Below are 144,179 nucleotides of genomic sequence, written 5' to 3' on the forward strand. Positions count from 1 at the left end.
GAAAAAACCTTGGTGTTATTCTTGACAGCAAACTAACGTGGAAGCATCATCTGGACTCTATAGTTAAGAAGGCAAAGATATAACTTTGGAGAACTAGAGGTGCAGTAAGCAGGTCATGGGGACTTAGCCCTAAAGTGACCTACTGGCAGTACACCATGATCATCAGACCACTGCTCTCCTATGCTGCTGGGGTCTTGTGGCCTAGAGTCCGAATTAAGACTGTGCAGAGTGATCTGTGCACCCTACAAAGGCGGGCTTGTGTCAGCATCACAGGAGCTATGAGAACTGCCCCAAGCGCTTCTCTAGAAATTCATCTGAACATTCTTCCTCTTCATCTCTTCATAGAGGAAGCTGTTGCTCAACCAGAATGGTTGGTGGATGGCTAATATTTGGGTTAATAGCCACACCAAGATCTACCGTGAAATTTCCAGTCAGCTACCTGTTTTCTTAATGGGTTCTGATATTATGGCTACTAATTTACATTTTATTAAGTCGTACGCTGTGGTCTAATCGTAAAACCCTTGGAGCCAGAGGAGAAATCGTCTGGTTTACCGATGGATCCAAGACTCACTCTGGCTCAGGTTCGGGCATGTATTATCTTACTTGTAATCTCGGCTTCTTTGAGAGCCTTGGAGTTTATGCTAGTGTTTTTCAGGCGGAAATCGCCGCTATTTGCTTCTGTGTTGACTTTTGTCTTAATAAGAAGCCAAATTTACTCGGATAGTCAAGCGGCCTTTAAGGCTCTTAATCAGTTTAATATATCTTCTAAACTGGTCTATAGCTGTCTGAATCTCCTTGCGGAGCTTGGCACCAACAATAAAGTTCAGCTTTATTCGGTTCCTGGCCATCGGGGATTCTATGGTAATGAGAAGGCTGATGTCCTTGCCAAGAAGGGGGCAGAGGCTGGGTTCTTTGGTCCTGAACCTGCCGTTCCTATCCCATCTAGCACAGCCTTATCTCTAATTCTATGATTGACCGTCAACTTAAGCTTTGGCTTGAGATGGATGGTCAAAGACAGGCTAAAGAGTTAATCTCGGGCCCCTCTAGACAACTGCCTACTCAAAAGACATCTCTACTTGATTGGAATCAATGACGATCCAATCTCAGCATTCTGTAGGGCTTGTCAGGCTGAAGAGGAAACTTCCTCTCATGTTCTTTGTAGGTGCGATTATTACGCGGCCCAAAGATTCGAGCATCTTGGTATACATCAGCTTTAAACTTCCTATTTCTATAATATACCGGCCAAGCGCATTCTCCGGTTTGTGTCGGATATTGGGTTTTTTAAGTCATAAGTCTTGGGGTTGCACAATGGACCACTGGTCGAAATGCGCGTATCTCTCGCCCTTCTCCCCACTCACTAATAATAATAATCATCATCAAGTTTACAAAGACAGTTTCAGAATCATGAAACCAAAGTCCTCATCAATTAGCCGATTGATGAATTGTTCCAATTCCCTTTAATGTTCGGCACGTTGAGTTTGCAAGTTCTCTCCCCACTAGTTTAGGGGGTTTTACCCCGAGATGTTCGGTTTACCCTTCCATAAAAACTTGTAGAGGTTAACGGTAATAGTTAGTGTAGGGAGCTCTTGGCTCGCGTGGCATGCAGGGCTTGCCACCACCCTCCTACGCATTGTAACCCGGTCACCTGAATTAATGGCTTTAAAAGTCGCTTGATGACTTAGGCCTACGGTGGTGCCTTTTGTATTAGCCTAGCTGATTATTATTATAAGAGAACAAATTAAAACTTGTGTAAAAAATACCAATAATTGATTTATCCTATTTGATTTGACTAAGACCAAAACATTGACGGTTTAAAAAGAGCTTGTGAATTAGATATCCTGATAACTATTTTTGGTATTTATCAATTTCCAGTAAATATTAACAAGCAATTTTAAGTGCTCCTGGGAGTGTTTTTTTTCCTTCATTAACGTAAAAAAATTGTTGGCACAGCTGAATATGTTGTTAGCCTATTTTTAGTTGTAAGTTTCATAAAATATTCATTGGTGAAATAAATGAATTAACATGTACGTTTTCTGTTGATTTATTTTTTAGTTGTAAATTTTTAAATTTTCCAGGCACAAAATGGGAAGAAAATGTTTAAGAAAAAAGTTAATTTAGGTCTTAATAATTACCGATCTTTATCGTTTAGAAACTTTAAAAAAGTAAAACGAGATATTTGTTTATTTTATGCGGAACAATCTCTGGCTGAACAAAACGATCCAGGTATATTTAAACAATTTCAAAAATTGAATAAATTGTCAATATGAAATGCAAACTGGTTAGTTTTGGCGTCGTCCTCCACCAGTGTTGAAACGAACGCTACTGGTTGGTGATACCGGTGGCGCCATCTCTTATCCGGATCCTATGGGCATTTTCCCGCCAGAAATATTATTACGGCTTTTTGAAAGAGAGGTGTCTCTCTATGTATACTATACACGCTCTGGTACTATTCGCGACTGAAAGCTAGCGCAACAACCTCTTTTTTTCCCGTAGAAAAATAAATAGGTAGCGTTTGGCAGCCAGTAGCGTAATGAATTCTTAAGGTACACAAACAGGGTTGTGGTGGATGAAATTAAAGCTATAAAAGAATAATATTTGCATTCTATTCTAATTTTACACTGAAGGGCATTTTTTTTCTTTGACAATAGCAGACGCAAGATTCTCGGAAAAGTGTGGTATGCGCAAAAAAATCGATCGAAATTATGGAAAAGTACTATAATTATAGGACAACTGACAACGCTGATCTAGACGTAAACGTTAGGATTCAAAAATATCCATAACGAAAGTGAATGGGTTTAAATTTCGTTCCCCCTATCTTGTGACCAGAATATCTCTTAGAGACCCTAATTTATTTATTTAGTGAGAAAAATAAATATATGTGGCCCCTCGTTGAGATAAAAAAAATATCAGCTAGGCTAATACCCAAAGCACCACTTTAGGCCCAAGTCATGTTAGTCATCTAGCGACTTATAATAAATTTAAACAGGTGGGCGGGTTACAATGCGTAGGAGGGTGGTAGCAAGCCCTTCATGCACGCGAGCGAACAGCGTAGTACAATGAATACTAAAAGTCTGCTGGGAAAATGGTTTACAGAAAAGGGGCACGAAAGATGAGATAATGTAAAAATAATAATTATTATAACAAAACCAAAGAAAATGGTACACGGGGGTAAGTTTTCGAGACCCTGCTACAATTTTTTTAAGTGGTTGTGTCTCGGTCGCCAAGTAGTGGAAGCCTCCGAAGTTAGTTGACCAATGGGAGGGCTAGTGAATTGTATAAATAAGGTTCGAATTAGTTTCGGAGACCGTCAAAATAATGATTGGCTGATTTCAGCCTTTTATAAAGTTTGGCCGTTTTACAATCTGTATGAACGCCGAACGTAAGGAAGGGATCCGTCCATACTCCAAGATCCCTAATCGGGGAGTCAGGTTTAGAAAGGTTATTGTTACCCAATCTGTAGTTGAATCGAGCATTGTTGGGACCAAATGGTTAACACCGTTCTTTTCAGCATTAAATTGCATGCCACGGTCTGTAGGCCACAGTGCAACAGCATCAAGATCGAGCTGTAGGTTTGAGTGATCATTGTAGGTGGCGACGGGGTTGGCAGGCCTACTGCCATCAGCAAACAACTATACCCGAGAGTGGTGATCGGCATAAGGCAAAGAATTAATGAAGATCGAAATGTGGATAGGTCTGAGGACACTACATTGGGGAACACCTCTCATTGGAGTGAAAGGTTGGGAGGTGTGGCCGATCCCAGCTTTTGTTAGTAGATAGATGAGCGCCTTATGGGGAATTGTATCGAAAGCTTTACTTAGGTCCTGGTATACCACGTCAACGAGAAGGTCATCATCCAGATAAGAGGTTAACGCCAACAAATAAAATTATCGACCTGATTACGTATTTCCAAAAGTAACGTAATTAATTAAACTAGCCGTTACCTATCTAGGTTTCAGTGGCGAACCAAAGGTGACGTAGTTATAAATTTCGGTCGCAAAAAGTAGATTTTTTCTATTCGCGACTGAAAACTACCGCTACGCCTCCTTCGGTTTGCTATTAAAACCTAGATAGGTAGTGGCAAAAGCAGACGCTATTCGTTTTTTCTCATCGTTTATCGTAAATTTGACTTTATAAATAATGTTATTTGCATTTTAATTTAATTTTTTCATGGTTTACTTATATTTGGATAAGTTTATTTAAGAAAAGAGTTCTTATAACTTTTTAATTTGTCTGTAGGAGACGCTACATCATAGGTACAACATCGGTGAAGCTACCGCCGTTATTCTATTCTTGATTTCATTTATTTTTGTGCATTATCTCGCAGTTTGTGTTTTTTCTTATAACTTGGTGCATATGTAACATAATTACCCATAAGTATGCCACTAGCTCTATTTCTTCACTAACGGTTTGTTTCACAGAACCGTTAGTGAAGATTTTTGAATGGAATAAAGGTACAGTGGCATACTAATGAGTAATTATGTTACATATGCTTGGTGTATAAAGCCTGACCACGGCCAACTTTGACACTCGCGCAATAGCGGCCAGCCCATTCGCCGAAATTTCCTGGAACAAGGATTTTCCCGCTATAAACCATGCCAGTGTGAGAAATAAGGCACTATCACAGGCCAATCGCCAGTTTAAAAATTAGCTGGGCCAGTTTAAAAATTAAATGCTTGGGGTGTTAGTGGCCGTGGTGACCACTTAATTAATTCAAAGTTTTTTCCCTTCAAGATTTTAGTTCATTAAAAATACTAAATTAATCCCTAAAATTGTTTGGTTTTTGCTTCTATGCTGTGTGCTTGGCCTTGTGTCAATTGTGTGTATGGGTGGGTGACTGGGTGTCGTGAGTCTGTCTACTCAACACTCTACACACAGTATAGAAAAAGCGAATTTAGCAGTTAGCAAAAAGAAATATAAACAGTCTCTGTCTCTCAGTAGGCTTGTTCGAGTCGGGTCTATAGGGAAACGGCAGTTTGTTGCTTTTAACTGTACTATGAAAGCCCAATTTGAAGGTTAAAAATGGTAAGTGGCGAGTGGCCAGTTTTTAATTAAACTACCTAGGCTCTACTAGCCACAGGTCCAGTTTAAAAAAATTCCTTATTTATCAGCATGAACCATGCTATAAACTATCGGCGTTCAGCGCCATAGAAATCGGATAACAAACTAGAACGATTTTTGAAATTTTGTCGCGAGGTCCGATTAGAACTTTTTAAAAACCCTGCCTTTGGCCCATGCTTTTCGTTTGGCTGGCAACGAAAGTTACGCCATCTGCGCCACACTGGTGAACTAACACTCTATTTCGCCTAAGATTAAATGGCCGACTTTAGCTCGACGCTAACGCGGTTTTTTGACATCTTTAAGGCGACTTATGTTTAATTAAAGTTGAAGAATGGCTCAAAATTGCGTAATTTAATCATTTAATAGTAAATACACAAAAGAAAACATCTCTTCACCGGTTAGTGTTAGAAATAGTTTTATTTTTACCATAATTTCCAATCGCTAAGAACGCAATAGAAAACGCGTTTCTTTCAAATCAAAGAAAGCTAGTTTTGTTTAAATAAAAAATGAAGAATGGTTAATTAAATATTTTAGGAGTAGTTACTCAAACAAAACATATCTTTTCACAGGTTACTGTTAGAAATAGTTGTTTTACCCGCAATGATTATGAGGGAAACCGGTGCACAGTAATTGTTTATCGCGAATATCTTCGTTAGTATTGTATGTACGGCTATAAACCCAATAACGAACATTAGGGCCCAGCAATTTCCTACAAAAAATGTTCTATGAACATTTTATATACGAGCAATAGTTGTGTCGTATTCGCGGTTTTAACGTTGTTCCCGAAACGCGTCTTACAATTTGGCGTCTTCATTGACTTAAAACGCACCCGCCGCTCTTCATGTAACCGCGTTTAAAATTTACCACCCAGCTAACTCTTGTTATTTATGCAATAAATCTCTTGAAAATAAAGCTATTGTGAAGGTTGTGTGAGATAAAATGATGGGAAAGTCGGAATAATGGGTCACTTCAATTTAAGTTCATATTTACTGCCGTTAGGATTATATTCACAAGATCAGTATCAATGCTTTGAAAAGAAAACACGACACCGATGAGACTGTTCGACATGTAGAACGTGAGCGAATCAAACGTATAATAAATTATATTTAATACTTTAAATTAGTATATACATTGTATATTATTTCAACGCTAAATGTAGACCTCAGAGCCAGCAAGAATATACTTGGTTAATACCTTATATAATCCTTTAGCAAAAACAGTTTCACTAAACAAAAGTACATCTAATTTTAACAGAAGCCAACTGAAAACCTACTATAAACTAAATATTATAAATAGTTAGGCCTATGCGATCAAGGTAAAATTCCCAAACAAACAGAGAAGAAAAATTTAACTTTTGGATATGAGCTAGCTAGGTAACATAAAATTGCATAACATTAGTTTACAATAGTGACAGAATTAGATAGCAAAGGCTAAGCCTAACTAGCCCCAAATACCGTAAACTATTTTTTTAATAATTAAGATAAGTTACAACAATTATTCAAAAGATAATCTATCATCTCGTAAAATAACAAAGAAATGCTGTATTTACCTTTCGAAAAATATGAATCCGAAAACCACATCTTGCTTTGTACTTACAGCTAAAACCGTTTAAGAAAGTGGAAAAGACCACTAATGAATCAACAACACCTGTAAATAGTTATTTGCATCAGTACCTACGTTTTTCACATAATAGACCTGATCACTAGTTAAAATAAGCTTCGTGCGCGCGGTGTAGATGGTGATACTGTCGTTTTAGCCAAGAATCTAATCGGTGGTCTGCCAGCCATTCGATTAAGCGTTCTAGTTTGTTATCCGATTTCTATGTTCAGCGACACGCTCGTTTTTATATTGGTTTCAATGCAAAATCTAATCTAAAACAAATTTTCCGCTAGGGGCGCTCAGAGCCGAGAGATATTTTTGTTCGTAGGTTAACATCATAGATATATGAAATAGTATAGATCCCTTACACTGTGATAGTCTGGTCGGAAAGACGCGGGATCGACCACTAGCAGAAAATCGATAATTCCGAGAGAAGTCTGTTAAAAACGCCATCTATTGGTGAAACCAGGAAACTATAGAGGTATACACTTGGAATGTCTAAGGTTCCATTGCGACGGTGATACGAAAGCGCGTCGAGAAAAAGGCGGGGCTTAACTACGTCAAGTGTAAGAAATACGGAGGTGACAGCTAGCAGAAACGCGTAATTTCTGCAGTCTATCCTTATAAGGCGCTATCTATCGGTAAGAAAGCTCGTGCTATCGTCGCGAAAGCCATTGTCTCCCGCTTAAAAATTATACTAAAAGTCACCAACAGATGGTGTCTAAAGACTACGGCCTGTGGAAAGGTCAAGCACTTAGTACTAAAATGCTAAGAGATCTCGCGCTCTTGGTCACGTGCCTTCCTCGTTGTCTGCTAGGTGTCAATTCCGTATTTTATGTTAGGCCCCGAAATTTATCTAGACCTTTATATACATTTCTTATATCTATTAACGTAACACGACATTTCAAATTCATTGGCTCGAGGATTGACGCGAAAAGAATGCATCGTCATGGTAACAAATAGGCGATCTTCCCGCGCAAAAAGGCTTATAAAACAATGGATTTAAAAACCTCAATTTGTTATCGTACTTAATATTTTGATGTAATTATAATGTTCTTCACGAAAGAAGTGTAGTGATACCTAATTTCAGGTATTTGTATGGTTATAAAAGATATAATCAGGTAAGCTAATAATATAAAAATCATGACCTGGCTTAATTGACCGATTTCAAAATTACGTATGCGCACGTGACACTACCTTTACATCATGAGGCTTATTTACTTGCTTTTATACCCTAAGATGGCGGCGTATTTTCACGTGCAAAATGAATTTTAAGATAATCCTAGAACGAACGGGCTGGCCGCTATTGCGTGAGTGTCAAAGTTGGCCGTGGCCTGACACAACATAAGTTTCCATCTCAAATAATAGAATTTGGTAGTCCTTTCAACCTGTGATTTTATATCCTCCTTGTTTGATAAAAACGAGCTTTCAAATTTCAAATATTTTGAGGGAATCATTCTCTTAAATCGATTCTCATGCGTTGTTTCATACCTTTGAAGTTTCTCTAAGGGTGAAAAGAAAAGTGTTTTTTTTTTTAATTTTTTTTAGTTTAATCGTGTTAAAATCGAATTAACCGATGTTTAAATAACATTGTACTGGATAGTTGGTAAGTGAGTTTTCCAAATATTTCTATCAGACTGGCGTGGCCCGTGGGCAATCATATTAATATACTATTAACACTGAACAATTTAATTTGTGTAAATTTTATCTGCTAGGGTAGTGCTCGAATTCAGTAGTTTTGTTACAGCATCTTTTGAAATATTTGATTTTTGACTTTTCCATAAGATTTATGATGCCTGAAAAGTTCTTTGTGCATCACTTAATTGATTAAAAATTATGAACTTCACTCCTTCATGTAAGATATTTTATTTTGCTAACTAACTGTTGACCAGAAATCTGACGTTGTGCCGGTTTTTCTACAATATACGTTGAAGAGAAGAGCACATTAGTGCAAGAAATGAAAGTGCTGTTTGACTTGAGTGGTAAAGAGTCTGTTTATTACCACTGCTAACATTAATATTAAAGGTGATAACTGATAAGCAAAGATTTTTACCAAGGTTTTTCTAAAATGCTTCAACAGGTTTGAAATATCTTGCTAAATTTCAATAAGACTAAGTGTATTGTTTGCAATAAATTTAATAATGTTTTATGTGGAGAAGTTGAAACAAATGTTAAATATACATTTATATTTAATTGATCTACCAACTTTTAAATTTTCAGTCCAGCTCATTTAAGACCTGTGCATCCACGCAACACTATTTTTGTTGACTAACTCATAAGGTGACTTTTATATTACAATTTTTCCATTGGTATAAATGGAGAAGTCAGTGATATTTTATCAATTTAGCTAAACTGAAAACAAAAGTACCATTATAGGTAATTTAATTTTGTAAATTTGTACTTAATGCTTAGTAACATGGAAGAGGAGAAAGTCATTCCAGTAGTGGTTGCTGTACGTTGCAGACCTCTTGTGAAAAAAGAAATCAGCGAGAATTCGAAGAAAGCTGTTGAGTTCTCAGACGGCAAACAAATCATTTTAACGGATGTAAACAAGTCATTCACATTTGACTATGTCTTCTCTACTAATTCCACCCAGGATGAAATATATGAAAAATGTGGAAAAAGACTTATTTCTAATCTATTTAAAGGTATAATGAGTAGTATTGTTGATTTCCTTTAATTTTTAATATCTGTGTGCGCAATCTTCTTATATTTTCTTTATATATAGGTTATAATGCAACCATTCTTGCATATGGCCAGACTGGGTCTGGAAAAACCTACACTATGGGTACTGCTTATTCCGTGCATGTTAGTAATGACAATGAGAAAGGCATAATTCCAAGGGTTGTTACTGATATATTTGAGCATGTTGAAAAGAGTGAGACTCACCTTTTTGGCATCAGAGTTTCATTTTTAGAAGTAAGCTATATTTTATTATTTTGTTAATAAATCTAGAAGGGATTTTCTAAAGTATTGAGTTTTCTCACTGAAGAGCCACTATTGACCTTTAGATAAAATAATACTCTTTTTATTGCAATATCATTTTCAGTTTGAAAACCGATTTTACAAAAAGGTTTTGGGTGAAGTGTAGTACAGCGGCCTCATCGAATTTGATATTAATTTTAGTTGCGCCTGATAGACCTTGTCACGTAGATGTCGAGGGTATTTTTTATTTTGGCCGCAAATGATTATTTAATTGTTTAACTTAATTTTTTTAATTTTAAAAATTTCTCATTTTCATTGAATTTTATATTAATTTTGGTTGCGCCTGATAGACATTGTCACGTAGATGTCAAGGGTAATTTGTATTTTGGCCGCAAATGATTATTTAATTGTTTAACTTAATTTTTTTAATTTTAAAAATTTCTCATTTTCATTGAATTTTATATAAATTTTGGTTGCGCCTGATAGACCTTGTCACGTAGATGCCGAGGGTAATTTTTATTTTGGCCGCAAATGATTATTTAATTTTTTAATGTAATTTTAAATTTCTAATTTTTGGGCATTTGCACGTGTTTTGTTGTACTTATTTCCGTCGTGTGTTCGCCGGCAACACAGTTTCGGTGTCCTAATGAATTCCACGTGATATTCCCTTTTTGTATAAAATCAGTTACAGTTTTTGGTTATTTTCTCGGTGTTTTGTATTTTTGGGCCACAAAGTGATATTCCCGTACTTTATGAAATCTTTTACAGTTTTTGTTCATTTTCTGGGTGTTTTCTATTATTGGGCCACTTTGTTTCTGGTTGAGATTAAAAGTATATACTTGATGCGTAAGGCTTGGTACTGTCCTCTAGGTCGCGTTATAGATGGCCCATCGCTTTTTTTAGTATGGGGTTGGGGAGGCGCTGCGCGCCCCCAGCGCTTGAGCGAAGCGAGTGCGCGGCGCCGTCAGGCGCCAATACGGGGAGTTTAGTAACGTCTTTTACGTGTTTTGGAAGTAATTATCTTCGTCGGGTTGTCGCCTACACCACGGCTTGTTACTGTTTGTTTAGGTTTCCACTCTACTAACTTTTTAACATTAAGTTAATTAATTTAATTATTCGACCCAAAAACAAAAGTTTCGTAATCAACGCGTCAAGTGCTACATTCTCCGCCACCCAAAAATACAGTTATTTCCTACAATTAGTTCATTTTTAACATTAAGTTAATTAATTTAATTATCATTTGCGGCCCAAAAAAATTGTTTCGTAATCTGCGCGTCACGCGTCAAGTGCTACATTCTCCGCCACCCACAAATACCAAACCACGGTAATTCCCTAAAATTAGTACATTTTTAACATTAAGTTAATTAATTTAATTATCATTTGCGGCCCAAAAAAATTAGTTTCGTAATCTACGCGTCAAGTGCTACATTCTCCGCCACCCACAAATACAAAAACACGGTAATTCCCTAAAATTAGTACATTTTTAACATTAAGTTAATTAATTTAATTATCATTTGCGGCCCAAAAAAAATTAGTTTCGTAATCTACGTGTCAAGTGCTACATTCTCCGCCACCCACAAATACAAAAACACGGTAATTCCCTAAAATTAGTACATTTTTAACATTAAGTTAATTAATTTAATTATCATTTGCGGCCCCAAAAAAAATTAGTTTCGTAATCTACGCGTCAAGTGCTACATTCTCCACCAAAAAAAAACACGAAATTACATGAGGCCGCTGTAGTGCAATTTTGCCCTAGTTCTATATGGGCCTGTTCATATCTCTTGGTAAAGAAAAGCCCGCATATCACGCTACTTGACATCGAATACGCTAGACCTTGTGCGGCCTTTTTTTTCATGATTTGCATGATCTATTTCTAATTTTAAGAAGTAGCGTAACTAGGAACTCCGGGGCCCTTTTAAATAGCACCAATTTTAATCATAAACGTTTGGGGGCCCCCTAGTTCTTGGGGTGGAAGGGTTAGCCCATGGTGCGGGGGCGCTATTTACGCCACTGGTTTTTGGCCAGATTTGATATATTTTTGTAGTTCCAGAACTATTAACCACTATTCCACCCTGGTAGATTTATAGTTAAAATTATAGTATAGTTATAAGTATATTTGTGTTGGGAAATTTAGTTGTAAAAAACACAAATTAACATAAGAAACTACAAACAATCATCCCGACACTTTGGGAAATTGGAACCTAGACCTCTCTAATACTTAATTGGCACCTCTAGAAAAGAATTAGAATTAGCGGTTTGGAAATTCCAAATCCCAAATTAAATATATTTGAGACAATAGAGAGTTTAAGCTAACCTCGCTCCCCCCCCCCCCTCCTAAACAAACGTTTAGAGGAAAATTGTATGATTTTAGATTCTAAAAGTACGCTAATCGTTTTACAATTTCTTACCTGGCACTGTCTGGTAGTATTTCAATAATAATATTGAACATTCAAATTATTCAGCTAAATAAAAATAATATTGAATATGTATTCAAATTATTCAGCTAAATAAATATAGTGGGAGTTATGACAAGCTTTTCTTATTATATGAATAAAAAATCGGAAATACTATTTTAATTTTAAACGTGACAAAACGTTCTATAGTTTAGGTCTAAATCATTATGATAATACATTTATAGATATAGCGGAGACACGAAACCACGGAAATTTGATAAAATATTGTGGTGGGGCTAAAGTTTTTCCTCATCAACTCGATGACGGTTAGGCACTGAGACTTATCCTTTGGAATGCCACAATGGGATAGAAAGTGGAAGGTGGTCACCAATTTTTATGCAAATCGGATAAGTAGTTTTTGCTCTAGAGTGGTCTACAAGGTGAAGAAGATGAAAGTTTTTTTTTGACATTTTGGCTATCTTTGAACTATGTTACATTATTAGCATAACAGCCCCAGATTTATAGTTTTATTGTATCTTTGTCGTATGCGCCTGATCTTTCCAATGACATATTACTTGTCTCGCTACTCTGAGTGGTTGAGGAGATACAAGGCGCTGAAATCAGCCCTTAGTTGCTTCGGGATAATACTAGCTCGGTCTCGAAAAGATAGTCACTTTCCCGGGCCTTGCTGTGGGGACTACCGTCCCCTCTGATGTGGGAAAAAATTTATGGTTCTTTGTTATTTTATTTTTTATATTTTTATATTCAGGTTTATAATGAAAATATTTTTGACTTGTTCTCTACTACCAACAAAGAAGTAACGATTAGAGAAGATTTATGTGGAATTAAGGTAAGTTAAAGTACTAGTGTTAAGCTTTAACATGTTATATTGATAGAGAAGAGCATTAAATAGTTTTTTCCATCAAGAAAACCATCTTGACAATGTGAAACTGTTAATTTGTAATTAAATGTTAAAGTTTGGATTACTTAAGTCGCAAACTTTTTCACTAGGTTGCTGGGTTAAAAGAAATGCCTGTCAAATGTGAGCAAGATGTCTTAAAATTACTAGAACAAGGGACATCTAGCAGAAAAACTGGCCAGACAAATATGAATGACCAAAGTTCGCGTTCCCACGCTTTATTCACCTTAAGTATAGAGCAAACTAACAAAATGGATCCAGAAGACTGCAGCACTGCCAAATTCCATCTTGTGGACCTTGCTGGCTCGGAAAGAGCTAAGAAAACAGGCGCTACTGGTCAACGTCTTAAAGAAGGTGTGTTGTAATAATGGTTTCCTAAAAGATAATAGATTAATTTGTTTTTCCATTTTAGGGATAAATATCAATAAAGGATTGCTGGCCCTAGGAAATGTAATCAGTGCGCTATGTGATGGTAATAAGCATGTTCCGTACAGGGATTCCAAACTAACAAGACTTTTACAAGGTTAGTTTCTATTTTTAATTTTTGTCTTTTTTAAAGACTTGATTGCATTGCTATGTGTGAAATATCAGTATCTTAATTCAGATATCATAAGGTTTCTGAAATGAAGAGCTTAAAGTGTATTAATTGTATCTTATATGGTTGTGACGGTTGTCGGTAAAAAAAATCAACGGAAAATATTTCATTCTGAAATAATTAAGTCTAACAAAGGAAAGGATAAGTTGTGTTGGGAAGGACATATGTACGTGGTCGTAACCAAACACGTTGGCATTGTTTCAAAGCAAGCTCTTTAAAATGCAAACTGCAAAGCAATTCTAAAAACAACATTGGAAGTCAAAGAACCGGAGTTATGTCATAATGATAATCTGAATCATCACGCTGATTGTATAGAAGTTGCCGTGACAAAATGCCTAGGAAAGTTCAAAGAAAACCTAAGATATCTAACATTAAACCAACCTAATTATTTGCCAAGGCCGTCTCTCAACTCGACGACATGACTAAAGCTCTAATGCCGCCTGAAAACACTGTCAAAAGAATCCTTAGAAATCGGAGAACTTCAAACCACCTGATTAATCCCAGTTCCGTTAAAGACTTAAAGATAGAAGGTAGTTGGTGCACTTCTGGAGAGCCAAATTATAAGAGATTATTGTTAAGTGGTAATGGTCCAAATGCAGTATGGACAACTTTTCTTTAGGGCCTAAGCAGTTTTTACAGCTATACGTAATTAGAGCTCAGGTAAACAAAGTTTTTTCTACCGTGGTGTATTATTTACTTGAAACTAAAACAAAGAACTAATAAAGAAATGTTCGAAACCATTCTTGACTCCTGGGCCGCGATTGACATATACCCTAGTCCTTGTTCATCAATGTCTATTTTGAAGAAGTAGTTATCCAAGCCGCAAAAGAAGTACTTGGAGAAGGTATTGAAGTCCGTGGTTGCTTTTATCACTTAACCCAAAGCACACTGTAAAATTCAAAATATGGGACTGGAAAGAACGTATAGGCATGATGAAGAGTTCAGAGACTATATAGGTATGCTGGATGGACTTGCTTTTTTACCATTATTGGATGTCCCATAGGAATGAACTACCTCAAATCAATCGTGCCCGACATTGCAGCAGATGTGCTCTTATATTTTGACTGTACTTATGTTACTGGAACATTTCGAAGAATTGGGAACAAAAACTCAAAGGGGGCTTTTAGACTTAGAAAAGTTAAACCTTTGTATCCACCGAACCTTTGGAACGTACACCAAACAACATTAAATGCCGCCGAAAGGACTAATAATTAATGTGAATGCGGGAACCATCGGTTTTCCAATTTAGATTGCCACAAACATCCAGTGGTATGGACGCTAATTGAGAAAATACGACTTAAAGTCGCTGCATACGCAAAACCAAGTTGGCTCAACGTGTGCTTGGAAATTTACCACCCAAGAAAAAACCTTACTCTGAATTACAAGGAAGGCTTAAACTGCCACTGGAACTAGAGACATTCCCAATTTTTTAAAACTATATCCCATAACATAAGGTATAGAGAAGAATAGATAGCAATAAATAAATGATAATAGGATTTTTTTACCATGGATTATTTTTCTTTTGGATTTCTTTTCTTAAGATTTTTTATGTCTGGATCATTTGTCCGTGAATCTTTTGACCTAGATTCATCTTATATACAAAATGGCAAAAGTAGGGTACAGCAACCTCATCTTGTTTTTTTAATTATTTTAGGCGGATACGATAGTTTGTCACGTAGATAGCGTGGGTATTTTTTATCTTGGCCGCAAATGATTATTGAATTTTTTTATTTAATTTTAAAATTTAAATTTTTTTGGGTATTTACGTTTCTTCTCTTTTTTTTATTATTTTAGGCGGATACGATAGAGTTTCTCACATTTATAGCGTGGGTATTTATTTTGGACGCAAATGATTATTTAATTTTTTAATTTAATTTTAAAAATTGAACCTCTTGGGTATTTTACATTTTTTTGGTGTTTATTATTTTCGTCTTGTGTTCGACGACACCACGGGTTTTTCAGCCCTTGGTATTCCGGTAGTTTAAAACAAATTATTTCCAAATGGTATGCCGGTAGTTTGAAAAAAAAAAATTCCATGTGGTATTCCGGTTGTTTGTTCAATAAATTACAAGTTTTCTTAATTTTGGGAATTTTGGGCTATTTCTAGCTGTGCTGCCTTTTTATGGCCACAACTGCTTGGGCCTTTTCACGATTTTTGTTATTTTCGTCGTGTGTTCGTGTAAGTATTGGCGCCACCCCAGCCCCATAATAAAAAAAACGATGGGCCTTCTATAATGCAACCTAGAGGACAGTACCTAAGCATACCCTACCAAGTATTGTTGGGTGTGAAAAAAAATGGAGCGTATATCGCAAGACCAATGGCAAAGTGGGGTTGAGGCCATAAAAAGGCAGCACAGCTAGAAATAGCCCAAAATTCCCAAAATTAAGAAAACTTGTAATTTTTTGAACAAACAACCGGAATACCACATGGAATTTTTTTTCAAACTACCGGCATACCACTTGGAAATAATTTGTTTTAAACTACCGGAATACCAAGGGCTGAAAAACCCGTGGTGTCGTCGAACACAAGACGAAAATAATAAACACCAAAAAAATGTAAAATACCCAAAGAGGTTCAATTTTTAAAATTAAATAATCATTTGCGGCCAAAATAAATAACCACGCTATCTACGTGACAAACTCTATCGTATCCGCCTAAAATAATTAAAAAAAGAGAAGAAACGTAAATACCCAAAAAAATTTAAATTTTTAAATTAAATAAAAAAATTCAATAATCATTTGCGGACAAAATAAAAAGTACCCAAGCTCTATCGTATCCGCCGAAAATAATTAAAAAAAGAGGTAAAAAACGTGAAAATACCCAAAAACATTTAAATTTTTAAATTAAATTAAAAAATTAAATAATCATTTGCGGCCAAAATACCCACGCTATCTACGTGACAAACTATCGTATCCGCCTAAAATAATTAAAAAACAAGATGAGGTTGCTGTACGCTACTTCACCCTACCAAATTATCTATTAAAGAAGTAATTTACTGGTACAGCATTAATATAGGTTTCTTCTTTATTAAAAACTTAATTATATAAATACAGTTTCAATTTAAACTTTTAATTTACATTTTGGTTTGTTGAAGTTTACTGTAAGATTCCCCCTCAATAAAAAATGACCCCTTAAACGCAAATTACATAGAGGCAAAAATGTATTTATTTATACGTAGGGAGGGTGACTGTTGAGTATTTTTGGCAAATGTCCCACTACCGCATATCCCAAAGAGCAAGCTCTTTCCCCAAAAGAAGTGGGGTGGAGGAATGGTTAGCACTTTCGCCTCTCAGTAAGAGGAGTCTGGTTCGATTCCAGCTTGTGGCACTGGGTGGAAACTCGGAGGAACCACTCCTGCGTAGAGTTTGCAAGTTCTCTCCTCACTGGTTAAAAGGGTTCCCCTTTCCATAAAAACTTGTAGAGGTTTAACGGTAATAGTTAGTGTAGGGAGCTGTTGGCTTGCGTGGCATGAAGGGCTTGCCACCACCTTCCTACGCATTGTAACATGGCCACCTGTTTAAAGGCATTAAAAGTTGCTCGATTACTTGGGCTTAAGGTGGTGCCTTGGATATTAGCCTAGCTGATTATTATTATTATAAAAAAATCAAATTAGTTCCCTAAATCTGACTTACTCCAACACATTTAGCCTTCTCAGTTTACGAAGCAGCCAATGTGAACAGCTCTTAAACTGCTGCAAACTCTCTATGATATATCAATGGCTTAGCAGATGAAAATCCAGCAGTTTGAGCTTCCCGCAGTGGCCGCTACATGGCTCTATGTAAACTGAAAAGGCTAATTGAATCGCATCTAGGTGGATTTCCTCTCAAGACATTCCAATGGAAAACTAAATCTTGGTTCACCTTAATGTAAACCATTTAAGTGTTAATAAATACATTCTTGATTAAGGTAAATGGGAAAACTCCAAAATTTTAGGGCTGTTTTAGTTATAATATTTATAATAATAAAACCTAGGTTTAATGTAATGTTTTTGACTAAAGAAGTGTACTTTCTATTCGTTAATCATATCTTAAATTAGCAGGAAAATAACTTACTCAGAAATGGAATCCCTATTCTATTTAAAAAAAGCCCATTAACAGTGTACAATATGCTTTGTATGCTATTGATCTAATAATACACTATAATTGAAATGCATGGTTTATTACCTTATGACCTAGAAACGTTTAAATGTTTTATTTCCCTTAGCAATTTTAAGTTAATTTAAATATTTAATACTATTGCTTTTCAAGGTTAATTGTGGAAAACTTAACAATACTTAAATGGATTCTTCAGATAACAAAACCTTATTACACTTGGATCAGTTATGATGGTAATTGTAAGATAGAAACTTAAACGAACATATTAAATAAGTAAAACCACTTAAATTATGCAATGAAAAGCTTTAATTATAAATAAAATTAAAATCTAAGGGTGGAACTAGTCATTGTTCTTCAAATTTTAATTATAATTTTAGTCAAAACATTGTTGAGTAATTAAAGTGGTTTTCACTTATTTTTACTTCATACCTTATACCCAAGTAGCCATCGTTATTCTTATTATAACATTTTAGATTCTACAATTATTTCGGTTATTAAATTAGTGAACTTGCATTAAAGTTTGTAATTTTATGTTGCTAGATTCTCTGGGTGGAAATAGCTATACTGTGATGGTAGCATGTGTCAGCCCTGCAGATTCGAATCTGGAAGAAACAGCCAACACTTTGAGATATGCAGATAGGGCCCGTAAAATTAAAAATAGACCTATTGTTAATAAAGACCCTCGTATGAGAGAGATAGAAGAATTGAAGAAAATGGTAAGAAATTGGGTCTGGAATAGTACATTTTACATGGGTGGTTTAATTTATTTTGACTATTTTAGGTTTTAAAATTTAAATCGGTATTTGCTATCCACATGAGCAAGTGTCCTATTAAAGAAGATTTGTCCTCACTGAAGGATGACTTGGTCTCTTTTAAAGATACTTCATCAGTGAAAGATGTTATCACCCCTGTGAAAGATGAAATAAAAGAATCTGAACTTAGAAACTCAAAGGAGGAAAGTGAAGATGATTTAAATTCATCTGCCTATGACACATTAAACGTACCAAAGATTGACAGTGATGATGATACTATTAACCTTGAAAAACCAACTTTTAAGAAACTTAGGTATAAATTAATAAAGAGTGAAGAACAGCGAATGAAATTGCAAGAAGAATTGAAAAGGTGCATGCTACAAATATCGGGTTTCTGTGGCCGAATGATCTGCGTAAGTTTATTTTTCTTCTATGGACAATGGTAGGGATGTTAATAAACTAATGTCGTATGTCTGTAAAGCAATAAACAGTAATATTAGTGAGATTTACGTGCACCTATATATATTTAAGGAGATTCATTCCATGATAAATGGCCGCACTGTCATCCCTACCTCTTTAGATTTTATTCATATCCAAGTCCAATTTTCAAAAAGAATGATTTCTGAAATATTTTTAAAATTAATTGGTTTTTTATGTTAGGCATAACAAAATTGTATAAAATAGTAAAAATGTAATTTAATGAAAGGCATTCTTGATTCAAGAAAAGAGTATTTTGAATGACTCATGTTCTCCACCCATCAAAATCAACTAATCACTAATTATAACTATTGGTTTTTATATCGACAATATTGTTTTGTATTACATTTGGGGTTTGATGAATTTGTTTTATTTTTTTTTGGCTAAGCTGAAACAACGTATTGCATGTGGTTTTTTGATAATAATGAAATTATTTTTATTTCAATAATAAGTTTTGGAACTTTTGTTACAGGCTGAATCTGCTAGAGATCAAGTGAAAACTCAGCTGAAGACATTTGTAGAAATAACTGAGTAGGTTGGTTTTTACATTCATATACCAGGATTTGTATGGAACTTGGGATAAGTCGGGGATTTCCAAATTCAATTAAATTTATTGACGTTCTAGAAGTGGTACAGGGAAATGAGGGGCTAAGCTGACAGGAATTAATAATAATATTGTGATAAGTCTGGGATAAATTAAGATTTTAATAGTCAACAAACTTTGCATCGCATATTGCCAATAGCCCTTTTCGTAATTTTATGCACACCTGCGCAGTATGGCTTGGTGGGCCAAGTTATCAGACGATGGTTTGTTATTGTGCGGGAATTTAATGCGGTTTGATAACGCTGCGTGACCATTTAAGTTTAATCGTGTATATTTATATTATATCAACATAGGTTTTACTTAAATAAATGTAAATATATCGTTATTGTGATATTTTGAACTGTTTTCTAAAAGGAAACTAACAGAAGTTCCCAGAAGAAGTGATCATAACTAAGCCTTGGAGATATGCCATCTCGCTGTGTAGTGGGTTGCAAAAGTGACTACATATGGTGATAGTAATATTAAATTTCATCTAATTCCAGTAAAACGGCGTAAATTGTGGCAAAGACTAATTAATCGTTTAGAGTGGAAAGCTGCACGGGATGATCAAGTTTGCAACAGGCATTTTGTAAGTGGGTATCCAGGGTGGGAACCATCGGATGTTGACTGAGTACCAACACTTTTTATGAAACCTATTATAAATAAAGTTACCCATAAAAATGCTGTATCTGAAAACAATTTAGAGAATGATTCTTTTGAAAAAATTAACCCATGTGATGACAACTTGAGCAGCAATGTCTTAGAGCGCTCACGAGAAAGTAGATATGAAAATCGGATTAAAAAGAAAGTATGCTTTTATATTTCTAAATTATTGACTCTTAACTAATTATTAATGTAATATTTTATAGAAAAAATTGGAAAGAGTTATTTTATAGAAATTGGGAAATTTATCTCTTCAATCACCATTTTCATTTCATGACTAAGTAGGAGACAACCAGTCTGAACCTGTATTTATTGAAAATAATGAAATATCCTTTCGAAGTAATTTTTAAGTTGTTTCCGTAAAATATCAATAATCTCAAATCGGAAAAATAAAAAATTTAAACATAAATTACTTTTCAAGGGTTTTAAACTTTTTATCAATTTAAAATGACTAATATCAGTAAACATACTACAAAACATTAAGTGTTACATTTCAACCAGTTTAAACTAGTCTATAGGTTTAGTTTTACTTTTAGATTAGAAAAAATGAGGTGAAAATGCCGCTTTATTTAAATTTGCCAACAATATATTAGACAAATCATGGAATGAAAAAGTTTTTAATATGTTTCGGAAAAATACGGAAAATTTTCCATAAAAAAGGCCTACAACACTAGATTTTTCATTATTTTCAATAAATACTGGTTCAGACGGGTTGTCTCCAACATAGTCATGAAATGAAAGTGATGATTGAAGAGATAAATTTGCTCATTTCTATCAAATAGCTCTCTTTCCAATTTTTTCTGTAAAATATTACATTAATAATTAGTTCGAGTCAATAACTTAGAAATATAAAAGCATACCTTCTTATTAATCCGATTTTCATATCTACTTTCTCTTGAGAGCTCTAAGACATTGCTGCTCAAGTTGTCATCAGATGGGTTAATTATTTCAAAAGAATCTTTCTCTACATTGTTTTCAGATACAGCATTTTTATGGGTAACTTTATTTACAATAGGTTTCATAAAAAGTGTTGGTACCGAGTCAACATCCGATGGTTCCCACCCTGGATACCCACTAACAAAATGCCTGCTGCAAATTTTATCATCCTGTGCAGCTTTCCATTCTATACGATTAAGTAGTCTTTGCCACAATTTACGCCATTTTACTGGAACTCGATGAAATTTAATATTTCTATCACCATAGGTAGAGTGACTTTTGCAACAGCGAGATGGCAGATCTCCAAGGCTTAGTTATGATCACTTCTTCTGGGAACTCTGTTAGTTTCCTTTTAGAAAACAGTTCAAAATATCACGATAACGATATATTTACATTTATTTAAGTAAAACCTATGTTGATATAACATAAATATACACGATTTAACTTAAATGGTCACACAGCGTTATCAAACCGCATTAAATTCCCGCACAATAACAAACAATCGTCTAGTAACTTGGCCCCCAACAGCTATTTGCGCATGCGTGAGCGTTTATCCCCCATTACGACCCCTCGGTTTGCGAAAAGGGCTATATAGTTGGCAAAAGTTTGTCTCTTCTCTTGGGCTCATGGCAGGCACCATTTCCAGAGAGATGAGAAAGACTATCTCAGTATGCTGCTATAAAATATAAGTTTGTGATATTTAAAAAGAAAAATGGTTTCACTTTCCTGTTATACCTATGAAAACTATGAAATTTACTGGAATTTTGTCAAAATATTGGTCAGGGATAACCTGGATAAGTCGGGGATTTGAAATCCAAAAATTTAGTCCTAATCTTGTATGCATAATTAATTGAAACACCTCTGTTTGGGTCTTGCAGGTATTATGTTCTTTCAAATTAATCTACAATTAAACACCTTTTTTATTCAAAATGTTAGTCATTTCCTAATATTTGGGATGTGTAGTTTTATATTCCATGCTTAAGTTTTCCTCCAGTTTATCCTTAGATTTAATGTAGCTTCCTAACTAAGCAGAATCAAGATATTGACAGTGTAAGAGTCCTGGCAGCTGCTGATGAAATAAAATTTCCCAAACAGTCACTCCTGTTTCACTTATTTCTCCCTAGATAATACAAATATCGTTAAATGCATGTACCAATTATTTTCAAGTTATGTTCAAAAAAAAATAACCCTTGTAGCTTTTCCATTAACTTAACTAATTCAACACTTGTCTTGTTGTTATTGCATAATTAAATATTGGAAATAAATAAATTTCATCTTTACAGTAAATTATACAGAAGATCGATCCAGCAAGTGGTTGGTCGCAGGGTAGTATGAAAATGTTCGAAAACCAAAATAATATTCCAGATTTCGTACTCCATTCATTCCCCCTCTGCTCAAGTTCAAGATAACTTCCAATGACAGCTTGATAGCAACACTTTTCCAATAAATCACTCGAGAATTGTAAATGTTGTCTCTCCATGGAGAGGTAAAGGCAGCTTGCTTCTAATAAATTACTCCCCTGGGAAATTTCCTTCCATAATGACTTTTCGCGCCACCTAGTGCCTGGCCACTTGCATTGACCTTCAAACCGATTGGGAAACATCAGCCGCTTCGAATATATGTTTCTAAAAAACTCATCAGCTTCTCTTTCCTCATTTACAGAAACAGTTTGAAAGATATTGCCAACACAGAAAATGTTGACATTGCTAAATTTATTCAGCAGAAACTTGCACCAATAATAAATGAATCTATGGTAGTGTTTTTCCAATTCTCTTGAAATTTACTAGTATAATTAATCTTAATTTTTTTCAGGTTGTTGTAAACCAGTCAACACCAAATCCTAGACAACCTTGGGTATGTATCTCTTTTATTTTTATTTCTTAACCAAAAGTTATACATAGTTCAGAGTGTTGTGCTGGTTAGGGTTCAAAATTCTAGAGTTAATTGTAGTTTTTTTATTTAATATATTCAAAATCCAATTTCTTAAAACTTGTATTGTTTAAAGATTTACTGTTTTCAAAATACTAGAAGTTTGAAGAATTATTTTCCAAATTGGTTTTAATCAAAGAACTAGTTTAAGTTGGTTATTTTTTCTTAAACTAGGCTTGATAATAACGCATTTGCTCTTTCGGTTGCTGCCGCCACTGTCTAACTCCCTTGCTTTAGTGTTTTGCTATAACTGCAGTAAAATGACTGATCACAAAGACCATATGAAAAGTGGTTATCTTTGATTTTGTACCAACTTCTTTGGTTGTCATGGAAAAATGAAAGCCCTTTAGGAATTACAAATTACATGGACTACTTACAGGGTTGTAAAAAATTGGGTTTTTTCTAATAATGGAGAACCAATGTGGTTCTAAAGATCGGCTATAACAGTCTAAAACCACCTAGTAAGAGACCCCGATGTAGATATGTTTAGGATTATCCACAATTTAGTGGTTTAGTGTCATTTTTCAATGACTTGAGTAGCCTAGCTTGCTTATGGTTTTAATTTTATTCTTGTTAGTTTAAAAATTATGCATAGTAAATTATGGTTACAACCAGGTTTCCACACGTTAGGGAAAACGGGAAATTTAAAAATGGGTCTAAAGTAGAGGCTTGCGCTGCCGCTAAACGCCGCCGCCGCCAATAATTTGGAACGTGCCAATCGCGCCGCCGCCGACGATACAATGAACGGCGCGCCGCCGTTTCTTTTTTTCTTTATAGACTTTTATTTTGGTATATTAAGCTTGGTTTTCATTTACGCGTAAATAACTACATTTTAACACCAACTAGTACGAGTTGGTATTTGCCCTTGCCCTTCTGGTCCCGTATTTTTTTAAACTGTCAGTACAAGAAATAGCTCTAAACTTTATACAAACGCCGGCCATTTTGGCCACGCCGAAGCTGCCGCCGGTATATTTTGGGTCAAACTCCGCCGCCGACCCATATCAAATCGGCGCAAGCCTCTAGTCTAAAGGTCTGGGAATTTTAAGAATTTGTAAAAAGTCAAGGAATTCAGTTTAATCTTGACACGTTTTTATGGTAATTTTACTTTTGATCTGTGGCAAATTCGCTATTACATTGATAAGTTTCTATCTTTGAAATAATTTTTGTATAAGTTGATTAACTTCTGTTAAATGTAAAAAGTTAAACTGTCTAATTTTGTCCTTAAAAAGTCAGGGAAAAGACCTTAGCATGGTCAGAATTTGAATCTGAGAATATTGTTTGTGGCAACCCTGTACGAAAAATTATACATGGTAAATTATGGTTACAAAAATATTAAACAAACAAAAAACTATTTTACCATGGATTTTTTCTAAACGTTTATAACCAACCTGGCTAGTCCTTGCCATCCCTATCAGTTTAACTACAGAGCTTAAACTAAATTGTATTTTACCATCTCAGGTAGTCTCCTTATCAGCGAAAAATAAATTTTGCTTGGCCATTTTAAAATTTTAACTCTCTATCATAAATAATGAAGTCTCATCTATTTTAATTAAATCTAAATGCTACGATATTTTCATCTACAACTGGAACCGAATCTCAATTTCTCAAATAAATAGAAGAAAATAATTTTTTTATACTATTTGTATGAGGTGTCAATTTAAACAAAGTTGAATTTTATTTTATGAAATTGAAAGGTCAAATGAGAATTGGATTTTTGGAACAGTATAAAACCTTTGTTTTAGAAAGGGGTAGTGATGTGTGAAGTTATTTATTAATATCTGACTGTGTGATTTTTAGAAAGATGCAAGTAATGTTAAAGAAAATGAAAGTCTACCAAATACGGAACTTGAGCTGGAAATAAGTGTTGCTATTAGTAAAGAGCTTCAAAATATAGAAGAAACACTTTCCTCAAAACAAACATTACTTAATAGACTGTTGGACACCAAGGATGAAATGGCTTCTGTTACTGCTGATGATATGGTTAGCGTAACATTGTCTTTTTCTATATTTAATAAATTAGTTTCATAGTAAATTAATTGATATTTATTATATTTTTCATTTAAGGCTTACGTTGCATTAATATCTGCTGAGCTAAAAATGTTGGAAAATGAGAGAGATAAAGAGGTTTCAGCACCTTTAGTTACTAAAAATCCTACAGCTAAGTAAGTGTTAATAATTTATCTTTGCATTAACTATCTTAGTTTCAAAGCAGTTTTGGCTGTTTACATTAATAAATTATTATCTGTTGTTTTTCTCATTTTGATGCTTATAAGTACCTTAGTTATTTCCAGAGTGTACAGAATGCCATTGAATTGATTTTTACTTAAATTTTTATCCAAGCCTTCCATAAACAAGTGGGCTGCTCATTAAGTAAAATTTTTCACGCAGCATATAATCCCCTGTAGCAATTCAGGGTCGGGCTGTCGTCGACAAAGTGTCGAGTAGCATGGTCGGTCGACCCTCTTTTTTTTGGTAGAAATGTCCTAGCCGCTTTGGGAGCTGCCGACGGTAGGCTGACAAATATTGTACGACTCTCTAATATTAATATTTTAGTCGAAATAGGATTGGCCGACACATTTACGACTCCCAAACTATGTTGGCCCTACTTTAAATAGACACATTTATGACTCTGAAATTATGTTGGGTCGACGTTAAATTTAGCGGTATTTCCGACTCTGGACTCGAAAAAAAAACCAATTTGATGCTCTAAAAGATATTTAGCTGTGATTGAATTGTTAATACTTTTTTGTGGATTTGTAAACATAAATCAACGATTTATCGTAATTATAAAGAAATAATCCAAACAATATAAAAGACAGAAAATGTTTGAACTACATAGAATATTAATGCTCGCAATATATGTCCACGATATTACTTTCTCTTGTTTATTTTGATAAATAATTAACTTTACAGGAACCCTATAACTTCAGTATACTAAGAAATCAAAATCTTCATTAACAATATATTTTCCTAACAAATTTAATTATACGAATGTGACCTACTTGGGTTAATAAATTTTTAAAAAAGTAAATGTTTTCAGGCTGAATACATGATCTTTTTCGAAAAAATAAGATTATGGAAAAGAAGTTATTAAAAAATATTTAAATTTGTTTTATTAAATCACAAATTTTTACAGTTCTGTGGGATTAATTTTCCATTAATCGGGTTATAAGTGTGCAATGTCTTTTCAAATCATGACAGCTATTACAATTTAAGGTCTGCGTTCGGACTCTTAATTAATAGTTGCAATGATAAGACTTATTGGGTCGGTAAGTGGACCAAAATCTTAGGTCGCTATACCGACTTTAAGAGGGATCAAAAAAGTACTTACGCGGAACTATTTCAAAAACGTTTAAGTCTTTTAGAGTCTACAAGTGGTTGAAAATGTTAGGTTGCCATACTGACTCTAAAAGCGATCAGAAACGTACTTACCTTAAAAGGTTAAAAATTGAGCAAAGGAGGCAAAAATTACCTTTTTATCTGTCATCACCAACTGAACGAAGGAGCTTAATTTGGTTTTAATTAAACCATTGTTTACATTGCACAAAGGAATGAGACTGTTTTGTTGCCCGTTTTTCCCTTTTCAACTAAGAAGCTGTGTTGCACAAGATACGTTAGGGAAAATAAAGGGGTGTTATTAAAAAGGGATTCACAAGGTTATTATCACTACCATTACCTTCATTTTAGACAGATTACTCAGAAAAACATGGAAGTACATTTGATTTTGTTTAAATTCTTTATGCCCCTAAGTACAACTTAAAAATCCCTTTTGCATTAATTCACTCTCCATTTTTCCACATCATATGATTGAAAGAAGAAAAAAGAACCAAGGGGTACCTAAAAAGGTGTAAAGAAGAATGAAATATTTGTTTAAAAAATATAACTCAACTATCACAACCGTTTTTCACTCTAACTAACTTCCAAAATTGTCGAATTACTTTCCTTCACTCTCCTTTAAAATTACTAGGCACAGTCCTAATATAGATGCTTTCTTTGAAAGTCCACATGAACCAATTCTTTTTAATATGGCTGACTGTTAACTCCCACAGCTGCTCTGCTATCCCATTCTCCATATTCCCTTTTTTCACAGGAGTTTATTCCCACTTAATTTCACTTATTCAAACTTTCATAGATAACAGTTTATTTGTTAAGCGAAAGTTTAAGCATTTCACTGCAATTTTAAACAATTTCTTGATAGGGTCAGCGAGGAAAGACGTAGAAAAATTAAAGAATTGGAAGACAAAATATCTAAATTGCAAAAGGATTTAAATGAAAAAACCAAGTTGCTTGAAATGAAGAAAGAGCAAGAAAGTAGAATGAAGTCATTGGAAAAAGAAATTAAAGTACTAGTTAAATTTGATTTAAGAATGTATTTATGCATGAATAGGGGACGGAAAAAGTCACTGGTGTGCGTTCAAATGGTGTTGGAATATGTAAGGTTTAAGGAACCAATGTGATACCAGCTGGATTTAATTTTTTGAGGGGGGGATTGATAGCAATGCAAAAAATAATAATCAGCTAGGCTAATACCCGAGGCACCACCTTAGGCCCAAGTCATCGAGAGACTTATAATGGCTAAACAGGTGGCCGGGTTCAAATTCTCCCCAAGTATAAGTAAATACATTCTTGATGTAATCGAGACCTAAATAATTTTAACTTTAAATATTAAATATGGTATTGTTAACTATAATTTAGAATATTATACAGGAGACCTATATTTAAACATCCTTTTAATTTAAAAATGAACTTTTACTATGTTTGTTATTTATGTGATGAAATTTTTTTTCAGGAATTAAAGAAAACTAGAGTGTCATTGATGCGCAAGATGGAAGGTGAATCCAAGCGCATGGCTGAACTTACGCGTAAGATGAAGTGCCAAGATGCAAAATACCAAAATGAGCAAATGAAAGCCAAAATGTTATTGAACAAAAACAAAGAAGAGAATACGCATTTATTAAGAAAACTCAAAGCCGCACAAGCTGCAAAACAGAAATTAGAAGCATCACTTCAAAAACAGAATACTTTAGCTAAAAATAGAGCATTCTCTCAAAGGACTGGCTCAGCATCGGTAATGGAGCGTATAAGGGTATGTATTATCAGTCTCCTTACAGAGTCTGGTGCACAGGCCTATCTCTGCTGTAGTCTGCTCCTGGTGGTAGCTAACTTGAATTGAGAAATATTTTTGTATTCAAAAAGGAGTATGAACTAAACCAAAAAATAATCTTGAAGACGTGCTATAACTAGCACCTATCTCCCCTAGCTTCTGTTGAACCTGGTGGCAGAAATATGAAATTTGTTGGTCCACCATTAATTACAAAACGTTATTTCCTTCTTTGCTATAAAAGATTTCTGTAAATTAAGTGAAAAAAAACAGGTCTTACAAGTCACTTGTAACTTAGTCCTTACTCACCAAAATAGCCATTATGGCATTTTACCATCTATTTTTTTATCAATCTAGGATTGGCTAAATCAGGAAATTGATGTAGAAGTGAACAGATTAGAAGCGAGAAAACATATCGAATTACTGAAAGAGAATAGAGCACAACTTGCCGAAGAACTTCACCTCTATGAGGAACAACTGGAAGAACTCTCAATTACTCCAAAGAAGGTTTGCAAATTGGTACCTTTTTATCGTTACGTATAGATGTATGAAATAAAAAACCAAACCAGATAGGTAAACTAGAGCTATTCTTAAAATTAAATCTAGTCCATCACATCTTAATCAATTTAACGTTATCTCAATCCTTTTTTTTAAATTTCAATAAATAAAATAGTTTAAAAAATTCAAAGGCATGTGTATATGTTAATACAATGGGCACTGATGATTTTCAAATTTTTAGAAAAGAATTTCAGGTGGAAACTCATCAAATATGAAAGAGGAAGACTCATCTGAACAATTAATGAAGAAACTTGAAATAGAACAAGAAATAGCAAGAATTAAACATAGCATTCAGGAGTTTACAAATAGCATAAAGGGGATACACCAAGATATGTTGAAAGAACCAGATGGTTAGAACTTCACTAGCAAGTAACATAATATTATCTATACTCAATTGTTTTTCCAGATTTGGCAATGAATGACAAGACAAGATGGAAGGAATTAAACAGGACCCTAGAGTATAAATGTGCACTATCATATATGTTTGATACGGTATGCTTAACTTAACGCATTTTACTCGGTAATGTTTCACAATTTTTTTGGAAATATAGCAATTTCAACACTATCGAAATTCTTTGTACATGTCCATGAAGTGGCACACCCAGAAATAAATTAAAGGGGCTTGTTGAAGGCTCAGATGGAAAGTAATAAGTAAAAAAAAATGTTAATCAATATATTTTTGAGACCCACCTGGGTGCGCCACTGTGTCCATGCTTATGATATATAATTTTTCTTAGTTGCAGAGGGCCCTAAATATCTTTGTCCGTTTTACTAGTTCTTGCACTAGAGCAATCCGCTTGATCCTGCACTAATTCTTGGAAAAATGGAATTAAAAAAATTTTGTTAAATTTGCAGGTTGTTAACCAAAGCTCTGAAATAACTGAACTTAAGCGCAGTTGTAATGATGCAAAACTTACCTGTGAACAAATTACTGATGAGCTTAAAGCCTGTCAAAAGCAAAAAAAGAAAGATGAAGAAATCTATGATAGGAAATTGAATGAACTATCTGATGTATACAATACTAAGGTATAAATTTTAAAGAATTAAGTTATTAACATATGAAATTTGGGGTTAACATATTTATTTTTAGATTTCATTTTTGTTGGAACAAATAAGTGGAATTAAGATAAAAAGTAATACAGATAATCTGTGCTTTGAATCTGGATCTGTGGTATCTCAACTGAAAGAGAGTTTGCAGAAAAAATCTGATGAAGTTGATCATTTACAAACGGTAAGATTTTTTCAAATAACGCAGGCTTATGTGTAGTTGAGTTAAAAATTTATTATGTTATGTTTACTTCAGTTGATTATTTAGTCATTGACTTAATACCTAAATGAAGTAATTCAAGTAAACATAATATAATATGAGTAAAGAATCCATCTCAATATGTTAATTTTATTCTCTTTAAACAATAAACATATTTCAAAATGTTTCAAAAGAAGAAATGATTATTATTAATTTTTACTGTTGAATTGTTAAAAGTGTTAAAAAAGTAGGGATCGTATGGGAACCCCAAACCTGACAGTCGGGGATCCCTGGGTTTGTTTACTCCAGATTTTCGTAAAAAGTCTGGTTTCCCATCAATTCATAATCTTTAAAAAATTATAAAATTCTAAACGCCAAAAAATTATATAAAATATTTTAGTCTCACTCCCTAGCAAGGATTGGGGTAACTACCACTGGGGAAAGATCTGTTTCTGACAAAGAGTGAGGAGGAGCAAATCTTAAATATAAAGCATTTTTACACGCCTCCCAGCAGGGTTGGCAAAATCCTTGTTTTTTCAAAAAGAACAAAATTCATTGTTTTAACTGTTTTTAAATCAAACAATAAAAAACACATAATAAACAATAAAAAACTATGTTTAAATCACGTTTTAAACTATTCATTATACTTATGAATCAGACTCACGAGTAAACTCATTTAAATATTACGTATCATTAAACGTATTATCATAAGTCGCATAATTACCCTAAGTGTGTCAATAAGATGAATTTTTCAATGATACCTTGTTTAACGAAAGTGACTTAAATGACGTCTGCGGCGCGAGCATTAAAAATACCATATACGGTACTTGAATGGAATTCGCGAGTCCTACGTTTCTTTGGTCTGTTTAGAACAAGCTCAAATTGAAGATTTTCTGTGGGAAAGGCTCCTATTGGCACACTTGACTTAGAGTAATTATGCCACTTATGGTATTATAAATAAACTCACAGGGAGAAGAACCAAAGAGTACACGCTTATTTAAATGAGCCAAGAATTTCGCTTAGCGTTGTTGACCAACCATTGACGCCCTTAGGGTTTTCGATGCCCCATGCAAATACTACCTAACCTGTAGTAGGGTTTTTAATATAGCTATTATCCTGGAATTTTCGGTCGCATAGTACTAAGAAAAGGGAAAATAGCTAGTTATCCACACATGGTTTTTAGTTTTGGTTTATTGAAATGTGCACGTCTGCAGTCATAAATCATCACAAATAAACAATGTTATAAAAAATAAGAACTTAAATACCTCTATAAACTTAAACTTCCATCACGTCATAAAATTTCTAAAAAATCGAGAAAGGGGACCGAAATCCCTTGATTTTTATCTGAGAGGGCCACCTAGTCAGTTTTAACCCGATCTGTCCAGACTGGCCGTGTTACTTAAAACCCGTTACAACCCGACTAAACAGCAACCCTACTTTTATCTCGTGCATAGGTAGTGTTCCAAATAGGTGTATATTGTCAGCTATATACATTCTATTTAAACAAAAAGACAATTCAATGCGTTCGTAGGATTTTTGCACTGGTAGGAAATTTATGAAATCATATCGAGCCCTTTCAGTCGCCCTTTTCAGATAATCTTAAAATCAAACTACCCGTTATCAATACAATTTACCTTTCTTAGAGCCTTGGAATGGTTTTTTCTACCTTTTCCCTCATATTGAATAACCAAAATCTTACAAAAAACAATGAAAATTTACCTTATAAACAGATAGTTTAAAACAAATTGGTGTTTGTTTAAAATGTTTGTTTTAAACGTGTTTTAAACACTTGTTTTAAACATTTTGTTTAAAACTTGCCAACCCTGCAGCTCCCAGAGGGCGCAATGCTGGTAGGATAGGATATCGCGCAACAGTCGAGATAACATGAGAACGGCAGAGATAAAATTTGATGGGAGAGTAGAATGCCGGAGTGATTGGGAAAAATGGGTTTTTCTGCTACAGACACTGGGGTCCATTCAACGGGGCAACCACTGTCAACTCCTAGCCATGTCTCCTGATAAAACATTTTGAAATTAAAAATATAATAATTTATTTACTTAATAATAACCTAAACCTGACCAAGGTTTTTTTTGCTCCTCATACATATCTTGCAAGAAAGTCTAGCTCTTTCAGAAAGAAAAAATAAGCTCCTAGCATGTGCTTCCATCTATTGGTATGGTATACATAGAAACTAATTGAAAGCTGATTTCAAGACCCATTGACTAACTGGTTTAGACTTGATTTTTGGTGACATCTATTCAGGGACATTTGAAACAAGTCAGAGTCGAGACTTGCTTAAATAACTAGCTTACCCTTGTTAAAATTCCGAATCAAAGAACATTGCACTTTTTCAATGTGAAATGGCTTAACTGATTTTTTTATTTAATATATTGTTAAGCATGATCTTAAAGAAGCAAAATTGTTAGCAAGCATAAGTTGACCAGTATCTGTAGTCAAAAGTTGGACAAAATTTAGTATAGCCAGTCTGTTTTGATTCCCAGAGGCGCGGATTAATTTCACTAATTTTTCAGTTTTTAATAGGTGTTTCTATAAAATAAAACGATAAAAATTGTAAGTATGAAATGTTTTTATCTGTGTCACGAATGCAAGATATTTAAGTGCTTTACTTGCACGCGGGTTTCAGATTGCGAGGTTCTCGCGACTGCAGTGCGTGCTCTCTAACCTTCAAGAGCTACAGCTAAGTGACGTTGGCAAAACATTGTCACATGACCTCCCGTATTTTATACAGGGTGTTTTTTTTCAAAAACTATGTTTTCTAGAAAGTTGAAATTTGTACGGTACATTATACGTGCCGGGGGACACTTTCTACCAAAATTGCATCTAAATTGAAAATTTAACCACTAGGTGCTATAAGAAAATTGTAGAGCGTCACCGAAAACGTACAAATGGCGTTGGCGCGAAAAAAATAATCTTTTTCGCTGACAAAATAAGACTTGAAAAAGTGACAAGTTGGGCAAGCTAAAATATCTTTTTTTAATTCCATTAGGAGAGTAGTGTAACTTTATGAAAGTCAGATATTTGTTAATCTGGTGTTTAATGCAATAAACACCACTGAAAAATCGAGGAGACAATGGAAAAGAAGGTATTACACGATTTAATTTCGTAGATGAAAAATGCGACTTTTTTGAAAAAACAAAGAGACATGTTATTTATCTACTTACAAACAAAATTTATAAGTACGTTTCGAAAATACCACCTTTGGCTGCGATACAGGCTTGGTCGCGAACAATCATATTGTCGAAGGCGGCTTGAATCATTTCCGGGGTTACTTCCCAGCAAGCGCTTACACTTCGTTGACGCAGCTCTTCAAGGGTCTCAACCGGAGTGGCGTACACCTTGTCCTTGACGAAGCCCCAAAGAAAGAAATCCAACGGAGTCAGATCGGGCGACCTTGCTGGCCAGTGTACGGGACCGTTTCTCCCTATCCATCGTTGTGGTAATCTCTCACGGCTCTGTGGTTATGAGGCGGGGCACTGTCTTGCTGTAACCACAGTCTTGCTCATTGCGCCAATGGCAGTTCGTCAAGTTGTTGTTCTAGCTCATTTCTCAAGAAATCTAAATAACTCTGGCCATTTAGATTTTGCGGTAAGAATACTGGACCAATTAACCTGGTTCCAACAAATTGAAATTGGTGACGGTGTTCATATCCCCAGTGTGGATTTGTCTTCCCAAACATGATAATTTTGGTGATTGTAAGGGCTGTCTTTTGCAAACGAGGATTCACCCGAGAATAGCATGTTGCGGAGGAATTGAGGGTCGTCATGCACGGAATTTATTAGCCAGTTGCAAAAATCCAGCCGTTGTTGAGCGTCTCCATCTCGTAAACCGTGGTGAAGGGTTGCTCTGTAAGGATGGTACTTATGCCTATGTAAAATTTCCCAAATGAGAGTTTTACTACAAGTAAAATCCATACTCGCCGCGGCTAAAACTGTGTTTTCAAAGTCCAAATCCCGCTGACCAGGCCCACGAAATCGAGGTTGTACGTTACCATACTGGTGAAAGTCATTTACAGCTCGCCTTACAGTATTTATGGATGGTCTTCTATCTGGATGTCGTTGCTGAAAGATCTCTCACTCGTCGTAGATTTCTTCCACCTTCCGTGCAGTAAATGACCACTAGTTCCGTACGATCAGCTCTGGAATATTGAGGCATGATTGTTAAGATTGATTACGACAATAATGTTACACAGTTTGTATTACAGTTATTTAATTACTAAATAAATTTAAGGTTTTTACTGACCTTGAAACCTGTGGTCTATTTATCTTCTCGCCTATCAGGGTTAAAATAGGTTTTGTAATACGACTAGATGCAAACACAGGAATATTAGATTAAAAAACTAATAGGAAAAATCAATAGCTAAATGAGCCAGATTATGGTTTCAAAAAGAGTGCCATGCCTCATGACCCCCAAAATGTGAAATACTGTATTTCAAAATGATGAATAGGGTGAAACGGTTCGGCACATTGGCCAGCAAGGTCGCCAGATCTTACGTAATTTAAATCGCCATTAATAATTTAATTAATTTAATTTCATCTCCATTGTCTCCTCGATTTTTCAGCGGTGTTTATTGCATTAAAACCAGATTAACAAATTTCTGACTTTCATAAAGTTACACTACTCTCCCAATGGAATTCAAAAAAAGTTATTTTAGCTTGCCCAACTTTTAACTTTTTCAAGTCTTATTTTGTCAGTGAAAAAGACGTCTATTTTTTTCGCGCCAACGCTATTTATACGTTTTCTGTGACGCTCTACAATTTTCTTATACCACCTAGCCGTTAAATTTTGAATAAAACGTGAAAATATTTTTCGATTTTAGATGCAATTTTGGTAGAAAGTGTCCCCTGGCACGTTAAATGTGCAGTAAAAATTTCAACTTTCTAGAAAACATAGTTTTTGAAAAAAATCACTTTTTCGAGCAAAACAAAAACTGTATAAGCACCTACATGTATTAAGAAGAAATTTGTATTAAGTGTGACTAGTCATTCTCACTATAGAATAATGTAAACCAACATGATAAAAATAAGTTATGAAACTATAGAGTTTTAAATAAATTTATTGGTTGAAATTAATCTTAGCAAGTTTATGAATTTTCATTGATAAAATTACGTCAATTCTATTGTTTAATTGGCCGGTTCTGGCAATTAGTCAAAAAAATTAAATCAAGTGTGATTGTTAAATTCTGGCTTACACCTTTTGCTATGTTACTCTTTGCTTATCTAAGATTTATTTCATTTTAAAATTCTAACTAGTCTGTGGTTAATATATTGACTACACTAAAAACAGCCATTGTATATTATTTTTTTTTAATATAGCAACTTTATCTTGCAAAAAGCAAGAAATCACAGAAGACCAAAGAAGTACCGTATTTGAATTATGATGAGGTATGTTTATGCACCTATCTCCGAATACCCTACTCTACTTATTCAGGGCTGTAGGAGCAATTTCTTGAAACTGAGCAGTACTACTCGGGTCTAGTTATTAACAGGCCATCAAATTATAAAAAAAATTCAAGGTTTTTGAAACTTCGAACTAATTTTTCTGGCTCTCTTGTACAGAACAAATGAAATTCAAAAATTTAAAAACCACTTGCTCAATCAGTTTTTATTTTGAAAACATGACAGCTATTTTGAGGCGACTTACGCATCTCATAGTCAGGTGTACAATGATTAAGATTGTGCAATAGCGGTTTAAAAAATTTTGGTTTTTGAGGTTTTAGAAATATTAGTTTAGTTCACTGGACCCATTTAGAGACTTGGAAATGACTTTGAACTAATTCCACAAAGCTGGCAGCCATTGTGTTATAGCAGTTTTGTTTCCATTAGGCAGGGGTGTAGTCATTGGTTGGAGGTCCCTACACCCAGCCAAAATTTTAGAAAAGTTGTCCAGGTGTATTTGTCTGTATTATATATTGGAATATTTATGTAATAGCACATAGCAAGAGCAGCTAAGAATGTTAATTCTACAGGTAAACCATTGATTTAAATCGCCCATAACATAAATCTTTGGTATATAAGGTTTCTAGATACAACCTAGTTATGTTTGAACAACTGAGTGAATTTAGGTTTATTAAATTTGTGTTTGTAACACTAGTTTCTCTTTAGTGCTCAGACTATTTAGGTTCTGAGAATGATTCAAATGAGGAGAACGATGCTGATCCAGATTGGTCTAAAACACCTATGCAGAGGAGAATGACAAGAAAAACTATACATTTGGTAGGGGTTCTTTTTTACTATACTTTTTTTACAAGGCATGGAACAATATCAATAACAAAACTCCTAGTATGCAATTTTAAATGGTTTTTAACTGTTAAATACTAGAGAAATAGTGTTCCCCTTTGGTAACCCACATTTGCCTAGGGGGATTGAATTGAAGAATTTGAGTGGTATACTACTTGACCTGGGTGTAGGACAAACATTTTTGTCAAAATATTTTGTAAATAGATTTAGGTTTGGATAAAAACCTTGTTTTAAGTACTCCCTACTTTTCTCTAAGGTTTGAGACAGTTAATTTCAATTCAAGCATAAATAATGTTTTGGATCCACTATGAAAATTTTGCATTAAACTTACTTCTAATGTAAGACTTGTAAATTTTTTTATTTATGAAAATGAACAAATGTATCAGTTTTGTCATGCTCTAAAACTTTTTTTATTGTGTAGCAAGCTAAGTTAATTTGTGCTGTGTGCAAGGAATATAGTAACTTTATAGTAACTTAATTTATTAAAGAGTTCATACTTCCCAAAAGGAGGGTCCCTTTGACTCAATACGCAGACTTCCCATAACACTACAACTGATTCTGTGAAAAACTTAGTTTTCTATAACAAATGAAACGAGAATAATTTCATAGTTAGAGAGAAATGTCAAGCTCAAAATTAAGGTTGACGAAATATTTGTACATGTTTTGTTCCCTAGACTACTTTGAGGCATTGGTTTTATCTTGTAGGCAATCTGTATCTTATATCACTAGTGTTCAAAGTAAATTTTTGTTAAAAACTTGCTAAATATAGAGCTAGTGTAGAGGTACTATCATAAATATTATTTAAGGTAACTTAGTTCTTGGTGAAGTCTTTGTGATTTAACTTAACTCTGAAGTTATTCAACTCTTACCGACCAATATGATCATGTTCTTTCTTAGTGGAGCTTAAATGTAATGTGTTTTAAATGTGAACGATTTATTTAGTGTGATTGACCCCCAACTTTGACCATATCAATGCAGTACAGTTCATTTATCTTTTCATTTCCAGAGAAAAAATGGGACAAGTACTTCCATTGATGAAAATGACAAGGTTTGTGAAATTTTCTTTATCTCTAAGTTGCTTTTACTTGTTGGACATTGACTGTATAAGGTATACATACTTAAAAAAAAGTAATAGTTTTATAGAAATTGTTTGGACAAGAAAAATTGTTAATGTTTACGAGCTTCATAGAAGAATGCTATTATGAACCTTAGTATATAGATAGTCCCCCGTGAAAAAATGGTTAAGCTAAACTAATACACTGATTCCAACACTGGTAAATTTTTGTTTAATTATATGGTTCGCATTAACAGTCTTGAATGTACCGTAATTAGTTTTCACTTGTGTTATTTTTCAGACTTTAAGCCATCTCCCTTAAAGGATTTGACAGCATGCACTTTTTTCAGCTGCTTTAAAATTAGTTTAAAAAAAGATTTAATTCTTGTAGCAGTATTAATAAATTTAAATTAGTATGTGAAAGGTTTTTAATGGCATATTTTTCAATTGGTATTCGGGTACCAAATTAAAACCTAATAATTGTTATTTTTTGTTAGCTTTCTTCAAATCAATTCACCTGTTCGTGTAAAGGAAGTTGCAAGACAAGACATTGTGGTTGCAGGAAAAATGGAAAAGCATGTCATAATTCTTGCAAATGTGGCATGGATTGCTTAAACATAGATACCAACACCAATAATTCCAATTCTGTAAGATTTTTTAATATCCCAAGTTATGTTTTAGGGCTACCTAAATAGTACTTAATAGTGCTTTTTAATTTTGTGTTATAGGTTTTTTAAACTAACATACTACTTATCTGGTTTTAAATAGTAGCACTTTTCAAAGAGCACTTTCATCTTTCAATGCTTTTATTGTATTGATTTATTGTTAATTTAATGCCTATTCTATGTCAAAAGATTCCATGCAGTTAAAAATTAATTTTTCTATACCAGTGATGTGCTTGATATAAAAATTAATTTTTCTATACCAGTGATGTGCTTGATATAAAAATTAATTTTTCTATACCAGTGATATGCTTGATATTTTCACGAGTTTAATGGCATTTGGTTCAACAAACTAATTTAATGTGAAGTTCAAAATTCACTATAAAACATGTGTAGGCTGCAATTATAGATTAAAATTATTTTTTTAGGTTAATTCTGATACTTCAGATACTGTTATGAATCAGACCTTTCTGAGTGGAGTTCTTCAAGAAAATACTAGGTAATTTTGACGATTTCTCCTTTTTGAGGTTTATGGTTTAACTGGCAGGAGGTTTAGTTCCCTACAAATGTGTTAAATACTTATTTAAAAACAAATTGTTAAATAGTGTTAGAATTTATGCATTGACTGTCTTGCTCTCTAATAAGAAAACGACAAGATTGTAATTGATCTCTTATGGACATCCATCTAGGACATAAAAATTAAACTTGTACCTTCACAGGTGTAATTGTTTTATAAAATCAGTCATACTTCACACCACACTATTTCTAAAAAAAATAGAACAGAGGAACCTGCAAACTTTCGTATGAGTGATACTTCTAGTTTCCATTTGATGCTGCAAAAGTGATGTTTTAATACTGTAAAATTTTTTGTAGGAGTAAAAGAAGCATTTTGAACACAACTATTAAACCTCCAATTCTTGATGTGACAAGGCCATTAAATTCAAGCTACTTTTCACCATTATCCTAAACCTTTTCTTGTAAATTTTTGGCTCCATTTTTACCTAAATATTTTTTAAAGATCAATAATTTTAAAGTTAATTTTTAACATTGTGAATTAAAAATTTTATTTTACATATGGTTGTTTCTGCTTCAGTCATTTCAAACATTCTTATCACACTTAAAAATATACTAATGTTTCTATTAGATGAAACCTTAATAAAAAAAAACAGAAGAACTATATGAGTAATTCCACGTCAAATCAACCAGGTCCAAACCACCCAAGTTTCCAATTTTGATGAAATTTGGCCAAGGGGTGTGGTTAAGTATAAATTGAACCCCTGTAAAGGGAAAATGGCCAAAAAGAAAATTTGGGGTAGTTATGAGACAAACAAAAATTTGGCTACTTTTCCGAAATCTGTTGCACTTAATCCAATAAATGGCTATAACTTTGGTTCTATTAATGATAGAGACGTGTTCTTTGAGTCATTTTAAAGGGAAAGACCACAGTATCGCGTTTCCAATCAATTTTGAAAACAAAGTGATTTGAATTTTTTTTTAGAAATTTCAAATTTTCAAATCGGTCGCTCGTTGATACCCAAAATACCTTATTTTTAAAATATTATTTTATTTAAATTGACTTACCTGGTGCTGATACATGCTGTGTAAAATTATTTTCTTGTATATTGGACCTTTGACGAAGTTACATGCAATTTACTAAACCCCCACCACTACCAATTTTGACCATTTTGAAATGCTCAGATTTTCGTGAAAATTGTCCGAATTGATTTTCTTTTGTAATTTTTATAGACTTTTCTCTTGGTAATTTATGATGTATAAAAATGTTGATTTTATTATTTAGTTAGATTTGTCCATTTTCATAATATTACATATATTAATTTAGTTTCGCCACACCAGGTGTCACAACATACTGAAACCAAGAGTTTTCTGATTAGAGGTAGAAATCGTTTAAGCCACAATGACTACTACAAAATGCTATTTTGGTGAATTGAATAGTGAAAACTGTTTTAAAGAAACAGAATCGCATGAAGTGAAATATTACGCACCCAAAGATTTTACACTAGAAGAAGTTTTCCTGATTAACATCAGAAGTGGAGAAAAAACTTGGCCAAATATTTGCCAACTTCATGTAAATTCGTATTTGCACTATTACGTACAAAGGCAAGTTTTATGTTGCGATCCACAGAAGAAACACAAAAGAAAAATTAAGGAGAATTTGAGATTGGTAACGTTGGATCTTCACTTCAAATCAAAACATCTTCAACTGAAAAAAACCTTCTGCCTGGGATGAAACTATGCACAAACTGCATGACATTGATTTCTAATATGACACTGGATGCTGGCACAGAATTTACAGATTGAAACTTAAGCTATTGCTGTTCTATTGTATTAAATATACATGTACACTCTGTTAAATAAGTCTTCAGCCGTTGGGATTTTGGCACTTATTTGCGATTATCTCAATAACTATGAATGATAGCTAGTTGAAACCAATTTTATTTTTAATATTTTACTAATATCTTTCCTACCTATGTCTTGATTCACGTGTAGCATTTCCATATCCGCCAGAAACGCCAAATATCGTTTTTGACAACTTTTTAATAATGATGTTACGCCCCTGAAACCTGCATTTTTGGATTCACAAGGGTGGATTCATATTTAGAAAGTGCCATTTTCATCCGGCTACGTCAAACGGCTGCTAAGATATGGTCTATCGAAAATTCGGATCTCATTTGGAAAATTCTAAAATGCCTAATTAATCAATATTATTAATCCGGCATATAACCACAGCGTTCCAGCAACTCGTTAAATCAATATATATATATATGCTTATTGTGTTACCTGCATTGAAACGATGAAAATTGTTTTTTTCCTCAACAATAAGATATTATTTCTCGGTCGCCTCAAGCATTTTAGAATTTTCCGAATGAGACTCGAATTTTCGATAGGCCATATCTTAGTAGCCGTTTGACGTAGCCGGATGAAAATGGCACTTTCTAAATATGAATCAACCCTTGTGAATTCAAAAATGCAGGTTTCAGGGGCGTAACGTCATTATTAAAAAAGTTGTCAAAAACGATATTTGGCGTTTCCGGCGGATATGGAAATGCTACACGTGAATCAAGACATAGGTAAGAAAGATATTAGTAAAATATTAAAAATAAAATTGGTTTTTGAGATAATCGCAAATAAGTGCCAAAATCCCAACATGTACCTATTTTCTATTAAAGTTAACTATCTCGACATATTTTATAATAAAGGTAAGTAAAATTACCAAGATAAAAGTATAAAAATTACAAAAAACTATAAAGCAATTTTGATTAAGACAAATAACAATCTGAAATTTAAAAAAAAAGTTAAAATGGTCAAAACAGGTAGTGGTGGGGGTTTAGTAAATTGCGCGTAACTTCGTCAAAGGTCCAATATACAAGAAAATAATTATACACAGTATGTATCAGCACCAGGTAAGTCAATTTAAATAAAAAAATAATTTTTTAAAAATAAGGTATTTTGGGTATCAACGAGCGACCGATTTGAAAATTTGAAATTTCTAAAAATAATTTCAAAACACTTTGTTTTCAAAATTGATTGGAAAAGCGATACTGTGGTCTTTCCCTTTAAAATGACTCAAAGAACACGTCTCTATCATTAATAGAACCAAAGTTATAGCCATTTATTGGATTAAGTGCAACAGATTTCGGAAAAGTAGCCAAATTTTTGTTTGTCTCATAACTACCCCAAATTTTCTTTTTGGCCATTTTCCCTTTACAGGGGTTCAATTTATACTTAACCACACCCCTTGGCCAAATTTCATCAAAATTGGAAACTTAAGTGGTTTGGACCTGGTTGATTTGACCTGGAATTACTCAAATGAATAATTATGATACCGGAGAGAACAAAAATTGTAAAAATTTATAATTTTCATTCTAGATTTCAGATTAAATTTTTTTTTACCACCCTCCCTAGCTTCCTTTCCCCTCCTTTTTCCACTTTTAGCAAGGTGTTTAAACCTTAACCTCTATAGCTTTCCCTTATTTAGTCAATATTTGAGAAGCTCATCTGCTGTATAATTAAGGTCCTATGATCTTTTATTATAAGATTAAATGTCAACAAGTTGCATCTCTGAAAATGTTTCATCAGTTTTTCCCAATCAAGTAGTGTACTGATCCAATCAAACTGAATGTACTGATATGACTAATGCTATGTAAGACTATACAAAAAAGTAGATTTGATAGGAAAATGATACTTAAGTTATCAAAGATTTCCTGCTTAAAACCAATTTGTTAAAAAAAACTTAATCAATTGGGGGTGGAAACTTGGCAAAAGTAAACTACAGCAACCTCATCTTGTTTTATAATTATTTTTGGCGGATACGATAGAGTTTGACGTGGAGATTACGATGGTACTTTCATTTTGGGCCGCAAATTAAGATTTAATGTTTTAATTTAATTGTAAAGTTTTGACAATTTTTGCAAGTTCCTAGATTTTGGGTTGAAATTATTTTTGTCATGTGTCCGCCGACACCAGATTTTAAAAAATTGCTAAAGAACAGTTTTTCGTGATAGTATAAGCTTGGATTAAGAATTTGTTAAATTCAATACCACGTGGAAATTATTAGGGCTGAAAAACACGTGGTGTCGGCGAACTCACGACGAAAATAATAACCACAAAAAAACTTTAAAATACCCAAAGAAGTTCAATTTTTTAAATTAAATTAAAAAATTAAATAATCATTTGCGGCCAAAATAAAAAATACCCACGCTATCTAATAATAATAATAATTTATTTCAGGATATTCCTATCAGTTAGATAATGGTTACGTAGGAGTCAGTGTCATTAATTTAAATTAAATCTAAAATCCAAAACCAAAGAAAGGATAAATAAAATGCTACAATTTTGTCACCAATTTTCAATTATATATTTTTTGAGGTCTTTTTTAAAAATATTAAGAGTTCTGACTTTTTAGCACTGCTTCTAGTGAGTTCCATAACCTTATACCATTTACTCTTATGCTTTTATTACTAAATGAATCATGGTAATTCTGAGTATTAAAGTTAATATTTGTGTTTCTTGTGACGTACTTATGGCTTTGATTGAGGGACGAGTCGAATATTTCTAAAACATATCTGGGGCATTTTTTGTTATGGATTTTGTACATTAGTAGTAAGGTGTGATAGTTCGCTCTTTGCTGTAAGCTCATCCAACTTAGCTCCTTTCTTGCTTCCCTTACCAAAAAATAAGTTGGATTTCAGTTTGTATTTAGTTTGTATACACATTATTAGTTGATATTAACTTGGTATTAAGTAAGCTCAAGTTGTCAGCATATTTCAAGTTACTAGTTGAAGGGGTAATAAGTTGTTATTCAGTTGGTAGGAAAATACTTCTTTTGCTAAGTTTGTAATTAGTTGGTTTTTAGTAGTCAGTAAGTTAAATATTATTTTTTAAAGTTGGTTTTAAGTAGTTAAATGTAAAAGTTGATTCTGGTTTAGTTGTAAATAAGTTGATTAATAAAGACGATTTAAGTTATTTTTTAGTAGGCATTTGTCCCAAATACAATCTGAAAACCAAGTTGAAATAAAAGTTGTCGTAAGTGGTTTTTAGCCAACTTATTTTTTGGTAAGGGTTCTGATGCTGAAGATCTTGGGGGTATATGTAATATGGCTCTGGCTCCATTATTTTGCAAGGTTTGTAGTTTTTTCAGATTTTTGATGGGTGCAGCATTGTAAAATATATCACCATAGTCAAACACTGATTGTACCAGGGCGTTATACAAGATACAGAGGGTTTCTTGGTTGAGGCTTGATATATACGGTTTAAATAGCCAGAACTTTTGTTTTACTTTGGTAAATGTATAGTCAATGTGACAAGACCATTTAAGCTCATCGTCAAAGATTAGACCCAGGTATTTAAATGAATAAACCCTACGTGACAAACTCTATCGTATCCGCCGAAAATAATTATAAAACAAGATGAGGTTGCTGTTTAACTTCACCCGAAACTTGAATAAAATACCAACTCCAAGGTACCTTTTAAACAATTTAATGTGGCTTTAAAACACTTAATAACATCTGTTCATGTAGTAAAACCACTTGGAATGTAACGTAGTATGTACATAGTGTAAAATCATGTGCCAATATTTAAATTTTTGAATAAATGTCATTTAAATTTTATAAACAATTCACTGTTTCTTTCATGGCAGATTGGGGAAAACCAATGATGAACATTTTAGATACATCTTGAGTGTCCCCGGGACATTCTTCAGGCTTAAGCAACTGTATTAATGTACACAACAACAAACGCCAATTATAATCTTTAATATGACACAAAAATTATAACATTATTAAAAATCTATACTATTAGTTAAATTTTGGCAATAAATTTGCTATGAATTAAGAAAAAACAAGATTCAGTGCTATTTAAAAAAATAACAATTAGAAGCAACATGTTTACATTCATATTTGAAAAATGATTACTGTTTAAAAAAATTTACACTTTTTAACACTATGCAATATGCACATAAAATGTTAATAACCCATCTGCTTTCTGAATTCAATGATTTTTACATTTGGTCCATAACCATAGTGGGAATATTAGAATATACACACAGCATCATAAATATTATAGCCAGTCATAAACAATTGCAGTCCAATTTTTATAGAGGATTTCCATAATGTGAGCTTAATTTAAAACAGAATGGCAAAGTAATAAAATTACGTAATAGTTATTTTTATAAATTCAGCTACGCTCGCCGAACTTGTTTTTATGTTGCTATTATGTCACGATGTCATAGGTTTATTAGAATATTTTGGACACTCACAGTTTTCACGCGAACATGAAAACCCAAGGTTTTTAGCAACCTAAGCACGTGCTTGTAATATTACCAAAGTTTATTAAACAAGAAGGTGACGTTAATTTATAAAAACACCTATTAATATTACTGTCGTAAAATTTATTTGTAATGTCCTACACGAAAAGTATATATATTTCATCCACCTCCTTATATTGCTTATGTTATTCTCTTGAAACGTGCAGGTTCCCATTGTTTTTCAAAAAATATAGTTTACCCCATAAAGTATAGGCAATAATTTTTGTTTTATATCACTAGGCAGAGTAATACATGTAATAAGTGATTTTGTTAAAAATCCATAGTAACAGAACTTACGTCAAACCTGTTTGGTTTCTGTTTTATGCTCTTGATCAATACCTCTCTTGTACAAAATAGCTTATATACTTAAGCAATACATGTGCAATAATGAAACCAAGATTTTATATTTAACCCGGAGGTTGGATTAGTAGTGTAGCCAGAGATCAGATTAAGTAGAACTTTAGAGGGGGTTAAAATTTAGTACAGTCAAAATTCAAAGTGGGTTTCACACAGAAATCCACTCTTTGTTTATGTCACTGAATTGGAACCTTAACCTTCCAAATTAACGCGTCTATTAAACTAATTGCAAAACAATACAAGTATTCCTCGCTTACTGAAGCTAAAAAAATAGCTAATATTTATAATTTTAACCACCTCTATATAATAAATATCCTTCATTTTATGTTTAAGATTAAAATAAATAAAACACCCCCTTATGTTTCGGACTGGTTTGAAAATCACAATACCACAAAAATAACTAGAGGTGTGATTACAAACTTTTATGTCAATAAGGTGTACTCAAAATATAAGTCTAAAAGAGTGAAAGATAGGGGTATAAAATTATGGAATAACTTAAATAATAAAATAAAAAATTGCACTACAATAGCAGAATTTAAAAGAAATTTAAGATAAATTTATTTGAATCTCTAAAGTCTATATTTTGGAATTGACTATTCCTACTGTGTATCATAGATGTACTTTTAATTAATTTAAATAGGGACTCTTATGTAAATAAGTTTTCAACTTATAAGCTGATCCCAATAAAAAGCTTTATATTATTATTATTATTATTAATACCTTGAAGCTAGCCATTTTATATTTCATAGAAAGTAACATTAAAGGGCAATGCAAGTGACATGATCGAGGGATTTAATCCTATTCCAGACTTTCTACCCCATTAATTCTGCAAAATAAATCTTTCTACCTCCTGCAAAACATGGCAACCAACACGTTTCCAATAACTGACCCATACATAACATAGGTCGTTTTTGCATTGCGGCCCTTCTCGTACATGGAATAGGTGATGCCATGGATCTATTTAACCCATGAATATTCATCTCTATCATTAGCCATGGTATACACCGAGAGAATGTCAGGCAGATCCTATTTTCGCGCCACACAAGTGATTTACTTTTTTAAGCTAATAAGAACGAATTTGGAAATTATGCCATTTTAGGCAAGATAGTTTACAAGAGCAGAATTACCGCTAATACATAAAATGAGCTCTCACGGATGGTTTGTGTTATTAAAAATAAGGTTTAAAGTTATAAATATTTTTAGAACAAATTACAAAATGAAGGAATGTAACTCCGATCTTTTGAAAGCAATTCTATCGAGTGCCTGTGAGGTTTTAACTAAATAAATACATGAATCTATTTTTATTCAAAAAGTTAACCTAACAATAACTAACTGTTTATAAATAACAGCAGAGTTCTACTTCGACTATGTCACTTTAAATTGGCTCAGCGTCGCCAGAGGTGACCTAGAGTGTTCCAGTTGAATATTCATGGGTTAAATAGATTCATAGTGATGCTATTTCGCTTTGGAAAATCATTTCTCTCCCAGACATTTTCTCTCACTGATGACTTTTTGCCCCCACCTGTGCTTTAATGTAAATCACTGTACCCTAATAGAGTTCATTAAACTATTACATCTTTTATATAACAATAACAATGTAATTAGTACCTCCATTTCAATAGAATATGCAGATGAAGATGCACTTCTAAATAATAAATCATAGCCCTCCAACAAGCACTTTTTGCCAAAGGATTTATGCTCAATAAAAAGAAATCAGCATTCATGATATTTTCCAGAAATAATTCCACTCATTTCTAGAATTTGAATAATATTTGAGATATTAGTCGACTATAAAGCTGCTTTTTGGCAACCAGTACTTCTATTTGCATATACTTGAAAAATTACACTAGCCTCTATCGAATCTAGAAACACCAATTAATTTTTTTCCTCCTTTTATAATTTTTTAATTGGAAGAGAAAAATTACCTTTCTAGGAACTAGACTTTTTCCAGAAAAAGTGACTGGAAAATTGACCTCCATGACCTGGTTGGGGATGAAACTTGCGAAACCCTGACAAAAACAGAGATAAATCATGGAAAATACTACCCGTACGTCTTCAAAACATTGACTCGTTAGTTATGAACTGTCAATATGATGCTATGTGTACAAGCATGCTTTAGGTATAATTGCTGATACTAATTAAACTCAAGTATATTTTAAGCATATTTAAGGGACAAAATACATTTGTTAATGTGGCTAGTATGATACTCTAATTCAAAGATGAAATGCAATAAAAATCTTAATTATTCTTTCTGTCTATAAGCAAACAATAATTTCAGTATTTCCAAACACAATTGTCAGGTACTAAACTGTAATGATACATGGAGTCCAGTTTTACTTTTTAATGTTTAAAAGGGATTTTTTGTGTAATTAAACATACTCAATAAAATATTTGCCTCTGAACATCAACATCGAATAGGTTAAATTCCAAATACAAATATCTGTAATATATTACTTACTGGGATACAGGAAGGCCTTCAAACAATTGGCCATTGGTTTTTGAGATTGTATTTGAATTATTCTAGCGACTTCTACTTTTTAAAAGCCAAAATATTACGTCTCTTTGAAAGTATGATTTTTGACTACCTAATTTTTGGCCATGTATATTATATATTATATATACTTTCTAGACTAGATTATAGTATTAAATCCTCAAATATGGTATTGAAGTATTTTATCACTATGCGTTAAAATAATAAACGTTAACTATAGAAAAATTTATACTTTTTTTAAATATTAAATAGCTTTTCTAAAATTGATACATTTCAGTTGCATGACTGTGCAGAGATTCTGCTTGATATTGCACAAAACATAGTTACGGTATATTTACACGTTTCTTGGCTGATTAACAGAAATACAAATATTGTGCGAGTGACTAAAAACAGCTAATTTTTTTAAAATTAAAGCTGTAATTAACTAACTATTACACATGTACATAGTAATTCACAAATAAAAATATTGATAGTTTTTGCGTATAATAAAATGATAAAGTAAAGTGATTACTCCAATGCATTCCCTTGTAATACAATATTCAAACTGAGGCAAACAGTTGTCATGGATTTTAACAGTCCACGGGAGTGTCTTATCTTTAGTTGAATAGGCATTCAACTAAAGATAAGACACTCCCGTGGGCCAAAAAAAACTGAGCAACAGGCATGAATTTTGGTTGTACTACAAGGGTTTTAACTTTCTTTCCAATAAAAAAATAACTATAATGGTACATTAAACCTATGAATAGTGGGAAGCTGCTGCTCTACAAGTACCATGAAGCTTAATAGTTTTTGTCTACATTATTTCATTTTGATTCATAGGCATTATACTCTAAAAGATCTTTTGAAAAGTGAACTTTTTGATTGATTACATGAAATTTTTTAAATTATTCATTCCATTACTAGGAATACTCAAGATATAAATAAAATTTCAAACTTTTAAATATTACAATAATTAGTATGGAAAGAAAGTTTAATGCTATGAGACACGGTCATGGCAAGATACTTTAATAATATTTAAAACAGATGAGTCACAAGAATTAAGGTAAGTTTCTGCAAAATGTTGCTTAAATAAACAAATATAATGTTTATATATATTTTAAATTAGTCATCTCTTAATTAGTAAATGTATGTCATGGCTATTTTCAGATATGCCTTAAGATCAATTTAATATTATAAAAGGTAAATACAACTCCTTATGAGGTAATTTCCCAAAAAACTATTTCTTATTCATCTTATGTTTTTCCTTATGTACAGGTGCTTGTCCTGAAACAGAAGAACTTGAAGCTGAAGATGCCTTTGTTCTCACTTGTACTACACTAGAATTGACACCACTATTTTTTGTACTTTTAATGTCAGTCTGAGTTGCAGAGCTCTCACACACAATTTTTGGTTTAGCTGATGGGGCTTGGTCAGTTGCTTTTGAGCTAGATCGTTTAACTTTAACATGCTCAATGTTCTTTTTTAAAGAGTTCCTTGACCCTAATTGTGTTGAAGCTACAGATTTATTATCAGAGTTCCTGGACCTTGATTCAGCATTAGATTTGCTTTTAGGTGCCACAGGTGAAGAATTTGGTAAACCCGCTTGACTGTGGTGGTGGTGATGGGTAACGGAATAGGTCGATGAATTTATCATCTTCTCAAGCTTATGTTGTTTACATTGCATTTTCTTTGCTATTGCTAATTCCAGCGCTTCTGCTTCATGCAAACAAGTATTAACTAACATAGTTTCTTGATCAATTTCAGCAACTAGATCTGTTCTAGTTGATGACGTTGGGGATGATTCATCCTTAGCATATGGAGCACCAGTTACTCCAACCCACACTTTTTCATAGCCAGATGAATCGTCATCATCATCCTCTGCTGAAATACATTGCTTGAGTTGAACATCATGATGTGATGTATGCTTTAGCTTGTCTGGCATGATTTTGTGAGCATGTTTCATTGGTTTACTGTAATGTCCTGAAGCATTAGATATGGATGTACTCCTCACACTACAAGTTGGGCTTTTTGGTAATGGTATAGAACTTGAGGTATGATGGGGAGGTAAAGGAGGCTCTCTTCGAGGAGACCTTGATTTCTCTTTTGGTGCCACTTGCTTAGGTTCTTTTAGCAAATCATACCCTGTAATAATTATATAATTTAAATAGAATCAAAATAATCAATATTTTCAAACATGCTGATCTGTAGATTGTTAACATTAACAGACGCAATGAAATAATGAAAAATACATTTAGGGCACAAAAGCAAACTTTATTAGGAAAACAACACATTAGGTCTGCTAATAGACCTGGATAAAAAATTAAGACTTAGTGGTCAGTTATAGCAGTAATTTTCTAACTAGGATGCCTCTGTGGTTGCCTGCAAAGTTTGTTTCTTTGCGAAATAAATATTAATATTATTATTATTATTATTATTATTATCATCTGTTTATAAGAGTTTAATTTCGTTTCACTACTCAACATCCTTCAATATACTCATAGGCAATAAACCAATATATTATTAAAGGGTAACGCAAATGGCCATGTAGGGGGTCGCTTGATTTGGGACTATGTTTTCTTCTACAAGTCGTGAGTTGGTTTTCCAAGGAGGATTTAATACTGCGAGAAACCTTATTTTCCTTGGTGTAGCCATGTGGTGCAATTTCGCTCTCATTCGTGAATTTTTCAATTTTTTTAGCTCAACACCAACGAACTGAGGATTTCAGGCTTAGCTTAATTTATTTATTATGGAGAAAAAAACTGAGTTAGTTTCCAAAAGTTTGACGTTGATATTTTCGATTTATTAACAATGTTTTGGAAAAAATTATTAGCCAATTTAATATTTTCAATTATGGAGGTTGAAACATTAAGTCTTGGACACGGTATATCTCTAACGCTAGCCTTTATCCAGTTTCCCTTAACAATTTCGAAATCATTATACCCCGACAGAATATTAATCTTTGTTTTATTACATTGTTTTTGTATAAAGGATCCGATTTGTTGGTAACCTCGAAAACTTCATTTTCCTAGGAATGCATGGATTTTGCTATCGCATAAGAACTGCGAGAGGCGCATTTATACAAAATAAATTCGGCAAATATGGATCTCCTTTTTTGTAGAGGGAAAGGATATGGCAGATAGCACATGCACAGTTGTTCTTTTTATCTATAAGATAATTTACCCCCCTGCATGGCCACTTGCGTTGCCCTTTAAGTTTTAAATAGCTCATGCAAAAAAACCACACCACAGACCTACCATTGTCAAGAATAACTGATCTCCTTGGGGGTTTAATAGGAGGTTCAGATGGAGAAATCATTGGGTTAACATTAATTTCAGTTGGTGCTTCTACTACAGGAACTTCCTTTGTGCCATTCGGTTCTGTATCAATAGTTTCAGAGGCATCATCAACATGTAATAATTCATCAGCAGGTGGAGGAAGATCTTCTATTGGAATGATCTCATTTTCAGGTGGTAAAGGGAGACTATCTTGAGGTGGATCATCAACAATGCTGTGAGAAAGTTCTGCTGAATTTGTCTAGAATTATTTATTTTAATGTTAATAAAACCAAGAACACAGAGCTACTAAGAACTATGAAAAACTTAAATGGTGGCGCCATTAAGTTATACTTTTTCCATGGCTTAAGCCTATTATTATTATTATTATTATTATTATTATTGAGTGGGGTGGCAAGCCAAACACTTCGATCCCCAAACTGGGTAACTTAAGTAAGTCCTATTGCCGACATAAAGTTTAAAATCTGCCCGGCCGTGATGTTAGAGATGTCATACGTCTCCAAATGATGCATACTCAAATGCTCAAATCTCTGGGCTGCATAGTAATCGCAGCTACAGAGTACGTGTGAGGCAGTTTCCTCCTCAGCTAGACAAGCTCTGCAAATCGGCTCATCACTGACCCCAATAAGACTTAAATATCTGTTTAGATGGCAGTGGCCTGTAAGTAGGCCAATAACAATCCTAATACTAGGCCTAGAGACCGAGAATAATTCTCTGGCTCTCTCCCTAGAAGGACCAAGAGTAAACTCTTTGGCCTGCCTTTGACCCTCAATCTCAGACCATTGTCTGAGTTGACGATCTGACATAAACTTGGAGATCAAGCCGCATACAAGTCCCCGGGAGATGGGGAGAGCAGGTTCTGGGCCAATGAACCCAGCCCTCGCACCTTCCTTGGCCAAGGCGTCGGCCCTCTCGTTCCCAAGATGCCCCTTATGCCCAGGTACCCAACAAAGTTGAACTTTATTGTGCAACCCAAGAGCGCAGAGTAGATCTAAGCAGCTAAGAACCAGTTTAAAAAGAATACTATACTGGCTGAGAGCTCTAAGAGCGGCCTGGCTATCCGAATAAATCTGGATAACCTTCCCATGATACCCCTGATGTAAACAGTAAGCAACACAAGAGCAAATGGCAAAAATTTCATCCTGGAATACACTAGTGTGTACCCCTAGGCCTTCATAAAAGCCAAAATTATTAGTAAGGCAATACATCCCCGCACCAGTGTCATAGTGGGCTTTAGACCCATCAGTAAACCAGACGATCTCTCCTCTGGTACCGAGGGTCAAGTTACTCCACTCCGCACGGCTAGGGAAGTTGACCTCAAAAGGTTTACCAAAGTGAAGTTTAGTAACCATCATATCAGAACCCATTGTCAGAATTGGCATCTGATTGGAAATATCCCTAAAGAGCTTGGTGTGGCTGTGATCCCAATTATTAGCCTTCCACCAGCCATTTTGGTTAAGCCTATAGGCACCTAAAAGGGCAGCTTGCTCAATAAAAAGGTGGAGAGGAAGCATATTCAGGAGTATTTCCAGAGAAGCGCCAGCCTCTGCAGAGTGCGCAGATCAAACTGCACAGTCTTTAAAGTAACTCTTGGCCACCACACCACAGCTGCATAAGACAGGATAGGTCTGATGATCATGGTGTACAGCCAGTACACAGCTCTGGGGCTTAGGGCCCAGGTCTTGCTAACTGCACTTCTAGTTCTCCAAAATAACATTTTCCCCCTCTTGAGTAGTCAAGGTGGGGCTTCCATGTTAGTTTGCTATCCAGGATGACCCCGAGATACTTCTCCACTAGGTCCTTTCCAAATAAGGAAATACCCTCGAACATGCCTTTTATCATTTTACGAGTAAAAGGAACCAAGACAGTTTTATTAGGATTAACCATGAGGTTGACCTCCCTTCACCAGCTCTCAACTGATGCTAGGGCCCTCCTCATTACGTCCTTCACTGTTACTGGGAATTTCCCAGTTATGATGATAGCAATATCATCAGCGTAACCGAAACAGTGGCATCCTACTCTGTTCAACCTCCGAACAAGTTCATCCACCACCAGGCACCACAGAAGGGGAGAAAGAATCCCCTCCCCTGTGGGCAACCTCGACTGCTTAGACAGCTTCTGAAAGTATAACAACAAGGCAGCATGGGCGAATGTTAAGGTTCCAAGTTCTTAGTACCTCTATGCGTTCTTGATAAAACTAGTTTAACAATTTTTATAAATCAATCTGTTGGAAGTTAGTTTTCAAAACATAATTTTACATAAATTAGTCTAATTTAATAATGATTACCCAAAGGTAATTATAATTAAATATTTAAAAAATGGAATTGAGTGAGGAAGGCCGATCTACCACAGGAGCTAGTAGTTATCTCATTTATTGCTTACTCCAGAGAGAAGTTGAAAATAATGCCAGTAAGTCAGGTAGAGTAATTGGCTTCACAAGTTACTAGTTGACTTAGGAATGTATGGTTTTTTGGGTATTAGCTTAGCTGATTATTATTATTTAAAACTGAAATCCTCTGGAAATGCTTTTTTGGACTTTGACAAAGAAATCCTTGACTTAATCTCAAATTATAGATAGACTTTCATAAACACATGGCACAAGAAATGGTTTATGATAAGTTTAAACACTGAACAGTGTTATCACTCACCTCAAAAGGGTGTCTGAATAGAAATTCTTTTAAGTCATAATGTGAGAAGAGCTCAATTTAGGGTTTTCAATAAACTTGTGCGTGTACAATAATACAAAGTTCAGATTGTACCTGAAACTTAAGAACTCATAGGTAGGGCTCACAAATTTGAATAGAGCAGCAAGTAAAACCTTCCATTTAAACCACATCATAAGGGGTTTGTCATATGTTTTCAGAAAAAAATAAGTTTTCAGCTACCAAAGAATTACGGAAAACATCACTTGACTGGAATTGACAGAAAAGACTATCAAGGCCCACCTAAGTTTGAATTGGGCATAAGGGTCCATGTATTCAGCACTAGACAGGCGCGAGATAAATAAAAATTAGGATCTATGCTACCTGGGGGAGAAAAAGAGCAAAATCAACCCAATCCCCCTCACCCCTACCATCTTGCCATCTACGAAGCAGTTTCCTGTAGCAGGCATTGGGGGATTTGTGAGTTCAGTTTCGTATTTTCACCACCAGGTGGATTCGTTTGGCTAGTTGTTAGCCTAATGATAAAATCCCATTTGTTTCAAACTTAGGGGGGCCTTGATAGTCTTATGATATTTCCAATCCCTTTCTATGTCCTTCTTTAGAGTGCCTTTAAATTTAGTTGTCACATTTATGTTACATGTTATTGGTAACCATTCAAATAAGTTCATAAAAAATGATAGTATAAATTTGGTGTGACAAGCCCAATAATTTTTGCTGTCACTATTTTTGGCAAGCATGATAGCACAACTGCTTCAATTACTGATTTTGCATGTTACCTTATACTATACTTTCATCAAGGCATTCGCAAACTGTAGAAAAAAATGCCGGATGAGAGTTTCAGTGCATAAAACTGTTTAAATGTGAAGACTTTTAAGTTTAAATGTAGTACGCTTATTGCAATCAAACATTTACCAAACAAAGCAGTGGTGTAACTAAAGTTTCCCCTTTAAACCAAAAAATCTTTTTTTTCTGGAATTTTTGGGGCTCATTATTTTGTGAGGCCTCAATTTTCACCATTGAAACAACAGTTTGTGCTGAAAATTTTGGGAGATGCCAAAACGTTTTTGTGCCACCAGTAAGTGTAAGCTAACAAAATTAAATGGCATACCTCATCTTCATCATCTTCTTCATAGCTCCTCTGAAAAGCTTCCACTTTGTAGTAACCTTCACTTGCTCTTCTCCTTGATATTCTGGGAATTACCATTTCCCTCTCAAGCATAAGCTTCGGATTCAATGACTCTTCAAGTGACAAATTACTGTGGGAGCTAGATTTCACCCCTCCATCAGGGGGAAGTGGTCTTTTAACCTCTGTCTCTTTGTGATCTGTTGGCCTTTCTCGAAAAGATTTAGAAGTTTTTTTTCCACGAACTACTTGTGCTTTTCGGGGAAAAGTCAAACTCTTGTCTTCCGGATTTTTTTGCTTCTATAAAAATCAAATACAAATTTTTATTCAATAAAAATAAAAATAAAGAACATTCTAAATTCATTTAATATTGCAACGGGGGTGGAATTTTCGCAGCCACCATATACTCCCACAAGATGGTGGGATGAGAGAGGTGGAAGAAAATAATTTTGTTTGACTAAAAGGGGAGAGTAGAGGGAGTCCAAATCAAGAAATACAAACGTGTTAGGATTTTGGAGGAAGTAAAATTTTTACCTTATGTATATTTAATAAACTGGACGTTTACAAAAAGTGGTCTGGATTAATGATATAAAAATAAATGGGACAGTTGTAATTATAATTACAATCAAGGGCTGATACCTATGAATTATAATTGTAACCAAATAAGGTAGTAGAGTAAATTCTATATAGCATTAATAATTAAAACATCTAATCAAAAGAAACAAACTGTTACAACATAAATTAAACTGTTATATTTGCTCATTTGACTGCTTAGCCAAATATTAGCAATCAGTGAACTAAGCTAAAATTCCAGGCTCATCTTAAAACTAAGTAGTAAATGAAGTCATAGGAAGTTTATCATGAAAGAATAATACTTAAACACATACCCTCTGTAAGCTGGTCAATCTTGGGGGTGGAGCCGTGGGTTTCTCAAATTGAAATACAATTACAGCAGCTTTAGGAAATAAGAAAATAAAATAAACAAAAAAATAAGGAAAATTTATAATATTACCATCTTTTATTTTTTTCTGAACTTCTGGAGCAAGAAGAGCCCAACTTTGGCAATGAACAACTTTATTGGCATTATGTATCAGATACCTCTCACAGTGTCGTTGAATCCTAAGCAAAAGATCTAGAAAATTCTGGAGGAAAAAATACACTTCTTATTAGAATGTAATAATACAGAGCATTTTGAAATTTACTTGTGTCCATTCTCCATGATCAATGGGGCTGATATTTGAGGGTTGATTAAGTAATCCAGATTCTGATCCATGAGTGATTGGAATCAGTCGATTAAGCTGAATAAATGTTCGACAAGCTGAATCTGGATTAACTAGCTCTACAGAAGATAGCACACTGTCTTCTAAAGCTGCAACATTCCAACTCTGACTCTATTTAAAAAATATTAAACAAAATGATTTAGATTACGCAGATAGGTATTACATATATAATGCTGTTAGCTTTTCCTACATGCTCAATATTTCACACTACATTCATGCTTCATGAGTATTTCTTCACATTTGTGATTTTTACTGCAAATAAGATGCAATGCACTAGGCTATTTTCCATGCTCTTAGTTAAACTGAACAAAATTCATTAAAAAATACCTTTCCAAGAGCCATGAAGCCATCACTAGCCAAAACTTCATCAAACTTTCCTGCCATAAAATGAATGCAATCCTCTAGGAGCCTAGTAACCAAACCAAAGACTGGTTCTGCCCATTTTACATGTGGAATTGTGGACATAAGACGATCACAGTTTAATGTCATGTCAATGACCGTTTCTACACTCTAAACAAAATAAAAATTTAATAAAATCTATATAACTGATAAAATTATATATTATACATCTAACCATGTTTAAAAGAGTTTGCTGATAACATTGTTCCTTTAATTCATCTGATAATGAAGCGAAGGCTTTTGTAGGCCATACACGAATGAAATTTTTCCCAATCCAACGTACAGCTTTATTGTGCAGTTCTTTTAAACTACACTGTACAGCTATAGGAAGACATTCAACTACACCAACCAAACAATGATTGCAAGGCTAAATAATAAAATAAAAACGTATTAACATATCAATACTAGCTGTATCAAAGTAAACAAGTAAATTGAGATTTAAATCTTGAATTCCTGTTAAATAAAAGTTAATTACAAAAATACAATTAATTTATCGCACAATGAAAATTAATTAATTAGATGAAAATATCACTACAGTTCCAACTAATTCCAAATTAAAACACTATTTATTACGTGATTTTAGCCCTTCAAAGTTCACTAGGGGGCAGTAAGTGGTCTCTGCCAGGTGTATAATTATGACTACCTGATTTTGAATGACCAAATCATTGCAAAATTTTTAAAGGTATGATCTACAGTACCGCCTAGAACAAAGTTCACTAAGCGAGCGCTCGCTTAAAGCGGAGCTTATGGGGGGGAAACATGAGCTAGGGCTGCTGCCAGACCCCCGCTTCGCTTTAAGCGAGCGCTCGCTTAGTGAACTTTGTTCTAGGCGGTACTGTATGTTACATATGACAATATGCAATGCACATACTTCTATAAGAACAAAGATGAATGGTTTTCGTTCTAAAACCCTAACTTAAAAAACCAGAGATCCACTATTTTTGAAAACGGCCCAGTGCAGAATATTTCAATTAAGATTTTGTACAGGGAAGATATTTTAGTTTCTTATAATACCAATATTTCCACTCTTCATTAGATATCAAACAACCCTAAATCAATGATATTTTTATCTCAATTTGTTTGTATTCTTTCATATAAAAATGAACATACATGTAAGTAACATATTATTTATTATTCTAGGGCAAGATATTTCAGAAACTCACATAATTCCTAAAACTATAGTCTTCTAAATTAGAGAACTTGGTGGTAGTGAATTTTACAATTGCCATCAAGCGAAATAAGAGAAATTAAAAAAAAAACAGGTACAGCCTAGTGGTTTTCTTTCCGCATTAAAAAAGCGCTCAATCTATTGAAATTTAATTAGTAGCTTCAAGAAATCATTTCGCAAAATTGAACTAAAAACAGGCTTTTTCACTTCCGAACATAATGTCATACGAAAATGTGAATAATTAGTAGTTGGAACATAACAGAATGGTAATGGATGGAAAATTGTGGAAATAGTCATATTTCAATTTTAAGGTTTTTTTTCAAATGCCACTATGTATGTGTTCATTAGCACCATTTATTAAATGCCAGAAACACGCTAAACACACAGTAAACCTTCCTTTTCTTAAAAAAAAGGTTATTTTCTGAAAAAATTTAAGACCCAGGCTTTAAATAGGCATATTATTAACACGTTTTGAGGGCCCTATTGGAAAGTTTTTTGAAATTTTGGGGCCCCCGAGTAGGCCAAAAATATTTCAACCTGCCTATTACTGGTGGCGCTACTAGCAATAGGTGGAATCTACTTATTCTTCTAGTGGTAACTATGGCTACATAATACCCACCCTTCCTAAATTAATTTATAAATATAGCTAGAATGCAAAACACAATGTAATTTACCTTGTGAAAAAAATGACAATGGTTCATTTTAAGATAGAACACAATGACATCTTTTAATGTATCCAACACCAGCATATCAGCTAAGAGAGCCAATTCAGGAACTGACAAATCTTTGGGTAAATTGATGGCTCCACTATAGATATGACAGAGAGCAAAATGAACCACTGGATAACTAAAACTAGAAAATGCAAAAAAGGAGAAAGGAAAACAAACAATTTTTAGTTTTCAAAGTGATTTTTCATGAAAAATACCAAAAACAAATCCAATTATAAGATTAAGATCTTCTCATAATTGGATAAATTTAAATAGGGCGTTAATCCAACAATTTTGTGGAAGAAGCTCAAAATTTCACAGAGGTCGCTTACAGTGTGACCAAAAATAAATCGAAAGTTCCCACCCCTCAGACGCATGCGTCATCACAATTTTTAGTAATTTGATTTTATCCTAACAGAAAGTGATAGAAATTTCATTCAATCGGATATTATCGACTAGCATCAGATTTTTCATTTCAATGTTCATCATTAAGTTTGGATGGGTCCATTTCTACATGGATGTCAAGAACGTTTATATCTACGTAAAATTGGATAGGGAGATCTACATGAAGCAAGTACCGGTTTACAAGAGGGAAAGTACAAGTACCCATTGCCTTAAACTCATCAAGGTGTTTAATGGGCTTCAACAAAGCAGGAGACATTGGTTCATGGAAAAGTCAAAAGAACGCTAATCGCTAGTCACATAATTTCGATAAAAAGTAGTATAATTGAGTACAGTCTGACCTAATAGCAAGCTAGATGCTAAACATTAAAGGCTTTTTTTTTCAATTAGAAATTTTAGGGCCGATTTCAAAAGATAAAATTCCGTGAAAAAAGACTGCAGCACAACTGTTGGTTTTGCCAAAAAATCAATCGACACAGTGTAATTTTTACTTAAAAAATATGTCTGAAAAATCAGTGGCAGCATATCTTCCAATAAGTCTTGGAGTAAAATGTGGTAAAAGCGAGGCTTTAACGGGAAAATCTATACCAATTTCTGCTGAAAATGTTTCTACACAGTGTGACTTAACCATTAAACTAACAAACAATGTAAGTTCAAACAAACTTACAACATGTGGAAAAACTTTTCCAAAACTTGAAAACCAATAAGGGTGTAGGTGCCAATGTATTATATTTGCAATCTAATGATAAAAGAAAAACAGCGGAGGAAGGTCTACCAATGGGCAGTGATGATTTTGTACTAGTTATTAAGGGATTGAAGAGAGTTGATCAACTTTCAACTTTTCCAACAGCTATTTTGAAGGAGCACATTGAAAAACTAGCTTTGCGTAAGATAATTTACTAAATTTAGTTACAGTGGCGTAATGATTGCCCCGCAGAGCTAAACAACAGATTTAGATTATGAATTGGGCCAAAAACAAATATAGTCTGGAAACTATAATGATGATAATGTTTTATATAATACGAAACGTCACTGATAGGGGCATAATGTCACGGGCTACAGGCAGTTCCAAAAGTATTTATCTTGTTTTTTCGGAAAATATAACCATTAACGTTAAAACTAACTTCCAAAATTTTGCAGAACAGATGGAAATAATTAAACTAAATGGCTTAGTTCAAATTTCTGATTATCAGCTGCATTCTATTTCATCTTCCGGCTATCTTACAATTCATACGTTACTTAATTTGTCAGAACCAATGCAGTATTTCAATTATGCAAAAAATTCAATTGAAGAAGGAATTGTATCATTTGCTCTTACTAAATTGAATGATAATTAATTATTTTGCCCAAGAATTGCAGAGGTAAAACAATGTCAGTGTAGCTTTTTAAATGTGTAAATCACTGATTGTTTTTTATTGAAGAATATCTGTAAAGATTTCAATACAGTAAACTTAGAAAAAATTAGCTATCCTTTGAAAAGGTTTCAATCTGTAGACTGTTTTGTATGGTATGAGCCACCAGATAATGTTGCCAAAGAGGAATTGATGCCTAAAATCTATCAGTGTAGCAAAGGTAAATTTAACATTAAGCCAAAATATAGATATGTATACATTTACTAGCTTTCGAAAATAATAATTCACTCGCCCCCAGCACTGATCAAATAGATTTTTCTTCTGGACATGCGAATTTTGCGTTTTTATGCTTTCCTTACATAGGTCTCCACCAAAATCTGCCTAGGGCCCCACCTTCAGTAAATCCTGTACCGTTTGGTATCATTTTGTTCGGGAAAGATTGAGTGATGGAATGTTTAGTCTAAAATTTGTGCCGTCGAAGTCTAATAATGACCATGTTTTTACCAAAGTGTTAAACAAGAGTAATTTCATTAGTTTAGTTACAATATTGAGTTTGAAGTAGCTTTAAGTTACTAGTCTTTGAAATTTTTCCAAATATCAAAGAAGGGGGAGTGTTAAGGTTACTTGTAAATAATTAATTGTTCTTTGCCCTGAGTTTTTCAACTAACCCTCTTGATAATCAGTTGGGGATAGTAAGTAGACGTTTTGTTATTGAATAGATAAAATTTACCCTTACCAAAAAATAAGTTGGTTTTTAGTTGGTATTTAGTTGGTATTCACATTTAAGTTGATATTTAGTTGGTTTTAAGTGGTCAGCATATTTCAGTAAACTAGTTAAGTTGGTAATAAGTTGGTTTTAAGTTGGTGGGAAAATGCCTTTTTCTTTAAGTTGGTTTTTAGTGGTCAGAAAATTACATATTATTTTTTAAGTTGGTTTTAAGTTGGCTTTAAGTGGTCTTTATTAAGTAACATTTTAAGTAAGTTTTTAGTTGGTTTTAAGTTGGTGTTAAGTTGGTTTTAAGTAGGTTTTTAGTTGGTATTTAGTTGGTATTTGTCTCAAATACAAACTTAAAACCAACTTAAATAGTTCTTAGACCACTTATTTTTTGGTAAGGGATAAGTCCGATAAATCGCGCTTGCCATAATGAGGTGTAACTTAGGTCATATGTATTACATCATATTTGAGAATGCGATTGAGACTTTGTTTGATTTCAGATAATTAAAACATGATTGTAACATACAAGTTATTTATTAATCAAGTTAATACTGCATATTGTTATAGTTTGTACATTATTAATTTACACATCTTGTTCTACTAGTGATTTAAAGTGAAGTATCCAACATCTCCATCATTCTCTTAAACATTTCCACTTCCACTCAATAGAGGGTGTTAGTATATTACACTTATATATCCATGTCACATGTACCAATTATATTGATATTTATGTTGTTATTGTTATACTTACAATCTAACAGACTTCAAACTCAATGCAGTCTTTTCCCAGCTTCAGAGTTTTGCAGATAATTGTTGTTTTAAATCATTTTGATCTCATTCTCAGTTTAATACAGTTTGTTTAATATCAATAATCTCTCTACTTGTTACTCTACTTACTGATAACAACAGCCCCTAACAATGAGTTTGGAAATATGACCAGGAATAATATAATAAAATAAGAATAGGAAAAGCCGGTTCAGGACCATCGAATCCCATCTCCCCCCCCCCCCCCCCTGTTGGGCCAAGACATCAGCCTTTTCATTTCAGTAAAACCCCCTTACCAAAAAATAAGTTGGATTTCAGTTTATATTTAGTTTGTATACACATTATTAGTTGATATTAACTTGGTATTAAGTAGGCTCAAGTTGTCAGCATATTTCAAGTTACTAGTTGAAGGGTTAATAAGTTTTTATTCAGTTGGTAGGAAAATAGTTCTTTTTCTAAGTGTGTAATTAGTTGGTTTTTAGTAGTCAGGAAGTTTGTTGAAGATAAAAAGCGTTATCGGCTTTTCTCGTTTAGTTTTTTTAATAGGTTAAAAAATGTTTATTGTAAATAAGATATATTTTTAATCACTAATCTTATCTTACTATTTTTTAACCTTAAGTGTATATATATTCGCTTACAGCGTTTATTATTGCCGTCACTCCTAATATGTCGTTCATCTTGTAAAGTACTCATTCTTAATAAACGTTTGTTTTTTTAAAATCACTACGTTATGATTTTCTTACTAGTTTCATTAGTTGGTTAGTGTAGGGTAGCTTTGCTGATTAACATTGGATTTAAAACTCCAATAAAGTTACATATAATTTTTAAGTTGCTTTTAAGTAGTTAAATGTAAATGTTGATTCTGGTTTAGTTGGAAATAAGTTGATTGATAAAGACGATTTAAGTTATTTTTTAGTAGGCATTTGTCCAAAATACAAACTGAAAACCAAGTTGAAATACAAGTTGTCGTAAGTGGTTTTTAGCCAACTTATATTTTGGTAAGGGCCCCCTACGGCCAGGAACCCAGTAGAGCTGAGCCTTATTGTGTGAGAGCCTAGCCCCGAAAGGAGGTTTAAGCAACTATAGACCAGTTTAGACGCAATGGTAAACTGGTTTAGAGCTTAAAGAGCAGCTTGACTATCCGAATAAATATCGATATACATTCCACGGAGCTTCTCTTTGAGACAAAAGTCAACACAGAAGCAAATAGCAGAAATTTTGGACTGAAAAACACTAGCGTAAGCCCCAAGACTCATAAAAGCCATATTTGTTAGTAAGACAATACATTCCCGCACCAGCACCAAAAAGTATCTTAGACACATCTTGTTAAATAGTTTGAGATCACTCCCATAGAAATTTTTTTTATGGATTTTGACACAACAGGGATGCTTTTCCATGTTAAAGAACACTCCAAAATCTATAAGAAAATTCTCTATCAATTTGTTCTAGGCTTAGCACAAATTCGAACTAAATGACTGTACTAATATACTAAATTTACTCATAATATCAACAATTATCATCTTACCAGTAACCTAATTTTTAAAACTCTTACCCTTGCAAATTAATTTTATTTCCAGAGCTTTCAGACCATTCTCCATTCAGCATAGCTGCAAAATACTTGCACCGAGACACCAAAATACATCTGAAAATATACATAAATATTTAGCCATCATTGGCTCTATGCTTAACCTTCTATTTAAGAAACAATCTCTTTACATTTAGTTTAAAAAGCCAAGCGTGATAAATTTATTTTCATCTTGATAGCTAAATTATTCCCAAATTTTACACCTACTATTTACAAATTCTGATCATTTATCTATCTCTTGAAATATATCCATGAAAGATTTTTTAAAAGATCATTGATTCTGGGAGATCAACTTTAAATAATAAATAAAATTTCATGAATTTAAAGAGGAAAGCTTTAAATAGGTTTCCTGAATAATTAAGAAATGAAATTCATTGATATTTTTATTTTAACAGGTTGAACTAACAATAATACCTCAAGCAAAGCTTTCTCTTGGCCAATACTATTGCAAAATGTACATCAGCATGGAAAACACACTAACATTTTACAATTTCAATTAAATTTTAAATTTAATTTGTGAGCTGAGATATTTGGGGTCAAAGATTAAGGCATGTAAGTCCATGAAAATATCTGATTTTAGACATTTGCATATATGTATTGTTTATTTGTATTCTAATAGAAAGACCTTTGCTGCTAGCCCGAAGTGTAAATATAAAGTGTGTGTTCTAGTCTTGTAACAGCTTGTATCAGCTAGTATCATTATTTTTATTTACCTTAGTAAAACTGTTAAAGGGACTTTCAAGGGAGGTGCGAGGGGTCGGAAGTCAATGCAAAAAAATCACAGAAACGTCATCAGAGTGTAACTTCGTAAATGCAATGAACAGCAACATATATCAGGTAAACAGATATCGGGGGTGTGCCAACATTTTAGCAAGAGCGGGGGCAAAAACAATTTTATAAGTACAACCTTGTTAAATAGGCTGCGTCCAAAAAAATGCTGAGATAAAAAACAAAATACATAAGTGTCCCGTGTTTAGTCAACTTTGTCATGTGGATTTTTATGACCGTAATAATTGAATAATTAAAATAGTTATATTTAATTATAAACAAAAGTTAAATATATATATTGTAACGGGGAGCTATGTCTGGAAGCCTCGGTGGGTTTACTTATGTTTATTTTTTTTATATATATATACAATAGTTTAAGTGCCAATAAAGACATCTTGCAAAAGTTAAAGTAGAACAGATATACTAAGCAGAAGGCAGGAATGAAAGTTAAGTGAACCAGCAGCTATGAGATTGTGCAGAAATATCTGCCTCTGCTAGCTGTTATATACCCCCTAACTAATGTTGGCGTCATCACGCGACCAAAACGTGTGCTATGTATGAAAATAAAAGGTCTCATAAGTAATTAAGTGAGACCTAAGTAAGTATTATCGAAAAAAATGCCAAAGTAAGGCAGGTTGACTTAAATTACGACAGTAAGAGCCCGTCAGTGGCAAATAAGTATAATGAGAGAAATGCAACTCTTTGGAAAGTCTGCTCTGATAAAAAGTAGTGGGGGCAGCACCCTTGCGGTAAAATAGGAGTGGGGCAAGTCGCCCCTGCTACCCGCGTGGTTGGTACACCCCTGACAGATATACACATTAAACTTACTTGTGTGCTTTTATTTCCCTGCCATCAACTTGAACGATTATATCCCAACTTATTTCTTCTAGAAACATTCTCAATAAATCTTCACCGAGCTTTGAACATGCCTCTAAAGCTCGCACTCTAATTGAGCCATAAGCTCCAGCATTTTGCTCCCGGCTTCCTTCTGGACTTTGACCTTGGCAATGTAGTGCCATAAATGAGCTACCAGATGAATTCCCTGCACCACCAATAGCCTGGAGAACAGTAGAACTAACATCAGATACTTCAGAATATATTGTTTCAGAATCGTCATCTCCTTCAAATGAAGCCAGCTGAGACTTTTGAGCTGGCCTCTCTAATGAATCACACCAGCCGAGGGTTTTAACTTCAGTTTGATTCTGTTCTCCTTCAGGTGAACTATTGCGAGTTGGACTTATAGAGATACTTTCTTCAGGGGGTTGCCCAAGTTTAGCTTCACTATCATACACCGTTACTGTGAAAGCATTATCTTGCGAAGAAGAAACTGCTGGTACTAAAGTAAGACTAGAATTCTTCTTGTCTTGAATCAATACTAAGACCTCTTCGGTAGTTCCCATTGCTTCTGCCTCAGAAACAGAGTGACGGAATTTCATGGCATCTATGTCTTGAGGCTTTGTGGAAGCTTTTACCTGAACTTCCACAGATTCAACTTTTGGCTTCTCTTTCTTTACAGTTTTTCGCCTCATAATAGGACTCATTGGAAGAAGACCATCTTCATCAATTCCCCCTGATTTTACAGATTTGTCTTTTCGAGGAGAACTTTTAATTAGATCCTCTGTAAAAGTAGATTTACATTTTTCAGGTTGAGTCATAGCAACTGATTTGCCTTTAAATTCCATTTTATCGTTTGAGATTTTTGCAGGAGTGGCAGGTCTTGAGTCTATCTTACTTTTAACACTAGAAGAAACTGGGGAGAGCTGTAAGGCATACTGCTCTTCACAGTCTTTTTGAATCACCGCATCTAGTGAACCTTTTCTAGATGCAGAAAGTACATTTTCAAAACAATTTTTATTTTGTATTAAATCAGGAATGCCATCGTAATTAGGTTTTCTTAACTCTCTTTGTCCAATGGCTGATACACTTCTACTATTGGCAAATTGTTTGTACTTTTTTTGAGCTTCAGAAACAACTTCCTTGTTGTCTTTTGTAAAATCAATAAACATTGACACAGACTGAATTTTTTTATTCTGACTTTGTTCTTGCTGTTTTCTTTTTACAGCTGCTATATCTTCCTCTTTCGCTACAGTGTCCAGATCAATAAACATATAACAAGACTGAGGTCGTACAGGAACACTTTCGTCATCAACATCTTCATTTTTTAAAACTCTTGATCGACTATCAGGAGGCAGCTCGGCTATTAAGTCCATTGTTTTTGTAGATCCTTGATGAAAGCCATTTGGCGGGACATTTCCATTGCTATCAATTGCGTTTGGATGACTTACATTTTGTACCGGAATTTCAAAGTACATAGGGAACATCGGACTGGGTGGTTCAATATATTTATCATTTTCAATTTTGTTTTGCTCAGCATTATCTAGCTGGCTTACAGTATTAACCACAGTAGACTGACATCCTTCAAATGAATTTACAAGGGACGATGGTAATGAAGAAGTAACAACATCAGTATCCGAAAAAAGTGATTGTGTAAGAATTCCAGAATCAGCCAGGCTCCCATCTGATGTAGAACAATGCATTGCATGATCCGTTGGAACATGATGACGGTGTAAAAAAAATGACTGAACAGGATTATCCTGTGAAGTATTTCCAGATATACATTGCTGAATTTCCCTGGTTGTGTTTAACATCATCTCTTTATAGTCATTATTCTGTTGCTGATTGGATCTATTCCCATTAGCTTCTTTTGACTCATTATTGCTTTCTTCAATTTTGGTGGCTTCTTCGGCATCCAAAACGGTTTCCAATGCAAGAGGACACTGGAGATCAAAGGTACTGCTCCGTACTAAGCTACTCGTACTTAAAGGACTTGGTGTATCATCAGCTTTATCCACAATACTAAGAGCTGGAGAGAGATTAGAATCATTGTTTTGAACTAATTTCCTTCGAGGTGACTGATTCATGTTGCTTTCCTCTTGATCTTCAAAATTTTTGTATACTACAACCACATCTAGCTGCTTTGGTGTCTGTTTTTTACATTTAAGCTCTAGAGAGTCTCCACTTTCGTCATCTTTTTCAAACGGAACAGTTCCCAATTTGTCTACAACCTCAATATATTGCTCAGTCAAGTTGGAACTTAATGTATTATCTTGAAACTGATCTTGAGAATAGGATTCACACACTCCACCATCACTAATAGTTTTGGATATTTCTGTCCCTTCTAAATTATAAGTGTCTTTTTCCAATTCATTGCCATTTTCTGCTCCACTGTTCTTCCAAACTCTAAGTATATTACATTCATCTCTTCGTATGTCATCATCTGTATACACCTTCCTAAAAAATACTATCATTAAATTATTTTTAATTAAAATTCACTTAAAGAGTCTAGCTAGTTAGAAAAAGTTATCTATGCTTGTTATACTACGGCTTTACAGTATTATAGCATAAAATTTAAACCCAACAAGAAACGTTTTACACATCGAGGAGCATGCAAGGGTGATTTCACGCAATTGACAGGTTTAAAGTAATATACCTTATCTATTGATTTTATATAATAAATTAAAGAGTTCTTGTGGTAGTGAGCTATTTTTTCGATTAATTTTTTATTATTACAATAGATAGGGTATTATAATGAAACTCATCAATGAAGACAAATAACTAGGGAAACTTTATTTTTAAATAGTGTGGAGCAACCACAAACCAAAACAAAATTGGATATTTTGTTCAGGAAAATTATCTGGGAAACCAATGGTCTAAAATCTATTATTCAAAACCCAACCAACTATTAATTCATGTACTGGTGGTGTGGTTAGGTCTATAATTATTTCAAAAGCTATAAAGCTACCAGTTGCATTCTACCAAGTAATATAAGTTGGCAATGCAAAACAGAAAACTGTACGTCAAGGTTAATTAATTCTTGGAGAACAAAAAAATTATATAAAAATTATGAGCCCAAAAGTGATATTTTACCAAACATTAATTTGAATTTTTCTTTCAGCTATGCTTTCAAATTTGGCATGTCTTGAACTACCAGAAATCCATTTATTGATAAATAAAAATGACATCTGATTGACAAATATTAAAAAAAAATTGTACTTTTGTATTAGAATAATCAGAAAGTATTCATCTTCCTATCTAACTGCTTATGTTATTTGCTTGAAATATATGTGCCTTGGCTTACACCCTTTCAAAATGGCAATTTGGGGGGGGGAATAGTGCAACACTGAATACATCATACAATGAAACTATTATTTCAGGAACATATAGTTTTTATACAAGTAAATATCTGAAAGTGTAATTTTTAAATTTTACATTATTAAACTTTTGTTGTACTACGATATGGTGTACAGATCACAATTTACTTAATTTTATTGGCTAGATGACTACTTCCCTCATAACAGATACATTATTTTCCATTTAATGTGTTTTAAAACTTGTTAGTAAGGTTTATTATATTGTAGTACTGATCAGGGGCGTAGGAACGTTCTAGAAGTTGGAGGGGGCAAAGATAAACGAAAAGGGGTCTGGAGAATGGTTTTTAATTTTTAATGGAGTGTAGCTTCTCCGAATGCATGTCGGGAAAAGACTGAAATTTAAACACAGTTGAGGTTCTATAAACTGTTTATGCTTTTAAAATGATAATTTGAGCCTTTTGAAGATTTCAACTGACCAAAACGTTGGAGGGGGCAATAACATCAGTTGCCCCTCCCAGCGAAATTCTAGGGAGGGGCATTGCCCTCCCGGTTCCTACGCCCCTGGTACTGATACTTAAATACCACTAACAAAATACAGCAGCCTTTATTTTTAGCAGTCTGTTTATTTTATTTTAAACATGTATTAAATGAAAAATATGTGTTAATTTACTAATATCACTGCAACATATTTAACATAAAAAGTATTCACAATAAAATAAATATATTGCACAGCCAAAATATATTTAATTTTTTTATTTGTGCTTAAGCTTCCTACTAAAATGTTTCGATAAAATTACCTAGAAACGTAAACCAAAATACCAAGATAATTAACTGATCATTTAATAAGAATCATTTTTAAAGATCTTAGGCCGAAAATATTAGATTTGGGTCACCATTTTACAATATTTTGGATTTCTCTCAAGTGCCAAGCTTGTCAATGTACAATATTAAACACTTAAAAGTTTAATGCTGTCTGAGGCCAATCCCCTCTAAAATTGAAATTCATCTTAAAATTTGTACTAAAGTGCAATAACTAATCTTATAATCAAAATTAGTTATTGCACTTTACATAAGATAATAAAGCTATTTATTTTAAATAAAGCAATAAAGCATTATTAGAAGAATTAAAATTACAGATTATCTTTGGTAGGTGATAGTCAAAAATATGATTAAAAAATCCACATCAATATACATTACATATCTGTAAAATTACAAAAATTGTATTAGATTAACAGAAAAGTTGATTACTTGTGTAGGAGTACCATGAAATTAATTCCTTGAGAATTAAAATAAAAATGCCTATGCCATGTTATTTATTTTTTTACATAATTAACTTTATTATTAATTAATATTTATTGGCGAATGCAATGTTGGTACAGACCAACGAGAGAGGAGTGAAGACCGAGGGTCACATCACTATCAAAAGATTAAATCAGTTTAAAACATGATGAAATGATAAAATCAAGACTGAATTGATCAATTCGAGACTGAAATGATCAAACCGAGACTGAAATGATCAAATCGAGACTGATATGATCAAATTAAATTGAAATAATCAAATTGAGATTGAAATGATCAAATTGAGACTGAAATGATCAAATTGAGATTGAAATGATTTAATTTATTAAATAATGATTAAATTCTTAACATTTTAATCTCAATTACCAGACACACTGAACTATAGTGATTTGCACCTCAGGGAAGACATTAGAAAAAACTATGGTCAGTTTAGCTTGGTGGTTCCAGTTGTAGCAATATGACAAACAGCAGCCATATTTCTGTACAGACCAAATTTATAAAAAACCCTTTACCTAGGGTGGACGGAAAGTTATTAAAGAGCATGCAGGAGGTTAGTTAGTTGAGACAGTGAAGAAGTGCAGATAGTCATAGTTTATAGTTAGTAATGGTTAAGGCCACGGTGTCCGCTGTTGAAGAGCTATGTTAACCCTCCCTAAGTGGGAATTGTTATAAAGTAGCTCTAGTCTTGGCATTATTAACTACTAGCTACTAAAAAATGTAGCTGAGTGGATTAGCCTCCAAAGATTGAGTTATTATAACGTCAAAAATTCAAGCTTATTCCCTACAAAAAAGCCTATCATAAAGTTTCAAATTTTGAAGATTGAGTTTGTATAGGACAGCAATGAAAATATTCATAGCTTTACCTTAGAAATGTCTTCAATTCATTTTCTCCCAATGAAGATACATGCAGAGTAGTAAAATCCTCAGAATTTTCTTTGACTAATTCATTATAGAACGAAGGTACTCTTATACTGAGAACACCGGAATGAGTACTGACTAGTGTATGATTTTCCAAATTTTTGCAAGGACTAGAGTCAGTAAGATTATCACAAAGTTTTACAGTTAAATCAGCAAATGATGCACTTTCCAAAGCACTGAAAGGAAAGAAATATAATAGTACGTCAGAAATAAACCCCAAAAAAACCAGATTTGGGCAAAGTTTACAATACATTTAAAAACAATAGATTTTGAATATTTCCATTGAAAAATACTACTTTAAACTAGAATGAAGAACTCCACTGTATTACGAGGAAGAATAACTATGAATTTTTTCCTGAGTACCCTAATCGATTGAAGTTGTTTCTAATACACCCTTTACTAATTAAGATTGAATTGGAAGGAGTAAAATGAAAGGTGAAAATTTTTATTTTAGCATCAATATGTGAAACCCAATTTTTTTTTGGAAACCCAACTAACATTTCCAGCCAATGTCACACTCTCTACAATACTTAAATAAAGACATATTACTCAAATTTAAGCCAAAGAAATGTTTCATACCTTCATATACAAAACCCTTAATCATATTTGGTTACTTCAGGGAAAAAGGAATTGTATCATTCGAAAAAAATATTAAGATTTGCAACGTATTATAGCACTGACCACAGTTCAGCCGGATTCCCAAGCTTCCATATTTACATGTTTGCGTTATAAAAATAAGCTTTTTGACCAAATGCAATTAAGGTTCACAGGTAGCGCAACAAATTTGCACTGTTTATTATAATTTAAAAAAAAAAGATATCGATGGCCTACATGCTCCTTCCAGCACTGCTTTGAGATTTCAAATATACTACGTGACAAATATTATTTGTGTTTATCACAATTGCTTTCAATTAATAATTTGGTACTCATGTAACTAACGTTTATTGATAGTTAGTTATTAGACCTAGCAGATGGCCAGATTATCTAATGTTGCTTGGATAACAACAGGTATATATGATTGCTAAGCCCTTACAAAACTGTTGATATATTGTTCCCATAATTATTTTGCATAATTTTGGTAAAATATTTCGCCTTGACATTAATTTCGAACTTCAAAAATTATACAAATATTACATCAACATACTAACAAGTAATTAAAATTTAGATTCTTATAATTTCACTAGATAGATGGCAGCACCATAGATGTCAGGTATCTTTTTTTGGAAAACCCAAATGTTATTAGACCATAGACTAAGCGGTACTTGCATCCTCCGAAATTAGTAAAGGAGCACCCTCTAGTCCGCCTCCTTTCCCCCATTTGGCGTTGTTTTGCAGATTTTCTCAACTCTCAGTTCCCACATTTTCTTATACCGCGAAAACTTTATCAGCGCATTATTATGCAAAAAGTAATTTCTAAAGACCAATATTATTTATTGAAACTTAATGAAATGTGATATTTGAATTTATTTATAAATTTATAATTAATACATAATTTTAAAATACATTTTATTACATAAATTTTAAAATACATTTTAGTGTAGAAATTAAAATCATACAGAAGATGGAACATCTATAAATTTAGGAACAGTTACAACTAGCAGAGGAATGTGTAGTTTTTGTACATTATTAACCTTTACATTTACTTCAAGGAGAAGTTTTAAAAAGATCTCATCAGAAGAGTGGAATTTTAACGGTTCAGAAAAATAACGTAAAATAGTTATGGTATAGGTTTCCAGCACCCTATTTCGTGGGAATATTTCAAGTGAAAGTTCTACAAAGTTACTAGAATCAAAATTGACAGCTGAAGTCTACTTGGATATTTCAAACCTCCTTTGTCCTGACCAACAATTAGAGGATGTAGTGGGGATTGGGACGCACGGTGGCAGTCCTTACACTGACCTATCCTCAGAAACTTATGAATCCTGCTATTACAGCTACAGAACAATTGGTCAAGGAGACGGGATAATTATCTAAAGGCAAAATTAAATGTTTTATCTTTAGTCAATACGTTATTTATAAGGAACATACGTTGTTGGACAAAATATAATAAACGTGATATTCAAATTTTTCTAAACAAAATGTACCAAAATTAGAAAACCCATCAAAATTTTAAGAACTTATAAGATTGCTGGATGCCTTCTTAATGCAGTCCATTTTCCTCCAATTTTAATGTTTGACAATGTGAACGCTTTCAAAATTCCTAACTCAAACGAGTGCTCTAAGCTTAGAGTACACGAACGCACATCCATTTCATCTTTAAAGCCCCCTGAGTGGCGCAAATGACAGAATGTCACTTCAACAGGATCACTTGACAATTTCCTGGTTGGTACGCAATGGAATCCTTCCTTTAACCAGTGCTTCACGAGAGCCACATTGGATTTAGTTGTGATACAGTATTCCATTTAAAGTGTGTCATTGTATTGGAGCATTTCAACATATGAAGTAGCCAGTCTAGTTGGGCGTCATCAACATTTCAAAATGGTAACTTATTTTCACATCTTAAATTTATGCCATATGGGCTATGTATGTCGTTGAATTAAAACCACTTTCGCATCTAAATCCTCATTATCTTTTTGGTCGACAATATGCAGCTATTTAAGGGTTCTAAGAGCTGCAGTCACGCATGGCTCTGAGAACAGTAACACAGCTCTTAACACTTTTATTTTCTCAAAGCTTGATGGGAAAACAATCTTTCTGGTTAAAAACCTAACATGTTTAACCAGTCTTTTTTGTTGAATGTCATACAATTTTTTCACAAAGCAAGCTCTCCCTTGACAAAAATAGTGATCTTAAATTCTTGATTATTTGGCTCTGATCAAAGGCAATGAATAGTTTACTCATTGGATCCGTGGGATGATTTATTTCATGTTTCAAATCGCCACCACCAAATTCTCGGAAAGATTTGGTGTTGTTAGAAAAAATCTGACAACTTGAAGCCAATTTCTTCTACGGCTTTTATAACTTCCTGAATTATGTTATAGAGCTGCGCAACTGTCAAATTTGAAACGAAAAAGTATGCAGGCAGTGAAAATTGGTGGAGATCACTTGAGACATAAAACACAACAGATGCGTAGCTAATTTATCTCCAAGCTTTCATTCTCAGTTAAAGTGGTTTAACCCAGAAAATGATCCAGATTTCGATCACATTACTTTTGTTTTATGGGCATCACATCGAAAATTAAGAATTCAATCTGCTCATTTTCATGTTTAAAGGGTAACGCAAGTAAGCTGGAATTTGTGTGAATATGTATGCAAAGTGCGAAATTTACGGTAAACTCTGCGTGGTCTCGCTAGTACTGATGGGGGGTGTAGGGGGTTAAAAAGCACGTTACTTTTTCTTTATTTTGCCACAGAGCTTGTGTTGCCCTTTAAGCTTGGTGAGCTCTATTTTTAAACGGTTTTTGACAAGAGTTGTAATTCCCTGTTTGCCTGCAATAGAATGAGCTAGAAATCTTTTTAACATAGATCTGCGAGGTAGATGAAGAATTTTCAGTTCTTCGATGAAATTGTATGCTTAAACATCAAAAAGCAGACTAGTAAAGTTGAGTCACTATATGGATGCATTTTCCCTCCAAAACCTACCACTTGCTCGAGTAGAAATTTTGTACTTGGATCAACCTGTAATTTTCTTTTCCGACTTTTCTCCTGACGACAGGACTAGCTTGAGTTGAGACAGATCTATATTCAGAGCAAGGTTTCTGTTTCTCTTTCAACTGTACTCTACAGTCTGAGGACTAATTCCTTGTTGTTAAAAAAACTCCAGTACAAAGGTCTTTAGTAAAAGTTTCAAGATCAATATTGTTAACTGAGGTAGAGATATGACTTTCTTTAGGGGAGGTTAAGACACAATTGTAAATACATCAGTCTTGGCAGGAAGTAGCGTTGTTTTTGAAGGAAGTAAAAACACCAACACTCTCTTTAAAACTGTTGGCGAGTTATTGAGATCACAATCTTTTGACTAGTTGTTGATATCACACTCCTTTGACAAATAACAATAATCACAGTACCTTAATATTACAGTCTGATTTCAGAAATTTTTTTGACTAGTATCATCTTTGCTTGTAGTAACAGTGTTTTCAAAACCGCTTCTTGTTTCAGTAGTAGAATCTTTTTTTAAAAATCCTAAAAGGTTCTTTACCTTTGGCATGCAATGTTAATCTTGGCTCCACGATATTTCCAATAGGAGAAAAAATAATTCTACTTGGGTTTGTTTGTTTACAAATATTTGGACTAGATTTACATTATCTTCGGTTATCACTGCTATTTTCTGAATTTAAAATTGGGATAGTACTTTATAACAGTCTTCCTCTTTGTTGAAACATTAAAATATGATGGTAGAAAATGCATTGAAAACCAATGAAAACTAATTCAATTGTCAAAGTTTAGTTTTTTTTTTGCTTTATTTTGTCACAAATAAGAACTATGCAGGTTATCATGATTGTTTACAGTAACACTTTAGTCTTTAGTAACCCTAATCCTTAGTTTCCAAAACACTAAAAATTAATAAATTTTCAAAATTAAATTAAAAAAATTGTTTATTGTATTATAATAATTAAGTCGTCGTCAGGCTAATAATAGCCTGACGACGACGCTGGTGTTGGCGTCAAAACGGCCATAGCTGTGTTTTTTAATAAAACCTTTTAATTGTACAACAGTGGTTTTTAATTATTTTAATCTCTTAATTAAGTACAAGAACTGTCCTTTTATTAGTTTAGTATTATACTCTAACAATTTACTAAACAATATTAATAAAAAAATTAAGATGGATTTATACTTTCTTAAAAACGAAGCTATTTATAATTAAAAATACGAAAGCCTGCCCAGCTGTTTGAGGGTTGCGAAGAATTTGATTAAATGTTGGCGCAAAGCTGTAGATTTTGGAAATTATATTCCAGACAGTCTGTGGCAAACTAAAATGTCACGAAAAAATTAGGGGAAAAAGGGCTTGCCGGCCTTTACTAATTTTGATCACCCCAAAATTAGGGGTGATCCTAATTTGCTCACTTTCTCACTTTGCTCACTCCTATAGAAATAAACAAGTGCGTCGAGAGGGGCAAACGAATTTCAGTGAGCAAAATTCAATTAGGATCACCCCTAATTTTGGAGGCACCAGACTAAGAAATCAAATCAATCTAGTATTTCTTTTATTTAAGAATTTGTTGATTTTAATACAACTCTTTTTATCTAAATTATGTAAACTTTACTTCTATCGATTTGACAAAATATAATTTAATACATGCAAAATGTTCAATAAACTACTATTTAAATCAATGGTTTTTTAATTCAATTAGCCAGTCATGGTCTGACAAATTCAAACAGAAATCCACCTGAATAAGTGGCTGGGCACAGGGTGATGGAAATTCAATTACAGGCTGCTTCCACATCAAATGAAAGATGGATGGTAACATGTTTTCCAGATGAAATTTTGTCTATTTTTGTAATTCCCCCTACCCCCTACCCCACGAAAGGAGGAAGGCTGGGTGGGTTTGGAAAATCTCTCTTCATGGAATTTTTTCCAAAAAACCAAATTTCAGGCCCAGGTGCCTGGCCACTTGCATTGCCCTTTAATACAATACATTATAAAAGCTTTTAAAACTGTAAATAATCAGGACCAAATCACTTTGGCTGACTCAAGTTAAAATTTCCCTGGAAAAACCAATTAACCTGTTTTTACCCCAATTACAACCAACGACACTATCTATAAGTAATATCGGACAATAATATGTATAAATCTTGCAAGAATTTGTCCACGCACCCCCATGCATCTTCTCTGGCTATTGCCTTGTCTAGAAAAATATAGGAATACCAGTTAAAAATTATAACCTTCTAAATGTATTTACACTCAGCGAAAATTACTATATTGAGAAAATCTGCGTACTAGTTTTTCCCTGTCACATGAGAAGGGAATGAAAAGTATCACCCACATACATTTCAATAACTTCGGAAGAGTTCAGTTAAAGGAAACCCGTGAGATTCCTTTCTGAAAATATTTCCATGTTTTTATTTATCCCCTAAATGTAAATCCCCGAGAGAGTATTGGAATTAGCACAAGGCACAAAAAAAGGTACTACCCAAATGAGCTCAAAATCTTCGCTTTCTCCATTTAATTTTTAAATTTTGTGTAATTCATGAAAATAAAGAAATAAAATCATTCATATTACAAAGCAAAATTGCCATAGTGGTTTTACCTAATCAAATCTTGATACATTAAAAAAATGTTATAACAAATATTTTCACACAGAACCATCTATTCAGAATATAACTTTAGAAAATTAATCATGCATCTTTAACTGCCAACCAAAAGGTACCAATTACTGAACACAATATAGAAATATTGATACCAGCATCTTACTAGAGCATATGCTTTTGCAGTTGCTTTTGGAGTCTTGATCTAAGTTTCTCCTTTTCTTTGGCACATTTTATGAGAAAAGCAGCGCTAGGTTTGGAGGTATTCTTTAATCTTTGACCTCCACTGGCCATTGGTGCATTGTTGAGCCCTCAGTGCCAGGTTAGGGCGATCAATTCTTTACGCCTAAGGAATAAGAAAAATGGTTATATGTACTTTAACAAAATAAAATAATTATGCAGAGTTTAAATCTTTACTATGAATTTGTATTGACCACGTATATTTATCTAATGGTATAGTTACGGTAATGTCCCATTCCAAAAAGCTAACTTCTGCCTTAAATGTGCTTTTGGCTTGATTATGTTAGGAAGGAAATATAAATAAGTTTTAGTTTCTGAGAAATAATTGTTGATACTTGATGCTAAATAAAACGAAAACATAGCTTCACCAGGCCCTTCTAGAAAAAAAGTTCATTTATACCCAAAACAGTTTTTAAACTATTAGAGGGAGTATGAATTAAATCAAAAAATAAATCCCCTACTAAAACGCAATACAACTAGCGCCAATCATGCCTAACTTCTGATAAACCTGGTGGCAGAAATGTGAAGTTCGTTGATCCAGGTGCTCAATGAATGTTCACACTCGCTTTAGAGGTGCAGAAGTTTTAAGAAATATAAATTGGCAATATTTCAGAAATTTTAAATTAAGTTTCAATTGCCCACTACAAAGATTTTGGTAGGATTAAAAACTATAAATTTGATTCAATAAAGTTAATTACCATTATTTAATTTTAAAAGCATTTTATCAGCCATTGTATCTTGGTAACATGTAAACCGGCCTTTAATGTTCCTTGGTAGTTATAAATTTTGCAACATTCTAAAAATAGGTTAGCTCGCCACAAAATTTAAGCAATAGAGTAGTATCACCTCGTAGCTTTGGCCATGGCCGCCATTTTAGGCGCGTTTCTTTCTCTATGGGAAAAAGCATGGGTGACATTGCATGATGTAGCACTGATACTACTCTATGCTTTTTTTACAATAAAATATTTTGATAGGTCAAATTTGCAATTAATTTTTCATCTTAACTAAATCTTTAGGGCAGACAATTGAAGAATGTCTATATGTTGAGACAACCAATGGGAATCGTCAAAATTAATCAATCAAAATGGCAGTTAACAAAAACCATCTACTTGTGAGGTCAACAATCTTTCTTAAACATACAATAAAAACCTGATTATGGAACGGGTTAATTTAGTACCCTTCTCATAGCTATGATGATAGCACAACCTGAAGTAAGCAATAGTCATTCAACAACTATTACGGTTTTTCTGATATATAATTGGGTATGAATCAGAAGGTCCTTGATCATATGTTTTTGTATAATATCTGTCTGCTTTAAGAGAAATTAAAGAAACCAAATCATGCTCTCCATCATTCTCGCCTGACAGCAATGGAAAATCTATGTCACAAGGAGTACCTCCTGCTTTACTAGTTGAATGATTTCAGAAATCATTCCAACAAGAAAATATATGCACAACACTTTTTATTTATTTAACATCTGCTTAATATGCCTCTAAAAATGAGGACGGCCTATATATTCTATTTTATTACGATTTTGAGGGGAATCTATATCACGCAAAAGGGAAGATACATGGCGGCAAAAAGTGTGGCGATTGGGGATATAAATAATTGCTTGGGAAAGAGAGTTCCAATCATTTATGACACATGATGTAGTGATTTTGGCGCCGAGTTGAACAAACTATAAAATTACAAGCCGCTCTTTACTCATTCTTTTTAACTAGTCATTGACTGCTAGTAGGTACAGCAATGTCACCATCTTCGATATTTAATGCCAATATGTCATGCTCGAATTAAAATATAATTTAGATAATAAGGAGCAAGGAGTTGTGTTCCAAACAATTTGGGGCCTTGGTATAATCATAAATCAGCGACATTTCGTTAAATGTTTCAACTAAGGACGCAAATATCACATCTATTAATTAAAATACACCTTCCAATAAAAACTTGGAAGAACATTATTTAAAAAATTCCTAAAATTTAAGGAGTAATTCATAAAAAAAGAAATTACCTTCAATATACCGTATGATGAAAATAATGTTGCCATTTTTTCAATCATATCGCTAAGCCTCGTCTTGTCATTCGGCAGTGCTTCCATTTCCGTTCTTTATTTATTTTCCAGATTTTTGAAAAAGATCCTAAGCATTACCCATTTTTTTTTTGTGATAGTCGATAAAAGTATCAGGTCACAGGGGACCCATAGATGCTCCGTAGCCTAATAGAAAGGAGCGGGGATAGCGGCACAAATGCTTATGGAGGAGAAATGGTGAGGAGATTGAGAAGTTTGAACAAAAAGATAGCGAGCACGCGCAAGAGCGGGGGGCACTGTCGGGGAGGGAGAAGCATTACCCATTGGTACGAGTTATTAGTAAGTTTTTTAATTTCTTCAAATTTGTTTAGGATTTAGCTATATTATCCCTTTTAATTATGGACTAATCTACTTTTTCGCGTATTTTATCATCCTTCTCACAGTCCATAGGTGGTTTCTTCTAACTTAACCCATGGTCACGGCCGTCTCTAGTGGGGTGGCGGAGTGGTTAGCGCTATCGCGTCACAGCAAGAGGAGCGAGAATCGATCACAGCTTGTGGCACTGGGTGAAAACTTGGACCAACTCCTTCTGCGTTGAGTTTCAAGTTGAAGGGGTTTCTCCCCGAGCTCTTCGGTTCCCCCTTCCATAAAAACTTGTAGAGGTTAACGGTAATGGACGCTTCAATAAAAGATACTTGGTTTCTACTCCCCTCTCCAAATTCATCTGGGAAGGAGCTATTACCGGTCGGTCGGTTAAACGGTTAGAATGACTAGCCAAAAAGTCATATTTAAGCCAATCTGAGCCGCGTGTTTGCCCTCATGAGAATTTTGCGTCAGATAAGAAACGCGTCGGCTCACGTGTATAAGCAAAAATAAATAGATATAAACAGAAAGTCTCGCATTTGCGGTATTCTGTACCTTTCCCTTTGGTTTCCATGAAATCTAAGGTGCAAACCCCCAATGCTTCCCACCCTTTGAGTGCCACCCAATCAGATCGCCTGTAAAGCATTGGAAAATTTTGGTCGGAAATTTGTAAAAGTAGTGTTTCGCGATGCTAAACACCCTGGCGGGATTTCCTATAAGCTCTTTCGATCGTCCACGGCCAACTTAGATCCACTGCTACTCGCACTAGAAGGCCCCCCAGCTTTATTTTCCTCCCATGTTAACGACCGTATGAGGAAAAGCCGATTTACGCGGGAAAATTCCGCTTGGCACGCTAGGAACCGGGACAACCCTTCTAATGTTATCCTACGGGGAAAATTTTTCGAAACAGTCCCACTTTTAGGAACCTTTTCCCTTATCTTTGCAATATTGTTCAACGCTGAGATTTTAATATGATTTGAAGTAAGGTTTTAGCCTTATTTTAAGACTATGTTTGGTTCGCGTACAATCTTCTTTTAAAATCGACCAAAATTTTAAGGCGAGGAATTGACTCCGTATCGAAAATAAGCCTCGGCGTCCTCTTGCGCGGCGCGAGATTAAAAAATGTAAAGCTAAGAACACAAAATAAAATATCTCAGATTATCTGATAATACAACTTGGGTTCTATTTTTTACTTTAGTTAATATTTTATTACTTAAATTTTTACGTTTTATTATTATTAAACTGTTCAAAACATTATTTGCTGTCTCTGATACAACCTAAGCTAATACAGTGTTTTGTATTAATTTGTGTAATAATCAACAATACACTGAGAAATTGGATAAAACCATTATGAATCGCTTAGTTCCTCCTCTTCTGGACCATTTGATACACAATATTTCTCAAAATTTTTAAAAAGTTAAACACCTACAATACAAACCAGTTAGTCGAAAAGTTTTAAAACTTTAAATTTTATCTAAAACACTTTTATATTTCACGTTAAATTTGTTACAAGAAATTAGATTCAATTTGTAATACTATGAAATTTAATATAATACAAGTTTTTAAAATTTAATACAGAGTTTGAAATACTTACTAGTGGAATTTATGTTTAGTTTTCAATCAGGCGCGCAAGATGACGCTGAGGCTTATTTTCGATACGGAGTCAATTCCTCGCCTTAAAATTTTGGTCGATTTTAAAAGAAGATTGTACGCGAACCAAAGATCGGAAAATTACAAACATAGTCTTAAAATAAAGCTAAAACCTTACTTCAAATCATATTAAAATCTCAGCGTTGAACAATATTGCAAAGATAAGGGAACAGGTTCCTAAAAGTGGGACTGTTTCGAAAAATTTTCCCCGTAGGATAACATTAGAAGGGTTGTCCCGGTTCCTAGCGTGCCAAGCGGAATTTTCCCGCGTAAATCGGCTTTTCCTCATACGGTCGTTAACATGGGACACGGCCAACTTAGATCCACTGCTACTCTAGTGCGAGTAGCAGTGGATCTAAGTTGGCCGTGCATGGGAGGAAAATAAAGCTGGGGGGCCTTCTAGTGCGAGTAGCAGTGGATCTAAGTTGGCCGTGCATGGGAGGAAAATAAAGCTGGGGGGCCTTCTAGTGCGAGTAGCAGTGGATCTAAGTTGGCCGTGGATCGTCCGCTTAATTTTCAGTTCTAAATGGCTCGGAAAAAAACCCCAGCATTAATGCCAGAAAATTCTAAAAACCAGGCAAGTCAATGTAATTTATACATAAAAGAGTTGCATACGACTGGAGTTCAAACTGAACTCGTTGAAATTGAAAACAATTAAGATATTTAAAAAAAAAAGCAAAGCGTTAGAAGACGTAGATAAGGTAGACCTAGGCTTAGTAACTGAATATCCAAAATCTGTGGAAGAGAAAGAACCGAACACTGAAATATTCGGATTTATAATTCCTTTAAGAAAATGGGATGAAATAAATACGTTTACGTCTTCAGCATAATTCTTAATAATAACATCCATAACTCTCCGAGAATTTCCATCATTATAACACAAAACTAAAACATTAAGTTTTGATTTTGGTACACACGTGCGCGCGGAGACTACGAACTTAGCTGCTAGCCAGGGTTGCCAGATCAAAAATCTGAAATTATCGTATCTAGGCCAAAAAATTATCGATTTTCCTGGAAAATTATCGTATATTTCTTTTTGGCGATAAATTTTAATTCATACATAAATGCGTTGAATTTAGATGATTTTTTAAAGCACTACAGGAATTTTAATTCAGGGAAATAAACAAAATGTCTATTATCATTATTAACTCAACTTAATATGTTTAAAAATGTTTTAAAAAATGCGGTAATAGCTAGGAGTAATAAACTCACACTCTGGACTACGCGTACAGAAAATGAATATCATTCATTTTAAATAGAAAAGTTATATAAATTTATAATAAAATATAAATCGTTCGTAGGTTTTTTAAAAAATATAAAGATTATCGTACATTATAGTACGTTGAGGCAGAATTATCGAAATAATGGTACGATATCGTACGCCATGAAAATTATAGTACGCCCTAAAAATTTTGATTAAATTATCGTACTGTGCGATAATTATCGTACGTCTGGCAACGCTGCTGCTAGCTATTTCGCGGAGAGCGACGTTTTTAAAACCAGTTTTCGCATGTACCTCGTGCAATGCCCTAAATTTGTAACGGTCCGCGAAGGGGGTTGGCACCGCCGAAAGGGGTTAAAGTAGTTTCTCAGATTACATGGCGCGAACTTTGCCTCCAATGCGAGACTTTCTATTTATTTTTGGTATAAGGATCATACTAATGTTAATTTTCAATAATATATTTTAAGGTAAAATATATAATGTTACTAAAACTAAGTATAAGAAGATAATATTGTTATTATTATCATCCTCTTATGGTATAAATAATTAAAACTATATGTAATATTTTTATAATACCGGGCAATTTTAAAGCTTCTCGTGTAGGCAGAGTTAATTCATTTCGTTTAAAATTATCTTTTGGAAAAAGATGAAAACTCATTCATTGAGAACTAAACATATTACTTTTGCAGTACGGTATGCAAAAAGTGTTTCCTTTTAACCAGGTAACGTTTTTGGCATGTTAAGGCTTAGCAAAAAACTGATGTTACGTTCATAGATATAAGAAATGTATATAAAGGTCTAGATAAAATATTTCAAAGGGAGTGAATACGGAAGTGACAGCTAGCAGAAACGCGTAATTTCTGCAGGCTATCCTTATAAGGCGCTATCTATCGGTAAGAAAGCTCGTGCTATCGTCGCGAGAGCCATTGTCTCCTGCTTTAAAATTATACTAAAAGTCACCAACAGATGGTGTTTAAAGACTACGGCCTGCGGAAAGGTCAAGCACTTAGTACTAAAATGCTAAGAGAGCTCGCGCTCTTGGTCACGTGCCTTCCTCGGTGTCTGCTAGGTGTCAATTCCGTATTTTATGTTAGGCTTAGACGCCCCGAAATTTATCTAGACCTTTATATACATTTCTTATATCTATGGTTACGTTCGAGAAAGTTTCTAGCTTTCTAATATTTCAACAAGCACTATTTTAATAATAACTTATGAGTCCTGGCTGTCGGAAATATTACTTCTTGGCAATTTCTGGGAAGATGTTTTATTTAAGCGCCTATAGCAGAGAGGGTAAAGTCGCTTCGCTACTGAGAGGCGTCTCTCTTTCAAAAATCCGTTTTAATTTTTTTCCGCGAAAATGCCCATAGGATCCGAACTTTTGATGGCGCTGCAAGAGTATCCGCCAGTCCTAGCGCGCGATTCAATATTCAGTTTAAGACGACGCAAAATTGATTAGTTTTGTAATTTACATTTTAAGTAGTTTTTAAATGTTTTAAATATGCCTGGACCATTTTGTTCCGCCGTAAATTGTTCTAATACGAAAAAAACAAGTTGGCAAGCCAAAATATACCTCTCCTCGGAAGAATGGTCCCTAGTGGTATTAATTTCTCGACACGACCCCCAAAGATATCTCCGCAATTCAGAGTTATTTACGAAAAACGTATTCTCGGTTCAAACCCTGCCCGGTATAAAATTTTAATTTTAATTTAAATAATTGAGACGAAACACTCGAGTTTAATTTATTCAGAATATTATAAATTAAGTAGTTACAACAGCGAGTTAGACTTACTAAAACAATGCACAATTGAATTTAACCCTTTTTACAGTACAAGTTTATCAGTTGAATATAATACGAAGCAAATTTTAATGAAAGAAATATCTACAGATGGTAATTGTATTTTTCTCGCTTACGAAATACTTGCCGCATCTTTGACGCTCATTTTATTTCAACACTCGTAGACTTCTAGTTGACTTTGTGACACATACCGCATGAAAAAGACCAATGCCGTCCAATTTCCAATATCATATAATGACTCGCACACCCAGGAAATCATTGACTGCGTTAGAAATCGTAGATATCCAAATATCCACACCAAATATATTTACAAGAAGCAAAAACCTTACCATCAACAAAGCACAGAGAGCCACTAGACTAACCGCCAGCTCTTAAAGCAATAAACGTTAAATTATCGTCTTTGAATTAACACAACTATATATAGGTCGTTAAGAATACCCGTAAATAAATAACAAAAAACTATAGTGAGTTGCAGGCTAAGAAAGACAAAATATATAGTACAATCGGCGCAAGGATGCCTCAGATCGTTTCCGGTCATTCCACCGCGCGAAATTTGAATTTGGCCATTTTAGGGTCAAATTCGAATTTTGCTCTTTTTGTCGTCTTTTAGCGCCATCTAGAGAACGAAATTGGAATCTTTATTTTTTAATTTCATAATTGTGGTGGCGAGCAAATTTAAAAGATAAGGCATTCCTATCATTCTTAAATTTAAAATAGTATGTATAATTATTTATTTTTGTAAATTTATTTCTACGTCTTACCAGTTAAATCAGCAGTTTCTTTTAAAATAGTTACCACGCTTTCTGGGGGGGTAACGTTGTCTTAATGAGCTATAGACGTTTAAAATTATATTTTTCTCTTTACTTGTTAACAATAAACCTTTATCATGCTTTTTATAGTAACCTCTTGGGCTATTTAAAATATTTGGAGCTTCAATTATCGAACCTTCTTTAGCTGTATTCAGTAATTAAATTCGTGACAACATGAAATTAAAAAATAGATTCCAATTTCGGTTCCTAGATGGCGCGAAAAAACGATGAAACTCACGAAATTTGAAATTGACCGTAAAGTGATCAAATTTAAATTACGCCGGAAATGATCTGAGGTATCCTTGCGCCAACTGTACTATATATTTTGTCTTTCTTAGCCTGCAACTCACTATAACAAAGTGGACCACCCACAGGGTCTACCCTTTAACCCTCTTATCTCGGCTGACTGCGCTAAAACAAGATTTAACCTTTAAAATTTCATTCGTAAAAAACCAGATTAGGCCTTCATAAATTCATTAATAAAAAAAGACTTTATTACCTATTATGCTTACGATGCGTGTCTTAATTTCAGTGAAACTAAGCAGCTATCGGTGGTTCTGTGGTAGAGCGCTCGAATGCCAAGCCGAATGGTCTGGGTTCGAAACCTGGGTGGCGCATTTGTTTTTAATCAATAGAGAAACGCTAAATTAGAATTTCTTCGATGCAATAATTTCAATTTCAATTCTATTTCAATTAAACCAAAATTTCGTACTCTATTAAATACGCTTCCGATAAAGCTGAAGGTCTAATTTTCAATAAGGCGTAACAAATGTCGGTGGTTCTGTGGTAGAACGTCCGCCTGTCAAGCAGGAGGTCTCGGGTTCAAATCCCGCCCGATGCGATCGCAAATTGATACTAAGACGAATACCGTGTACAACTGGTGGAAACCCTGCCATTGGACGTTGAGAGGTAGCATTACACTCAGCACTCGGTCCGTCCCAAAGTCATTAAGAAGAAGTTGGAGAGAAAACGCCCATATAAACACAACAGACTCAACATGCACAACCATCAGAACACAAACACAACAAATTCAACACTCACAACCTACGCATAAACATTACAAAAACGTAATACACCAAACCATCACGACGGTGAGCGAAAAAACACCATCCAAACCAAACCGCAAATGAATCCGTTAACGCTCACCGTCACACGGTGGTTTTGCCAACCCTTCGAGAAACTGCGAACGCAGAGATCTCGAGAAACTGCGTACGCAGTGATAACACTTTGCACCGAAAATGCGAACGCGTTCGCAGGCCTGACAAGACAGACCCACAGACCCACAGACCGACACGGTGGTTGTAAAAAGAATTCTTGATTATCATTTGTCAAGTTTCCAAGGGAAAAAAAACGGGTTTTACATAGGTTTATTCTTACTTTAACTTTCTTATGGAAATTTCAGTTCCCTATTATGGTTGAATAATGTAAAACACGAGAAACTGACAAATAAAACAACGGAATACCTACACTTTAACCATAGGCTTTGCTCTAATCATTTCACTGACGATAGTTTTATGAATATTAAAACTAAAAATAGTCTAATACCATCAGCTGTGCCAACAATATTTTATGAACACAACTCATTTTCCAGTACAGTTAGTGAAAGTAAAGAAAAACATCTAAGGGCTCTTAATGTGGTTTAAAAAATTTACTGACAATTAATATACGAAAATGTATAGCATATCCATACGCGACATATGAACATGGGTTGGAAGAAAGCGCGTTGGTCACAAACGCATCACAACCAATTTCAGAGGAAAACACATTGAATGTTCTAGATGAACATAATTACACTTTGTCCAACAGTATTTCATACGAAAATTCAGATAATGATAATTGAAATTTGAAACTGTCTATCTCAATAATAAATAATTTTAATAAATTACATTACTTTAGTTGTTAATCACAATGGTAAAAGAACTTTAGATTTAAACACGCAATTGTCATCATCTTCTAAACACATTCGAACAGAGCATATGCAATTCAATTGAGAGTCCAAATCTACTTAAACAAAATGTCCTTAGCTATATATCAGGATATTTAATTCATCGCTGTTTTTCAAACCACCAATGCTCCTCTTGCCTCAGCCAACTCAAAAAGAACGATCCAATTATTGATCCTACAAATGTGCTCTCCTTCTTCGAGTCTTTCAAAACAACAAAGAACTCTTCTTTCGGTAGCCTTATAGTACCTACTGAAATTTTTTTAAAGTTTATTATAGAAACAAATGAGGTACTTGATACTAGCTTTAAACTACTATCTCACATGACAAATGGCAAAGAACGTATGGAAAGATTTATTACACGTCGAATTGTATTTCAAAACATGATAAGTTTCTTCGTTGAGGTTTGCATACACAGCCATAGAAATCTCATAGGTAACTAGAATGCTGCCGTGTAACTGGCAAAAGGCCCAAACGCCGTGGCAGACGATGCCAGATCTCAGCCAATCAGAGCTTAAAGAGTGGTTCTGCCAAGAATTTAATGTCACCGGAGAGAATGACATCACCTATCTCCCGCTATAGTAACGGAACCAAGGAGGATTATTATCCTCCTTGGCGGAACCACTCTACGGCCTCTCATTGGCTGAAGATTCAAGGCGAACTGGCGTCAAGCTCGGCCGTAGGCGGCAGCATTCTAGTTACCTATGAGATTTCTATGTACACAGCATATAAATCTTATATTCTTACCTAGAATGCTCCAGTCTACGGGAGAACCTGACGCCAAGACATTTTGTAGCAACGACTAATGATTATATAGTCTTTGCTTAAGCTTCAGCCAATCAGCGGCCATTCATTGACTACGGAAAGCCGCTAGCGCCATAACAGGGGCCATAACATGGCGGTTAAAAATAGTACAAGATCAGAGATTTTTACAGGATCCATCCGATCCAAAGAATTTAGACCCCAGGAATGGAAAGAAAAACCGTTAATGTCTCGGTTTCGAGTTGACGGGAGAGCTTCCGGCTAGGCGAATCAATAGAACCGGAAATAAGTCTGTCAACCTAGGTTTGCCTTCGGAGGCTAGGGACAAGCAAATTATACTAGGTGGAGCTGCAGTTTCCATTCCTGGGGTCTAAATTCTTTGTCCGATCCAAGCTCGCAGAATCCCCATAGGTTTTTGCTGGAATTTTTCAAATGAACCACTTCAATGTTTTTGGATTTTTATTTAATAATAGTGTTAACATTTTTTGAACGTTTAGTTTTGTTTTCATATTTATTTATTATAAGGAATATTTAAATGCCATTGTGAGGAAGATAAATAAGACTTCGATAAGGTTCGCTTTGAAAATATTTAAGCCTAGGCCTGACATAGGCCCATTGAGTTTGGAATAATACTATCTAGAGCCCCAGTTAAAATTTTCCCCATAGGCTTTAACACAGCATTAGTGAAGATAGGAACGAAAAACATGGGAGGGTTATCAACTACGACAAAAGCCACCTATGAGCGACAAATGCAACTATTTAAATGAAAAATTCTTCGACGACCCCTGCCGCCACCTATGAGCGACTTTGTGGACTATTATAATTTAAAGCTAAAAAACAAAACAACGTAGTTTCTTGGTAAATCATATATCATTTTGAAATAATTTAAGAGTAAATATTTTAAAAGATTAAATTGCACCAAAACAAAAAATATGTAAAAAATGAATACAAATAAGTAATAATGATTATAAATAAATAAATAATGAATATAAATAAATAATGAATATAAATAAATAATGAATATAAATAAATAAATAATGAATATAAATAATAAAGAATATAACTAAGTAATAAAGAATCCAGTACATCTTGAAGGCTGTCTGAAGCTTGCCAAGGTGAATATTATTGTCCTTGAAATAGGATTAGTTTGGTCAATTTCTTTCTAATTGATTCCCTCTTCATTTTTTCATTTAGAGTCTTGGCAATCTTACGCAATCTGATATTGGTATAAATGTTTATTACGTTTTTGATGAGGTAGTTCAAATGGTGGTTCCAGCCAAATTCTTGGTCAAACATGTGTTCTGTTAGATTTGAAAAAATGTTTTCGTTCATCAAGCATCGTCTTACAAGTGTTTCAATTCTGAGTGGAATGTTTTTCAAAGAACCACCAAATTTTTCAAGGTTGAGACTTTTGATGCATTTTTCCGTGAGTGTAATAATCTTTATTACGTCTTTAGATGGATGTACCAACCCACCATGGTCGCGAATTAAAAGCAAGGACTTTGATGAAACACAATAGTCATGAAAGCTTCTATTGTTGTCATCTGGATTCTCCTGTAATGCTGCTTTGCATTGATGACAGCTAAGAATTCTATTCACCTTCCTTACAACAAAGCCAGCGACATAGTGAAGGATGTTGTCCGTTATCAAGTTTGAACCATCAAAACAAAACTCTAAATCAGCATCGTCTTCAATTTCATCAGTAAGTGAAACATGAGATGTGGTGTCCTTTTGTAAAAAATTATTGGAACTTTCGAATAAATTAGGAATTGATGTATCATCGAGGACTAAAATATTGGCGCAGCCAGATGCCTCCAGCTTGGCCATAAAAGACCTCTTATAGGCAGACTTAAACTGAGCTACTGTGGGGTTATTGTTGTAGCCTCCCTGCTGTCGATAAACACTAAATTTAAGTTCTAAGTGATCTTGAGATAACTTGTAGGTAGGGAGATATCTGTATAAAGTGAAATTCTTAAAATTTGATTCTTACAACTCAACTTTAAACCTAATCAGTACTTCAATGGTCCTTCAGGCGTAACTAGAGTATCTACCAGATGTAGAATACCAGTGATGGAAACTGCAAAACCCAGACGTCCAGTTTTTCTAGTTGATTCTGAAATCAAGTTTCCTTCGTAATCGCATAAATTTAACATCAAATCTTTCATTTTCAGGAGGCTTGTCCTTGCTCTCTCTTTGTTATAGCTATTGATTGGAGCCTTGTACCCTTTAGCGTATGGATTTCGTGAATTGAGGATATCAAAAGCTCTGAGGTAAGCAAAACAAATTTAATATCTTAACATGTGCTAATACCAACACCCTATATCTACCTATCCACAATTTCAATGAAGTTAACTGTTGGATCACATTTCTGAAACTCTTTGACCTTAATTTCCTGCAGAAATTTCATGGCGCTCGCTACTGAGGCACTCATTGTTTGTACTGCCAATTTGACTTTCATCTTTTGTGTATGAAACTTTATGTGAAAGCGTGTAAGTTTGTTGGCCAGACTAAGACCCTCTACAGCTTGGATGCTCTCGAGTAATTCCACCAAAGACCATAATATTTCCTATTATTTGTCAAGATGTTTATAATGTTACTAATTTATTCTTTTTTCCAGAAGTTAAAAAAAATTGTTTTACTTCGTTATAATCATTTCGCTGATCAAAGATGACCTTGAAAAATTCCCACAAGTTTCTTAGAAGTTTGAACATATGACATATATCCAAAATGAATACCACTTTTTTCTCTGGGTTTGCTAAATTATTTTCTTTTTTAATTTTAATTTCAAATTTCAACTTTTAATAATTATGAATTTTACCAGGGTTAGGAAAAACTGATTTTATTTCTTTGGATGTCATAACCACGCCTAATCGCTGGGCCATTGCAATATTGGAAGAAAGTCCATCAGCTACCAACGCAACACATTCAGCACCAGTGGCTTTGATGTGATGAAAAGCTTCCCGAACCAGCTTGTCCAACAACCAGGCTGGTGTTCCATGAACAAAAAAGTAACCAATTGGCATTTTCCAACTGCCATTAATGGCAACAACCAAAAAAACCAAGGCAGAAGTTGCTATGGTGTCATTGTCAAGAGATGTCTCTAGGCTCGTACCATAATTGATGTACCCATCAAAAAACTTTCCATTCCATCGTACTTCCTTGCGGACAGACATTTCATCTATCATAAGTGACGTTAGAATGGGGTAAGATGACTTTTGAACTTCTTTAGTTATAAAATCTAAGCTTTGCATGGTAAATCCAGGGTCTCCATTAACTTTAGTTGCCCAATTTCTTAGTGAGTTAGGATGTGGTAAGGTGAAGAATCGCCTTAGATAACGGTAAGCTTTAGGGCTGTAAAAGTGAAGGGTGACTGCAAATTCCCGTAATGTATTATTGTATGGTTTTTTAGCTAAATTTTTGGGACCAGCTTCTTTCAATTGTTTAAAAAGTTCTTTGGCAACAGGGGAATAGAGCTCTTCTATTTTGGCAAGATTTTCTTCTTCGGCAAGCTTTCCGGTACGCAATGTTGTTAATATTGCTTTAAAACTTCCCAATTTATTTGTTTGCCGCTTGACTTTTTGCTTTACACTCTTAAATGCTTTTTTAATTCCTTTTCTTTTAAAAGCTTGTTTGGTCAACTGCATTTTTAATCTGAGTATTTTTTGATCCTGAAAGTATTTACAAGTGGTAATTTTAATTAAATTTATAAATGGATCTTTGCATGCATTTTCTTTAAATCAAATGAAAAAAAAAACCTTTTTGCGAACTAATTCCTGAAATTTCAGTAGCTGCTTTTCATATGTATAGTGTTGTAAGTCTATATGAAAAAACTAAATTAAATTAAGATTTTTGAATGTTAGGGGAAAAATATACATGATCGGGCATTGAAAGACATGTGTTTTTGGTTTCAGTGTGGCACAATTTCTTATCAGTGTCTTCTCTTGTCTTTAAAATTAATTTAATTTTAGTTACTCCACGAAAACTTTTAACTTAAATCAAATGTGTAATTTGTACCTCAAGTGGAAGAGTATTTTGATTTTGAATTTCCATTGCGATATCAAGGATCTCTTGATTTGAACCTATATCCAAATCCACAAAAATTAAACTTTTTGTATCCTCTATAGTTGAGTTTGGCAAATCCTCTGTCGTTATTCTTTGGACATCCTCTGTAGTTGTGCTTTGCGCTTCCTCTGTAGATGAGCTTTCCATAACTTCGTTAACTGTACAGTTCCTTCTACTGTACGTTTTCTGTAAAAAGTTATCTAAGTAATTGTCTAATAATTTATTTTCTTCTTACATAGTACCATGCCAGCTCTAAAATTTATATTTAAGAAAAGTGAAGGTGTTGCGGTGTTTGTAAGAATTTTAAAAGTGGTGTTTTTCCTGAAGTCTTCCTCTGTAAAATGATCACCGCAAACTGCATCTGTTGCGTTTGGAACCCAGTCTGGTCTTCCAATGGCTTTGAGCCATTTTTGCAACAATGGATTCACTTTACCTGGAAACCTTATTGTAATTTTGAATAATTTAGAATATAAATGTCTTTTATTTATTTTTTTTAATTTTAGTGCTGCTCCTACTTATGCCAAGAGACTTTTTTGTTTCTTCCATTATTTTCGCAAGACGAAATTGCGCATTTCCTACCCATTATGCTTAAAATTTAACTCAAAATCTATTACAAAATAGTAAAGAACTCACAAAAGAAACCTTTATTGTGTTAATAAAGAGTTTTCAGATGTATATGACTTTAATTTAAAAAAACGCGTTTTTAAAATTTTTCTTAAAAACGCGTCGCTTTCCCGCTTCAATTCATAAGTTAAAATTATAATTGTTCACAAAGTCGCTAAGAGGTGGCGGCAGGGGTCGTCGAAGAATTTTCATTTAAATAGTTGCATTTGTCGCTCATAGGTGGCTTTTGTCGTAGTTGATAACCCTCCCATGTTTTTCGTTCCTATCTTCACTAATGCTGTGTTAAAGCCTATGGGGAAAATTTGAACTGGGGCTCTAGATAGTATTATTCCCAACTCAATGCATAGGCCCAACTTTTAAAATAGCAGGCAATGTCAATGGCAGTTTTGGGAGCAGTGACTGAAGGCTCTTAGTATTTAAAGGTTATTTCACATTTAAAGTAAGTAATATTATATTTATTATTATGTTTGAAGAAACTTAGATAAACAAAAACCTTATGAAAGAGTAATTATATCCCAGAAAAAATACATTACACTAAAGAATGACACTTTTGAAGAATTGACGACAGTCATTGAATTAAACAGCAACAATCATACTGATAATTGTCTTATTTTTCAAAACTTTACCTTCTATTTAATAATTTGCTTTTTCTCTTAGAAGCTTAGCCTAGATAAATGTCTCGCACTCTGCTTAAATTCAACATTCCACTGTTAAACAACATAAGAGATAGTACTCAACGAAGACCGATATTTACAATGTTAAATAAAATGTTTTTAAAAAAACGGATATTGCAGTAATTATAGTCCTGAGTTGTTGTTCCACTAGGCTCACTGAGCTTCCTGAAGTAATTTTTACCAAATCATCAATTTGAAAGCCCGCCGTTTGTTAACATTTCAAATTGCTACGAGGCTTAAGGAAACCCAAACTTTTACCGTCCACCGCAAATCGTTTTCTACATGTGGAAACGAAACATCGAGGAGCCATAACAACAAACAACGCAATAGTTATCTAAAACGTTTGCATATAAGAGAAAAATCTTAACGAGTAAAGAAACAGCCTCTGCTACCATGTTTAAAAACTACAATAAACTCGATCACGCCCCCCTGCACGCGCTCACGTGAGCGCGTGCAGGGGGGCGTGACTCGATTGACGTTTGCCAATCAAATGCGGGTTCTTAAGGTGACGTAATCTAAAATCGAATTATTATTTTCAGTAACTCAAACTAGATGGCAACGAGTCGTTGCCGTAGTCACTCTTTGAATCGTGATTGGCTGATAATGACGAAACCTCCGAAAATGTAAAGTTAGAAGAGACCACCTATGGACTGTGAGAAGGATGATAAAATACGCGAAAAAGTAGATTATTTGGAACTCATCAGTACCGTGCGGGAAATCTGGCTGATGAGTTCCAAATAGAACGAAACCGGTCTACCGTTGGAATTTCTGGCTATTTTATTTATTTTTAATTTAGTTTATTACTCGAAGATCTATTTGATCCGAGTTTTGCTCGAAGACCTATTGGTACGAGTTATTAGTAAGTTTTTTAATTTCTTCAAATTTGTTTAGGATTTAGCTATATTATCCCTTTCAATTATGGACTAATCTACTTTTTCGCGTATTTTATCATCCTTCTCACAGTCCATAGGTGGTTTCTTCTAACTTAACTTATCGTATATACTATTCTCCACCACACTCCCCCCTTTTCGGCTTTCCGTTGCTATATGCAACGCGTTTTGAAATTTTTAATGTTTAGGCTTAGTTTCTCCTTTAGATTTGACAGTCGCCAGCCAGATTTCCCGCACGGTACTGATGAGTTCCAAATAGAACGAAACCGAAATTGTGAGCGCTCGTTTTGGAAAATCACCTCGAAACGAGTGAGCAGTTAAAATTCGAAGGTCAGCTGCTCTTTTCAGTGTGAGAGAGAAACTGAACAAGCTCTCGATGAGAACCGAAAGTTTCTCTCACCCGGTGAGTTTTCACGACGCGGTGAACAAGATCCGCCGATAGTCGCCCTAGCCTGCTCACTTTTAAGCTTTCCCCCCTCTAGCCACGAAGTTGTCTGTTCAATACAAAGCGCTGAATGCCCGCTGAGATACTTTTTCTCGAGCGACTAAATGGGCTGTTCATTTTTGAGAACCGGCGGGGCGCGACCTTTTTCACGTCGAGCTACGGTATAGTGTGTTCGCCGAGAGCTGCTCACGGGATGGCGAGCCAATTTTGAAAATAGTATTTATTTAGGCTATAATACAACAAAAATTCAAAATTACAATTATTATGAATGAATAAATAAATTTCGTGTAAACAGCGCCAATGTTGTTTATAGTTGTCACAAATTACCTAACACGGGGAGGGGGTTTCTATAATTACATAATAATCATCTTTAAGTTTAAAGGGCCACAAAATCAAGATTATTATGAATTAATATCTAAATTTCTTGTAACCCGCGCCGATGTTGTTAATTGTTGTGATAAAAATTACCTAATAATTACATAATAATAATCTTTAAGTTTAAAAAACCACACCGGCGTTCAGGGCCGTAACCAGGGGGGGGGGGGGGGGCGGTCGGGCCGTGCCCACTATGAACCGTATGGTTGTATGTACAATTTTTTTTTTAATTTTTTACATTGCGTGCCCACCCTGAAATTAAATCCTGGTTACAGTGCTGCCGGCGTTCGAATTTAATAATAATAATAAAAATCAGCTAGGCTAATACCCAAGGCACCACCGAAGTCATCAAGCGACTTTTGAACCCTATTTTATGTTTGATCAGAAGTAACAATTAGTGTAATCAGAAATAACAAATAAGTGTGACCACCGAAGTAACAAAGAAGTGTAAGTAAAAATAAGTATGGCTGTGGATATATATTGGTTATGTCACCGTCACCGGCGTTGTAGGTTTTGTATATCTCAAACAAACTTAACACATCAGGAGGATTGTGTGTATTCACTATTCAGACCGTCGTACGTAATGTTATTACTTGGCTAGGGGCGGGAAATACGATGTCACAGTGTACCTTAGAAGTTATAACGTCTTACAATGATACTTTAAACCTGGGCACTTTTTGCCTCATTGCTTAAAACCTAAGTCTGTAATATTCATTAAAAAGTATGATTCTTTGGGAAATATTTTAGTAAGAGCTATGCACGGAGCCACGGAGTAACGAAAATGGACCCGTGCATTGGTAGCTAGTTAAATTATAAGTAACATAATATCGCAGGTATGAATGTTTTACTACATCCTTTCAGTGACGTCAAAAATTTCGAAATAGCGCCACTAGGTAGCGGCGTAGTGAACTAATCTAACTCAACTTCCGGGACCGTGATATTAAGGCGTATTTATAATAAGTTCGTTTTCGCCACGGAAACTTTAACAAAATAACAATGGAAGAAATTCAAAAATTGTTTGTATTTTCTCGAACAATATTAAATCTTTTCATTTGGGCAAATGGAGTGAAATTATAAATTAACCAACAACTCGAAATATGTGGATTACTAATGCAGTATATTGAGAAGATCAATCTTATAAACCAAATGCTACAGCCATTAAAAAGCTTTCAGTTTTTTTGCGTTTTAATTGACGGATTTTGAAATGACGTTTTAGCGCGCGACACTACAGGTACATGTCTTGGGCACACAGCCTTCTTTGGGTGCTTTTTTGACCATAACATGTAGAGGTATTTTCACGCGCAAAATGAATTTTAAAAGCCGTCAATTGGCAAAATCGCCGTGACGCCGTGCGCTAACTTATGAAATCCTCGTTAGGCTATATCAAAGATAATTTAAACTCGTACCCTAGATTCGAATACTGAGCGCTTTCACATTGACGGTTTTGTTACGAAGCGTTTACCCTTTTCCGGCACGTGACCTCAGAAAAATCGGGCTCCATCGGTTGTGGCACGGCCAACTTCGATCACGCGCTGCCGCGCTAAATAGCGCGTGATCGAAGTTGGCCGTGGTTGCGGTAAGGCGCAAACCATGGAGCGAATTTTTTCTGAGTTCCGGCGGGAAGTGGGTAAACGCTATCGGCAACGCACGAGAGAGTGATTTCGAATCTAGGGTACGAGTTTAAATTATCTTTGGCTATATGCAACGCGTTTTGAAATTTTTAATGTTTAGGCTTAGTTTCTCCTTTAGATTTGACAGTCGCCAGCCAGATTTCGCGCACGGTACTGATGAGTTCCAAATAGAACGAAACCGGTCTACCGTTGGAATTTCTGGCTATTTTATTTATTTTTAATTTAGTTTATTACTCGAAGATCTATTTAATCCGAGTTTTGCTCGAAGACCTATTGGTACGAGTTATTAGTAAGTTTTTTAATTTCTTCAAATTTGTTTAGGATTTAGCTATATTATCCCTTTCAATTATGAACTAATCTACTTTTTCGCGTATTTTATCATCCTTCTCACAGTCCATAGGTGGTTTCTTCTAACATAACTTATCGTATATACTATTCTCCACCACACTCCCCCCTTTTCGGCTTTCCGTTGCTATATGCAACGCGTTTTGAAATTTTTAATGTTTAGGCTTAGTTTCTCCTTTAGATTTGACAGTCGCCAGCCAGATTTCCCGCACGGTACTGATGAGTTCCAAATAGAACGAAACCGGTCTACCGTTATAATTTCTGGCTATTTTATTTATTTTTAATTTAGTTTATTACTCGAAGATCTATTTGATCGGAGTTTGGCACGATTTAACTTAATGGTCACACAGCGTTATCAAACCGCATTAAATTCCCGCACAATAACAAACCATCGTCTGATAACTTGGCCCCACAAGCCATACTGCGCAGTCGTGCATAATATTACGAAAAGGGCTATAGGAAGAGACGCCTCTCAGTAGCGAAGCGACTTTACCCTCTCTGGTAATAGTGAGTGAAGGGAGCTGTTGGCTCGCGTGGCATGAAGGTCTTCCCACCTACCTCCTATGCATTGTAACGTGGTCACCTGTTTAAAAGGCATTACAAGTCGCTAGATGACTGGGGCCAGGGGCCTAGGATGGTGCCTTGGGTAATAGCCTAGCTGGTTATTTATAAAAAAAAATCTTCTCTCGCGCTTGCAGATCTCGAGAAGGCCGTGACGGGGCAAAAGTATCATAACGAATTTCTCTACTAACCTTGCAAAAGTATGACCTAAGATAATATAGAACTCCGTACCCTAAATTCTAATTATGAGAACTTTCCAATTGAAGGTTTTGTGACCTCAGAAAAATAAGTCTCAATTTTTTTCTGCCATAGTTCTATCCATAGAGATAGAAAATATATAGAGGGAAGATTACCGCGTTAAGGCACTCCTGTTTCTGACCGGGAATATTCATCCCCCCCCCCGCGCATGTATGAAAGCGGAGATGGGCGGAATTTGCAACGCCATCTATCCTTCCTTTGTTTACATCAAATGACAGTTGATTTTCAAAACGGCCTAATGTATTTCATTTCACCGCGCGTCGATGGCGCCACGTAATACGGTAGATAATTTTGAATTAATAAACTGGACACTGGACCAGTGAACCCCTAGCTTTTGAATAAAAAAACTGGTCCGAGCAATTAATAAACTGGTCTTTGTTCCAGTGAACACCACTTATTTCCAAGCCTGGTGCTGTTGCGCGAACAGTCGGTTACCATGGTAACTATGGTGCTAATTTTTTTGGGTTCCGACCATAGATTTTTGAAATGTATATAAAGGTCTAGATAAATTTCGAGGCGTCTAAGCCTAACAAAAATTACGGAATTGACACCTAGCAGACACCGAGGAAGGCACGTGACCAAAGCGCGAGCCCTCTTAGCATTTTAGTACTAAGTGCTTGACCTTTCCGCAGGCCGTAGTCTTTAGACACCATCTGCAGTGTTTCTTTCAGGCATCTCTCCGTCTACCACCCCCCCCCCCCCCCCCGGAGCTTCCCCTTTTTCCGACGCCACTGCCAGGCGTACAGGGAGCGCTACGCTCGCCACTGGATACCGGCACCCCAGAATGTCTGGGAAACCCCCCCCCGAAGAAAATTTTCTAAAAGAAACACTGACCATCTGTTGGTGACTTTTAGTATAATTTTTAAGCAGGAGACAATGGCTCTCGCGACGATAGCACGAGCTTTCTTACCGATAGATCATAGCGCTTTATAAGGATAGCCTGCAGAAATTACGCATTTCTGCTAGCTGTCACCTCCGTATTAACTCCCTTTGAAATATTTTATCTAGACCTTTATATACGTTTCCTATATCTATGGTTCATTCATGGACTAATTAACAACAGGGACGGTCCAGATCTATAACATTTCCCTATAAAGACCCCAAAAAAAAGTGTTAACGCGTTCAGCAGCGTTGCCTGGCAAATATTTTTTATCCTGGTGATTCAAACGTCATAAACAGGAAACAGATTTTTAACGGTTTTAGCGGTTGGGATTTAAATTTTCAGATTGTTGTTTACAAAGGAAACCCCAAACGTCTCTCATAACCATCCATGTTATCACGTTAAATAACTATAATTATAGTTATTATTTTAGTATAATTGGTATAGTTAAATGATATTTTTCCACCTCCGATTCTAAGATAGATTCGAAATTATCTCGGAAATTATTCATCATCAAAAAAAGGTAAACAACTATTAAGCCTTGGTACAATCATTTATATTTATGAATAATATTATATTATGATGATAATAATTACCGTAACAAATTTGGGAATTGCTTTCAGACGGTAAGCAGAATATTTTACTATATGTACTATCGGAAAAGCTCGACGTTCTAAATTTTTACGACGATTAATTTAAAAGACTAATATATTAGCACCGCATGGTAATCTCATGGTTCAACTTTTAAATTCCAAGGCCCAAGCATTCCAAGGAAGCTTCTTTCCCTATTTTCTCTCCCCCCCCCCCCCGGTTATTTTGAATCACCAGCCTATACAAGCATTTCCTTTTATGCCCGCGAGTACCGCTAGAGTGCGTCGATGCTTGTTCTTTTTACCTTTTTCCCAGGCCGGACCGTCCCTGTTGTTAATTAGTCCATGGTTCATTCGAATGACCGTGCCTTTTGTTTAGTGGATGACGATAGTATTTTGACTGTCATCCTGTAAGCATCCATAAAGTTAGAAAGGTTTAGGCAGAGAGTGTATAGTACAGTCACTTCCTATTCGCGTAATGTTAAAATTTCGTACACGGTTTTTGGATCATACGGTAATTGAAGATAAGTTCAGGATCCCTATACGTAATGTCGCTAGTGGTAACTTTTCATAGTATTGAACGTCTGGAAATTGTTTCCTGTCAATATAAGATGTTGAATTATTTGTTAATAAATCAATTAAATGTAAAATTTCATTACAGCAAAGTTTACTAGTTTTTAATATTTCAATATTGAATGTATTTTTTTCATTTATTCAAGAAATTGATGGAGAACAGCGTAAAAGACCAAGGCCTAGAGACCAGATGTAGAGAAGGTAAAAACAGAGTGTATAGTATAGTCTGAAACATAAGCCAGCCACTCTTAGCAATTTTACAGGTAAGAATAAATTATAATAGGGAATTTTATAAATTACTACTTTGGGTGTATTCTAAGCCTTGGTTTATTTATAGATCCTTATTTGCTGGTAGTGTATGCAGTGGGTTTTAACTAATGAGTCAGTAATGACTTGGTGAATTTGTTCAGTGTATCAAAGATCTTTAACTATCAACCAGCGTTTATACCAATTCATCTACCGAGAAGAAACCTTTCCTCAGGTAGACTAGGAGTTGCAATAAAAGATGTATTGGAATTTCAAGTTTATTTGACATGCATCAAGAGCTTACCGAGCCAATTTGATGTATTACCCGAGGGGTCGGACACTTGCCAATATTTTGTACAGGATTTTGTAGAGATTTTGGCGATTTTATCATTAAATTTTGAAGTGATTTAGGGATTTCAATGTTAATTTACCATAGAGAGAGTTAAAAGATTTTGCGATTTTAGACAAAGTACGGGATTTTGGTAAATGTCCGACCCCTCGGTATTACCTTAAAAGCGTTTGTCAGTTAATTCTACACGCTTATATCATTTGTTACAATTTATACCTGGACTAGGCTATTTAAATGCCAGGTAATTAAGTAGAATAACAACTTATATCTAAGAGCAGGACCATTGTTTTACGTGTGACCAATATAGGATATTTCGTTAGAAATTGCTTTAGACAATTACCAATTTTTGTACACTCATGAAATTGCTGTTTTTTATTTATTGATTATGTTATAACTAGATTTTATTAATTCCTATCAGCTAAGTTTTTTAATAAATATTTTCCTAAAAACCAAATGATACGGCTCATTTTCTAACAGAGAATCATTTTCGGAAAATGTTGGCTTATAAAGTTATAATAGTAATGAATCTTATTTTCATTCGTTATTTTATCGTCAAATGGTGTACCAACCACATTATAAAAATATATTTTTAAAATGACAAAACCATTAACTGTGTAGTAAATGCAACCAATCTAATAAATAATAAGAGTTAAGAAAATTATATAATCAGAAGGAACCAATTTTCATGCACTATTTTATAGCTTAAAAAAATTTTGGATAACCTCTCATTCTTCAGAAACTGATTTGCTTTCCCTTCGTGGCTATATTATATAAATATATTTTATTAAAATAACGGATTTAACTATAAAAATTATAAAACCTAATAATATAATTACAGTAAGAAAATTATTAATTAGAAGAGCCATCATTTCATCGTCAAAATGCAAGCCAACCATAAACACGTGATACCTTTTTGCGTCAAAAATCGAGCTCTCCTATTGGTCCGTGACTTGGGTAAAAAAATTCGTAAAAATAACAGCGTCGCCGATTAACAGGAATCGCTAAAACGTCTCTGCACCGCGATTTCGATTGCGATGATCGCAAAATAAACAGCTCGCTAAATCTGAATCGCAAAATTGCGATCCTGTTAAAATTAACAGGAATCGCAAAACGTCTCTGCACCAGGCCCTAAAACTCATGCATCTTGGGCTTGAATTAAGCAGGGGGGGGGGCAGAAATAAATATACACTTACACTAATAATAAACACTACAATTTAAATACTACAATTAAAGGTTGTACAATTAAACAATGGCAAATAATTAACTCAAAAGTGACAAAGGCGTGGGTAAAGCACGAACGGAAAAGGTAATCCTAACAGAATAAATACACGAAACGGAATGAGCTCTCAACTCGAGGGGACCTGCCTTTAATCTTTCTCCGAACAATAGCGAGGGTTTATACCTTCTTTCTAAAAATGATTATCTACGTTTTCACCGGCTATTTCGTATTTAGACCCTGGGTACTCTACAAAAGAAGGTGGGGGAGAGGATTATGATAAATTTCTACTTATCACGTGGCTGCTCTTCGATTTACGGGATTCCGAATTACGCAAGACACACGCACACGCGTTTTCGTGGAGGGGCTCGACGGGGGATTTCTTGTTTCGCGGTGACAGTTCCAAACTGTCAGATCGTCTCGTTTTACGGCGCGGATGCCCGGATTACGGTAACTAACGAGCTGGATTTCGGTACGGATGTCCGGATGACGACGACGAACTTCTTACAAGCGGGCGTAGATACTTCGGGTTTCGGTCTGAAACGTCTGGTTAGGTGAGGGGATCGATCTCGATCATCTGGGTTTCTTCTCTCGGTTCGGCTAGATATTGGATGATCAACAGGTGATTTGAGGGTGTTGAGGGCGTTACTTTTCCCGGATTCATAGCAGTCTGGACCATTCTCTTCTGGTCGGAATGCCCTGGATGGATGTCATCCGGGTAGTTGGTTATGAGGGTTTCGTCCACGACTTTGCGCGCGGGATTCAGCGAGGGGTTCTTTTTATTTTAAGTTAAGTTAAGATGGATATTCGAGCGCGACTTCATCGCACATTCTTTTGTACTTATACATACATGGTCTGTCTCTTGGTTCGAGAATCAGAATTAAAAGAGATCTTGCAAAAAAAGGCCGCGCAAGGTTTAGCGTATTTGATGTCAAGTAGCGTAATATGCGGGCTTTTCTTTACCAAGAGTTATGAACAGGCCCATATAGAACTAGTCCATATTTCTAATTTGCAGTGGCGTAGCCAGAAATACGTCAAGGAGGGGTCGAAGTATGGAAATGTTAAGAGGGGGTAGCGAAATTAGTGAAAATTTAGTACAGTTAAAGGTAGATCCAAGGAGAGGGTTTTAGACACGGAAACCCCCTTGTCTACGCCACTGCTGATTTGACAACGAATACTGGCGGAAAATTTAAGACCTTGCCCATGGTTTGATTTCACTACGTTCATGGGCTGAGACATTAGGCCGTAGTGTTGGGCAGATGACCTTGCGAATTTTAACCTTAAGGTTTTTGGCCAGATTTTATAAATTTTTGTAGTTCCAGAACTATTAACCACTCTGCCACCCCACCGTAACAACTCCCATAAGAAATTACAAACAATCATCCAGACCCTTTGGGAAATTGTGGACCTAGAAATCTCTAATACTTAATTGGCACCTCTAGAAAAGAATTAGACAACGCGAGATAATTTTCTTTGCGTCTTGGAAATCTGATCCTAAAACTTCCACATCCCAAATTAAATAATTTTGAGACAATAGAGAGTTTAAGCTAACCCCCCTCCTAAACAAACGTGTAGGGGAAAATTATATGATTTTAGATTCTAAATAGTGCTCCGCATGGCTCCGGCTCCGGAGCCGGCTTCGGCTCCAGGTTCGGCTCCAGCTCCAGGTCCGGTTCCAGCTCCGACTTAAACCCTATCGGCTCCAGTCGGCTCCGGTATGCCCTATGACCTCTATTGCCCAAGTGTACGTGGTGATCAGAAAAAGAGATACTGCAATACATGCCGTATCTACTTTTCATCCCTCACAAGAGCTGCAGAGCACCGGCGTGCGGTCCGCATAGAAATCTCATAGGTAACTAGAATGCTGCCGCCTACGGCCGAGCTTGTCGCCAGTTCGTTTAAAACCTTCAGCCAATGAGAGGCCGTAGAGTGGTTCCGCTACTATCGCGGGAGATAGGTGACGTCATTCTCTCTGGTGACATTAAATTCTTGGCAGAACCACTCTTTGAGCTCTGATTGTCTGAGATCTGGCTATCGTCTGCCACGGCGTTTGGTCCATTTGCCAGTTACACGGCAGCATTCTAGTTACCTATGATATTTCTATGGCGGTCCACAGAGCACCACCTGCACCAGCGCGCAAAGTGTGACCTTCACGGATTGTCACACGCCGAGTTACTGAGCTTCTGTGTGCAAGCGACAACGGTTTAAAGTGGCTTAATCAGGGCGAGGTTGAAGGAGCAGATGATTTTACTGAAAATCACATGGATATGTTGGTTCCAGTAGTCACTCTTGAGACCACACATGAGTCCCCGTGGACTGAATTAGAATGAATATTCTTTTACGAATTTTAATAGTTCCTTGAATCTTAAAATTTAAGTATTTTATTGTTCAATTTTCTCACTGTGATTCTAGACTACGTTCTGTCTATAATACTAGTCTTAATTAGTCTTAAATATAAATAATTAAGCAAATTATGTTTTTTTTTAAATAAATCCAACGCAATCAATTACAGATTAACTTATTTACACTAAAAATACACTTTTTGAAAAATCTCAGGTGATATTAGGAGGGAGGGATGGGGGCGAGCCAAATCTCACGACATCTCACTAAGGGGGGAGGGGAGGTCGAAAAATCACCAAAATCGCCTCCCGTAATTAATGGACTCTCCCTTTTTTGCTATGAATTTACGAGTCCTAGCAGTAGCAGACTCCACTGATAATTTGGTAAATACTAATTATTTAAGTCCTAGCAGTAGCAGTGGTACACTCCACTGGTAATTTTGTTTTCTATCTTGTGCAAAAATAAAATAAAATATTATTATTAGTATTGATGAATGATGATGCTGTGAAATTTATTTAACGCTTTTTTTAGCTTTTGAAACACAATAGTGTATTCTTTCACAGAAATATTAGTGTTATCTTAATATTTACATGCGCTTAAAAGAAATTAGTGCAATTAATGGCTCGGGCTCCGGCTCCGGCTCTAGGATTTTGCATCCGTCTCCGGCTCCGGCTTTTTAGGGGAGCCGAGTTATGGCTCCGGCTCCGACCTTGGATCCGGATCTGCGGAGCACTAATTCTAAAAAACGCTAACCATTTTACAATTTCTTACCTGGCACGTCTATTGAATATTCAAATTATTCAGCTAAATAAATAAAGTAGGAGTTTTGACAAGCTTTTCTTATTATATGAGAATGTATATTATATAAAAAATCCTAAATACAATTTTAAATTGAAACGTGACGAAGCGTTCTATAGTTAAGGTCTATATCGTTATGATAATACATTTGAAGATATAGCGGAGACACGAAACCACGGAAACAAACTAGTTCTGTTTGGACGCATTTAAAAAAATTGATAAAATATTGTGGTGGGGCTAAAGATTTTCCTCATCAACTCGACGACGGTTCGGCACTGAAACTTATCCTTTGGAACGCCACAATGGGAAAGGTGGAAGGTGGTCACCAATTTGTATGCAAATCGGATAAGTAGTTTTTGCTCTTACGTGACAAGCAATGATTCATCACGTGACTAATTGATAAGGACTCTGGTTTCATGATTCTGAAACTGTCTTTGAAAACATGATACATTTCTTTATTGGGTTTTGCATACAAAGTGCTCTCAGACTCATAGAACAAGATATAGACCACGATTCTACATTAAATCACAGAAAAGATTAGAAAAATACCAAGAAAAAACAATTGATCTGAAACGTTTTTTTTTAATATTTACACATTTTATATTTATATTGCATAATTTATTACCCTCCAAATTGAATTTTGTTTTCCGGTTTTTACCAGAGAGTGTATAGTATAGAGAGGCGCTTCTTCCTATTCCCGTAATGTTATCATTTTGTCGTACGTTTTTGAAGCACGAGCGCCTAGAAGAAGCAGACGACCCGTTATGATAGTCTTAGACGTTCGATGGCGCCACAGGAATCAATTATAAAAAAAAATCACAACAAGTGCAACCAATTTTTCTTCAATTGTTATTTTGAATACTTCAAAAAAACAATGGTGGATATCATTAGAAATGTGAAATGCAAGTACAAAAAATTTACTTATTACAATATTTCAATAATAAAAACTCGCGAGAAATTGTAAGGGAGGCCAAGTCTTAGATGAACAGTAACTGAAGAATTCTATTAGGGTGGAGTGGAATAAATTATAATAATAATGTAATTTAAAATAAAATAATTAATTTTTATAAGTAATGTAAATATGAACTAAATAGTAATTCAATACAAATATCTTTGGATTAATAAATAACGTTCAGTGTTGTATTTTTAATAGTTTTCTGTCAAATCTTTTCCGTGCTTTTGTATATTGGTGATCAAGGGTACTGTTTATGCAGAACTCCACAGAAAAAGATATCATATTTTGAAACACAGTTTCGCATGTTGAATCTTCAGGAGCCGGGAACTATTTCTTGTCAATTCTCCCTACTATGAATCTTTGTAAGCGTCCTTTCACATTTGCCATGTGTGATAATAGTTGGAAACTGGTGTCAAATATCTAATTTACCTTTGTTACAAAGAAATTGGCAGCTGGTACAATGATGCTACCAAAAGAAGGGTTTTTTTGGATTTGAATGCCTTAAAATAAGCAAGCAAATTAGTTGGATCAAGAATTGGATTGTCCTGCCTTAGTTGACTGATGCAAGAAGAACATTGGTGATTTGAAAAGCAGCGATGGATTAGGTATCTTAATATATAACTAAGGAGTGGACATTTTCTTTGAGCAGGTTAGTACTTTCAATGAACTTGTAAGGCTCCAATTTATCCAAATCAGATGAATCCTCTTGTGGTCCTGGAGCTGATTTCTGTTTCCATTTACTACTTATTGGAATAATTAATTAAAAATAGTTGTTAGTCTATTACTCTATTTCTGGTTTTAACATGAAACAATCGTCAATAAAATAGAGATAACAAAGTGTATTTCTTTGTGTAAAAATACTCATTTATTTTATGTAATAGTTTGTCATTGTTGACATTTTGCAGCCACAATTTAGAACTAAAAGTTTGAAAGTTAATATAATAAAATAATAATAATACCCAAAGCCTAAGCTTATCTAATAAACAAGACGTACGACGGTCAGAATACACACAATCCTTCTAATGTGTTAAGTTTGTTTGAGGTATTCACAGCAACCTGCAACGCCGGTATCACAGCCAAAATATATCCACGGTCACACATATATACAAATTTACACTTATTTGTTACTTCTAGTCATACTTTGAAAGCATCGAAGATTCCTTCAATCAGTGTCACTCTTATTTTTTACTTCTGATAACACTTATTTGTTACTACTAGTCAGCCGTTGAGTGTCACACTTATTTCTTCTGGTTATACGACAAAGACTAGTTCGATCAGTGTCATTCTTAATTGTTACTTCTGATCACACCTAATTGTTACTTCTGATCACACCTAATTGTTACTTCTGATCACAACTAATTGTTACTTCTGGTCACACCTAATTGTTACTTCTGATCACACCTAATTGTTACTTATGATTACATTTATTTGTTACTTCTGATCACACTTTTTGTTACTTCTGGACACACTTATTTGTTACTTCTGATCATATTTATTTGTTACTTCTCATCACACTTATTTGTTACTTCTGATCACACTTCTTTGTTACTTCTTATCACAATTATTTGTTACTTCTGATCACACTTATTTGTTACGTTGATGCCACACTTATTACTTCTGGTCATACGCCGAAGACTAGGCAGATCAGGGTCATACTTAATTGTTTCTTCTGGTCATACGTTGAAAGCGCGGCCCAATCTGAACGGCCTTGAAAAACGCCAGAGGGAAACGGGCGCGTAGACACGCGGATTTACAATGTTGGAAATTGCGGGGGTCCGTATACGCTGCCCATAAAACCTTACTTAGAATTAAATTTAAGGAACGTTTTTGCAATTCTAGGTTATATGTAAACCACAGCTATTCAAAAATATAACTTTCATGAAAATCGGATGTAGATTTTTAGGCCAAAATATAAAACCACGAAAATTGGCGTCCCGTAAATTACCCTGAAAACTATATTTAAATTTAATATTTACTGATATAACCGAAGTTGTAGATCCACTGAATCCTAACCTATCCAATAAATGTTTTTTAAACGTTATCGGACTTAATTTTAATGAAAATATCTACCACATAAAGCGAAATCACCAAAAATAGTAAATTGGGCAAATGCCCAACTTCTTGCGCTCCGATTTGAAAACTTCATGAAAGGCTATCAATGGCAATGTATGCACATTCGAACGAGATATCATTGCCTCTTCTAGTTATAACCGTTGAAGAGGTATGCGCGACACGGCGCCATCGGCGGAAACGGCTACACTGTACATGAGACTAATACACACACATCCTTAGGATTGTGTGTAAAAAGCGCATTCACCGTTCTTTATCCCTTGGAAACTTTAAAAAAAAAAGGTAAACGAGACTTAATTTTCTTAGTTGACGGACAATTTATCGCCGATAAATACATATTAATAGATTTATTGATGTTAAATTATTCAACAAATAGAAAACTTTTTGCGTCGTTCTATGCCTAAATCACGCGCCGCTCGAGGCGAATGGTGATAGTAGCGCCCTCAAACGTCTAAGACTAGTGGACATTTGAAAGATAGGCGCCTCTCTATACCAGCAAATAAGGATCTATAAATAAACCAAGGCTTAGAATACACCCAAAGTAGTAGTTTATAAGATTCCCTATTATAATTTATTCTTACCTGTAATATTTGTAAGAGTGGCTGGCTTATTTTAGTGTTTCGTAAATCGTGATTGTGGTTAGGCCTTGGCTCTGACAATAATTCGACAAAAACATTTTTCGGAAAGCGATAATGAGCTAGAAACTCAAATTTTAATAATTTAAAAGATTCTGACCTATCGTGTTGTAAAATTTATCTTATTAAAGTAGGTAAAAAGCGTTTACTTCTCAATTTATTTCCCGAGCTCTTTACGTAACACAATCTGCCATTATTTTTGCGAGCTTTTCGGCGGCTAGCGACTGCCCAAGACCATGGATGAAGGAATATAACTGGAACACGGGGTACAGTCATATTCAGACTTGTAAATAGTGTATATTTTTAAGAGAGTCCACTGAACCCGGACCCCTCCGCCGATCTATTTTTTTGACGAGTCCAGGACTCTTCCCTCTTTCTTCGCTCCCCCCCTCGTTGAAATTTATATGTTCCTTAATCTCTCTTTATTCCTCCATATTATATTCGAAAATAAATGGCACCTAACCAGGCAAAGCCTATAACATTTTTATTGTAATTCTTAAGAGACAGTCAGTAATCGAACTACAGCATCAAAGTTGACATATTTTCATATATAATCATGATCGGGTAAATTAAAATGCTCGTAAATATTATCACAATTAATTTAACCATGGAAGTCTTCATTCCAAACCCATAGAGCTTAATGTTTTTCTACCTTTTATTCATTTTAATAAAGCAAAATTTTGGTCTTCAATGGCACTGTTACAATTACTGTGCCTCTAATTGAATACAGATAATTTCCATACTCCGTTAGTCTTAGACAAACGAAGTATGGAAATTATTCCCCACACGGGCCACACCTGTTTAAGTTAAAAGAGGTTTTTCCCTGGTAGGCCCAAGTCTTCCAAATTTTTAATACAGATGCCTCAAAGCCCCCAAAGATAAAAAGAATTCTACTTTTTATTTATTTCTCAAAATTTTCCCTCTTTTTACACAGCTAACGATATAATTTGAGGGAGTCCCGTGGACTCTTTACCCCTTCTAAAGACATTTTTTTAGGAGTCCCATGATTTTTTTCAGGGGTTTTTGATGCGTGGACTGCCGCTATTTACAAGTCTGGTCATATTCCTTCATCCATGCCAAGACCACTCGCAAAATAAACAGAGCGACTTCCTGTTATTTTTGCGAGCGAGATGTCTCTGCACACCGATTTGGCGCGAAGTTCGATAGCACGCGCGTTTTCTGTTAATTTGGCGATGAATCGCAATTTGGCGATTCTTAAAAATGTCTCTGCACCGGGCCCTTAGTTTCTCTATTAGGCACTTTTAACTGTCAAAATACTTTAAAAACACGCGCCATGGATTTGATTAAGACTGACGCCGCAAATGAAGATTTCTTGTTCCTTCTTCGGGAGCGTATGAGGAAACTTTATTCCAGCCTACTCTCACTTTTGCGTTTACTACCGTAAACACTTTTACAGCTACATCAACTTCTCAAAGCGATTCCACCGCCGCAGCTACTATCGATGCTACAGTTCCTTCTTCGGAAGAACAGCGTTTTAAACCCGGTTCCTAAATTGTCTGAAACCTTGGCTTTTGAACAGCTGCTTAGCTTCCTCTCTTCCTCAAAATTTTTCAGTAATGCCCGACATGGCTTTCTACCTAAACGATCCTGTCTCTCTAACCTCCTGTCTCTAACCGTTGGTCAAGTTGGCTTGATCAGGGCTTCTTCTTCATTTTAGAAAGGCGTTCGACTCCCTCCCCCACGCCGCTATTCTTTCCGCCCTTCAAGACGCCGGTGTTTGTGGTGATGCACTTGCTTGGCTTGCGGATTACCTTTCTTCTCGTAAACAGCGTGTTGTGGTTCACGGTGAAGTCTCTGATTGGGCTGATGTCTATTGTGGTGTCCGCCAGGGTTCTGTCCTTGGTCCCCTTCTGTTTAACGCCTTAATTAACTCCCTCCCTGATGTTGTCCGTGATGCGCTCATTGAGCTCTTTGCGGATGACACTAAATTATTTCATTGTATCAAATCCTCTCCCGATTGTCTGGGTCTTTAATCTAACCTTAACGCTGTTGTTCTCTGGGCTGACTCGAAGGGGTTGTCTTTTAACACCGACCAATGCTCCGTCTTACACTTAGGAAGGAATAACCCCAATCACACATATTTCATTAGGGATGCCCCAATCAACACCACTCTCTCTGAACGCGATTTAGGCATTATTGTGGATCCTTCTCTGAAATTCTCGAGTCACGCTAACAAAATTTCTAAGAAAATTCGCTCTATTACTGGTGTTGTGTTGTCCGTCGCAATATTTTCTTCCGCTCTCCTAGGCTAATTCGTACCCTTTATAATTCCCTAATTCTTCCTCACTTGGATTTCTGTTCCCCAATCTGGCGCCCTCGTCTCCAATCGGATATCCTTGCTCTCCAAAAAGCTCAAAATGCCTTCGCTAAGCTTCCCCACAAATTATTTTTTCTCTCCCTGCCCGCTCTCACTTGCAGTACCTTCGCATCGACCCGGTACATCTTCGACACCGTGTTAATGATCTCTGTTTGCTTCACGATTTTTTCTATAATAACTTAAATCTAAATTTTGACGATTTCTTCTCTCTAGGTTCTTCCAAACTCGGGGCCATTCCCTCAAACTCTAGAAGCCCCTAGTTCGTACCACTCAGCGTTTAAATCATTTTTCCTGTAGTGTGATTAATGATTGGAATTACCTTGCCCAAGAGATTGCCTCTATCCCCAATCGCCACACGTTTCGCCGCCACGTCTCTGCCTTTTTTCATTTTAAAGATTCCTCTCGCGTTACTTGATTTTTAACCTCTATTTCCAAATTTACTCATTTGTTTTCGTCTCTCCCTTTATTTTATTTTATTTTTTTTACGCATTCTCAAAATCTCATGTCTTTTTGTCAATATTTTTATTTTATATCGGTCTGGGTTTTTTTTTGCGTCTTTCTGTAGCGATGCTCAAACAAAAGCCCACCTGAGGCTTTTTTGAGCAATTATTTTTGTCATAAATAAATAAACAAGCGAATTCAAACGATAGAGGTATTTTTATCCGTTCCATTCATCGAAACGCTACTATTGAAGATTATTTAGTGGCCATCTCCAAAGCCCTGCCTTCGAATAATATCACTGATGTTTTTCGTAATAACAAAAGTAAATAGGGAGAGAAAGTCTATCACGGCCTTCAGATTTTACCTTCCACCATGCTTGACACCCTTTTTTAAAGAGCTAGTGATCACGTGATATTTATAAACAATAAGGATAGCGCATTACGCGTGAAGTAGTGCATTTGTGGTATTCCGGTCTGCGCTCAAGATGAAAATTTTGAATTTTTTTCCCTGGAAACCATGTCACCGCCTCGCGATTTCAAATAGTCTCTCTGTCAAATGCTGACCATTATTTCCTTCGATAACGGTTGATTTTAATTAATAATTACTATATCAATTGTAAAATAAACAAAAAAGCTCGTAGCTATAGCTATTATTTCAGTTAAACTTACAAATTCTTAGGCCTTAACATCGTAGATATACCAATTAGTCCCGATCTCTGCTCTTAGATAGCGCAACGCTCTCCACGATTTAAGTGAGCGTTATTCTAGTTACGGTTTATTTCTTTTCAAAAGTCGTGTTATTATTTTTAAAATGTCGCATTTTAGTTTCTATCATATATCTACTTTATTTAGGAACTAAATTAACCAAATTATCGAAAGCAAAAGTTTAATATTCGCGTATTTCATAGAGAACTATTTTTCATCGTGGCGGACTACAAACGATACCTTTGTGTCCCTGTAAAGAGGCGAGGGGCAAGTCATTTCCGAAGCCCAAAAATTTTACCCCTCAAATAACACGTCGTGCGGTTGGACCCAAGTGTCAGACGTTCTGCCACTATTTACTTTTGGTAATAACGGATTTATCTACGTCTATTTCTCCGATGCTACCTGGGCTCGTCAACTGATTACTGACGGCTTTGACTTCCGTAACGAGCTCCGAAAAGGGTATTCCTCTTTAATGTTTCACCCACAATCGACGATTTCATGATTGTTTCAATCACGTCGCGTTTCGGTGCCGTGCAGGGAAAGGTACGCACCCTACCTGCTTCCGTCTCTCGTCCTGAATTTAAACATATCAAAAGTGTTCACCGCGAAGTGTCGGACCTTTTCGAGTCCGATGAAGCTTATCGTGCTCTACCAGAATACTTCATGGTTATCCTCAATAACGAAACATTTATGGTCTCAGTCAACAACCCAGTTCGCTGCGTATATTGCGAGGAAACCGGTCACATCGTTCGCGATTGTAAAAAGTTCCACCAAAGGAGCCTAATCAATCCACCTCTGCGCCACAAAATCTGTCTACCTCTAATGATGAGACTACTATAGTCAAATCTGTATCGCCGTCCGTTGTGCCTTCTTCTCTTCTTACGGAAACTGACGCGAACTCTACTGACACCACTGCCTTTCCCAGTGCGTCTAGAGAGAATGATTACCGTTCCGCAAATGAGATAATCAATCTGATATCTTATCTCATTTGCGGAACGGTAATCGCCAAGATTCTCTCTCTGCTCCTCCTTCCCCTTTTTTCCTCTCCCCATTCGCCGAAATATAATCGCCAAGATTTTTCATCGCGCAGATTTCTGGAATTTACCCCTCTCTACATATCTCATTTGCGGAACGGTAATCGCCAAGATTCTCTCTCTGCTCCTCCTTCCCCTTTTTTTCCTCTCCCCATTCGCCGAAATATAATCGCCAAGATTTTTCATCGCGCAGATTTCTGGAATTTACCCCTCTCTACATATCTCATTTGCGGAACGGTAATCGCCAAGATTCTCTCTCTGCTCCTCCTTCCCCTTTTGGCCTCTCCCCATTCGCCGAAATATAATCGCCAAGATTTTTCATCGTGCAGATTTCTGGAATTTACCCCTCTCTACATATCTCATTTGCGGAACGGTAATCGCCAAGATTTTCTCTCTGCTCCTCCTTCCCCTTTTTTCCTCTCCCCATTCGCCGAAATATAATCGCCAAGATTTTTCCTCGCGCAGATTTCTGGAGGATGGACTTTACCCCTCAGCTATCTCCCATTCTCCAGAATAGTTTTCCTCGTGCAGATTTCTGGAGGATGGAATTTACCCCTCTCTACTCTTACCCCCACCTCGTTAACCATAATTTCCACTATCGCTTCCGAACCCCTTAATTTCTAATCTCTAGGCAATAAAAACAAGAAATACACATTACCAATTTTATTTTTCTTTTAATTACATGATAGCGTAAAACAGGTCCTAATATTAGACCGACAATATAAATAACGCGTTTAAATCGTATTTTATCAATATACCCATTCGCTATAAATCGCAGCAGTTTGCCAGAATTAGTTTTACCTCACCGAAATACTTCATGTACCCAAAATTGGACCGCAAATTGTTTCTTTTTAGGGGAATCTCTATGGGAGTTTAACATTACATTAAAGCTAAAAGGTCCAGTTTGGGGTACTTTTGGTCCGAAATGGGGTACATAGGGTCGAAAATGGTGACTTTGGTCGTTTATAGGGTACATTTGGTCCATTTTGGTCCATTTTTGGGTACATCAGAAATGCAGTTGGAAAAGCGAAGAGCCGTAATTTTTTCACCCATCCCCAAATTTAAAGTTATAACTTACGTATTTGTAGTGTCTAACAGCAGTATCGTCTGACATACGAGGGACAGTCACAAACGTCGTCTTCTTCAGGTACAGGTGAGAAGCTTTTATCGATGACAGTAGTTGCTTTTGGCGTAGGTGGAATGTCCCATTCTAGCGAAAGGTACTTTTTTTCCGTTGGTAAATTATCCCTAGCTGGACAGTTTGGAAAGCATCTGGCGTGTTCAAGTTCTGGTACGTCTCCTGATTTCCAGTGTTCTAAGATTCCATGGCATTTGTAACATCTGACTGCGTCGTCTTGTTGAATATAGTACAATCCAGCCTTCGCTAGTTGCTCCTTAGTGACGTGTGGATTTCTCCAGTGATGAAAAGTTTCAAGGAATCAAGTCGATACGCTTCGATGTCCATACTGTAAAACTGATAGTTTCTATAAGCTATTGCAGACATTCTTAAGCCTAATTGGTTAAGCCTAAATTTCAATAAATTATGTTTTTCTATTTATTTTGGTTAGACTCCAAGACTATTTGACTAGAATCTAAGTCTATTTACTTCAAATACGCTACATTTTCAATTTAAACAAGGCCTAATTTCCCTCTACAGTAAAATAATAAAGTCACTTACTTTTACGGAAATCCTTAAGCCTTTGCCTGTAAATAGAGTCGAGAGGTCGGCGTACGGAGCGCAAAAATCTACGTGTCTCTTCTCGAGGGGATCCAGGAACTAAAAGAACGCTGAGTCGTATATCTAGAGATCAAATAACACTCGAAACTACAAGTAAATCCTGATTTCTCCTTGGCTGAAACAAATTGACGTCACGGGAGATTGTAAAGCATAACCAAAAATAGAGGTTACTGCTCATTGGCTGGCGATAAAAAATACGTCACGTGTTAAATTAGGCAAATTAGAATAGCTGAAAATACATTGCGCTTACTTCGCCCAAATTTACTTCTGATACAACTTTGATATGGTAAGCCTAAATTTCTCACTAAGCCTACATGCTAAGCGTAATTTTCGGGTTAGACTCTAAGACTATTTGGCTAGAATCTAAGTCTATTTACTTCAAATACGCTACATTTTCAATTTAAACAAGGCCTAATTTTCCTCTACAGTAAAATAATAATAAAGTCACTTACTTTTACGGAAATCCTTAAGCCTATGCCTGTAAATAGAGTCGAGAGAGAGAGAGAGAGAGAGGGCGGCGTACGGAGCTCGAAAATCTACGTGTCTCTTCTCGATGGGGTCCAGTGAGCGCACAGAAAAATAATTTAATAAAACACGATCGTCATATCCCGTCATTTTTTTCGGACCACGATGTGATTTCGTGTCAATTTTTTGACACTTACACGATTCCCCGGTCGCCGCCGTTTTGGCGTATGAAACAGCGGTGCTTAAAAGACCGCGTTTTTACACACAATCCTTATAGACCGGGAGCTACCACCGATTTAAAAAAAAATCGTAGTTACGTTCGCTTTTCCGTACATTCTACATACAAACGATTGAATTGATGCGAAAACCCCGTCCGTCACTTTTTCCGATTCTCCCAAAATTCCAAATGTCTTTAGATATGTTTTCGATTTCTCAAGTAAAGAAAACGGCCGGGTCTTTCCTTTACGGAGAAAGGGCGTGAAAAGCTGGTAAGGCTTTACACACTTCAGTGCCTAGTTTTTCATGTAAGACCTTAATATCAATATAGCGCCTGTTGTTTCTACTCGATTGACCTAGTTCCATCCAAATATGAGCATTGAATCTGTGCGCGTGAAACAAAATAATAATTAACACGTCTGTGTCGTCGGTTCGTATAATTATAGCCTGTTTGGGAAGTTCTTTTGAGATGTGTGCTACATGATTGATAGTTCGAGAATCGGCTTCTTCGTGTGAGGAGCTTAGAATTTCAACTATTTCCCTTTTCAACACGCCACTACAGTTGGAAAATAGGTAACAGGATTCTTTTAAGCTAACGTAAAGTTTGAAATATTTGAAAGTTTCGTAGTGGCATTCGTTTTCCCATTCTTTAACAAAGAAATCGAGTAGTGAAGCTTTGAAGATAGAAGAATGAAGGCTTTTGTGAAAATCACGGGGACACTTCTGATTACGGCCAGATACCACTAAATTTAGTTCGTTTTGTGCTCAATTTTGTCTTTCCAGGTCTTTAATGGACGGGTGTTTGTACATGTCACAAACGAAGTGAACTTCGTTGGCCAGTTTTGTCAAGCAGCCTAGTACCATTTTAGCGAGGTTACCGAAAGTGTCTGGAATATTTGTCAAAGACTGTATAAGAAACATGGTATCAACTATAACAACATATTTTCTAATCGGTGCTGAAGTTTCAATTCTCAGTTCCAATGACTTCGTCAGCGTTGATTTTACTGTTTTGGTCATGGTGCCGTCGACTTGCGAAAGTGACAAAGGAACTGGTGTCAAAGGGTAGTGAAACACCGTCAACAGATCAATACCTTTTTTGGACACTAAATAATAATATAATAGTTGGAAAAACAAATCTCTTGTTCCTTTTAGTTCTAGTAACTTTTTGTCCTTTGAAAGGATCGAGGTCTTAATTACGTTAACTGTTAAATTACAGATTTTTTTACGAGGAATAGCCTTTTCGAAATTTTTACCATCGCTAAAACATTTGCCCCAGAAGTCATTATACCACGTTAAACCAATTTGTCGTACTTTTGTTAGTTCCCCGGTAACTTTGAAAGGTAGCGCTTTGCTAGTGGTAAGGCATCGAAGATGTTCATCTTGAGAGTCTCGCAAAAATGGATTCAAATTTGACTGGATACTTTCAATAAGTTTTATACGGTCGGCTTGAGTTCTTGATTAGGTGTTTCGTGACTCTTTATTCCAGTCATATTGAGAAGGTGACCAACTATTTGACTTCTCGCAGTTCTTGTGGTCATCCATCGTGTAGTTGCCCCGAAAGATTGAGCAAAGGCCGTAATTCCGGTTAAGCGAGACGCAGCGTCGGCATTAACTGTTTGTTCTAACGACATGTCAACAGGTACACGGGAAAATGCATTTTCGGATCGCTTGATTGAGAGACCTCCATGGTTTAACACCTTTCTGGGACCAGGATGAGATTCATCAATATTTAGCAAGCATAGATGATAACTAGTAATCCATCTCGCGTAATTAACTCTGCTTGTTGCGAAAAAGATTGGAACATTTTCTCAAGACAGTAAATATACAAGTCAAGGTCACTGGTTCTAGTAGCCCTACTGAACATCAGATAAAGCTCTACAAGCTCTACGCATTGGATCCAAAACAAAGCCGTTTTTCCGTGTTTCCCGGATAACGTCGTTTCGTTTGTAAACGTTTCATAGTCGAACAGATAGGACGTTAAATCATCTGATTCTTCTAAAATTTTAAGTGGTTTTGAACAACTATTTTCTTTAACACTAGACAGTATTACTTTGAGGTTTACAGGTAAGCCGCCTTTTTCCTCTAAGAAACTTCTGAAGTGTAAAGTTTCAAATGCTGTGGCTAGAAGTACGTAAACTCTCTTGCATCGATTATAATACTTTCCACTAATGAAAACATTTAGCGAACCCGTGTTTCAGACAACAAGTGATTTGCGCCGGAACCGTCAATAATGTATCCCAATGCAGCAAAGTATGCCAAAGCGGTGTGAAATGCTCCGAAGCATACAAAAATGTTGTCATACAAAGGTGTTTCTTGCTGTTGAATTTGCATAGCTAATTTCGCAACTGCAAGGTCATACGTGACTGGTATGCATTTCTCGCCACATTCTTTCGCAACCTGTTGAGAAAAACGCATCGTTTCTGCCACTACGTCTAGCCATGTAGGTGGTGGTCTGATGTTTGGCATGTAAGCAACTTTTTGTATTGGCAAATGGTCTATTGTAAAAAGACTGTTCCAACCTACCCACATTGGTGTATCGTTAAATTCGTTTGTCAACATCATCCAAATTATATCCCTCTTCTTCATTTTAAAAACATTTTCCGGAATATTTGATTGCTTGATTGGAAAATCGAAAGTGGATATTTTCGGTTTGACGAGATAGGGTGGAAGTTCATCATAACTGCTTCCATTCAGCGAGCGCCGCTTTAAAACTCTTGGAGTCAGCGATGTAACTTCTCGAGACGTTGTTTCTTCGGCTACGTTTTGAACGCAAATTCCTAAAGTGTCGTGAATTGTACCTAGTCCTGACAGTGTCTCTGTATTCTCATCGTAATTGTTACAAGCAAGACCTGTTGCCAAATCCAACTGACATTCTAGTGAATCTGGTGTGATACGACCTCGTTCCGATATAGATAGTGACAGGTCAGTTTCTAGTTCCTCTGCCAAGTGGTAGCTTAACGAATGACCCAATCTGTTTATAATATTCAATATTTTCTTGCTACCAGTCATGCTCTTTAAACTAAGGCCAAGGCACAGATGCTTTGCAGGCTTTAAAACTCCACGTGTAACTGCAAAAATGGCGTCACTTGAAGCTGAACTAATGTATCTTTCCACGCGTTCAGTTTGATGGTAAGCGTCGCTTGATCCAGTGTATAAAACGCGATAAAACATTAGTAGTGAACTATTCCTTCACCCTTTTCTAGATCTGTTGTTGATAATGGAAAAGGAAGTTTTTGGGAAATTCTCTTTAAAGGGGCTCCAAAGTTCGGTGGCAAAATGTGCGTAAAGTCAGTAAAGTGCGAAATTTACGGTTGACTCTGCCCGCCTCTGCCAAGGCCGAGTGAGGGGTTGGGGGTATGAAAAGCATGCTCAATTTTCTTTTTTTTTGCCACCGAACTTTGGAGCCCCTTTAAGTCCAAAAGTACCGAACGGAGATGCAAGGCAGATTCCTTTAGGCGCGCCCTCGGTGAAATTGCCATTTCGAAAGCTAATTTCAATCCTTCGCCTTTTTCGAGTGTGTGTGAATATAAGATATTTGCTTTCTTTTTAGATACATACCCCGTTTTCAATTTTCCATTAAAGTGTACGAGTAACTTGTCCACTAGGTACTGAGGGCTGTGTTTTGTCGATGAACCGGGAATGCCTTCATCGGAGAGAAAACATTCGTAACTGGCGTAAGCAGATTTTAAAAGTTCCGCTTTCTCGGCCAAAATAATTTCATTTTCGAAATAATCAACAATTTTTTTGAAAACTACTTCGAGAGAGCTTTTTTTATTGTTAGTATTGTACTCAGTTTTGATTCGTTCCGCTGTTGATAAGTATTTTTTTCTACACGAATGATGATATCGTACTTCTTTGGCGACAAAGTCAATACCGTTTATGCGGCTTAGCATGTTTTGGTCATTAAGAGCACGGGCTGCTTCTTTGATTTTGTCCTCGGCAACTTGGGTTTCACAAGCCCCCAGAAGTTCCTTTGAGCCTTTTGTCGAATTTTTCCTTTCCTTTGAACAAAACAGACAGACTGGTTCCAAAATACCGGAACTACTCGCTTGACTGTGGTTAACTTCAGAACGAAGCAAGGGTCTCTCGAATGAAGTATATTTTGAAAAATTAATACATTTTTGTTTAGAAACCGCCGTGAAGTTCTTGTAACAGGTTTTATGGTATCCATGTTCATCAGAGAAATGTTGTGGAATCGAGTGGAAAATTTCGGAATATTTGGATGTTTGGTACTTGTTCTTTCTTACTTCGGCTGTTTCCAATACACGATTCCATGTTACTTCGGTGAATAAAGATATTTCCTCCTTTACATCATTCGACTTCAAATGTAAGATGCATGTCTTACTGCTCATTTTATAATTAGTTAGAATTAAATCAACTTTGACAAAAGGGGTTCTTAACAATAAGATTACAAGCTAAATATTCCTACGCGACTAATTGATGCACTTTTTGTAGTTTCCCGCCACATGATGTATGGGCAGGGCTTCCACATTTGATGTCTAAAATTTCCCTCTGGCGATAATTTCATTTAACAAAAAAATACCTTTTATCCCATTTTTGGATTGGAAATACCCATTTTTATGCCTCGCTATATTTTGAAGCTTTTAGTACTAATTTACATAAATATTCAGTTTAATTTTGAAAAGAATTCCAAATATAAGGTTTTATTTTGTACACAATACTTAAATTTGAATAATTTTATAAAAATATATCCTCAAAAGACGCAAATGGATATGTAGATAATGACTTCCATTTTTATCTAACGTATTGGAAATATTTTTTACACCTGTGACTCATAACATATCCATGGACTAAATATACATTTAGAGTACAACAACTACAGGCTTTATTATCAGAAAAGCTAAAAAATCCCTTTCTTTTCCCTCATTTCTCCCCCGCGAAATGCCTTTTCCTCACTTTTCCCGTATTCCCTCTTAAATTGCATTATTCCCTTTTAGCATTTTGGAAGGTTGAAAAATCCCAGAAAAGGGAAAAAATCCCCGCATGTGGAAGCACTGTGTATGGGGTTCAAACTGTCAAAACACGTATCATTTATGACCTTGAAAAATATCGGAGATAGATCTAATCTACTTTCGCCATCTATCGTAAAATTATCAGATTCGCACAAAAATTATACTTTTCGAACTTACATTAAGGGTAAATTTGAGCATAAACCACAGTATAGCGGGAAAAGTTTCGTATTTATAATTATTTTTACTGAAATATTTTATTTAGTTAGTCTGTTGCGACCACCAGATGGTAGGCTTAACTCGGCGCCACATTTTCACCTAAAAACCACTTAAAAAGCTGTATGTATTTCTGTCATCTCGGTCATTTTGACATTAAATGCCCTCTGGTGGCTAACTGCCCAGTCTGTGACTCGCAAGACTATTTTATTCGAACTCAGCACCACTTTTTCACCTAGAAACCCCCTATTAATCTGTTGCATTCAAAGTTTCCATGTATTTCTGTCATAGCGGTCATTTTGACCTTGAACGCCCTCTTACGGCTAACTGCCCAGTCTGTGACTCGCAAGATTATTTTTTTCGAACTCAGCACCACTTTTTCACCTAGAAATCCCCTATTAATCTGTTGCATTCAAAGTTTCCATGTATTTCTGGCATAGCGGTCATTTTGACCTTGAACGCCCTCTGGCGGCTAACTGCCCAGTCTGTGACTTGCAAGACTTTTTTTCGAACTCAGCACCACTTTTTCACCTAGAAACCACCCTCAAATGTTTTGCACTAATTTTTTTTTAAAACGCTGGTAGCTCCCGGTCTATTAGGGATTTGTGTGTATTACGATCACCTACTGTGTAGCCGCCGCCGCCGCTGTCGTACACACGATTGCTCGCGGTACGTTAGTGGTACAAAGGCGATTGATATCTCAATCGGTATGCACTATTATAGCCTCGACGGGATTTTCGTAGTTTTGGGATCGGAGCCCGAGAAGTTGGGCAAATGCCCAATTTACTATTTTCGGTGGTTTCGCTTTGTGTGGTAGATATTTTACTTAAAATTAGGTCCAATAACGTTAAAAAAAATATTTTTGGTTCGGTTAGGATTCAGCGGACCTACACCGTCGGTTATATATAAGTAAATATTAAATTTAAGTAAAGTTTTCAGGGTTATTTACGAGACCCCAATTTTCGTAGTTTTATATTTTCGCCCAAAAACCTACATACAGTTCCGTAATTTAAGTCCGATTTTCATGAAAGCTATATTTTTGAATAGCTGTGGTTTCCATATAACCTAGAGTTGCAATACGTTCCTTAATTTTAATTCTAAGTAAGGTTTTTTGGCCAACGTATTTTCAACATTGTAAATCCCCGTGTTTATAGAGGTCTACACGCCCGTTTCCCTCTAAACGTTTTTCAAGGCCGTTCAGAGTGCGCCGCGCTTTCAACGTATGACCAGAAGTAACAATTAAGTATGACACTGATCGACCTAGTTCTTATCGTATGACCAGAAGAAATAAGTGTGACACTCAACGTAACAAATAAGTGTAATAAGAAGTAACAATTAGGTGTGATCAGAAGTAACAATTAGGTGTGATCAGAAGTAACAATTAGGAGTGATCAGAAGTAACAATTAAGAATGACACTGATCGAACTAGTCTTTGTCGTATAACTAGAAGAAATAAGTGTGACACTCAACGGCTGACCAGAAGTAACAAATAAGTGTGATCAGAAGTAAAAAATAAGAGTGACACTGATCGAAGGAATCTTCAATGCTTTCAAAGTATGACTAGAAGTAACAAATAAGTGTAAATACAATTATGTGTGGCCGTGTATATATATTGGTTGTGATACCGGCGTTGCAGGTTGGTGTGAATAGCTCAAACAAACTTAACACATTAGAAGGATTGTGTGTATTCTGACCGTCGTACGTCTTGTTCTAGTTTACTTTCAAGTGGATGTAATTTATAAAAAATAATTTATACTATTTTTACTTGTTTTAATTCTATGTAAACAAAACCGGATCTGGAATGGCTTGTGGCGTGACCCACCTTTTGCCATTTAAAATTTGTTTATCCCGTTCTAAAAAGTGATCATTACAAATGTTGTCGCGATTTACAGAAATTATCCATTGAGAAAGTGTTATAGGTTTAGATAAGGGAAACCTATAGTTATATAAAGATTTTAAATAAGAATGAATAATTTAATCCTACTTTTGGAATGAAACCTTTTCCGGTATTGTTTTACTTGTTGAAAAGTTATTGCAATGCGTAAAAGCACAAATATTAACCCTTTTTACCAAAATAATAAAAACAGATTTTCAGTGAAAACACTTTTGCTACTACTTTTTTAATAAAGAAATCACAAAAACTTTGGTATTTAATTATAAAATCATGTTAGCTAACATAAACGTACTACCCGTTTTTCAAATTCACCGCTAAAGTTTTTGCGTCTGATTTTAAATCCGATAAATATTCTTAAGCATTAGGTTCTACGTGGCCTAGGCCCAAGCACGTAGATATAGAAAGTCTAAGGGGGCGGGGGATGGGTTATAACACAACAGGCCCGTATCCAGGGGGAGGCCAGTACGGGCGCCGCCCGTACTGGGATTTTTTTCACCCGACCTGGCGTTCCTCGAAGTAAATCTATAAAGACAGCACTGACGTCGTGAATACTACTAGCCCCTCCTAAATTACGGTTCGCCCGGTCTACATCTATAGCCTGGCTACGGCTCTGTAACACAACCAGAGGAAATCGCGAGCGCTAAATTTTTGTTAGCAATAACGCATATTTAAAGTACTGGCTAGACTCGGGACGAGTGACAATGGCACTTCTGCACGTGCATCAAACGAAGTTTTTTAATACATTTGCGAGAAAATGATAATAAAACAAAGAACAAAATTGATATTGTTTTGAAAAATTTAATATTTTTATTGGAAAAGGATAATGTTAATGTTGCGCTCCTTTCGTAAGAAAGGAATCGAGTCCTAAGGGAGGGGGTTTGAACCCCCTAACCCCCCCTTATATACGTCCTTGCCTAGGTCAAGCGCTCACTGCACTTCGTAACGTCTACGTACTACCTTCTACAAGCCTTTACTTCGTAACGGATACAATGCCTTATGTAAGCATGGAGACTGTATCGATACAGTGTCCATGGTGTAAGGCAGGACGAATACGAAACGGAGCGCCAGTGGGCGCCTAACTTAAGTGGCGCTTTACACGTAGTACCCCAGGAATACGGAACAACTGCCGGTTGTCTGCTAGTTATCGCTCCCGTATTTTTTTGTCAAATCAAACTCCGCGTAAGGTGTCTATTTCTTTATTATGTCTATGGGATAAACCGTCCCTTTAGGTATAATATAGTCCGTGCACTGCCTCAGCTCAAGCGGCTCGGTAAGCCAAGGTCGTTTGTACCACGTAATTATAAAAATTTAAAATGGAGACGCTATAAGCCGACAACTATATTCAATGAATTTATTAATTGTATTTTAACTACTTATCAGTGGTGGCGTAAGGGGGGGTGGTCCACCCCGGGTGCCAGGGTAGCCAGGGGTGCCATTTGCCTGTCAAAAAGTTCGGTAGGGTGGCGGGCCATAGCTATGGTTTTTGGTCGTATGTAGCGCCCCTATCGGGATTATTCATACACGCAAATTAACATTAGATGCGAGGCGATTGACGCGTGATTGAAGTTGGCCGTGGGTGAAATAACACTATTTCGCCTAAGATTTAGCTGGCCGCTAACGTGGTTTTTTTTGACATCTTTAAAGCGACTTACATGTACGTTTAATTAAAGTTGAAGAATGGCTCAAAATTGCATAATTAAATCGTGTAAGAGTAAATACACAAAATAAAACATCTTTTCACAGGTTAGTGTTAGAAATTGTTTTATTTTTACCATAATTTCCAATAGCTAAGAACGCACTTATTTTCAAATCATAGAAAGCTAGTTTTTTTTTTAAATAAAAAATGAAGAATGGTTCAAAATTGCGTAATTAAATATTTATTAAGAGTAATTACTCAAACAAAAACATATCTTTTCACAGGTTTCTGTTAGAAATAGTTGTTTTACTCGCAATGGTTATGGGGCAAACCGGTGCACAGTAATGGTTTATCGCGAATATCTACGTTAGTATTGTATGTACGGCTATAAACCCAATTACGAACATTAGGGCCCGGCTATTTCCTACAAAAAATGTTCCATGAACATTTTACATACGAGGAATCGTTGTGTCGTATTCGCGGTATTAACGTTGTACCTGAAACGCGTCTTACAATTTTGTAACCAGGGCCGTGCAGAGGGATCCTGGGGCCCGGGGTCAAACTTACTCGCGGGCCCCTTCAATTTGCACCCCCCCCCCCCCATGAGCCCTGAAACTTTTTCCCAAGTTACCCTGATTTGCACCCCCCTTGAGCTTCTTTGATGGGCCCTGCAGCTACGGGCCCCCCTCGGGGCCCTTTTCATCCAGGCCCCGGGGATTTTGCCCCCACCCATGCCCCCTCTGCTTAGAAAAGAAAACACGACACCGATGAGACTGTTCGACATGCAGAACGCGAGCGAATCAAACATATAATACATTATATTTAATACTTTAAATTAGTATATACATTGCATAACATTAGCTTACAAGAGTGACATAATCAGATAGAAAAGGCTAAGCCTTCCTAACTAGCCCTAAATACAGTAAACTATTTTTTTTAATAATAAAGATAAGTTACAACAATTATTGAAAAGATAATCTATCATCTCGTAAAATAAGTTACAAAGAAATGCTGTGTTTACCTTTCAAAAAATATGAATCCGAAAACCACATTCTGGATAGTTGCAGCTAGGAGCAACAAACACAAGGAGAACGCAGCTAGCCTTTAAACACGCTAACGAAGGGTTGTGTACGAATTTCATTGGACGAGCGTCACGAGCCTTTACGCTGAACGTTTTACGGGCAATTTCCGGAAGACAATTTCAAAATTTTCCCCTTCCGACGGCTGCAGGCGCTAAAGCGTCTAGCCAATGAAAAATTTACACAAGAAAATCCACGACTTTTCACGGGTTGCGTTCTCCTTGTGTGTGGTGTTGTATTTGTTGCTCCTAGGTTGCAGCCTTCTCTCGCTTTGTACTTACAGCTAAAACCGTTATAGAAAGTGGAAAAGACCACTAATGAATCAACAAAACCTGTAAATGGATATTTGAATCAGTTCCTACGTTATTCACATAGTAGACCTGATCACTTGATAAAATAAGCTTCGTGCGCGGCGTAGATAGTGTTACTTAGAGGCTTGCGCCGCCGCTAAACGCCGCCGCCGCCGATAATTTTGAACACGCCGATCGCGCCGCCGCCGATTGTTCGAAAATCGGTGCACGACGCCGTCGCCGCCGCTTCATACCTTTTTTTGGTATATTAGGCTTGGTTTTCATTTACGTGAAAATAACGACATTTGAATACGACGTTTCGGTCGACGCAGAGTAATAGCATTTTCACTTAGCGTCAATAGATTCCAGCATTGCTATCTTGGCTATAGAGAGAGTCACTAATATAATGTTGCTTATTTTATCGATACGTTCCCCCCCCCCTCCTTTTTCTTCTTCCCCGGTTGTCCCTAGTTTTCCGTTAGTTCCTAACTCCGCCGCCAGAAGCACATTTAACAATCGCTCGAAGCAAATATGCGGAAACGGGGCGTCCCTGTGTGAAGTACATTAATTAGTCCATGGAAGGACTAGTACGAGTTGGTATTTGCCCTTGTCCTTCTGGTCGCGTATCTTTTAAACTGTCGCTACAAAAAATAGCTCTAAAATTTATACAAACGCCGGCGTACGCCGCCGCCGCCGGTCATTTTAGCCACGCTGAAGACGCCGCCGCCGTAGGCCTAAACGCCGGCGTAAGCCGCCGCCGCCGCCGATATATTTTGGGTCAAACGCCGCCACCGACCCATATCAGATTGGCACAGGCCTCTAGTGTTACTGTGTTCTGTCTGGTGGTTTGATGGGGTCACTGGAGCCTTTGGGGCGATCCACACCCGGTGTACTGGGTCACTGGAGTCCTCGGGGCGCCCTGCGCTCGGAGTGCTGGGTCACTGGAACCTCAGGGGTGTTCCATACTCGGCATTCTGTAACCTACTATGGAGTGTAGTTTGCAGTGGAAGAGGAAGTGACTCTAGTCCTCAGCAGCCCATGGTGTCGCCTTTTGTTGGGCCATGATGAGGGCGTTTGTTTGCTATATGTGAGGCAGTCACGATGGCAGTCTCACTGGCCGAACGTTGTTTCGCAAAGCGCACTTTGGTCCCGGCCTGGTTAGTTTCGTAGGCCGCTGTAGTGCTTAAGGTGGAGCAGCGGGGTACAAATACATAGACTTAGGTCGTTTTAGCCAAGAATCTAATCAGTGTGCTGCCAGCCATTCGATTAAGCGTTCCAGTTTGTTATCCGATTTCTATGCTTATAACCAAAAGTGGAGAAATGAAATGTTCCGAAAATCAGACCCTAACCATGATTACAATTTTGTATTGTGGAACCTGTGGAGGGGTAAAGGATTACGAATGGATTTTGTTGGGCTGCAGAGTTCGTCGTAAGTGTTGTCTGCTATTTTATTTTAAAGCGGCCTACGACGTTTTCTTGGCATAGTAGGATTTTATAACCTATTTTCAAGCGTAATATTTAATCTAATAAATCTTGGAAACGGAATGATATTATAAATCATGTATTTTAATAATAATTGACCATATTTCAGTGATAAATTCGTTTAATTTTGATATTATTTCGTCGTTTTAGTCAGCGCCATGTGTATAAGGCCAAGGCCCAAAATTATTGTTGTTTACTGTTACTGTAATTAATCGATTTTTTTTTTAAAGTTAACTTTAAACGACTAATTTAGATGGTAAAATGTCTATTTTGTGTACTCTATGTACACTAAGAAGGTAACATGGCTCACTTAATTTTTTAAGAACACTTCCAGAAAAGACCCACCTATCCTTTCTTTCAATGGCTAGAGACCTATTTGGGATTTTTTGCAAAAACTATTCATATTTTAAATAATAGTTTTCTGTGTGTTTCAACATAAAACCAGGGAAATTCCTGAAGTAAAAGTATCAGGTTACGACATTTACACCTATTATCCACTTATGTGTATTTTTTTGGGGTTATCCTTTTTGATGACCTGGATAGCATCCATAATTGGAGCATAGCTTGCAAGCTTCCACTCAACGCTTCCAAGTGTGCAGTCCTGTCTCTCCGTTGACAAGGCTGTCCTGTTACTAATGCCATTTACACCCTTGATGGACCCTCGTTCAGCATTACCTTGGAGTGGTCATCACTGACACTCTGGAATGGAGCACCCACATAGGTTTGAGTTACCTCTCAGGCTGCGAGAGCTCTTTGGTTTATGCACCTTGCGCATTGCTCCTTCGCCAAAAAAACTCTAGTGGTCTAAACTTAATGCTCGGCAGTATGGTCCCCCAACAATACATGCGACATTCATTCTTTTGAAATATTCCAATGGCATGCCCTGCGCCTTGTGAGCATGCATATTTATTCATATTATAACAAATGTGAGCTTCCCGTGGAGCTTCAGCATGACTCGAGTCCTGACAAATTTCAACTGGACTACCCTTGCTGCTCGTAGACGTGTTAGGCGGCTCACCCTCCATGAATAGTGTTATTCACAAAACGTGCAGCGCTCTGGTCCCCTTATCCCATGATATTTTTTCTCGGCACAGACCCCGAGAGGGTGCTGGACAACATCCCTCGTTTTGCCAGGCTTTTACCTAGCTTCTCGGAAGCACTCGTTTCTCCCTTCATCTGTCCTGGATTAAAATTATCTCCCGAAGCACCTGAAAGCTATCGCCCTCAGTTCCCAGTTCTGGAAGGAACTCTGTATTTCTCGTTATTGCTATGTAATTTAAATTTTTGGTACTAATTATGTGTCTCGACGTGATGGATCTCGAACCCCATACACATAAATAAAACTACTAGATATATAAAATTACCATAACCAATAAGTTAGGTAGCTCCAAACTCTGCATTATCTCTTGCTACCATGATAAACAAAATATGAGAGGCTGCAGAAATTATACTAAATATCTGCTTGCCTGCTGACATAATTAATATATATATATATTAGGATGTAGTGTTGGGCAGAGGACCTTGCGAATTTAGGTAGCTCCAAACTCTGCATTATCTCTTGCTACCATGATAAACAAAATATGAGAGGCTGCAGAAATTATACTAAATATCTGCTTGCCTGCTGACATAATTAATATATATATATATATTAGGATGTAGTGTTGGGCAGAGGACCTTGCGAATTTTAACTTTACGGTTTTTGGCCAGATATATATATATATATATATATATATATATATATATATATATATATATATATATATATATATATATATATATATATATATATATATATCTGGCCAAAAACCTTAAGGTTAAAATTCGCAAGGTCCTCTGCCCAACACTACATCCTAATGTCTCAGCCCATGAACGTACTGAAATCAAACCATGGGCAAGGTCTTAAATTAGACATATGGACAAGTTCTATATGGGCCTGTTTATTTATTACTCTTGGTAAATAAAAGCCTGCATATCACGCTACTTGTCATCAAATATGCTAGACCTTGTGCGTCCTTTTTTTTTCATGATTAAAATAGATCTTGCAAATCATGAAAAAAAAGGTCGCGCAAGGTCTAGCATATGTGATGTCAAGTAGCGTGATATGTGGGCTTTCCTTTACCAAGGGTTATGAACAGGCCCATATATAATAATAGAATAGAGGACCTTGCGAATTTTAACCTTAAGGTTTTTGGCCAGATTTAATACATTTTTGTAGTTCCAGAACTATTAACCACTCTGCCACCCAGTGGCAGCGATCGGAAAACATTTCTGTGGAGGCACAAGCAATTAATTTTTTATCTAAAAATCCATATACTTAAAACTTAAGCAAGAAAATGTACAGCTCAAACTTTTTCGTACTATATATATATATTTAATAAAGTCTTTCTAATATCTCATCCGTCAATGAATACATTGATAATAAAAGTTAAGTCAATATCTTTAGAAAAATATCTGTGTGCATGGATAGATAATGAAGCCTTTCTGGGGCAAATACATTACGAAGGTATTTTAGGTAATTTTGTTTGGACGAATCTATCGAAATCAATTTTACGGTTATATCATCTTAATGCTACTCGCATCTGCAATCTCAAATTAACTTCTGTAAAAAGACTGATTTCGGAAGTAAATAAAGGCAGTGAGATTATAAATTTTTCCCTGATTGCTATTCTTCTCAATTTTATTTCTGTGGGGGCTCTGCCCTGTTTGTTTTTCCCTTTGGGGGCTTGAGCCCTAGAGCCCCCACGGGATCGCCGTCACTGCTGCCACCCCACCTTAACCACTATACCACTCAGGTAGATTTATAGTTAAAATTATACTAAAGTTATAGGCATATTTGTGTCAGGAAATTTATTTGTAAAAAACACAAATTCCCATTAAAACTACAAACAATCATCCCAACACTTTGAGAAATTGGGACCTAGACCTCTCAAAAACATAATTGGCACCTCTAGAAAAGAATTAGACAATGCGAGATAATTTTTTTTGTGGTTTGGAAATCTGATCCTAAATTTTTCACATCCCAAATTAAATAATTTTGAGACAATAGATAGTTTAAGCTAACCCGCCCCCCTCCTAAAAAAACGTGTAGGGGAAAATTGTATGATTTTAGATTCAAAAGTATGCTAACCATTTTACAATTTCTTACCTGGCACGTCTTAATAATAATATTGAATATTCAAATTATTCAGCTAAATAAAAATAATATTGAATATGTATTCAAATTATTCAGCTAAATAAAAATAATATTGAATATGTATTCAAATTATTCAGCTAAATAAATATAGTGGGAGTTATGACAAGCTGTTCTTATTATATCAAAATGTATATTAAATTGAAAAGTGATGAAGCCTTCTATAGATCTAAATCGTTAGATAATACATACACGAAACCACGGAAACAAACAGGTTCTGATTGGACGCAATTCAAACATTTGATAAAATATTGTGGTAGGGCTAAAGTTTTTCCTCATTAACTCAACGACACTTAGACACTGAGACTTATCCTTTGGAATGCCACAATGGGAAAGCAGGTGGAAGGTGGTCACCAATTTCTATGCAAATCAAATAAGTACTTTTTGCTCTAGAGCGATCTGCAAGAAGAAGATGAAAGTTTTTTTTTTTGACATTTTGGCTATCTTTGAACTACGTCGCATTATTAGCATAACAGCGCTACATTTATTGTTTTATTGTATGTTTGTCGTATGCGCCTGGTCTTTCCAATGGTATATTTCTTGTCTCGCTACTCTTGAGTGGTTGAGGAGATTCAAGGGGCTGAAATCAGCACTTAGTTGCTTTGGGATAATACTAGCTCGGTCTCGAAAAGGTAGTCACTTTCCCGGACCTTGCTATGGGGACTACCGTCCCCTCTGATATATTCACCAATATTATAATCATTATGTGAAGTTACATACATATCTAGTTTTATCTACACACTGATACATGTAAACTTACATGTATATAATCACCCATATTATAATGTATGGATACAAACATATAACATCGGGGTGTGTTAATTTTTGACACATAGTAGATATTGGAAATTATACTGAAAATGTGTCCTTCATACTAGAGAGCAGGCAACAGACCAGATTACTTTCATGGTTTCCATCCTTTTCTGAAAGTTATAAATGGCCAATTTCAAATTGATATTGGTATTTATTTATTTTGTTTATCAAATAAATAATGAAGTCTTTTTCTAATTTCCGAGAACTTCTTAGCTCTCTTTATCTCTTTTGTTTCCATGAGCAAAGAAAGTGGACTTCTTATTCCGTTCTGAAATATAGCGCTGTTAAAACAACCCTTACAATTCCCCTGTGATATTTAGCACTATTTAAACTATTTCTATCTCATATTTAGCACTATTTTAAAGAATTTCACTGTGAAATTTAGCACTATTTAAACAACCCTGACAATTTAGCTTCTGCTCCAATTTAATAATCATCATCAACTAGGCTAATGCCCAAGGCCATGTTACAATGTGTAGGAGGGTGGTGACAAGCCCTTCATACCACACGAGCCAACAGCTCCCTGCACTAACTATTACCGTTAACCTCAACAAGTTCTAATGGAAGGGGAAACGGAAGAGCTCGGGGGGGAAACCCCTTAAACCAGTGGGGAGAGAACTTGCAAGCTCAACGCAGGAGCTGTTCTGAATTTTCACCCAGAGCCACAAACTGGTATCAAACCCGGATCCTCTTGCTGCGAGGCGAAAGTGCTAACTACTCCGCCACCCCACAAGTCTATGCTATTTAGAGCTATGAAAAACTTTCTAGAACAAAACATATTTAATTTATCTAAAATTTCTTTCATTATTAAATTTTTTAAAAGTATGGAATAATAATTTGACTTTCAAAGCTAAAACGGTACCCAAAGTCCCAAAAACTGTGCAAAAAAATGGATGATGGACTTTTAATTTTTTCTTTTGCTTACAAGATCTAAAAGGATTTGGCGGGCCTAAAATATTTCAGACTATCTGCTGCTTAAATTCATATTCAAATCCTCTGATCATCTGTTTGTCTTCAATTACGTTTTCTTATTTTAAACAAATTCCGTCTTCATCCAATTCCATCTTCATCCAATTCCTTTTATTTTTACTATTTACTTAAACAATGGTGCTCCGATTTTATGGAATTCTGTAAGAACCGGGAAAACAGAATTTTAACTTGGCTGAATGTAGAAGTCATTTTATGATATAAAATTTTAAATCACTAATTTTATTAAATGTGAGCTTATAGAGCGTAGAATTAAAGAATATACATTATGAACTTTGAATTCTTTAGTGAATATTGATGAAGTATAAGATTTTTTGTTTGATTTGATATTTATTTGTTAGAGTATAAGTTATGAGTTTAGTATAGATTGCAATCTAAGCTCCTCACAAAGGCTTTGGTTGGCCATGTCTTGAAGAATGGACAGATTTTTGTAGTTGATGCTTGGGTTTTAGTATTTAAATCTAATGATATTAATTAAAATAAAACTAGCTACTTAATTGTGCTAATACACTTATTTAAAACAAATAAATTTTACTTTTTAATACACTTTTCTTGTTCACTTTTTAATATTGTTTGGCTTTGTCTTTTAATTAATAAATTTTGGAAGGAACAACACTAAATGATAACCAGTTATACTTGTATTAATGTAAATTGATGTATTTTTTTTTGCAGTTAAGGTGTTTATTTGAGAATTGTGAGTAATTTTCTTTGGAGGTTAACACATGAAATCTCATCAGCTTTTTATGGAATTTGTAAAGTTGGTTGAGAATTTGAACTCTAAAGCTGTTGTCACCCAAAATGTTGGACAAAAATTGTTGGTTGTGTGAATACGCCTATGGTTATGATGTTGAAGACTTAGCCTTTTTTAGTCATTGGTATTTAGCTTTCATTGTTTTAAGTTGCATTTAAGAATATGAGAAATGTTTAACTTTTTTGACGTATATCCATGAGAAATAATTAAAATAAACTCTTATTTAAGAGTGACACGAATTGATGCAACCAAAAGTGGATATGACGTAATACCAAAAGTCTTGCTCTTGGCCAAAAAACGTGTTATTTCTATGGCTCTCCCTTCGTAGGTGGATGAATACTATTTTACCGCCAGAGTTGAAGCAGACTTTCACAGGTACATACAACCTTTTAGAGGTTCCGCCGTGATTATTTCAGTCAAAAGTTTGCGATATCTTTAAAATTTGCTTTCTAAAATAAATTATTTCAATAATTCAGTTTTATTTATTATGTAAATAATTATTAGTTTAATTTGTATTTAATAATAACAATTTGATCTTGTAATGCAATAATGGGCCAAGACTTGACGGAACTGACTTTTCAGTTGTGCTTTTTACACTTTGTTGATTATGTAGTTAATACCACTGCTAACTGGGCTGCATTTTTCATTCCAGGACTGGGTTGACTTTCTGACTGTACTACTTTTCTTTAAAAATTGCGTGGTTTAGCGATTTGAGCTCTTATTAGCTATTATTTTTACTTAAGAAATATGATAAGAATAAAATAAGAGCCCAATTATGACTTTTTTACATGTCAATGGTTTGGTTTATTAGTTAATAAAGATATTTTCTTTAATTGAGCTAGATAAAATCAAAAGTTTAAAATGAACTAGAAAAAATTAAAACATTTTGCCTTGGACCCATGCATTTGATGTAGTGATACACGTTTTTACAATGAAATGAGGTATCCTGTGCACTTTGTCATCCGCTAGCATACCCTTACCAAAAATTAAGTGGTCTAGGAACTTGGTTTTAAGTTTGTATTTGGGACAAATACCAACTAAAACCATACATAAAAACAACTTATTACCAACTAAAACCATACTGCCAACTTAATATCCACTTATTACCCCTTTAACTAGTTTATTGAAAAATGCTGACAACTTAAAACCAACTTAATACCAACTAAAATGTGTATACCAACTAAATACAAACTAAAAGCCAACTTATTTTTTGGTATGGGTAATCATAGAAAGTGGCAAGTTTTAAAGGTTTCTTTATGGTATGGAAGTTGTGTTACTCTCTTTTTTTGAGTCTCAAAAACAACCTGGACAACCATGTAGATTAAAAGTGCAAAAAATTTAGGAGTTATAAATCTTTAATGACTAATGATGGAACCAAATCATGTATAAAATCAATATTAATCCTTTATTATCTGTACCATATCATTCGTTTCGATTTTAGTCACATCATTACATTAGTTATCTCTTTGCCCTTACCAAAAAATAAGTTTTATTTCAGTTTGTATACACATTATTATTGATATTAACTTGGTATTAGGTAGGCTCAAGTTGTCAGCATATTTCAAGTTACTAGACCACTTATTTTTTGGTAAGGGATTTAAACAGGTGTCCGAGTTAGAATGCTTAGGAGAGTGGTCGCAAGCCCTTCATGCCACGCGAGCCAACAGCTCCCTACACTCACTATTACCGTTAACCTCTGCAAATTTTTATTGCAAGTCTAGATACTGCTACCCTAACAATTTTAGTTAGCTCAATAATTCCACCTCTGTATGACTACTACAGAGACTTACTTTATTGCTCCGCAAAGACTACTAAACTTAATATACTACAAAATCAATTAAATGCAATCTGTAAAACTATACTTGGATGTTCACGGAGGTCATCAACTGCAGACCCTTACCAAAAAATAAGTTGTATTTTAGTTTGTATTTAGTTGGTATACACATTTAGTTTGATATAAAGTGGGTTTTAAGTAGGCTTAAGTTCTCAACATATTTCAATAAACAACCCTTACCAAAAAATATGTTGGATTTTATTTGGTATACACATTTACTTAATATTAAGTTGGTTTTTTAAGTAGGCTTAAGTTGTCAGCATACTTCAAAATAATAAGTTGTTATTAAGTTGGTGGGAAAATACTTTTTTCTTTAAGTTGGTAATTAATTAGTTGGTTTTTAGTTCATATTTAGTAAATACCAACTTAAAATCAACTTTTAAGTAGTTCCTAGACAACTTATTTTTGGTAAGGGTAAACACTCTTTCAATCAAAAGCTCTAAGTTAAACATAACAGGCACCTAGCAATATTTATGCATCTTATCTTTAAGGAACTCGCACGGGATTATATTCTAGAATTCTTTCGCATGCCAACTATCATCCATAACTATAATATAAAAAAGAGCCAGCTAACGAAATTTCTTTGTTGAAACACTAAATTATAATTTTCCGGATAGCTCCCTGAACTGTAGGGGAATTAATATGTATAACAGCCTACCAAATGAAATTCGGGACATTATGGATATGTCTCTTCAAACGTGCAATTTGTAATGCAATAACTAATTTATTCTTCTTATTACTCTCAGTAATGTGTTTCTTGCAAATATGTAAAATATATCAATTTCAGTGCTTAAATTAAATTATCTTGGATCCCTTGGAAATCATCAGCTATGCTGCAGGGGAGATCCTTGTCTGTTGTAATAATTCCTGACAATAAAGTCTTCATTATTATTAAGATAAAATACCAAGCAGTACAAAAATGTGTCATTGCTAGTATGGCTATAATAATAATAATAATAATAATAATATTAATCAGCTAGGCTAATTGTTTTACTTAAGTGTATTATGTGTGCCAAGGTCAACTGGCATAGTAAAACTTGAATTATCATGTAATTTTTTGTGTTCCTGGAAACTTCTACATTCTTAGCCTCTATTTATTAATAATTATTTGCCAGTAAAAGTAAATCGTCATTATATTGGGTACTAAATGCCGTTTTTCATTAACTTTTGATGTGTAATATATGTAATATTTTTATAACAGAGCTAATCAGGTGGTAATCAATTTGAAATGCTTAAGCTTATGCCAAGTTTTCTGGTTTCCCCTTCCGTAAAAACTTTTAGAGGATAATGGTAATAGTAAGTGTAGGGAGCTGTTGGCTCGCGTGGTATGAAGGGCTTGCCACCACCCTCCTACGCATTGTAACCCAGCCACCTGATTTAAAGGCATTATAAGTTCCTTGATGACTTGGGCCTAGTTGGTGCCTTGGGTATTAGCTTAACTGATTAAAAAATTTAATAATTTTAAAGCTTAATAAATTAATTTTTTTTAAATGGAAGGTGTTTAATAAGATAGTGAAAAATTATTTAAAAAAAAACTTTGCTTTCACCAATCGCAATAGCCCAAAAATGTTTTCTTCCATAAATAGTAATTATGGAAAATTAAAGCCATATTTCAATAATTAATAATTTTTTATTATTTCACAGTATTGTTTTAAAGCATATTTGTTGAATATAAAGAAAGATAAAATGGAAACGATCTTTATAATGTTAGTAGTGTGTTTTCTTTAAGAATGGAATGTATAGTGTTAGTAACTGGTAGATTTTCTCTTACACTCCACTTGATGTACAAAATTAATCTAGGGCATCTTAATAGATTTTATTATGTGCAGAACTTTTCAATTAATTTCAAAAAAGTAATCAAAACTTATACTGCCAATAATAAAAAAATAGGAGGAAAGTAGCAGACCAAATATTAGAAGTTTTAAGTCTCTTTTCATTTGACCAAATATTAATAACCTTGTAGGATAGAAATATCTTTCAGTTTCCAAATACCTTTCCTAAATGCAGTGTTAAATAATTTTGAAAAATAAAATTGGTGATAAGACGTAAGATTAATAAATAGCTTTTGATGATGTTGTAAGTTCTGAAATTTCATCTTTTTCTAAACCCACTAACTCAATTTATCTGTTTTAAGTTGTTTTTTGTAGCAAAAAATTGTTTAAATTTGTTTTCTTTTTTAGTTTTGAAGCTAATGCTGTAATACTATTTTTAATAATTTATATTAACTCCCCTTAAATGTAATGGTTTTTTACTTTTTGGAAACTGGTACAATATACATTTGTAGTGAAACTGAAAAGAAATTTAGCCTCTAGGTTTTGCAGGAAAAACTATCTACTTTCAAACAGCTATGACGGTAGGAGATTGTTTGTTCTCCCTGCCTTAAGTTTGTTTTTTTTTGTTTTTTAATGTATTACATGTTCTTTGTGTGAATTAATAAATTGGATTTCTTACTTCTTATGGCAACCGACTTTAAAAACATGTATGTTTTAAAAAATTAAAATTTACTTATGCAAAATGTTTTGTGGTTAAATTATTTTTATACAAATAATGTAGTAGCAGAAGTAAATGAACCAAAGTTATCAAAAAAGCGCTTGGAATCGGAGGGCGTTTTCTTAATGAAAATGAGAAAATCGAGTCAAATAAAAGCTAATTTCCATCCCAGTCTTTTGACGCGATAAATTACGCTTGAGAATTGTGGGTATAGCTATTTCTATGTATATAAAATGGTTTCATAAAAACAAAAACTTTTTTTTCGACATAGGAGCGCGCAAAATTTCCAATTCAAGGTCAAAAGAAGTTGAGTTATCAGCAGCCAGCTGAAAAACAACTAATACTACAAATCTTGCGCTCTCATTATACCTGAAAGAATATTTTTTGTTAGAATATCCACTGAAAAAAAATTTATGGCTATAACTTGAAAGATGCAGGTATGTTTTTATAACTTTTTCTCACTACTTACGTCTAGAGATGTACTCATTGAACCATAAAATGAATGAAGAATTCAGTCATATATCAATTTAGATTGTATAGCTATTTCATTAATCTCATGAATATTTGTGCTATTAGTTATAGCTTGGAACTTAAATGTTTTCAATTAAATGACTTTAGAGGGCTTGCCATTAAGAGGATAATTTTTTTTATAGCATATGGAATAAGGTAAAACCGCCTTCTTTCATCTTGGCAACTAGTACTTCAGTTAGTTTTCTTGAAGCCAATTAGGTTTAGTAGTAGGTAAAAATCTTGTAAATATTAAACTACAGATACATGTCAACTAGTATTTCCAGTTAAAGATAATCTGCAAGGAATCATTGCTGCACCAGCAACACCCTTCAACTGATCAAGTGATAGACTTAGGTATGTTTGTGCAGGAATGAGCACCAGGAAAACATTTTTGAGCAAGCACAGGTCTTGATCAATACCTTAGGTAGTGGAAAGGCCGTAAACTGAGCATTCATATCAAGAGCCTTTAGGGTCATTGTCAGCAATACACTTAGTGAGGTAGTTTGTTTGAAATTGAGCCATAGGAACACGTGAAATGGGTGAGAAGGTTTTCCAAGGAAAATAGAGAAATTTAAACTATTGAAAAATCTCTAGGTATTTACAATTTTTGCATGAATTTAATAATATTTCAGTCTTATCATTACCAGAAGTAAATAACCAAAAGCATCCAAGGAGGGACTTCCCTCTTTCAATTTTATTTTTCTTTCCAGGATGGCCATAACCAGAAGGGGCCAGGGTCTTTCCATATGGTTTTGTTAACTGATGTCATAATGGTCCAACCTTTTTTTACTTTAACACATCATTAGATATAGCAATGAAACTAAGGATTCAAGTTTTAAGCTGAATTTTTTTTGAGTTGTGGAATAGTTCCACATTAGTCTAAATTTTAGCTAAGAGCTAGCATTGATAGCATTCTACCTAGGCCTAATTATTAACAATTAAACTGACTACACAAACTAAAACATGGAAAAAAATAGCTTCAAACGATTAAGCAATAATATATTAGATAATTCTAGAAGAGTTTGTTAAAATGCATGACCTCTAAAAAATCCTTTTCCTTTCATTGTTGATTATATTAAACAATATTATTAGACATACCATCTAATGACTAGGATATATCTTCTGCTAGTCTCAATATTTTTAAGATCGTCATATTAATATTATAGGTCAATTTCTTGAGTTGTACTTCTTCATTTATCAATTGGGGGAACAAACGTTTTTTGTTTAGTAAGTTTATTGTTATAAGCTTTTACATTTAAAAATATTAGCAAGTCTCTAAGCAAAGTAAAAACTATATATAATTACTTTTGGTAACTACAAATGTTCTACTGCACCTAAATATTGTGAATCGGCTATGCATGGACTGGCTCATTTTTCCCTCAGTATATAGCGTACACTATTTACAATAGCAGTAAATTATATGTACACACTTATAATCTCTAAAGGAAGCTAGTGTGGCTCAAATTATTACAATAGAAACAGGCATGGATTATTTATCAATATGTAAACTTGGCACCACACATGATCCCCATGTCACACAAAAGAACCATAATGTTTTTCATTCAACTTAGTTTAAGCCTTGCCCATTTTCTCCAACTGTACTTGCTATATTTCCTAAAATTCCGTTTGTTTTTAGGTTGATTTACAAAATTCATGAGAAAGATGATGCTATCATGAATTGGAAGTAATGTTTTTTTTAACCAAAGCAAATTGTGCTTCCACAATTAAATTCTGTATATATAAGGCATAATTTTGGCTTAACATGCAAATGAGACTGTACACTCCTTTTAAACTAAATTGTATCGTTATTTTGACCCTTCCCTAAAGCAATGTTTTTTGCCCTTGGAAGAACCTAATAATCTCAGTTGAAATTGTATTCAAAATCCATGGTTTTTGTAAAAATTATTGATACAAACTGTCTTTCGAAATAAAATGTAGATTTCATATCTTTGGATACGGTTTTATTTTCAATTTCTCATACATTGTACAATAGATACAAAATTATAGAAATAAGCTAAATTTTTTATTTTCTTTTTTTGCTATCAGGATTTTTTAATATTAGCTGGAAAATTTATTGAAATGCAAAATTGTTATAATAAACATTCAGTGTGCCCTATATGTGAGCAGTCCATTGCACACATATATTGCACTCTTGAATGTTTATTAGTTTTACTGATATTGGCAGATTTCCGAGGATAGCCAGAGTTCCTACACAGTACTGATGAGCCCCATGGAATCTCTGGCCTAAATTTTGACTTTTGATAAAAAAAATTATAATTTGAAATGTTAGCGCCAACTTTAACCTAAATGGTGCTAAAGAAATGTGTGTTAGTAATAAGTTACGTTCCTCGATCTAAATGTATTTTACTTGACATTTAGTTTCTTTGAAAAACCTTCTGATTCATAAACTTTTTCAAATTCCACTCTATTCCTATTTAGTTCTTTTACGGAAAAATCCTGACCTAGAGAATAATTGTCACTATTAATTGAGGTATTATATACTACTTGTTTATGACATGCTGCGACATTTGATAGCTATATCTGCATGGTGAGGTTGGGGCTAACCCAATTTGTGGATCCAACTTCGGCTTTTCTATAATTGCAGAGCAAAAGGTGCTAAAAAGACTAATTCACCTTAACAAATATCATCATGAGGAGGATTTTACAGTTTATCCAAAGAAAAGTGGGCTTTTTGATTTAACCAGAAATTAATCTTGCAAAAAAACAAATATTTTGAGTTAAACGCGAAAAAGTAAGAAGAGACCAACATTTAGGCCTATGTTTTTAAATGCAAAAAAATATAAACCGCAATTGAAATTGGATTCTTCAAGGTTAAGCCATATGCCTAAAAATCCACTTACATTGGTTATTCACTGAGCTAAAAAGGTAAGTCTTCAGGCCCCAGTCAGGGGTGGAAACTTCCTTATAGAAGTAACTGGCTGCCATATTTCTATGAGAAGTAATCAATCAAGAAATTAACTCATTAATACAGGAACTTGAGCTCATCAATGGAAAATATTTTGAAAAAAGAAGGTAGTTAAATGTGAATTTAACCTAGACAAAAATTTGCCAAATAAAATAATGAAATTTCAAATAAATTTTTTAAAACTAAAAAATAATTTCAATGTCTGAATTTAAGTTGAAAAAAAAAGAACTAGGTATTCCGAAAATAATAAACTAATATTTAAGATTTGTATCCAAAACATTTGCATGGCAAAAGAAATAAGCAAGTACAGAATTACCTAGGAATAACATCATCCGTAACATAATAACAATAAGTATTACAATTAACAAGATTTACAACCGAAGTGATTTTCATATTTATTGCGTAATCAAGATGTTTTCTCAGCACAGAGCCCTCTAGTGTCTAAAATATGCGAGACTTCCGCTAAGTCGAAATATCTGGTTTCCAATAGTGTTTCTCGGTGCCACGAGCTCATTTTTTTATCACGTGTGATTCACACCCGGGCTTCAAAGCCAAAGCCCCTTGCAACTCCAGACTGTGCTCTCCGATATTAGGCTTAAATTTTTATCATAAAGTAGTCATCCAAAACTAAGTAGCGATCACAGCTTGAAGAGAGTACGTTTCAGTGGCGAAAAAAGGTTCGTTTAGAAAATTAGCATTAAAGCAATAGGAAGTGTCATACTTATTGAAATTCTGTTACTTATGATAACATTAAATGAAGATAAAGTTTGAAAACAAAGAATTAAGATTTCAAAAACTTACTATAAGGTTTGATAATTAAAGTTACAATTTCTTTAATTTGCTCCACTTTTAACGAATCCGCACAACTTTGTTGTTTTTTTCTAAAAGTTTACTGTTTTTACACAATACCAAGAATCTATAAACATATACCCTATAGCTACATATTCAGCCCAATGATGTATAAATTTTTTAAATGTCTTTAATCCAGTAAGCCTCTTAACTTAATTTATCACCCCCTTTGAGTGTTCTAGTAGAATTAAATTTCAATTTGGATTTTTCAAGTAATATACATAGTCTATAGTTTCCAATTCATATTTGAGGTCTAAATTAATACACACCTATTTACTTGAAAGTTATTTAATAAATATTGTTCATGATAGCATTAATTGTTTACAAATTATTCCTGTGCATTGGCGTACACGCTATTCATACATAATGGTTTTGTGAGAAACAAGCAGACAATGTAGCTCTGCCTCTCAAAAAAATTTTGAAGAAAAGTTCCTATTCCCATGTATATCCATGGAAGTATATTAACCTCATTCTCAGTGGCATAACTAGCATGGGTGACACCCGGGGTGGATATCATGGTGAGGCTACTAGTCTCTAGTTTGTGGAAGTTTTTATTTTTTTCACGGCCTGCAGTGTCACCCCCAAATCACGCCCAGACGGGTGGTACCCAGGGCAGGCCGCCCCCACCCCCTAGCTATGCCACTGCTCATTCTACAGACATATTTCATATTAAATTTGGCCAAACCATGTTTGGGTGTTTGAATCATTTACATGCTTTTGAACAAAAATAAAAAATATCTCAATGTTATTTATTTTAATTTCACCAAAGGTGACCAGCCAGTTTCGTTTCAATGTCCTTTAGCATTATTTTAGTTTAGCTTAATGATTCTCAAACATAGCCAATAATATTAGATTTAATTTTGAATTATTAAAGAAGTGTGAAAATTTTTCACAATTATTATATTGAATAAGTGGAAAATATTAGGATTATATAAGACTTTGCATAACTTAGTAATTAATTGATATTTCTTAATACTGTTGGAAAGTTAAAAAAATTAAATGACTTATGCGGATTGAACCCTGGTGCAGACACCAACCATAAATTCTTTGGCAAATGCTTCCTTTGCAGTTTCTGAAATGCTTGTACCTTTATCTAAAAAATTCGAAAGATAGTGTACAACAATGTTAATTAAATAAAGATTTTGCATACTCACAATTAATTTTTGGAAAAAATTTGAGGACATAAACTAGCCATACTTCCCATCATAGCATAGTGGTTATTTGATGCATGGACTAATTATAGTACTTCGTACGAAGTACTATAATTAGTCCATATGTTTGATGCGAGTCAGTAGAAGTGTTAAGAAAATGTTTTTTGAAAGGGAAACTAATTTTAAATTGTAAAAAGTAATTAATAAAAACCAAAAACCTTTCAGTGGCAGAAACATAAATGACTCGGTGGGAACAGAAATCATGATGGAGTGAGGAGAGCAGGGTCTGGGGCGCCAAAATATCATTTTTCTATAACATTATTATCTTAAGGGCCGCCAAATTTAAACTCGCCCCGGGCTTAATTTTCGCTATCTACAGCCCTGGAGGAGAGAGCGGAACCCTAAAATTTTTTGGAAGTGGAATGAACACGGTATTGGGCAGGTGTTATTTTTATCTATAAGATATTATTTCATCTGCATCACAATTTGCATTGCCCTTTAAGTGCAAGAGAAATGAACATGGCTTTGCTAAACCAACTGTATTTTATTTAAAATGGGTAATTTAACTCAATGTGTGGCCCTTGATGTCTTTATATCACCACCATTAAATATAAAAAATGAGGTGCCGCAAGGCAGTGTGTTAGGGTCCCTATTATTCAATATTTATACTGCTAATATTCATGTATGGAGAAAAGTACTGCCCATGAATATGCTTACGATAATTGCCTATATACTATGATCCTATATAATACTGATTTTTTTTTTCATCGTTCTGAAGTCAGATCGTATATTTAGTTTCTTACACAATCCATTGTTTAGAAAAACTTCTGTGAAAAACCATATGCTACATTGAGAGGGAGATACAATGGAAAATAATGTTGAAAAACCAAAGCCTCAACTATTACTTAAGACTGACTGCTCATAGCCTGTTCTAAAATAACTAATACACATTCCCCAAACAAGTCTCGAAGTCTAATTTTATATGAAGGTATATTCAAACTAAACTACTGAACAGGTATTAAAATTATCTAATAAAACAATTGAGGTTAAATGAAATGCTCAGCGCAAAATCACAGTGGAGGCCAGCCACGGAAAAATAGTACCATTCAGTTATAATGTCTTACTTAATGAGATCGAAGAGCCCTCTGCTATATAATGTGATTAGCAATGTGCCTGGAGATAATTTTACGGAAAACTTCCTAGGTATTTTAAGATCGATTGAATTTTTTCTTGGTTGGTCAGTTGGTTCAGTTAATAATTTTAATATTATATGCAACAAAGAATGTATAGTTCAGACAATTTTTAGCGTTTCTCTCAATCCACCAAGTTCCCCAAGCTAGTCTCCATCCCTTAGGATGAATTAACTCCCCTGTTTATCATTGGTTTGGTATATTTTACGTACCCTAAAATTATTGAAACAGACTTAGGTTACTTTTTTCCTTCCCCATCTGAGCATAATAATATGACTATGGTGCCTGCAGTTTGTCTCCACATAATTATTATTCCTAAGTATAATTACATATTATTGATGCAACTTTAAGGCAGTAGTTCAGTCATTCTTGTCCTATGAATAGACCCTAAATAAATGCTTGCGTTTTCTTTAGTTTTCAATTATAGATTTAATTATTGTGCCAGATATTGTTGGTTATGACCACACTTCCAAGCTGCATCAATTCTGTTTAAACAGAAGCCCAAATCAGTTTAAAAACACAAGATTTTAGATTGGAAAAGTTTTTACTTCTTTACTAGAGGGATTAATAGGGTGGATTAAATTAGAGTATCTCCCATTATAATTCACAAAAGTAGAGATGAGATGAAACTCAGAGCTGTCGTTTTGTATGGGGGAAATAGGGCAATGCCCTTGGGCTACACGCAGGGTTGCTACCATGGATTTTGCATGGAGACCAACCTGACCTTTATTACAGCAAAGACACCTCCAAATAAACTTTTTCCTTTCTTATCTGTTCCCTTCTCTCACTCAAGGCAACAGAAAAGTGGTAGCAACTCAATTTGTCTTTCTATATTGATTATTCCATTAACTGCTCTGTTGGTTATAAATTATCTGAATTAGCATCATTAAATACGCAAGTAAACGCCAATCTTAAAAAAAATTGGCACTTCCCCTCTTACATGCCTCAAGAAAAATTTATGAAACACTGCGTATTATATTTGTAGTATTACAAGAAACGTGATACTGCTTATATTAATAAATTAGGAAGCCATAGTTTAACTTAAGTAATGTTATCTATTGATCTTGTGAGGACTACAAAAAATTTAGAAGTTTCAATTGGGCTTTCTATATTAACAATATCCCCTATTGTTTTAACTTTCTACAATCCTAAACAAAATTATTCATAATTAACTATTAATATAGTTTTATAGCAGGTGATTTAGTTGATAGATATTCATGTTTTTTCTTATATATGGAGGAATCATGTTAGTTAGTTAATCCATACTCTCAAAGAAATCATGATTTAAATTAATTGAAGCAAGATTATATAATACTACGTTTATTATTAAACTGATTATACAACAAATGAAAAATTTGTTCGTAAACATTAAAAACTGATGTCTATAAAAATTCTACCAAAACTTTACATGTATACTTTCTCTTGAGTAA

The 144,179-nt window shown here is 34.9% G+C and overlaps 2 protein-coding genes and 3 long non-coding RNA genes across 5 annotated transcripts; 3 read left to right on the forward strand and 2 right to left on the reverse strand.

Annotated features, from left to right (window-relative positions):
• The first annotated feature begins 9,069 nt into the window (after window positions 1–9,069).
• Window positions 9,070–38,878, forward strand: LOC149946563 (chromosome-associated kinesin KIF4-like). The gene is made up of 25 exons (XM_090174030.1): window positions 9,070–9,305; window positions 9,386–9,576; window positions 12,748–12,828; window positions 12,990–13,251; window positions 13,310–13,420; window positions 18,128–18,303; window positions 18,369–18,752; window positions 19,289–19,347; window positions 22,661–22,751; window positions 22,811–22,852; window positions 24,725–24,907; window positions 24,992–25,089; window positions 27,126–27,270; window positions 27,717–28,013; window positions 28,386–28,535; window positions 28,768–28,936; window positions 28,993–29,078; window positions 29,442–29,612; window positions 29,677–29,817; window positions 35,166–35,234; window positions 35,955–36,065; window positions 37,096–37,137; window positions 37,641–37,790; window positions 38,234–38,304; window positions 38,679–38,878. The coding sequence occupies exons 1-25, from the start codon at window positions 9,074–9,076 to the stop codon at window positions 38,770–38,772; spliced, it is 3,606 nt and encodes a 1,201-aa protein (XP_090030156.1). The 5' UTR covers window positions 9,070–9,073; the 3' UTR covers window positions 38,773–38,878.
• Window positions 38,879–48,118: 9,240 nt separating this feature from the next.
• Window positions 48,119–78,632, reverse strand: LOC149946564 (uncharacterized). The gene is made up of 14 exons (XM_090174029.1): window positions 78,478–78,632; window positions 76,396–76,575; window positions 69,989–70,219; window positions 64,504–66,966; window positions 62,875–62,964; window positions 58,056–58,233; window positions 56,389–56,580; window positions 56,142–56,324; window positions 55,737–55,925; window positions 55,547–55,676; window positions 55,422–55,489; window positions 54,520–54,834; window positions 50,710–50,989; window positions 48,119–49,597 (listed from the first exon to the last, which is right to left on the reverse strand). Exons 2-14 carry the CDS (start codon window positions 76,521–76,523, stop codon window positions 48,693–48,695), a joined length of 5,352 nt encoding a protein of 1,783 aa, XP_090030155.1. The 5' UTR covers window positions 76,524–76,575; window positions 78,478–78,632; the 3' UTR covers window positions 48,119–48,692.
• Window positions 78,633–89,232: 10,600 nt separating this feature from the next.
• LOC149946565 (uncharacterized) lies at window positions 89,233–90,067 on the forward strand. The gene is made up of 3 exons (XR_016480423.1): window positions 89,233–89,308; window positions 89,437–89,788; window positions 89,860–90,067. It is a non-coding gene; the product is annotated as an uncharacterized LOC149946565 (long non-coding RNA).
• An 11-nt stretch (window positions 90,068–90,078) lies between these two features.
• Window positions 90,079–90,632, forward strand: LOC149946566 (uncharacterized). The gene is made up of 3 exons (XR_016480424.1): window positions 90,079–90,241; window positions 90,301–90,376; window positions 90,448–90,632. It is a non-coding gene; the product is annotated as an uncharacterized LOC149946566 (long non-coding RNA).
• Window positions 90,633–112,722: 22,090 nt separating this feature from the next.
• LOC149946567 (uncharacterized) lies at window positions 112,723–114,013 on the reverse strand. Its single transcript, XR_016480614.1, has 2 exons — window positions 113,751–114,013; window positions 112,723–113,546 (listed from the first exon to the last, which is right to left on the reverse strand). It is a non-coding gene; the product is annotated as an uncharacterized LOC149946567 (long non-coding RNA).
• Window positions 114,014–144,179: the final 30,166 nt, after the last annotated feature.

The sequence above is a fragment of the Leiobunum rupestre genome, chromosome 4, assembly GCF_980474605.1.
Source record: "Leiobunum rupestre chromosome 4, qqLeiRupe1.1.hap1, whole genome shotgun sequence".
Classification (NCBI taxonomy): domain Eukaryota; kingdom Metazoa; phylum Arthropoda; class Arachnida; order Opiliones; family Sclerosomatidae; genus Leiobunum; species Leiobunum rupestre.

Excerpts from the sequence above, each read along its gene's own strand:
- LOC149946563 (XM_090174030.1), top strand. The coding sequence starts at position 9,074 with ATGGAAGAGGAGAAAGTCATTCCAGTAGTGGTTGCTGTACGTTGCAGA. Across the intron at positions 29,079-29,441 it reads TATCATATATGTTTGATACG|GTTGTTAACCAAAGCTCTGA; the intron begins GTATGCTTAACT and ends TTAAATTTGCAG. Across the intron at positions 36,066-37,095 it reads CAAGAAAAACTATACATTTG|AGAAAAAATGGGACAAGTAC; the intron begins GTAGGGGTTCTT and ends TTTCATTTCCAG.
- LOC149946564 (XM_090174029.1), bottom strand. The coding sequence starts at position 76,523 with ATGGCCAGTGGAGGTCAAAGATTAAAGAATACCTCCAAACCTAGCGCT. Across the intron at positions 58,234-62,874 it reads AATAAAATTAATTTGCAAGG|TTTTAGTTATCCAGTGGTTC; the intron begins GTAAGAGTTTTA and ends TGCATTTTCTAG. Across the intron at positions 56,325-56,388 it reads AGCAAACTCTTTTAAACATG|AGTGTAGAAACGGTCATTGA; the intron begins GTTAGATGTATA and ends TATTTTGTTTAG.